We start from the raw sequence: 144,179 nt of genomic DNA on the forward strand, positions 1-144,179 counted from the left end.
CCAGGTTTGCAACAGAAATATATGCCCGTTCCATTATTTCTTGAGGAAAGAGTGAGGCAACAGGCTGTGAGGTATAAAAAATGTCAAAATTCCTTGGACACACACGCGAAATAATGGCAATTTTTTCTTGACCGTTTTCTTAAGAGCTGGATACTAAGCTTTAAAATAAAAAATGGCGCTTTTAGAAATAATGCGTAATTTTTTAATCGGTTGTTTCATTCACACACATGGTTTCATTTCGTTTCATTCACAAGGCGGCGGAAAAATGACGTCACTACAAAAAACAACTTTTTTCTCGCACTCCGTACTGGGTGATCTTTATTCGTTCGTTCATGTAATAATGGCCCGTAGTCATAGTCAAAATAAAGTCGACTTTAAAGTTAGTTGCAGCTTTTTTGACAGATATCCCATTGAAAATTATGTCAAAAAGCTGCAACTAACTTTAAAGTCGACTTTATTTTGACTATGACTACGGGCCAATGTTGCCAAGTTTTGTTCTCTTCAAAGCAATACGGGAAAATGTCAAAAGCCGTACCCGTACCGATACCTCCGTTTCGTCAATTCATTTCAAGTTTTCTTGTCTCTATTTATCTTTTCGTTGCTTCCCATTTAAGAACCAAGGACTTGAATTCAATTAAAGTTGACGCGTGTGGAAGCAAATAGAAAACACAAAAGAGAATGCGGAAAAAATTGTCAAGACTTGACGTGTCTGAAAGCGGACCTAGGAGAGAGAATACGCTATCAATAAAACGATAGTGGCAATAGTACTAAAACTATCGATAGTTATTTCATGTGACCAGACTATCGATAGTATCGTCGATAGTTTGACAGCTCTACCGATCAGCTGCTCGCTTCATGAAGGAAAGACACAAGATCACGTAAGAACAAGAAAGTCAAAAAAGTCGATTTTTTTAGCGGGTTCTACGCCATCTTGTTTCACTGGAAAACGAGCGAAAAGTAAACAAAGCGAAGAAAACAACGAAAACTAAAATTAGCCAAAATTATTGTCAGCCACTTTAAACGCACAATTTAGGTAAAATGATGCAACAAAATGCTTTAAAATGTGTTGTCATGTTGAATTAACTCTTCTTTACTTGAATAAAAGTGTAAACAAACGCTCAACTGACGAACCCGCTTTCGCAAAACTTTTTTCTCAAAACCAGTTACAAATACAACGTCGTGTTCTTACGTGATCTTGTATTTTTGGTTCATGTGCTCGCTTGCTAATTTGCGTCCCCTAAAGCAGTGTTTACATTGTTCAACTTTGCGTTCAACTCAACGCAGGGTAGCACGAAAAAAGTTGAATGGCTAAATGTTGGCTGGCGACCAACTTTGTTGAAAGCGATTAGTTGAAACGCCGTTCAACCAGAAGTTGAATGCAAAGTTGAACAATGCAAACATCTTTTTATGGCGAATATTTTGCTATTTTTTCATATTTTGATATTTTTAGCCATTCAACTTTTTTTTTCGTGCAACCCTGCGCTGAGTTGAACGCAAATGTTGAACGCAAAGTTGAACAATGCAAACACACCATAACTTGTTGTCTCCACAGGCAAAAGTTTTTATCTTGATAATGCTATCAGGCAAAATTTTGCCAATGGAGACCGCATATTGCTCTTGGCAAGCGTGGGGGGCATGTGTCTTGATATCTAACCTACTAGAAAGAGCACAGTTTACACTTTGTAAAAAGTCACACCTGATCCATCGAAACATTCCACATACCCCTGGGGAACCATTGGAAATTGGTCTAAACTTAGTGTTCTGACCCCGGAAATGTAAACTCGATAAACGGTATTTTTGTGCAGAAAACTTTTCTATTGTCAAAGGTATTCAACATTTCTTCTGTATATAACTCCGGATACGCCATCCACAGTATATTTGCATAGAACCAAATAACGTAGATAATAAGGTGGGACAACTCGTTATAATTGTAGCGAAAGTGATTAACAGGGGCGTACCAAAGAACATAGATAACAAGAAGGGACAACTCGTTATAACTGTAGCGAATGTGAGTAACAGGGCGTGTTTCCTCTTTTGCCCTAATACGTTTTTTAATTGGATGAAAAAAGAGAAGGTACGCCCAAAGAACATAGATAACAAGAAGGGACAACTCGTTATAATTGTGGCGAAAGTGCACAACAGGGACGTGCCTTCTCTTTTCATCCAATCAAAAAACGCACTACGACAAAAGAGCAGGCACGCCCCTGTTGTGCACTTTCGCCATAATTATAATTAGTACTATTATCTATGTTCTTTGGTAGAACTCACTCCGAAATTCACAAAAAAGTGCATTCTTCAGACCGAATTTATTAATAAATTAGTGACCTCAAATTATAAAATCAGGTTTTATAATAAAGTGTAAACCCTTGTCTACAAGTGTGTGAACAATTGTTTGGATCGGGTAACCCATTCAGACACAATACCCCGAAATCATTGGACAAATAGCTAAACCGTACCCATTTAAATCGTTATTTGGTTTTCCTCAATCAACAATTGCACCAAGAAGACGTCACGCACACAGCTGATTCTGTCAAGTTCACAGAGAGCGGATTGGAAGTACCGCAATAGGTGCAATCTCTATTTGTCTCAATCGTGGACAGTGTGACAGTTTAGACCCAAGTGGATCAAAAGAGATACATTTTTCGATGAATTTTTGAGGTATACTTTTTTTTTTTAATTTTATACTTTTCGTGTAAAAAACTCCCGTAGAAGTCGAAAAACTGGTCGAGATGTTTACAATTTCTTCGCACATAGTGCTAAAAGGGTGGACGAATTTGCCAAGTTTCAAAATCATAAAACTTACTGTCCCAGTGAAGCGTGTTGCAATTATTTTTCACATCTTGCTTCGATCACTGTGTGAACCAAGCGCCACCTGTTGCTGAAAAAATTGATTCCGCACCAATAAAAATTTATTTTTATAGTTTTGTCAAATATTTTTTTAGGCAGAAATTCCCAAAACAGTTGCTTGCTCTAAATTACTCCATCAAAAAACCTGGTGCAGAAAATCGTGCTCTAAGTTGCTCTAGTTCCACTTAGCGCAGGCTCATAAAACAAAAACTAGAGTGAGTTAGAGCAAGAAAAATCCCATGAAACACAATTTTATGTCATATCTTAACCTGGCGTAACCTAGAGCAGCTCATTAAACACAACATTTATTTCTTTATATTGCTCTCTGTGAGCGTGATTCTTTCAATTTTTACATTCTTCTTTTTCCTGATAATTATCTGCTATAAAAGCAAAGATCGGTCCACATAGAACTTTGGCGTTGGCGTTGCTTAACAGCTGACCATGAATACACACAATTATATGGACATGTCCACATATCAACGGCAACGCCAACGCCAAAGTTAACGCACACAAAAAGATGGCCATCTCTCATCTTTTCGCGCGCCTTGTCAATCAGCTGTTGCAAATAAACAAAATTATGTGAAATATTTTTAATTTTTAATAAAATGTAGGCAAGTAATATCATTTTTCATGCAATTATTGATATGAAATATTAATTTATCTGTCGTTAGTATGTTCATTTAGTGGTCAAAGCATTCGCTGCCGAGCGTTCATTGTAGCAGGCATACTTTTAACGTGCGCTCTGTCAAACCAACGCCAACGCCAAAGCCAACGCGAAAGTTCTATGTGGACCTGCCTTACGGCGCGTTTACACCGGACAATATTGTCAAGGCAATTATGTCAAAACGTGTTTGTTGAAAACACGAGGTATTCATATTACAACAAACACATCATTTTGACATAGTTGTCTTGACAATATTCTGCGGTGTAAACCTTAACTTAAAGAAACAAAGTCCGTCGCCGTACCGACACAAGTCGCTGAGAGCAGGCTTTCGCCAAAGAACGTAAATGTGGTACATACGTCGATTTATGTTCTTTTCCTACGAAGCAAAGAGTGAGCAATACTTTTCCGCAGCGTCTTTCGATTTATTTATGGTTCCGTAAAACCAATTGTTCATCAAATGCGTTTTAGGAATTTCTAACTAGCAATTCTTTCAATATTCTGCAAATATCAACACGTTCGATTTTTCCTTGTTTGAAATGGCAACTCTGCGACCGAACAGATGAATCAAGCAGATACTGACTGAACGAAAGAAAACTCGAGAATGAACCAAATACTTAACGCAATGAACCCGAGCAAACTCAACGAAGTGAACAAATACGCCGCCATTTTCTCTTGTGCATTTCTATGTCAATAGTTTACTAATATCAAAATTTGGTGGGGTTTTGTTGGGGTAAATTGCTCAATTTTCCCATTAAATTAAAAAATTTTTGTTTAAAATAGTGTAAAAAGTATACTGAGATATCAGAAAAATGCTTGTACGCTATTTGAATTATGTAATGACGCATCGAATGGGCCAATAAAGCCATTGAATAAGAGTCGTGTGCGTGAGCGAGCCGAGCTGTGGCCAACGGCAACAGCAGCATCAACATTCGTCCAAATCACAACCTGAAACTGCACCAGCAACATTTGAAGCCGTAAGGAAAATAATCGAATTATTATATTAAACAACTTTATATTGAGGTCCCTACCTCATTGTGCAGCACAAGCTGCCTTATTTATGAGCATTAAAGAGTCCCAGTAAGTCCCCAAGTTAGAACATACCCCGCACTCCGCTTAAAAGAGTTGTTTGTGTTCCTGTGTGTATGTTCAAAGACCGAGGAAGTCTCCTCGAACTTTACTCTTGCGAACTAAGCTCGTTCATACCTGTTCAATGGTAAAATAAGGGTGACGGAGGGGCGCGTATCATACTACTACGAAGACAATAGGAAAATAAACCAACAAAGACAGGAGTTTAAAGTGTGAATCTTTGCGCTGAAACGTGAGTAGATGTGATTTTTGTGTGAAAATTTTAAGGTGGCTGTCCCCAACAGTTCAATAACAAATCTGGTTAATTATTAATGAATTAAAATATGCACAAACATTAAGGATTGGAAATGTGCATTTATAAAAGGCCACGTATCCTTTAATGGCTATTAAATCGCGTACTTATATTACATATTAGAATTGCTATCTTGCATATATGCATAAGCAATGAAAATGCATATCGAATGCAATTAATATAAATACATATATGGAGATAACGAAAAGAAAATCGTTTTTAATCAAAAAGAAACTAATTTGTGTACAAACAGCTATGTATTTTTGTATAGTAATTGTTTATTACTGTGCTTATTTTATTATCATCCATAAAAATGTTGGGGGTGTTTCCTTTAATTATAAAAGCTTCAAAAATTTAATTATTCTTTTGCTGAACTCTAAAATTTTTATGATAAATATTTTCATACTTGAGCCTTCTAACTAAACAATTTAACGGAATGCTCTCAAAGGCATATATAATAATTTGAAAAGTAAAATATATGTAGGTATATTATAATAATACCCTTATACACAAGTAGTTTTGAACATTTGGCTCTAAAATTTAGGGGACATGCCTGCGTTTTCTTTTAAAGACTTGATATTTTTTAATGATTATACATTTTCAGGTAAACTTCTGGAGATTGTGTGTTTTCGGCTTGATTTTAACAAAAAAAAAAATCATTACAACTTCTACATTTGTCACTAGCACTTAAAAAATCGCGATGGCAACCAGTGATGACGAGCCAATGCACCTTTATGAGGTATTCCAGAACTGCTTTAACAAAATCGCCAACAAACAGCCGTCCACTGGTGGCCCCGAACGAAATGGTGGTTATCAATCGCCTTACGGTGGGCTGGGTATGGAAAATGGTATGTACCCCAACGACGACTTCAATCCAATGCACGACACAGCAGGCAGTAGTAATCGATTTAGCGATGGAGGAGCTGTAGTAAATCAGTATTTTGACACTAATCTTGGAAATGGTGGTGGTGTTCCTCCAAGTGGTCCTGCTGGATCCAGCGGTGGTTGGTATTCTTCTCCTGTAGGCGGCTATGGCAATCAAAATTCATATCAAAACAATGGACCACTGGATCCTCATCACTTAGCAGCGCAACAGCATCATAATGCCGATGCACAACACCACGGTATGCCAGGTGGTATGGGTGGGGGACTTCCCATTGATAACGTTGGTATGCACAGTCCAGTGCCTACATCTCTACCGCCAATGAGTTCATTTCGCAGTGGTGCCAATAACTTGCAACAGATAAGTGGGCCAGCGGCCCATTCGCCGGCGACGCTTTACAATTCGCCACAGCACAGCGCTCAACACACATCCCTAGCGACGGCAACAGCTCACGGACATCATCCCCTTTCGCACAATCATCACAATCAGCAACATAGCCCAGCGGTACAGTCCGATGCTTTTAGTGTAGGCGTTGGTGGTCTTGGCGTTCTTGGCCCTAAAGGACCTTCTGCTACGTCTGGAAATACAACTGCCTCCTTGCGACAACACATGTACATGACAGCAGCCGCTGCGGCTGCTGCCGACCAGAGCATTAGCAGTTTTAGTTCAAATCCTTCAACCCCGGTAAACTCCCCACCGCCACTGACACAAAGTGGTTTATCGCAATCCCTAATTGATAAATCAGTTGTTGGTAGTTCTGGAGGTGGAACTCCATGGGGAGCCGTTTTAAATGGTGGTGGTGGTGGTGGTGTGAATTCAGTTAGTGGCGGAGGCATGGGAGTTGGTGTAGGCGGCAGCTACGCCAGTGACGTTGGTCCATCCGGTTTGCACACAATGGCCGCTGTCTTCCAAGGTGCGCGCATGGAAGAACGTCTTGATGACGCGCTTAACGTGTTACGTAATCACTGCGAGCCTGAGCTGCTGGGCGGCGTAGGCGCTGCACTTTCGGCAATGGACCACATGGATGGGCTGTCTAGTTTTGTGCCAACATCTCCGCCATCGCACATGGTCGGCGGTGTGGGCAGCACAAGTGGTGTATCAGCTCTACATTCACCACATGACGTTCTGTCAGGCGCCGGTCCGTCGGTGGATACAGTAGGCGCAGCTAGCGGTAGTGGAATGAATGCCACGCCATCAGCGGTCACACAAATAAAGATGGAACGAACATCTACGGCCACATCCAGCGGCTCTGGAACCACGACGAAGTCATCAAAGAAACGAAAAGAAGCAGCAGCCGCCGCTGCTGCCACAACCGCAATGTCTGCCGCATCGGCTAACTCTGGCGCAGGAGCTTCAACGTCGTCAATGAGTGGTGCTATGGGAGGCGTAGTTGACGGACCTGATACGAAACCAACCAGCTCAATGGAGGCTACTCAACACAACCATCCTGGGGCGTCAGGCAAAGGCTCAAAACGACCGCGTCGATATTGCTCGTCAGCAGACGACGATGACGATGTAGAGCCAGCCGTTAAGGCGATGCGAGAAAAAGAACGACGTCAAGCGAATAATGCGCGGGAACGTATACGCATACGTGACATTAACGAAGCGTTAAAAGAGCTTGGACGGATGTGTATGACACACCTGAAGTCGGATAAACCGCAAACAAAGCTGGGCATCTTAAATATGGCCGTGGAGGTGATAATGACACTGGAACAGCAGGTACGTGAGCGTAATCTAAATCCGAAAGCGGCTTGTCTGAAACGTCGTGAAGAAGAAAAAGCAGAAGATGGGCCAAAACTTGCGGCGCAGCATCATATGTTGCCACAGCCACCAGGCGGTGGTGTTTACGGCCAACCGCCATTGCCACAGGTGTCAATACCACCTGGCGCCGGTCTGCCAGTACCACCGCCACAAGGAAGTGGAGTGCAATTGCCACCACATCTACAACAGCACAATCAGCCGCAACATCCACAACAATAGCAGGCGGCAGCAGCATTAGCAGCGGCTACAGCACTCATGACTGATCCTCCCACTTCCCAACTACCACCCTTCACCACCCAGCAGCAGCAACAGCACCACCAGCAGCAACAGGAGGCCATCAATAACAGCAACACCAATACAACAAACGCCCTCGAATTGGAGCAACAATTATTGAATAACCTTTTCAGGCGAAGACATCCACCGCCACCACACCTACAACACAGCGGAAGCAACACGCATGCGCAATTGCAAATTCAGCATGCACAGCACCAGCTGTAGGTAGACAGGCAGGCGCAACACCGGCAGACAGCAGGCAGGCAGTCGCCTTTTTGCAATTTTCCCGGTGAAGAACAATAGCGAGGGCTGGCTGGCTGTCTTTTGTTGGTAGTTGCTCGCATGAGCGGGCGCACACGCAAACACATAGGTACGCACATGGAAGCGTCACAATTGTATATAATTGATAAATGAGTAAGAAAACTAAGTACATACATACATACATATTATGTATGTACATATACATATGTTTGTCGTACCTTTAATTTTCACTGCGATTATTTGCGTGGCATGCACGGCAATCGCATTTTTTACCGTCTTATACATACTTATTTGTTTTTTATATTAGTGCTCATTTCGTTTATTGCTTTATGATTTATTTAACACACATACATACATATGTACAATGCTATACTGTGTTGAATTGTGTAGGTTTTATCAACAAGCTATTTTTTAACAGTTTTTATTTCATTCTCTACTTGTCGTACAACAACAAATCATGTATATACGACAGCCATATTTTTCTATACCTTTATAAATTAAGTAGCGTAAATGATAAGTAGATTTTGTATCGCTTCGTTTGTCGTTTGTTGACCGTATTTGTGCATATATTTTATCGTAAATCCCATCATTGTCATAATTTCCTTTTTTTTTTTAATATACTTTTAGAATGTTTGTTTTAGATAATAGAAACCAATATTAGATGAGCAAAAAATTATGATGAGACAAAGTTCAATTCCCACAATCCACATCTGCCATTTTATTTTAAAAGCAGTAAAGTTATCAAGAAAACAACAAAAAAATGTTGAAAATCTAATCGCTTGGTGCATATGGTTAACGGGAGGCAATTTTTTATTTTAAAAGAAAACGTTAGTATCAGAAAAATATTTAGATTATGTCACCACCGGCAGGCAAATGCTTACAAAAATGCATTGCATTAATCTCCATTAGGATTTTATGTGAGCTAAGCATTTATATCTGGTAAGCCACTCCAGCAACATTAGCATTTGTTAGTCACCAGAACTCAAGAAGCAGCCAATGATCCAGAGTGAACTCTGCAATGTCGGTATGGTTGGCAACAGCTAACGGATATACGTTTTAAAAATTAGCAAACATGAGTCAAGTTATTAATTGTTGTTTTTGCGCTAATCATAAATAACTAACGGTTGCTCCGGCAACGTAATCTCGAACATCATTAGATCCACTGGCATTACATTTTTTTGTCGAAGTTTTGCAAAGCCTCTTGACGGGAGCCTATGAATTGGCAGTACTACTGCTGCATTCGGTCGACATACCGCACCCTACGATTATCTGCCGATAGAGCTGCCAGTACTGCTGATAACGAAATGACAGAAGTACCATTTTAAAGCTCAGGACACAATCACAAAAGACGCCGATCTTTCTCTAGTTTTTCGTATGTGTTATTATATACATATATATATATACGCATATTCGTTCGGCTTTTGTGAACGTTAAAGACTTCTATATGAGTAGCGGAAATACGGCATAAGCAAACCCAAAGCAATGAAAAATCTGTAAGGATTCGACGAAAAAAGTGGCACCTAGCCGTAAATCTTAAACCTCAAGTGGAGTTTGTCTGTTTGTTGATGAAACCATTTGTGAAACAAATTTCTTATGAAAAGTTGGAATGTTTTAAAATTGAAGAGTTAAAAAATTGAAATTTTTTGGAACTTCTTCTTTGGTGCCAGTCGTTTCTCTTCTGTGCCAACTGACGGCAATTGGAAATGCCAAGTGAAGCCAAGTCCTTCTCCCCTTTCCCTTTCCATCGCAATAGCGGCCTCCCTCTTCCTCTGCTGCCACCAGCGGGTTCCGAGTTAAATACTTTCAGAGTTGCAGCGTCGGTGTTCATTCGAACGACAGGACCAAGCCAGCGGAGCCACTGTATTTTAACTCGCTGCACTATGTCCATATCATTGTAAAGCCTCATACAGCTCATCGTTCTATTGTCTTTTCGGAACGAAACAAATTTAGTTATCTATATAGACATTGTGTTCATCCTTACATGCAGACGAGTGCTCAGTCTTTCATACTATAGAAATGTGGCCTGCCTGTCTGCCTAAGCAGTCACCGAGCGATAAGTTGCGTTAAAAAAAAACAATGTACTAGAACTGTTTTGTAATATAAAAAAAAAAAACGATAATAAAAAATGGCGCGAATGAAGCGAATAAGGCATGGATATGGGCTTAAATAAAAATAAAAACAAATTAAAAAACACACACACAAAATGAAGTAATACATATTTACATAGATTAATAAAACTTAATTATTAGCTGCATATACATATACATACATAGGTACATAAATGCATACATATGTTATAATTACGATAAATAAATATATATAAAATAATACATATATATAAAATGGTTTAAATTTAATGATATAGCCTATAAGCCCGCAAAACAAATGATAACAAAAAAAAAAGTTGAATGTTTAACGAAAAGCGATATATAGAACTGCAAGTGTAACTAAGTATTGTATCGAAAAGAAATTGTTGAAAGTATCAAGTGCAGGATAGTAAGACTATGAAGGATTAAAAGCAAAAAAAAAAAAACTAATAATATTTTAGCAAGCAAGGGGAGTAATATTTGAAATGCCAAAACGTTAAGTGCTCGTCGCGGTGAAGTGTATGTAGCTACTTTGTTCATGTAACGTTGCAGTAGATCGTCACACCAGCGTTGAAAATCTGAGATACTTGCTGTGGCGTTTTTTGCGTTTGCCGATACTCGTAAAACATACTAAAAGGGTAAGGGCTCAATCAATTACATTGCATAAATATGCTTACACGATTGTGTATTTATATGTATGCAATGTTGACAGATTGTTTTTTCGAAAAACTGCAAATTTCCAAAAAAACTGCAAAATTTCCAAAAAACTACCTTTTTTCAACTAAAAACTAGCTACAAAAAAGGGATTTTCGGAAAATTACAGTTTTTAACTGTGTTCTTTTTTTTTTAAATAGAAAACGCTGCCCCTCCATCGTGCTTTTTATATTAAAAATTTACTTTCGAGAAAGAGATATTTTAATTTATTCGTTGAAGTCGGAAATTTTGAAAAAAATGTAATTTGTACTAGACGGAAATTTAAAAAAACTGTAGCCTTGTCTAAAAACCAGTATCTACAGTAAATACTGTCAATGTTGCAACACTGTATGTATGTAACACCTTCTGTTTAAATTTAAACTCACAGGACTGTTGCATACAACTATAACTTCACCGCAATGATACACTTACGCATTCCACTGAATGGCGTTTGAAAATTGTTTAATTGTATTTTTTTTTAAGGCGCTTAGTGTTTGCTCAAATAAAACAAGATTTTTAACAAAAAAATGTTTTATAATGGCAAATAAAGCTAATTAAATGTGATGGTTCAAAAATTTCTCTATTGCATACCACCTTAGACACACACATGTAAGCCACAAGAAAATGCTGTAAAAAATAATTTTCGAACCTCATTCAACTGCAAAATACCTACATAAAAAAATGAAAGTTAAGATTGCAGCTCCAGTAACAAGTTGGCCAAATTTAAAAGTAAAAAAAAACAAACAGAATTTTAAATCGCAAGCAATTGTTAGCGTTCAAACTACTGGCCCTTTATGCTCATTGCCTCTCTTAATTCCGCATAAACCGCAAAAAAATAAGCTGCGCGCAACTGCAAAGCATGCAAAACGCTAGTTTATAGTTTTCTGGTAAATACAAATTATTTTTTTGTTAAATTATTATTTTTAATTCCTTTGTTAAAATTTTTAGTACGCTAATTTTATTGCCAAAATCATTATCCGTTTCTTTGTAAGCGTTTGCCCTCCTGCCTTTATGCGCCAACAGGTGCTATGCCTAGCAAGTGGTGTAGAAAACGAAACACTTATGCCAGTACATCATTCAGTTACAAAAACAAAAATAGTTAAACTCAAAATACATAAGTTTCATTAGTACTAGTTACAATCAATCGCCTTTAAGTTAATATTCTATATAAAACATAGTTAATTTTTGTTATACGTATGTATTTTGATTATGCTTTTTTATATGTATTTTTTTTTTGTATGGTACTTTCTTGTTTAAATAATGGCAAACAAATGTCATGCAAAAGTATTTACTTAATCGATTAAAATAATCTAAGTTTTATAATAAATTTAATTAGTTTCGAAACAGTTTAAAATTTTAGTGTAGCTACATACATACATAAAAATGTAGTATTTTAAACGAGAAGTGCATCCAGCTGTTTACCTACATAATACGCATAATGTTTGTATTTAGTATATATACATATGTAAGTATGTATGCATCTATTATAAATTTTATTTTTTATATACTACATACATTGGTGGTCACGCATAACACCACAATTTTTTTTTTGATGAAGCAGGATTTTGTACATTAATATATATTTTTTTTTTAAATATAATTCACACTGGAATAAAAACTCCAAAAATGAAATTTTCAAACTATGTACAATCTTTTGAAAAAATAATCAAAATGTATAATTTTTTAATCAAATTTTTTTTTGAAAGTTGTATGTCGTATAATAATTTACAAGTTTTAAGTAGCCGTAAATTCCCGTTGATTTAAAAAATTGAGCAGTTTTTTTCCATGCTTTTTATATGAGGGAAAATGCGCAACATCGTACGAGAAAAAAATTTCAAAAAACGACCATATTTTTGAGCTACTTTGAGCTGCACTCTATGATACTAAAATTAATTATGTAAAAAGTTTGAAATTTTTATGTATTTTTTTTTTAAATTTTGGACAAAGTTTGAAACTTTGATTTATATAGGTTTTGTTATATATAGTATGAACTATATTTATAAAAAAAAGTATTTTATATTAGTTTACAAAATTTTACCACATTAAAAAAAAAGATAGTTATGGTAAGTTATGCGTGACCGCCAACGTACATACATACATACATACGTGCGCGTTTACATGTTCATTTATATTTTCGTGGATGTGTTTTTTATTTAAGGGCCACGCGTTAATGCGATATAATAACGCAAGTGAGAGAAATTGTGAAAAAAATATGTTTATGTATAGCAAACGAAATTGGATGATGATCTAAGGAAATTCTATGTATTAATACTATTAAAATGGTAAAATATATCACATGTGTATATTATATGTACTTAATTTTTCAATGTTGTTGTTGGTTTTATTCTTTCTTCTGCTCAAGCAGTTGGTTTTCAACTGCCGAATCTTACGTATTATGCTCTTCCAATCAGCTATTCATTTAATACGCGCTTAACTCTTCACATCTTAGTGCAAGGAAACGCATTTTTTAGTGTTGTAGTAGCAGCAGTCATACTAGGCTCTCAAATCACTCGCCGGCAGCAAAGACAAAGGTACGTTGTTGGCAACATACGAGGCTATTGATCGTCCCCAGCAAGCAGTTCCAGACTGCTATCGTAGTGAGCATCCGAACAGACATTTGCTTGAGGCAGAGCCCGTCCCAGATACGCCAGAAGACGTATCGAATCCACGGCTACAATTTAGATATAACCATTGAACTCGATGATACGACAAGCCCAACAGCAGTCGACCAGCTTTAGATGCCTCGAAAGGCCAGAGTAAATCTGGCTCAATTGAGGCTTGAACACTGCAGTCGACTGAGCTTGTATGTATCCAGACTAAACCCTGACATACCCTACAAACTTGCGGTTTGTGAAGGCTGTCCCACGACACCAACCATCTCTTCAGTTGCCGACTCAAATCCACTCAAGCTAACACCGCCCTCCATTTGGTCCATCACAACCGTTTTATATGTGTCACTGTTCACTCTGACCATCGCGCAGATGTGGAATCGTTACACTTCTTAAGCCAGAAAAATAGGTAAACAAAAGATAATCCTACATGCCCATATCCGTGTTATACCCAATATACCCCAACATCTTACAATAGTAGGAATAGCAGCATGGAAAGCAACACCACAGAAGTCAACGCCATCATCACACATAACTGAGGGTCTGGATCATATTCCACCTTGCGATAGGACGGTTATCGTTGCGCTTGATCTCGAAGGTACTAGATACCGTTAACCATACGACCCCTTGCCAAACCATTCTGTATTCTTCACTTTCATCCCGTACGAAACGGTAGATATCCAGATATCTGTGTGGAGGTAAATCGTTATTTGAATTCAGAAAAGACGAGACTGCTACGTTGAATTAGGGGTGCGCACTAAACCCGACGCTGTGGAAAATACGTAGAATCCATTACCCTTTAAGCCACAGATGGCGAACGCAGGAGAACCGTACAGACAAATTTGCCTTATCTCCCTCTATCTTCTCCCCAGACTGACTTAGCATCCTAAAATAGTCGGAATAGCAGCATGGATAGCAGTGCATGCCATCACTATTCAGATAAGCGAGGGTTTGGACCAACGTTGACCTTATAATAGGACGGATCAAGTAGCGGTTAACCTGTCTAGTCTCTTCAATGTCACATTTTTCACCATATGCACCAAGGAGATTAGGCTAGAACTCGACGTGTAAGTTGAGGCCCAAAAATATCTACTGCGTACCACCTCCCAAGAGCTTGAGAGCACGTTCGATAGCGGTTTGTCCTTCGCTATGGGTTGCAAAAATTATCCCATTCGATACTTTTTTTCCTTCTCAGTTGCAGTCCGCCCCTCAACACGGGAAATGACAGCTGTATGACTGGAGAGCGCACGTAGACTACACGTATGATGATGCACGATACAAAGCGGCGTTCGACAACTTAACTTAGACTCAGCTAACGCCATTTTTACATTCGACTCGATCAAAGCAGCCTAGGAATAAACGCCATTAACGCTCGAATAAAAGACGCTCTCAATCAGAAGCCCATGTGCACGTAAAATCTTCGTAGCACTCGATCTGTCGATGGCCCTCGACACCGATTTCCACGCTACACTGTACACTGATTCACCACTATATATCAAGCGCTTGATGTCAACAGGTAAATTAAGGTTACCTCCAACCCTGTTTAGCATGTACCTCTGCAATCTTCCGCTCCATCATGGCAACTGGCCAGATATCGAAGATTTGTGCAACGGTCTTTTAGTACGCGAAGTCTTCGCGGAGTCCACGGCCACCTTATTCATAACCTTGGTGAAAGACGTCAGGCTGGAGTTGGACCTAGAGACAGATGGCACAAAAATTCTGACCGTAAATCACCCACGAATACGGGTTGTAACGTTTAATAGCCTGCTCTCTTTCTAGGTTCACCCCACGACAATCAGCAGCAAACTCCGAAGCAGCAATTAGGTCCTGCTTGCCACCTACTAGATTATCGGATGATATGTAAACAACGACGACCTGTCGGTGGGCACCAGCAATACACAGTGGACCAGGCTCCAAACCGGGTAGAATACTGCCACTCGCTCCGCTACAGGTTCTCTTTTCGTTTCGGCGGAGCAACATCTACAAGATAAGACCAGAACTAACCGAAACACCTTATAAACAGCACCTAAGTAAACTGGGACACCTAGATTAGCACGCGAGAAACCCTTTGGGCAGAGGAGTCTACATGGAAGAATAGCTTACACCATAAAGCAGTCGCGTTCGCAACTAGGCTGCCCCCATTCACCTACATGTATCCCCTAAGAGAATTTGACGTCCCCGATATACCAGAGTTACACTGAGCCAACTCCGATCCAGTTGGTGTAGCAGACTCAATTCATACAGAGCAAGACTAAATGTGCACATCGAAAGCATCGGTTCGCATTCGGAAACGGATTAAACGGTATAAGTCACCTCTTTGGCACCGTAAATATTTCACACATCTTATCATATACTCAACCAATGAAAACTGCGCGCCGCGGAGATGACTAAACCGCTATTTAGGGTTTAGACTAGCCGAATTGGACAGGCCTTGGTAGTGCCCCCACAGCCATCAAAATCACATATCTTCCAAGAAGTTAAGACTAGGGACCGAGAACGCGCTCCGGTTTATGTTTTAGTTCTGCACGAGAACTGTAACGTAAAGAGCGTTCCCGCAAAAGAGAACAATGGGAACAAAAGCGTTCAGAGCAATATGAACGGGAACTAGAACAAAGTGTTCGGGAATGTTTCCAAAAAGGTCAAAATGCGAACAAAACTCTCGGGAACTTTCTCAAAATAGAGAAAAAACTTCTAAAAACGAAAAGAACAGAATGAGAACGAAACTTTCGGGAACGTTTCCAAAGAGAACGGAAGTATCGAAAAATTTTTCAAGGAGGATCAAATAAGAACAAAATTCTTGGGAAACGTTCTGCTAGAGAATACAAGTTTTGAGATCATAACGTTAAGAATCAGAGGGGCGGCTGCGTGTTGCGATGAAAAATCGTTTCAGTGATTTATCAGTAGGGTGACTGTCAGATAGTTCCTGAGAAATTGCTCTTTTAAACTTTTATTCCCGTTTTTTTCTTTGTAAGAAAGTTCCGGACATTTTTGTTGTTTTTGATGTGTATACATCTTTGGTTTCGGTAGGGGTAAAATTTGCGAAGCTGTAACGCATATCCCAGCACAAAATTTCGAAGGGCTTAACATGTGTATTTCAGCATAAAATTTTTATTTTCATTAGAAGCACCCTGTGTTTGCTTGCCAAATGGTTGCATACATTTAGGCATATGCATAGTAAGAGGAAATGCGCTTCAATTGATTATTACTTCCTATTATTTAAACTCAGCACATGCATACGGTTTTGTACCTATGTATGTACATAAATACGTATGGACTAATTTTTTGCAACTGGGCATGAATCACGTAACTTTGAAACGATAGTCCTTCAAACGATACTGACAAAACGATGTTGCCAAAACACTGATTTATGCATTTGTGTTGCGGTTACGTGTTAATAGCCGTCATCGATTCGCCACTTCGCTGCTTGCTATGTTTGAGTTCCGGTCGCTTAACGAAAAATTTTGCATGTGAAAGCAACAACAAAGTTAGCTAGCACGGATAGACGATAGCGAGTTTGGTTGTACCTCATTGTATTCGTTCGTTTCGCCACTCGCTAACTGTTGGCGAATCGATGACGGCTACAGTTACTGTTACGTGAAGCAAAACTGGAATCGAGTTGACGATATCGCACAAACGATCAAACAATTTTTGATTTTTATGAAGCAAGACAATCTCGACACGATATCGTTCAGACGAATGTCGTCATACGTGATTCATGCCCTGGTTTTGATATTCGTAGATGGTTTTAGGCATAGGTTTAGTAGTCTATTTTAGTAAATTTAGGAATATATACAAATAGAAATGCTCAAACTATAAGCTCAAAAACAATAACTGATGCGGTGTTTCCAAGATATTTTAACGCCCTTGAGTCACAAGTATATACAAGTATATTTTATCAATCATACCGATAATGTCATGTATTAAAAGAATTAAAAATGAAAATGAATAAAAAAATTAAATCAGCAAAATGAATAAAATTAAGTGAAATTAATGTTTAATTTCTAACCTAACCTACATTTGTATGTGTGTAACTGAATCGCCTTTATATATAAAAATATTATCCTAATTTTCGAGCTTGACTCCCTAATCTGTTATTAGAAAAAGAGATTAGCCATGCAAAATTATAATTAAAAATATCTCAGATTAAACCGATAACTTTTTGGTGTCCAACTTAGCTTTATCGATTATACTTGCGAAGAAGAGGAGGAATGTCAAATATTAAAGTAAACAAAAATTGACGCTAGTAAGGAAAATAGGTTTGTAAAGGTATTTTTAATAAAATATTCAGTTATAAATATATTTAAATGGCCTAATATGTGCTGCAAAAAAGGTGACCACGGTGGCACAGAGAAGAAGTTTAACTTTTCCTCGAGTTGTGTGAATAACAAGCACAACCAATTTAACAGCTACCGAGCTTTGATTGAGATTATATTTATATGTAAACGTACTTTTATGCTTTGCCGTTCGCATATGTATACACATCAAATTTCATGAGTACCTAGTACTCACGCCTTTTTTTTGGTTCTTTTAGAAATGTTCCCGAAAATATTGTTCGCAATTTGTTCTCTGTGGGAACGTTCCACAGAGTTTTTTCTTGTATAATTCCCGTTGAGAACTTTCTCGACAGCCTACTCACTTTCGTTTTTGTGAAAACATTCCCGAAGGTTTTTTCTCATTTTGGCTTGGATTTTTAAGCGTTCTTGGGAACAAAACAACGAGAACGACCTTTGGTTTCGATCATATTTCTTGCACTCGGTACCTGGTTAAGACCATTTAGTCTGTGTATGTGTAGGAAACAGAATTCCTCGGCAGCCACTCTCAGCATGTCTTTGCAAAGTACAGATCAATTAAGCGGGAACAAAGTTTAAAATCTCAATCTCTCGCCTGTTAGGATTTTCTTAAATGGAAAAATAGGAATACTCGTATTTTTTGTTAAAAGGAAGAAGATATTTAGAACTGCCTCAAAGCCCATAAAGATTTCCTTGTATTTTATATGGAGAAAAATAATTTTTTTTGTAGAAATTCTTGAAATCAGTATTTTTCGATCGGAAAACTCTGTTTCTCTTTATGGATGCCCCATAACACCCAATTGTTTATTTCATTATTTTTAATATTAACTATTTTTTATAGGCCTTCTACAATCCTAAAAAAACGCAATGAGGGGGGCCAATAAAAAGTCGCTAGTATTAAAATATGGTAAAAGTCTTCTGAAGAGAAACAAGGTTTTTCGATCGAAAAGTATTAATTTTCAATTAACTCTATACCCTTTCTACGAAAAAGTGTTTCCCAATATAAAATACATCAGGGGCGCGACCAGGAATTCATTTAGGGGTTTATACTTCAGAAAATTCGATTCAGATAATATGCTCTTTAAATACATTTATGCAAGTTTTATGTATAGTATATAATAAATAAATAAACTTTAAAGTTTCATAAATTGCACTCTATTTACATAAAATTAACAAAGACCTCAAACATTTTTAGCCGACTTCAAAAAAGGGAAAGGGTTATCAATTCGACGGAATATTTTTTTCTTTTTTATGTATGCTGCCGCATAACTGTGGACCACGTGAACCGATTTCCATAGTTCTTTTTTTATCGGAAATGTGGTACCTCTCAAGGGTCGTCCCGTAATTTGGTTTAGATCCGATCATTGGATCATGAAAAAATTAACGGTATTCCTAAATTTGTATACGAGAATTGAAGTCGGTTATGTTTTTTTGCTAAAAAATGACTTGTTTAATAAGAAGTTCTATATACACAAGATGCGCTCAATTTCAAAAGTAATAAAATTGTTAAAAAAGAGTTTTGTTCATTTCCTCGCTTCGGGTTTTTATATTGGAATTCTGACAATCGCTACGCAAAATTTTCTTCGCCAAAATTCTCTAAATGAAAAGCAATGGGCCTAAAAGTATACTGCATGGAAAATTAATAACCAGGGCCCGGATTTCTATGCATTTAAATTTTTTTTGGTAAGTCATAGGAACTTAAAGATTAGCAAATGTTGCGAATCAAGAGTTTTGTGTTAAGATGACATCGATTTGTTAGTGCATATTCTTACATATTTTGCCATAAATGCACATTTTTATAAAAACCAAAAAAAAAATACTTTAGGTGAAATTTTTTTTATAACATTTCAAACTTTTTAATTTTTTTTTCGTTTTGGGATAACCCTACAATTATTTTTACTTAGTTTTTATTATGAAACTTTTATTAGCTGGAACAGGATAACCGATCTTCTTCAATATTGGCACCTTTTCTGCACTTTGCACTAAAAAATTTAATATAAACAAATAAAAATTCAAATTCGGGATCAACTAGCCTCTTGAAAATTTAATTAGCTTTGATTTAAAATACAAAAAAAAATATCAAATTGGTTGAGAAATGGAGGCTCCAGTGAATTATGAACATTAAATTCCATTTATTGACCACTGTGCGCTGATGGCTGGGCCTTGCAAAGGACGGATCAATGCTTCGAGAAGCAAGCAATTTTACTAAGAAAAAAAGTGGCAACAATTTTATTTTTTTTCCAATTTCAATTTTTTATTCTTTATTTTTTTTTTTNCGACTTCAATTCAAAATCGGTTAACGTGGTCCGAAGTTATGCGGTAACATACATAAAATTTGTGAAGTCGGTTAAAAATTAAACTAATAGAGCACGAATTTCGATGTGAAGCAATACTCTCTGGGAAGACAATAGGGCTATTCGCGATTCGGTGCATAAGAGCTGACAAATTTATGCAATTGCAGAAATATGCCATGGATTGTGAGCAACCTTTATTAAACTGTCATGGTAAAACTTTTTTAATCAGCTGATAGAAATGTCAACCAGATTTGCAATGCATAGCATTTTTATGCTATGGATTTTCGGTATTGCAAATTTGTCAAGCCATGGCAAATGCAAATGCGTGTATTTTGTTTGTGTATTGCAAATAATTTGCAATACAAATTTGCAATGCAATGATGCTAGGCCATTTGCACCGGATCGCGAATAGCCCTAATATGTACTTGCAATAATTGCACCATGGGCGGGAAGTAAATAGTAAAAATATTTTTAACAGGCTAACCTAATATTCACGCACGCCGCCAATTTACTGTCAAAAATTTCTCATGCACATACAACTTGTATGGGACCAACCGAAATTGAACGGCGTGCGAATGAAGCTAACTCAATTTCCAATTTTTGTTCTGCGTGACATTTTGATTTAACGTTTCGCTCAATGAANATTCAAATTCGGGATCAACTAGCCTCTTGAAAATTTAATTAGCTTTGATTTAAAATACAAAAAAAAATATCAAATTGGTTGAGAAATGGAGGCTCCAGTGAATTATGAACATTAAATTCCATTTATTGACCACTGTGCGCTGATGGCTGGGCCTTGCAAAGGACGGATCAATGCTTCGAGAAGCAAGCAATTTTACTAAGAAAAAAAGTGGCAACAATTTTATTTTTTTTCCAATTTCAATTTTTTATTCTTTATTTTTTTTTTTGTATTTCACATGGCATGCTTTGATTTAGAAGAAAAAAATCAACAGTTTTTGACACTTTCGATATCAGAAGCAACAAAAAAATACACGCAAATGTTGTTTTTGCTCTAATGCTACTACCTGTTTGATATGCCTTGGTCACAACTAATTTTTAAGCAAAAAAAAGGCGTGAGTACTAGGTACTCATGAAATTTGATGTGTATACATATGCGAACGGCAAAGCATAAAAGTACGTTTACATATAAATATAATCTCAATCAAAGCTCGGTAGCTGTTAAATTGGTTGTGCTTGTTATTCACACAACTCGAGGAAAAGTTAAACTTCTTCTCTGTGCCACCGTGGTCACCTTTTTTGCAGCACATATTAGGCCATTTAAATATATTTATAACTGAATATTTTATTAAAAATACCTTTACAAACCTATTTTCCTTACTAGCGTCAATTTTTGTTTACTTTAATATTTGACATTCCTCCTCTTCTTCGCAAGTATNATTCGATGTCCGAAATATATTTATTTACCAAAAAAATCGTTAATTAAAGGCAAATATTCTGAAAAATGATATAGATATATATGTATGTATATACCTCTTAGTCTCTTAGAACTTGGATAATTTTTGCAAAGAATTTTTTCTTTTCTGCAAAGTCATTGGTCAAAATCTGCACTACGTCCAAGAGATTATCATTGATTTCCATTTGCTTTTGTACCAGTTGTCTTATCGTTGAATCGGAACGCATTTTCGGTGTTACAGTTCCCACACCCAAACGCCTATAGGACTTTGCCCGATTTTGTTTGCGTACAATGCGCTCTAAATTGTAATGTTTCAACAACATGCACTCATCAATCTTCTGGCGATACTCTTCGTCGTTTGCCTTTTCACCTTCAATATTGTTGTATAAACGATTTAGATCGGCGCGTATGCGTTCGTTTTCGCGAGTAACCTTTACAAGTTGCTGATCGTTAATGATGCTTATCTCATTTTGTATCTTCTTCAAACGATTACGCAAATCGATGACTTTCTGCTCGGATGAAATACCAGTTTTCATGCGTTGTTCTTTCACCTCGGCCAACTTCTTTGCCGAGGCGGCAACATAGATGTGCTCACGATGTGCCACACCATGTTGCAAATCTTGTGCAAGCTTCTCTTGAGCGCGCATCAGCTGTTGAAAACGTATACGCATGCGATGTATCTCCGATTTCATATTACCGATTTCGCTGGTGAGATTCGTTTCATCCTTGCGCCAACGCAGCGTCTCCTCTATGAGCTTATATTTGGTCTCCCACGAGAGTGATTCGCGATGTTTATCCAATACCAAGTCTTTATAATGCTCGATCTCATCCTGCAGCTCATCAATTTCGGCTTCCATATTCAAAACATTCATTTCGTGGTCCTATGTAAATTGAATAGAAATTCGTTTTGTTAGAGGCTGAGAGCATTAAGAAACCTCGTTAATGGCTTACCTTTAATTTGAGTACTAGCTCCGTGTGCTCCAATTGGCATTCATTTTCCTCGGTATCATGCTGCTGGCGCGCCTTACTTATTTTTTTATTCAATATCTCCAATTTCGTTAAGAATATTTCTATGTCACGCTCCAGTTCTTTTGTAGCTTCCTCTTGCTTTTCTAGATCTACATCGATCTTCAGCGACTTTTGCTTTACAATACCGAGCTCTGCAAAGTGCCGGATATTTTCAAAATAAGTAAAAAATAGTAAGAAGCAGATAAAGGGTTGGAAGTATGTCCGCCCCTCATACAATTAAGTCCCCTAAAGCGTGAGAGTTATTACTGGTTTCGATATTCTAAAGTCAGTTCTTTGCTTAGTCAAGTTCTTTGTATACACCTTTAGGCATTTGGATAACGGAGGAGCTGTGTTTTGTGTCACTATTCGCATTAATGCCGAAAGGAATAATTTAAATACATACCTTCAGATTACTTTGAAAACTTGGCATACCACAGCAGACCTATTGGGCTTTAAAGTTAAAAATAAAATGTCCATAAAATAACAGTCCATGCTGGTAAGACCGCGTAACCAAAAGGGGAGGAGGGTTTCATGCCAATGATCTTTACTTGGAAGCAGTTATAACAAATTTTACTGTAACCGTTCAGCGAACGTTCTTATTGCTAAGGTCTAACATCAAAGGGTAGGCTAGGTTAGCCTACTCTGATACAGAATTGTCCATTGTGAGTGTCCTCTTCAAGCGAGTGTCAGGCGGAGACATGTACCCAAAACCGAGAGAGTAGCTAAGTACTTTCAAATCATTCTACTGAACCAATTACTATCCCTAATGAAGCCGGGGAGATCCAACAGTTCCAACTTCGCTATCTCGCTCAGACTGTTGAAGAAGTGTGAACCCAAGTGATTCAGGCGCTTCGACTTTAGACCCGGACGTCGACACAGAAGGTGGTCAATTTGACTCATCCTCATATCAGCAGCTTTTGCGGAGATTACTTGTTGGTATTCGACACTATTTAAGCATTGGTGCTATAGCATAGTGTCCTGTGATGACAAGGATAAGGACTCTTACTGCAGACCTATTGAGCTTCAGTGGGTCCCTCGCCTTTTTCCTATTAAGCCGCGGCTTAATAATCTTGTGGTCTCGCAACGTTCCTGCTTATAAAACAATATATTAGTCATACATTTTCCGTATCTGGCCATCTCAGTAGCCGACTCATTCTCTTCAATATTGCTATGTCCGGGGACCTAGCATAGAGTGACGTTGATATGGCTCAGTTACGTTAGCTTTGTGCGACCGACGATGGAATACCAGATATCACTATTTTAGATCCTACTGTATTCAGTGCTGCTTGACTATCGACAAAGATAGTGGCTCAATCTTCTGGAACCATACTACTACGTAAAAGACTAGCCACCACTTCTATAGCGTAGATCTTTGTTTGAAAGACGCTGCTGTCACTCAGATGATGTCAGGATCGGTTGATCTGCAGTCCTTCCTCTGGTACTGTTATTCCTGCATCCAATTCTTCTTTGGCCGGGAACCTCATAGGAACTCTAGTATTGAATTCCCAAGCAGGCGTAATGTAATCAGTGCTAGCTTCTATGTCAGCTTTAATTGCATTGAGCCGGCCCCCTTTTATTTCATTCAGTATTTCTGCATACTCGAAATTGGTTGTCTTCCATGTATTGGCCCTCACTGAGCCTGAGGGCGCATTTTGTAATGAGCGGCAAAGCGGCTCAAAATTAAAACATATGAAATACTGTTGAAGTGGCCATGCACTGAGCGGCTGAGCGGTGTTTTTGTATGGCGCCGCTCACCGCTTTGCCGCTCATTGCGTGGCCTCGACCTTAGGCATGCGAGTCTTTGCAATTTTCCTATTATTTTCCTGTTATTCCCTTTTTCTAGAGCCTTCCACCATACTAAGGACCAGTGGGTTGGAAATTGGTCTGATGACTGCGGTATACATCCCACAGGCGCCGCAACAATTCCCATTGCTTTCCAAATGTCCTTTTGAACTTGTACTATGCTGCTAGGGATTTCTTAGCCCTTTCCACTAAATTTCTTTTCCTATTCAATTTGGAGTGCAGAAGTGTAGAAAATCTTATTAAACATTCAAAAACTAAATTGAGAATTTTTATTAAAGCACTTTTAGGTCGCTGTAGACTACGAAAGGTCTACTTGACTTATCGACTGTGGCATCAGAAAACGTGTTGGAGTTTCCGAAACAATCCAATCTTAAACGGACGGGACAAGCTTAGCGCTTGCAAATGGGTTACAACTTAGTTGAGGCCTACACAAACGTAGTAGGTGGGACGATATATTTAAGGTCACTTAGTAAAAATGAAGGAATTCCTTCATATACCACATATAAATAATATTCTGCGCGGATAATAGGAATATACATTTTCTTCTTTTGGAAGTTGCTAGGAACGTTAAAAGTCAACAGGTTTTATGCAGAGATGCTCAACAAACTATATGAATCGATTTCGTTTTGTTGATGCGCAAAAATAGCTTGTCAAAATAATTTCGTTTCGTTGCAGAGCTGAATTAACGAAACAAAACTCAATCGCTAACGTCGAAACGAAATAAATCTTCAATCGTTAACAGCGAAACAAAATAAATCAACGAAAAGTTGTTGTTGTATGCCATTGCCAACTCACTATAAACACCTAGCACCATGATCTTATATGTAATACTTCCCCTATAAACATTTTGGCGAACGTTCGAAAATTACCTTCGATATCCAATATAAATATCGAACTGAGAACGAACTCATAACCAACCTTAGTTTTCCAACGTTCATAATGTATTGGAAATACATTCGAGATGTGTTCGAAAAAAATTAAAACCATAGTAACAAGAGAGGAAGTGAAATCCAGCTCATTTTTGAATGGAAATATAATACAAACACTCTCTCTCATTAAAATTTCAATTCGATAATGGGCTGGATTTCGAATTCAGAACGAAGGAAAAATTCATTGGATAACGAAGGCTCCGTTTTGCTGGAGAATGGCCTAGTTCTCAAATCGAATACTAACATATTCCACATTCATTATCGAAGGTGAGACTTGAAAAAAATGTTAGTTTTCCAATCATTTTAGAATTGTTAACCAAGACAAATGTTTATTGGGTCTTTATTGGCAGTAAGCTAACTTCTCAATTGCCGTCGTCGATTCGCCACTTCTCGCTCGCTATGTTTGAGTTCCGGTCGCTTAACGAAAAATTTTGCATGTGAAAGCAACAACAAAGTTAGCTAGCACGGATAGACGATAGCAAGTTTGGTTGTACCTCATTGAGTTCGTTCGTTTCGCCACTTGCTAACTGATGGCGAATCGATGACGGCTAATGTGTAAGCATTCCGAAATCAAAGCGAGACAGTCTAGTACTGTTTTTGTCAATGTATTGTGTACTTGAGTGCCGTTTTTGTATATGTGTTGTGTACACGTTTACATATTTATAAACGCATGTGTTCCTATTCTTTCGTACGTGTTTATTGATATATCTGTACTGTAGTGTTTTCGGACGGTACTAGCTCTTACTGCCAATATAGGAGTATTATATATATGACCATGATACAAAAAAGAAGGTATTTAGTTTCAATAAACAACTTTTGATGGATAATAAAATTTTTTTAAGTTTATAAGTTGTGAGTATTATCAACGGCCTTGCCACTTTGATGATATTAAAACAATAAATCGGAGTATTTTCTTTCCCATATTTATACCAATGTAATGACATTTGAAATTAAAAACCATTAATGGTAATTATCAGTGTTTGGTACTTTTTTTACTTACGTGGTTCGCTCCTTTTTTTTATTAAAAATATTTAAAATGTAAACTGTTAAAGGAGACTTCATCGTAATTGTTCTTTTCATTTTGTAATAAAAACCACGCGCGCATTATTCTGTTATTTTTTTGTTTTCTTATTTTGAATGCAATCTTGCGATTCGAATCTAAAGGATGTTCTTCCCAAATAAATCCTTTTTATATTTCGGTTCAAATTTACTTTTAAATTTCTCATAAGATTTTGCAAAAAATTAGGCTTTGTGATTAGCGCATCATCATTAAATTTCACAAATTCTTAATTTATGCAAAATACCTGAAGTCGGCTTGAAGAGATCGCCCTCCGATAAACAACTAACAGATCCTCGTTTAAAGTACATAAACGTGTATCAACAAAATGCACAACTGCGTATGTGAGGTTACATAAATTGTTTTGTAGAGAATAGAAACACTCATATTTCAAAATGGTTCTCTTTTTTTACAAAGAAATCACATTTCAGGACGAATGGATAAGGCTTGAGCCAAAAGCTTGTGTGAGCAAATCCCATTTTTGGCAAAAAATGTCAGTCACGCGGTTTTGCAGAACGACGATACGCGGTTTGGTACTTTAAGCGACGATATGTAAGCATACACTTTCTTCATGCTTTCTGAAACCTAGTCGTCAACCCCATTTTCGAAATCATGTAGCCGGCATAATTTTCTAGTTCATCATATTCCACATCGTTGAATGTACTGATAAAATCTTCTGGTTAAAAGAAAAAAAAAATATTTCTTCTAGTGATCAGGCAGCATGAATTTGATGAAATGTCATAATTTTATTAAAAGTCAAATGGTTAACAAAAACAAGGAATGCCATTAAATGAAACTACCTTCTTTTTTGTATCATGCCTAGCACCTAAATGCATGCTACAGCTTCAGCATTAACGTTAATAAGCAAAATAGAATTATTTTGATAAATTACCTAAACGATAAAAAAGTGAATCGTTTCAACAGAAACGATTGAATTTTTTTTTGGTAAACGCTGAAATTAACGTTACAATGCATCCTTGGTTTCATGTACTTTCTCAATCAACACTTCCTTACCTCTCCTCAATTATCCCCCTTATTCTAGAACCCGAATTTTCGTAATTCGTAGTTCGTAGCTCAGCTACGAAAAACGAAAAATCCACATGCTGCAACCCTTGCGGAAACATGTGCAGCATTGCCAGCTATCAGTTGTTTTTCGAAGATAGCTGAATGAAGGAAAACAAAGTGGAAAGGAATTAAAAAAACATTCATGAAGTGCTTATTTATAGTAAAATGTTTTGATTTTACATATTTCGAAGGAAACGGTGGATTCTATTGCATTTGCAATTATAGCAGCGGAGTAAGAGCGCGCTATGGGAATGATTTGACAAAGATATGCGGAGCTGTCGGGCATAGTAACCATGGACGCGTCTATGTCAGCTTCCGGTTGAATTGCTGAACCACAAGCCAGAACTACTCCTATGCCTGAAGAACTGGTTCTCAATCCAGTTAATGCAACAACAGCTTCTTCCAAGCCATTGAAAACATGCACTTTATTAGGTCCACCCCCTGTTGCAATTGCTTCTGCCTTCGGCCGCGCTTGGGATTATAACCCTTCCGCATGTCAAAGGTATACAACACTTCTTGTGCACATCACTCCGGCTACGGCATCCACAGTATTTTAGCGCAGAACCCGCGTCGAAATTTGCAAAAAAGTGCATAGTGCAATCCGAATTTATTAATAAGATAGTGCTTGGAAATTTGAAACATTTGTTTTGAATAAAATTTTAATCCTTCGATTACACGTGATGTTAAAGTTTTTGGATTCGGATTATGCGTTTGGACACAACTACCGAAAAGCATTGTAAAAATAACTAAACCGGGCCCAAGTTTCTCGATAAGGGGCAACAAAGATTATTTTTCGCTCGTTTATATAAAGCAGTGGATAAAAATATACGTGTATGCGAAGGACAATTTTATCTGTTTAAATGAACACCACTAATATTTCCTGCAAACACACATTTGATTTACATCTTTTATCTCGCCTCCGACACAGANACGCGTCTATGTCAGCTTCCGGTTGAATTGCTGAACCACAAGCCAGAACTACTCCTATGCCTGAAGAACTGGTTCTCAATCCAGTTAATGCAACAACAGCTTCTTCCAAGCCATTGAAAACATGCACTTTATTAGGTCCACCCCCTGTTGCAATTGCTTCTGCCTTCGGCCGCGCTTGGGATTATAACCCTTCCGCATGTCAAAGGTATACAACACTTCTTGTGCACATCACTCCGGCTACGGCATCCACAGTATTTTAGCGCAGAACCCGCGTCGAAATTTGCAAAAAAGTGCATAGTGCAATCCGAATTTATTAATAAGATAGTGCTTGGAAATTTGAAACATTTGTTTTGAATAAAATTTTAATCCTTCGATTACACGTGATGTTAAAGTTTTTGGATTCGGATTATGCGTTTGGACACAACTACCGAAAAGCATTGTAAAAATAACTAAACCGGGCCCAAGTTTCTCGATAAGGGGCAACAAAGATTATTTTTCGCTCGTTTATATAAAGCAGTGGATAAAAATATACGTGTATGCGAAGGACAATTTTATCTGTTTAAATGAACACCACTAATATTTCCTGCAAACACACATTTGATTTACATCTTTTATCTCGCCTCCGACACAGAATTGTTTTCGTACAAAATNTTCTTTTAATTAAAATATACCGCAATGGATTACGAAACGCCCGAAAAGTGAGTAATTTTATAATAGGAAAATTTATTTCATTTTATTATGAATTCGTGTATTAACAGGCGTGAATAATATAAACGCACCACCCAAGAGCAGATGCAGTTNCCTGTTGCAATTGCTTCTGCCTTCGGCCGCGCTTGGGATTATAACCCTTCCGCATGTCAAAGGTATACAACACTTCTTGTGCACATCACTCCGGCTACGGCATCCACAGTATTTTAGCGCAGAACCCGCGTCGAAATTTGCAAAAAAGTGCATAGTGCAATCCGAATTTATTAATAAGATAGTGCTTGGAAATTTGAAACATTTGTTTTGAATAAAATTTTAATCCTTCGATTACACGTGATGTTAAAGTTTTTGGATTCGGATTATGCGTTTGGACACAACTACCGAAAAGCATTGTAAAAATAACTAAACCGGGCCCAAGTTTCTCGATAAGGGGCAACAAAGATTATTTTTCGCTCGTTTATATAAAGCAGTGGATAAAAATATACGTGTATGCGAAGGACAATTTTATCTGTTTAAATGAACACCACTAATATTTCCTGCAAACACACATTTGATTTACATCTTTTATCTCGCCTCCGACACAGAATTGTTTTCGTACAAAATTACGCAAAAAGGCTTACTCGTTCGTTTTTAGCCATGCCATTGTTACGAATTTCGAAAGTTCGAAAATACGATTCGGATTGCAGCATACTATTTTTACGATTCGTAGCAAAATCCGAATACGAAAGAGTTGCAGAATAGGGGTGTATGTTTTTGCCGTTGCAATGCGTTGACTGACTAGGGATGGGTAAATTCGATATTCGAAGCTTCGATATTCGAATTTTAATCGAATTTTAGCTCCAAAATGGCGAATTTTCGAAATCGAACTTTGTGTTGCTAAAATTCGGATAAAATCGAATTTTTCTAGAAAAAAATCGAATTTCATCATTATTTCCAAAAAAATCAAATCTTCAACTTTATTCTTTCTGACTAAATTTGTCATCACCAGGGAACGGATTTTATGGAAATTGCCTTTTTTTCTGCTAAAGAGATAGAGTATATTCGATTAACAATGTCCACGATTTAGCTTTCCCTGATTCCTTATATACACATTTGATGTTGCCTTATTTTGCCTTTTTTAAGATATTTGCCTTTTTTTTGCCTTTTTTAAGATATTTGCCTTTTTTTGCCTTTTCCACCTTTAAAAAAGTGATTATAGCGTTTACAATTTTTTTTTNCCCTATTCGCGTGTTGTCACAGCCGTCAATTGTCACAGTTCAATTGTCATTATCGTGTCATCAACTGTAGTCACAGGTATGCACATTCAATAATGACAAACGAAAAGCTCGTTTTATTTGCCAATTGTGGCGAAAGTTTCTCTGTAGTGAAACAGCTGTTCTTTGTTTACATTTTAATTGTTCTTTTTGACCGCCACTGCAACAGACTGGATTTCTTTTAATTAAAATACACCGCAATGGATTACGAAACGCCCGAAAAGTGAGTAATTTTATAATAGGAAAATTTATTTCATTTTATTATGAATTCGTGTATTAACAGGCGTGAATAATATAAACGCACCACCCAAGAGCAGATGCAGTTTTGTAACGACCACGCCGAACTGCAAATGGGTAAAAACGGTTGTCCCGGGGTCCCCTCAGAAGTCTTCTTCTCTGAATAATTTATTCTTACTCCATATCCATAGACGCGTGCATAATCATTATTTCCTCCATTATTAATATTCTGCAATGGATCCTATTATGATAAGCAAACGCAAATGGTATCTTTTTAACACATATATTTAAGTAAATAAAATGGTTGCACAGTTTTTATTTAATAAAACTTTGTAACTTTTTTCTGCAAAATTCGTAAAATTTAAAATATTAACATATGTTTTAGCGTTGTCACGTACTCAATAGGTCATCACAAAAATAATAGCAATTGTCACCGTTAGAGCTTTCAAATTGCTCTCTGCATAACTAAACGTGACAATTGATTATAAGCATGACAATAGTTATAGCGGCAAGTTTTGTTATTGCACGCGAATAGGGCTGTAAGGGTAAAAACATAGTGGAGTGGCGAGCAAAGCGAAGAGCTAGCATCGAGCAAAGCTCCAATTACAAACGTGTATGTACGCTTTGCTCTGCACTATGCGTTCTCCCATTGAAACATAAGCGTTTGAAATCGACGCTTTGTTCGATGCTCTTTGCTCGCCGCTCCACTATATTTTGACCCTAAACAACATTTGTGTGCGGTTTCCAGGCGAGATGGATTGCGATGGAATTGTGATTATCTGTACAATCCAAGGTTAAGAATGACTTTACCTCAGGATACTTAGAGTGAAAACTTCCATTTTTTTTTGGGGATAGCCCCGTTAAAATTTTTACTCTACATAGAATACGCATGCTTTCGCCCCTACCTGATGAAATTGGTGCAAGCTCAAGAATTAGATATGTCGAAATCTTAAACGAAGAGCCTTGCGATTGCTTACTATAGGTTATGCAATCAGTGCATACATTTATCTGATTATCCATCGCCTATAGTCACCGTGTTTTCTCTCGAGAAAATTGCATTGTGCTAGCTCGCCAACTTCAATTGGTTGGTTCAAGTTGGCGTGAAGGCGATTATGACTCTCACTGCACAAAGCCGTTTTGTCGCCGCGAATAAAGACATATGTCTCGTTTTATAGAGAATGTGCTCATATAGGAACATCATATAGCAAGGATTCGTCCACTACCCTAGATAAAGTCGCTTGCTGATTCTAGGACCGCTAAAGTTGGGGAGCATTCTAGAGCTGATTAATTTGGACGGCTTCTCTATCGCTTCGCAAGCACTTCCAATTATTTTCTGCGCAAAAGCTTTTTATTTAGGTTGAGTACGGGATATTTTAGTTTATTTATCTCTAACCGTTTTGGAGGAGTTAAAATATATTAAATTACACTAGACTTTGGTCACTGTCGCAAAGTGTGTTTTCAGATTTACCGCTCAGTCCGTGTGTTCTTGACTGTGATACCCTTTTTTAGCTAGCGATTCTATAGAAGATCGTCAACCACTAAGCTCCATAAGAAGGGTGTACACTTTGGTGGTCCCTTACGGCATACATGCATATATACATTAGTACTACATGGGGTATCCTCAGCCAACCCAAATAAGCCTATAATTATAATCGGTATCCTCAGTGAGTCGCATATTACTATGAGGGCAAGCTAAGTTCCATTACTTTGTCAGGAAACCAGTTCGTGCTCATAGGCCCCTTTGGCTTGCCTGACCATTCGCTATTGGGCGTCAAATTAATAGATCTAAAATTTGTTTGTAAACTACTGTGTATCCCGTGGTGGCCCGAGAGAGGCTGAGGAACATATAGGTTCCGTTGGTGCTTAAATTTCCCTAGTGCTACTGCGCGCTTAGAAAAATTATCAATCTTTTTTTTTAAATGTTCTGTCTAGCCTCTTCTGCGGGGCATAAATCCAGTCGAGGCTTGGTCTTTCCCTGTAGAGCAAAAACCGTTATTGGCTCTAACGATTCGACTACGGTGCATTTGACCTTGTCCCATCGCATTCCGACTATCTTTCGAAGTGCTGAAAGTTCAGGTGATTACAAAGAGGTATTGGCTAACTGAGACGAGGAGATTGGGGGAAATCCATTTACAAATAATAACTCTAAATGAGATGTTTACTTACAAACTGTTGGTACAGTCACACATCTTAGAGATAGATTTAAATAGATGCTCTCTTAATAGTAATAATCAGGGATGCAACCCGGTTTTAAACCGAACCATTTCTTGAACCTAAAGCAGTGTTTGCATTATTCAACTTTGCGTTCAAAAATTGCGTTCAACTCAACGCAGGGTTGCACGAAAAAAAAGTTGAATGGCTAAATGTTGGCTGGCGACCAACTTGGTTGAAAGCGATTAGTTGAAAGGCCATTCAACCAAAAGTTGAATGCAAAGTTGAACAATGCAAACACCTTTTTATGGCGAATATTTTGATATTTTTTCATATTTTGATATTTTTAGCCATTCAACTTTTTTTTCGTGCAACCCTGCGCTGAGTTGAACGCAAATGTTGAACGCAAAGTTGAACAATGCAAACACACTTTAACTGTCGCTGTTAACTGGCTTCGAACCGAACCGTTTTTATTTTGAAATGCCAAAACCGAACCGAAAATCACTCCAAAAAATGATTCGATTCGGTTTGAAATGAAAGTCCAGTAAAGCATTTTTCAAGTTTTGTAATACGCAACTTGGCCTAAAAACCCGTATAGTAAAACTGAAAACATTTTTTTTGTTTGATGGCAACTCCGTGAGTTGTAATTTCGTCCTGTAAAGAATGCTTGATACTTTTTTATATAGAAGAAAATGCTTAACGATGCCAGTTAAATACAAAATTTCTAATGGCGATTTCGTTTATACAAAAAATGTTGCCTTCTCATCGCCCCCTTCTTAGTGTTTATGCGTAGAGGACAAAGAAAAGGTTGCATTTTTCGGTACAAACGAAATGGGCATAACTCTCGGATTTTTTTAGTTTGGATTAAAAAGTTTGAATTTTTGATGCAATTTTCTGGAAATTTGTAGACTTTTTCTAATTTTCGTACAAAGTTTGAAATTTGGATTTATATGCTTGTTATTATATAACGAGCTATACTTTTATAAAAAATTAATGAACATTAAACCGAAAAAAGAAAAATAGTAAAATGCAGCACTGATATTATTTTGACCATAGGTATACATCTACATATGAAGTTAAGGCCAGTGTCAGCTCCAGTCTACCGAAAATGAGGTTTTTAACATTAAGCTAAGATTTTGAGGGTCAATTCGAAATTTTGAGTATGCTGTTTTAATATACATACTCGACTAAAGTTTAAAGTTTAAAAAGTTTATTAAAAATTTTCTAATTTCATTTTGATCGCGTTGATTTTAAATAATTTTTTTTGTTTTCTTCCATTGAAAAAAATTGTCCAACATACAGCCAGTCAATAAAGTTTAGGTACGGCGAATTTTTTACAATACGGGCAACTATGTTTTTAAATATTTAATTTTTTGCTAACTTTTTATAAAAATGTGGTTGATTGTACAACAAAAACCCAAAAAATTAGAGTTCCAAACCATATACAAAAGTAAAGAGAATTCTGCAAATTTTCATTAAAATGAATTTGGCCCTTAGATAAAAAAAAATCCTAGGAATTCTTATTAAAAAGTTTGCAATTTAGTTGAAACTATGGAAAATATTCATAATTTTTGCAGAAAGTTTGAAAATTGGTTTTATATAGTTAAAAAAAAAATAAACAATAAATAAGGAAAAGAAAAATAGCCAATACTTGATAAAATGTCGCGTCCCTATTTTTTTCCACCACTATACATGTGGATATTTAAATTTGATTTCAATAACAAAGCCTTTAATTTTAATATTATGGATTTGTCATATTTTCGTAAAATATATAACCTTATTCATAAAAAATAAAGTAGCTTTAAAAGGTTTATAAATTGAAAAATTTTTGAAAACGTCAATTCATAAAACTCTCTAAACCTACTTTATTTTTTATGAATAAGGCCAATATACTTTAGCATAAACAAATTGAACAACTTGAATCGAACCGAACCGCGGTTCAGGGATACTCGAGAACTAGTTCTTGTATCGGTACAAGCTTTTTCTAAGTGGTTCGAACCACTGAACCGAACCGCGCCCTGATAATAATAGATTGGCGCTTACACATATGTTAGTGTTTGGCCGAGCTTCTTCTCCGATTTGTGGCATGCGCCTTGATGTTGTCACATAAAGAAGACGGGCCCAACAGTTTTGCGCCGACTCCGAACGGCGATTGTATTTTTATGAGAAGCTGTTTTTCATGGCAGAAAGAGGTTTGCCATTGCCTGCCGAGGGCGACCGCTGTTAAGAATTTTTTTTTTGCGATGATGCTTTGACCAGGGCTTGAACCCAGGCCCTGCGGAATAGAAGCGGGCGCTGCTTACCACTACATGTTCTCTTAATAAACAAAAAAAAAAAAAAGGAACAGTCCAGCGCCTTCGTCTTGGCCTGCAGGCTGTATCGGAGATACAGCCGCTAAATTTAAACGTAGAATACGTGGTATGGTTAAGAGCATATCCAAGTAAAAAAACAAAAGCACACACTAAGCAAAAAATATCGATAACAAAAGCGATAATAATATCGGTAGCAAAATCGATAAAAACATCGATAAAGAAATCGATGAAAATATTGATATCAAAATCGAAAAAATATCGAAAGCAAAATCGATAGCAAAATCGATAACAATACTGATTACAAAATCGATTACAAAATCTATCAAAATATCGATTACAAAATCGATNATGAAATCTCTCGACACGACCGTACTTTTTATGGAAAAGAAACTTGAACGAAGACGTGGTAAGTTAAGAATGCCTTGGGGACTTTCGAGAGAACTATTTTACATAATATCTAAGAGCCTGTTTGCGTGCGCGACGGTTACCGTGTAAGATAGTATGACGCACTGTAGGTACGGACTTTATAATGACTAGGGCAACCAAAAATTTGCATTTGCAACTATACAGTTTGAAGTGCTTTCAAAAAACTAATAAGATAGCTGTTATTTCTAGAAAATATTCTTAAAAATGAGCTATATTTGTTGGTGCAATTTTTTGTAATTTTTATAATAAATGCAATTTTTTGCACTTTCTTACAATATAGGCAATTTTTTGCAATTTTTACAATAAAAGCAACTTCTTGAAGTTTGCACCACAAATGCAATCAATTTCACCACATGCAGTTTTTTTTTATGGCCACTCTATTTATCACTGCGGAGAAATCAGCTGTTCCTTTGACAAATTCATTTGAAAAACTTAATGATCAAATGTGCGATAAAAATGTGAATCTGGTAAATTTTAATTGAAATCTAACATGCATACATTATAAAAACTAAATAAATTGAATTATTTCATTCCTAGGGCCATGCCAAAAGTTAAAAGTACGAAATCGGCAAGATTGGCGCAATATATTAAACATTATCCCGTCTTTAAAGCGGATGGAAATGTTTTACTTTGCAAAGTTTGCAATAAGGAAGTTAACTCAGATAAAATTTTCTTTTTAAAATCACATGTGGCAGGAATCGGGCACTTCGAGGCAGAAAAGAAAACTTCGACAACTACTCAGCAGTTATTAGGAGAAAATGCAGCATTTTCAAAGCAGACACAATTTGTAAGGGATTTGTGCAAAGCATTCGTTGCCTCAGACATTCCGCTCTACAAACTGAGAAACGAATACTTGAGAAGATTTTTTGAAAAATATATCGAGAACAAAATACCATCCGAAACCTCAGTACGCTCCACCGTTGGAAGCCTCTGCAGGATACCATAGAAGACATAAAAAAAACGATAAGAAGTAAATACTTGTGGATTTCTATCGATGAAACAACCGATAGCACTGGCAGACATATTGCGCTTGTAATATTGGGCATATTAAACAGTGACTACAACTTTGCAAAGAAACGATTTTTATTACATGTTGATTCTTTAGAAAAAGTCAATCATACAACTATAGCACGACTTTTCGACGACGCTGTTAGAATATTGGGTTCAGATCTTGATACGAATTTGATTCTACGGTTTTTGTCTGATGCTGCATCTTACATGATAAAAGCTGGGCATGCTTTGAAGACATTTTATCCAAAGCTATTGCATGTAACCTGTCGTGCACACAGTCTTCATAGAGTCTGCATTCGTGATTGTAATCCAAAAGTTGATGAACTAGTTGCCGCCGTGAAAAAGGTTTTTCTAAAAGCTCCGCCTCGAATTGATATTTTTAAAGAACATGCACCAGAGCTAGCACTACCTCCGGAGCCTATTACTACACGCTAAGCACCTGGCTTGAAGCAGTAAACTATTACGCTAAGAATTTTGAAACAATTAAAAGTGTTTTGAATTTGTTGAACGTAAATGATTTGGAGATATACCGATTGCGAAAACCCTTTTGAATAATGACAGCATCCGCCAAGACTTAATTTTCATTGCCAGTCATTTTGGATTCTTAATAAACCCTATCAAAACTTTAGAGTCAACAGCGATTTATTACATGATAAAATAAATGTGGTTACAGAAGCACAAAAATCAATTGAGAAAGCGAAATGTACAGCAAGAAAAAAATAAAGGCTTTTTGGAATTACAAAACTTTGCTAATCAATTGTCAGCAGCCAAACCAGCTGGATTCAAAACAGAATATAGTGTATCAGAAACTTTGCCATTTAAGTAAATATGCTCCAATAACAAACGTCGATGTTGAAAGAACATTTTCTATGTTCAAAAGCGTATATCGTGACAATCGGCACAGTTTCCTTTTCGAAAATTTAGCTCACGTCTTTATTGTGTACTGCAACAGCAATTTTTAAACATTATCTGGTGGGTTTGAACTGGTGTATTCATATTCATATGTACATATTAATGTATCACTTATTATTTTCGTTCTGCTGGTTTAAATTAACAATAAATTGAATAAAAGAATTCGCAATTTTTTTTTATTAAACTTTTCAGAGCAATTCAATAGTTCAAAATTGTTGGTTTTTGGTGCAAGTTTTTAGCGCCATAAACGTATTTATTGAAGCAAATTTTCGGTTGCCCTAATAATGACCTAGACATAGTCAAACTCGCAAAAAATACATCGATTGTGCTGGATTGGGCATGTGGTTGGATGTTGATGCTGTGGTGCAAGGATTATACCACTCGGCACTTTCAGTGGTCAACGAATGCATAGTCAACCATGGGGACAAAGGGAGGAACAAGTGCACAAAGACCTGTCTACACATGAATTGAGTAACTGACAATTGGTGAAGTTTGTTTGGTCTCGATTAAAACCAACAAACGATTGTAGAGTTAGGTTAGAAAGACAATATGTGTTTGTTGCGGTCGTCTCTTTAAGCTTTCTATACATTTTGTATAGACGCTTGCAGAGTAAAATAATTGTGCCTATCGCCGGTGTTAAATATTTTTGGATATACTACTACTTTACATTTGCATATACTTGCTATATGTATTTTCATCAAGTTAATTTAATAATTTGTCAAAGAACTTTTTTCATGTAATACAATTTTTTCTTCATTCTTGTTACTGAATCTGAACTGAAATAAAGAATTATTTCACTGCTGTTAAATACTATTTGTAAGAGGTTATGGGCCTCCATCGCAGAATTCTTAAACTAAGATTTATTTAATTGCGAAATCTTGTATTAATTGCGAAATGGCTGATTTAAAGCTGGCGATTACTAAATTGAATCGTGACAATTATGAGCTGTGGAAATATAGAATGCAGCTAATTATGAAAAAGGAGAAGGTCTGGGATGTTGTTGAAGGTCCTGTTCCTACATCTCCAGATGCCTCCTGGATGCAGCGAGACACCGATGCTTCAATTCTTATTGGACTGGCGATTGATGACACGGAAATGTTCCGGATAAGCAGCTGTAAGAACGCAAAGGATGCCTGGCGTGTTTTGCGAGAATACCATGAGAAGGCAACATTAAGCAACAAGGTGAAGTTAATGCGTTCAATATGCGGTTTAAAGCTCCAAACTGGTGACGACGTTGAAAAGCACATCACTGAAATGAAGTTACGTTTTCACGTCTCCAATCTCTGGGAGAGACTATTGCGGAATCTTGGATAATTTCAATGCTCTTGAGCAGTTTACCGAGCACATATGACACACTGATCACGGCGCTGGAAGTTCGTGATGAAAAGGATCTAACAATGACTCTTGTTGAGAACAAGTTATTAGAGGAATCTGAAAAGCAAAATCAACGTTTTAAAAATGAAGAATCAATCCTGAAGATTTCTAAACATGCCAAGTCCAGCGGTAATGTAAAATCAACAGTATGCCATTATTGTAAGGGTATTGGGCATATTCGTAAAAATTGCTGGAAACTGAAGAACAGGCAACAAGGAAAGGAGAAGGCACATTTCGTTGATGATAAGTCTGCTGAGGAAAATTTTTGTTTTACCATTGATAGTAAGAATACAGGTTGGGTTGTAGATTCTGGTGCAACTTGTCACATATGCTGTGATAAAACAAATTTTTCAATGTTGAATGAATTTTGTGACGATAAGGTCACAACGGCGAATGGGCATGTGATAAAATCTTCTGGTAAAGGAGTATGCGTACTAAAACTGGAAAATCAAAACAAAAATTTGCTATCTGTGAAGTTGCTTTGTGAAAAAGGATTCAAGGTAACTTTCAATAACAGTATTTGTAGAATTTTTACAAAGGATAATCGTGAAATTGGAATGGCAAGATTAATCAACAATTTGTACCAATTGTGTTTGAAATCCCCTGAACAAACCATGCAAGTATCCTGTACGTCAACAAAATGCCAACATCATTGGCACAAACTTTTTGGGCACAGAGATATAAATTCGGTAAAAGAAATGCAAACTGGAAAGTTGGTAAGCGATTTTCAAATAGTTGATTGTGGCATTCGTCATTACTGTGATATTTGCTCAAAATGCAAATTTACTAAGAAGCCTTTCAATACAAAATCTAATAACAAAACGTCCGCTGTACTTGAACTAGTACACTCTGATATATGTGGTCCTATGCAAACTACATCACCAAGCGGAAATCGTTATTTTCTGACATTTATCGACGATTTTAGTCGTTATACTGTGGTTTATCTTCTAACAAAGAAGTCCGACTTATTTGAAAAGTTAAGAGCGTATGTTGCATTTGTAAAAAATAAATTTGGAAAAGCACCTAAAATTATACGTTCTGATAATGGTTGTGAATACAAATCTCATGATGTTAAAGATTACCTTGAGCGTAATGGTATATGTAATCAATTTACTGTACCCTATTGTCCTCAACAAAATGGTGTAGCAGAAAGGAAAAACCGATCTATAGTTGAGATTGCGCGCTGTTTGCTAGCGGAAGCAGGTTTAACCCACACTTTCTGGGCAGAAGCTGTAAACAGCAAATTTTTTACAAAATCGTTTAGTTTGCTCTGGTATTCCTTGTACCCCTTTTGAAAGATGGGAAGGGCGAAAACCAGATATAAGAAATTTTCATATTTTCGGTTCAAAAGCTTATATTTATATCCCTAAAGAGAAACGTCGCAAGCTTGATGATAAGGCTGAGGTTAAGACGTTTGTGGGTTATGATGAAAAATCAAATGGGTTACGTTTCGTCGATTTGAATACTAACAAAGGTACTATTAGCAGAGATTATAAGTTTGTATATCGCAAGAAGGTTGAAGAAAGGCGGATACATAAAAAACCATCAACTTTTGAAATAGATATGTATCTCAAGCGTACTAAGAACATTTTTGTTCCAGATAGTACTACACATGACGAAGATGAATCGTATAATCGTGATGAAGTAAATTCAAATGTTTCTGAAGGTTCTTTTTGTAGTGTAAATTCTGACAACGTTCCAAGCATCGAGATAGCACAAATAATGAAGCTGAAGATCAACAAATTTCGAATAAACAAATCATGGATGAGGGTATTGCTCCCCGAAGATCAGGCAGAAGTACTAAGGGTGTTCCACCTTTGCGATGTTATGATAATATGAAGCAATATCTTCAGACAATTCTTGTGAATGGATTTTAGCTATGGAGGAGGAGATGAATTCTTTACGGAAAACTCAAACCTCCGTCTAGTTGCACAAGGGCTCAGTCAAAAATACGGATGTGATTACGATGAGATATATGCACCTGTCGTTCGACAATCCACGTTTCGTATATTATTATCGATTGCTGGAGAAAAGAACATGCACGTAGTGCATATGGATGTAAAATGCGCTTTTCTTAATGGTCATATTAGCGAAACTATCTACATGAAACAACCACCGGGTTTTGTAGTCAGTGATAATAACATGGTTTGCAAATTAAAAAGAAGTCTTTATGGGTTAAAGCAAGCAGCAAATGCTTGGAATAAAGAACTTACCTATGCTTTAGAAAAAGAAAACTTTAAGCAAAGCAAAGCTTATTCTTGTTTATTCAGGAAAATCATCAACGGGGAAGGAATTATATATTTATTGGTATACGTTGATGATTTGGTAGTAGCTGCTTCTAAGGAGGAACACTTAAGCTATGTTGAAAAATTTTTAAATTCAAAATTTGAGATAAATAATTTGGGATCCATTAATTATTTTCTTGGAATAGAAGTTTTGAGAGAAGGGAAGCAATTTTTCTTACGTCAAAAGCAATTTATAGAAAAGATAACTGAAAAATTTGGATTAAAAGATTCTAAAATTTCTAAATATCCCCTTGAAATTTCATATGGAAAATCAGAATCGCAACCTTTAGTTAAAAATGAATTTTATAAAAGTTTAATTGGATCTTTGTTATACATATCAGTAAATANAAAGCAATTTTTCTTACCTCAAAAGCAATTTATTGAAAAGATAACTGAAAAATTTGGATTAAAAGATTCTAAAATTTCTAAATATCCCCTTGAAATTTCATATGGAAAATCAGAATCGCAACCTTTAGTTAATAATGAATTTTATCAAAGTTTAATTGGATCTTTGTTATACATATCAGTAAATACCCGGCCAGATATTTCAGCAAGTGTAGCAATTCTAGCAAGAAAAACAAGTATGCCTACAAATGAAGATCTGACGGAACTTAAACGCATTTTAAAATATTTAAAAGGAACACAAAACTTATATTTACAATTGAANTTGCAAATTAGGCAGAATGTCGTATAGATAGAAAATCAAACTGAGGATATTGTTTTAAACTAAATGGAGGTGTAGTAAGTTGGGCATGCAGAAAGCAAACGTGTGTTTCACTTTCAACAACTGAAGCTGAGTTTATTGCTTTATCAGAAGCTGCGAAAGAAGCAATTTGGATTCGGAAGATTTTGGCAGATATGAATTGTTTTCAAAGCTGTCCGACTAAGATATATGAAGACAATCAAAGTTTTTTGAGTCTGATTAAGGAGGAGCGTTTAAGCAACAGATCTAAACATATAGATACACGATTTCATTTTGTTAAGGATTACGCTGACAAACAGCTAATATCTTGTGTATATTGCCCATCAGAAGAAATGTTAGCCGACATGATGACTAAGCCACTATCAGCAAGACAATTGGAATATCTAAGAGATAAAACGGGCCACTATCAGCAAGAAAATTGGAATATCTAAGAGATAAAACGGGCGTCATATGCAAATGAGGAGGAGTGTTAAATATTTTTGGATACACTACTACTTTACATTTGCATATACTTGCTATATGTATTTTCATCAAGTTAATTTAATAATTTGTCAAAGAACTTTTTTCATGTAATACAATTTTTTCTTCATTCTTGTTACTGAATCTGAACTGAAATAAAGAATTATTTCACTGCTTAAATACTTTTTGTAAGAGCTGGTTTATTGACATCATTTAGAAACAGTGCAAAATATTATAGCGTTAGGCTATGTCGGAATCGTCTCTTCTGAAGGACAACTTTCGCGCTAATTTCTTGTTTAACAGTACACATACTTACGTTTTTGGGTAACCTGCATTTCATTTAGCTGATTATTTCGCTTCTCGGACAAATTAACATAGTGATTCTGCATCATCAGCCAAAATTGTTGTAAATCACGTATTTGCTGTTCCATGGATGATATGGCTTTCTCTAGCAATTTAATCTGTAGGCAACAAATCAGTGGTCTTAAGAATATCTCTTTTTTATATGAGCTATCACAGAAATACGAATTGATTGTTCCGCATTTTTCCAACTAGCTTCTCTACATTTACCTTCTTTCGCGTTGCATTTAATCCCTCGTCTTCGCCAATACCAGACAGATAGGCAACACGACTCGACAAACGATCGACCTTCTTTAGTTTCAAATCGATTTGTGTTTCCATGTTACGCGTCTCGGCCGAAATTAGTTCCGCGTTTTGTTCAGCTATATCCAAACGCTTTTGCAGTTCTTCTTGCTCCTGATTCAAACGAATCAATATACCCCGGTAACGTTCTATATCCAGCAGTATTTCCGAGAGTTGGCTTTGCACTATAGCCAAGTTTAATTCGGTGGCTCTGCGTGTTTCCTGTGCTTCGCGAAACAATTTCAAGCTATATTGACTGGCTTTATCCGTAATCAAACCTTCTTGCGCCAGCTTCAGCATATTCTCCTCCAGCTGATACTTTCTGGCATTCATTTTATCACATTTCAATTGTAATCTGCGTAATTCAGTTTCTAAATTAGTGCCTTCGCGATTAGCTTCGGTTAAATCTTTCTCATTTTGCTCCAACCAAAGCGGAAGTTCTTCGAGTTTCGTTTGTAGAGCAAGAAGCGTGTCGGATTGCTTTTGACCTGCAAGTGGTAAGCAATAAAAGGGTAGAGATATCTACTACGGAAGTAATAAAATAGCTCCTACTTACATTCGCGCTTAATATTACCACAATCGGCTAGAAGACGTGATTTAAAAACCTCTAATTTTTCATTTAGTTTTGCTTCCTTTGCTATTTGCTTTTTGATGCCCTCAATGCTTCTGGTGTTAAGTTTCATGGACTCTTGTTCTTTGCTGAAAGTTCAAAAACACATTTTTTGGAACACCAATGCACTCAGAGCTAAGCTTAACAGTACATCACCGCTTCGACGATTTCGTACTCACCCCATTGCTTGTTGCGCTTGATAGAGTATTTTATCGCGATGTTGTATGGCCACAATCACCTCGCTCCACGCCAGAGTCAAGCGTTTGTGCTCGGTTTGTAGCACCTCCAAGTCGGTGTTTGCATCATTAATGCTCATCTTCAGCGCATCGGTTATTTCACGCATATCTTGCACCTCACTGCGCATTATCTCGATCTGATGTTCCTTCTTCTTCACTTCCATATCCAGGTGGTAGAATAGCATGTCAGATTTTTTCTTATCCTCGCTTAGTTGCTTTTGCAGCTGGGTATCACGATTAACGATACGCTTGGCATTCTTCACTTCGTCCTCCAACTCATCGGCCCAATTGCGTATGTGTCCCTCTAAAGTGTTTAAGTTCTCCAATTCGACCATACGTTTATTATACTTCTGCTTTTGATTCTTATTCACTTGAAAACGTTCCTCGAACTCCTCTTTGAGTTTGGCAACGACACCCTCCATTTCAACACGCTTCTCCATATTTGTTTGTATCTCTTGTCCATATTCATCGAGCTGTTCGTTTTGTCGCTTAATGCCTTGCTGCAAGTCGTATAGCTTCGCTCCCTGCTCTTCGCGTGTCGCTTCTTTTAACTTGAGTTGATATTTGATTTCGGCAATCTCACTCTTCAACTGCTCCTTCGTGCGCAAAAGATACTCCTTCAAGTTTGCCTGGAACTTTGCCAAGAGCGGATGGTCCGGTGGCAAAAGCGCCAAGCGTATAGGCTCCGGCTCAGGCGGAGCTGGCGCCTCTGTTATAGCTGCAAATTCGCATTCGGAAAGCCCATCATGGCCGTGTTCTTTTACAGATTCCGACTTGGGTTCGGGAACGAAATCGTCGCCAAATGTCGGTTGCGTTTCCGGTGCGCTCTCATCGGAGGTTTGTTCGTTATTCATAGCGGCGTTGATTCAAAAAACCTCTTCAAAATAAAAATGTGAAATATACCGCTAGCTAAAACCGGTTCGGTTGGAAAGTCAAAAATTGAATAATACTTTTTGGTTTTTGATTTTCGGGGTCGACTGAAATTGAAACGTGTTGCTTTGGATATTTTGAGCTAAGTGTTATTCCCTTGTAAACATTACAGAGTGTGAAATTCTCGTTGCTATGTCAGCTATTGGATTTTTTTCTCAAACAAATTTTGAATGAGTATTATTTGTTGACATGTACATACATACAAACCATGATAAAAACATACAGATGTATGTACGCACATTAGACCGGTTCGGTTTCCATACGAAAAGTTTTTAATGGAAGCTGAAACAAATTTTTACAAGGAGCTGTGATGGTGGTGGTGTAGTTAGACGAAGGAATCATAAAAAAATGCAACATCCAACGCACTCGTTTCCAAAACGGCACAATGTAGAAATTACATGGGCGTTAGACGAAATTTTTAGAAATTGATTGAAGATGTAATAGGACTCATGCATAAAAAGTGAGTTCAAGCTCATACTAAATTTTTTTGCACTGATGGAGTGAGGTCAAGCTCATTTGTACTGAAATTCGAGTCCGAGCTTACACTCAGATGAGTGCTGGAACAATTAGTCCGGCGGCTTCATTCCAGCCGGTTTAAACGTAATCGAGACGACCTACTAATCATAATCGACGTAAAGCAAGACGAAGACAACCGATAGAGTAATAAATTTGAAATCAGAGCCGCCTATCATTCGATATATATAATAAGGCTGTTAAGCTCATTATTTTATGTATGAGGCCCAATGAAGCTTGAAAGTTTACTCTTAGAATAACAGTCCAGTATAATTAGTTAATAATTAGAAGTAGTAGTTAGTAGAAGTATGTAGTAGTTGTGTCAGCGGAAGAGGTGGTAGGCTCCTCCTCCTACTTTCCACGTAGGAACAACTGGTATGACGAAGACACCAGCAGTCGTATTATTAAATTGACAAATATGTACATGAACGATTCCCCTATCAACAACTACACCGTATGGCAATCAACGACTTTTTTCATTTTTTAGCTCTTATGAAGTGTAGGAGTGGTTTTATTCCTCCCATAAGAGAGTTACCCAGAAAGCTCTTTGCGACAGCTACAGAAGAAGTGCTCAAATATTTCTTCTTCTTCCTTACCTGTGCAACTTCTGAAATATTCATGGGAGAATGCTCCTAGTCTCGAAGCGTGGCTACCAAATAGTTAATAACCGATTACATAAGCCATAACCATCAAAATATCCTCTCTTGAATGGCTGAGCAGTTCCTCCGTTTTTTCTTATCAATTTGTTATCAATGTTACCAATCTTACTCCTGTGTTCATGCAGTAGAAGAGGTTAGCTCATCGGCTTGGAAATTTTCATCAATATTTCTATGTCCTGCTGTCCACGTGAAGTTGACCTTGAAGACCGTGCTAATATCATTGATTTGATGGCTGTCCGAGAAGATATTAATCGTAGTCTTCGTTACGGCATGTGTATTAAGGTACACAGCCACCTGTTCTTTTGCTAGATCTGCCTGATAAACCCTGCAGCGCCCCGGGATTCGGTTGAATATTTCCAGTCCTAATTCTACAGAAAAAACTCCGTAGCCAACCCTGTTCTTTAGCTTGGATTCATCCGTGTAAAAACGTGAAACGTGTTGCTTTGGATATTTTGAGCAGAGTGTTTGTAAACATTACATAGTGTGAAAGTTTCGTTTATATGCCGGCTGTTGGTGCACATTAGATCGGCTCGGTTTCCATACGTAAACAGTTTTTAATGGAAATTTTTGTAAAGGGCCTAAGGCTGGTATTGTCTTTTACGAAGTGAACGGTATGGCGACATTTGAGTATACTTAGGCAGTATAATGGTCTCGCGGGCGATAGATGCATTTGATAAGGAACACTTTTTTCTGGAGTTTTAACACTTAATTAATGGAAAATTCAATGCGTGTACAGAGTGCTTTAGTGAGACTTCAGATAGTCAACAAAAAGTTCTTGATTCGCAAGTTCATCTTGTGATTGGGTCTTGAGTTTGAGTCTGGGATCGATGCCGGATGAAGGAAGCATGTTGACGATTGTTTTTCTCGCGATGAGATTTATTCAATAATACAAAAAATACATATATATAAAATTACTCTGCAAAATGTGCTTGCTTTTCGATGTACACAGAAACCGAAACGTGTTACTTTAGAAATACCATGTAGTGTTTTTGTATATGATATAGAGAACAAAGGTGGCATCCGCTCTCAGTGAATGTGACAGAATCGCTGTTTGTATAACGTCATACTTGTGCCACTTGTTTACGTTTTTCTTGCAAAATTTCTTCTTCTGCACCAATGCGACGTCTCAAAAATTCTCTCTGATGGGCGCAATCTTGTATTCTATCATTTTTGTTTTTTATTGTAAAAACAATACACAGTGTGCTTTTCTGGTAGATACGAGAGCTCCGCTAATAAGAACGCATCGGAATTAAATAACATTCCAAACCTAGATTTGCCAGGTTTTGAAACGGAGAAAGGAGTACAATTTTTTTTTTTTAATTTTTTATGCAATTTATTGTTACAAATTACCATTAATTAGGTACAAATAAACAAAGATTTTTTATAAATCTTTTTCAAAGCAACAATAAATGTTAAAAATAAATAACTAAATGAGCTGGCTTTCAAATAAGGGCGGTCGTTAAAGAGATGGTGATCAAAGGGGGAGTGGGCGTGGCACCCAATTGTGATATTTGGCGATTTTTCTAAGGCATCCCTAGGGACCCATAGGGGGCCTATGTGGTCGGGGGTGCCACGCCCACTCCCCCTTCGCTCACCGCCTCTTCCATGACCGCCCTTATATGAAATTTTCCCCAACTAAATTCTACAAAAGAATTCCAAACTCTTTCTTTCTAACTTTGCTTACTAAGTAGTGTTTGCCACAATATGAATGGCAAAGTACAGGGCGTAAGATAATAACTGTCGCACAGATTTTTTGAAAAATAAAAGGGTCCTTTATAGATGTTGCGAAAAAGAGTATTTTTTTGTTAACTTTGTAAATACTTTACATTAATTTTATTAATTAGTTTTAAAATTTTAATCCTTATTTGCATTTGCCAGCTTTGGGAGATAAGTTCATGCGGCACGAACCTTTTTTATAGGAGTACTTTTTCTTAGACTTTGTATAAAAGAAAAGAGAAAAAAAGGGTTGATCGTATGAATGCCCTCCTAGTCACCGGTTCGGAGTCTTTTCGTTTGCTGCGTATGAGGCCTTATGTTGGACAAAAGACGGAGTATAAAGGACCCAAATGGGGGAAATCAGCCTATATTTACAGAAGATATGTAAAAAAGTATTTGACGAACCAATCCAAAAGTGCAAAAACGGTTCGAACCGCTGAACCGAACCGACCAAATTTTTCATCCGGTTCACGTCCCTGGCATAAACTTCAAACTGTAATTTCCTGTGTACTTTGTATGTATTCCATTAGCCAGAAATTAGCAGAACTTTTAAAAACTTAGCGATCTTGTGAGTTTACATTTCGCTTCACATTTTCTTAAGTTACATTTTTATTGCACTGATACAATTAGCTGTGCGAAGTTATGCGAAATATGCATAATTAGACCTTTACTTTTCCAACGTATATTGGAAATACATCCGAGATGGCTTGGAAAAAAAGAGAGAACATGAAATCCAGTTGATCCTTAAAGAGCATTATATGACCATCTCTCTCATTAAAATTTTAATTCGATAATGGGCTGGATTTCGAATTCACAACGAAGGGAAAATGCATTGGATACCGAAGGTTCAGTTTTGCTGGAGAATGGCCTAGCCCAGTTCTCGAATCGAATACTATCCATTTTCCCATTCGTTATCGAGGAAGACTCGAAAAAAAAAATTTGTTTTACAATTATTTTCGAAATGAAAGTTTAAGTTATTAAGGTATTGATTTGGAGTTTAAAATAATTTATTTTATTTTATTTATTTCCCCTTTTTTCACTAAAATCTTCCAAAGTATATACATAAATGCCTTCTTTTATAAAAACTTAAAATATTATTTTAAAACAAGTTTATTAATTTACATAGTTCCTACCTACAGACGACGATTTTATGCTTTAGCACTAAGTATTTGTGTATGCACAGTTATGTATGTCCAAGTGTGTTCTTTAAACATACATCCATACATATCACTCGTACATACATACATTTAGTCAGCTAAGTATTACGAACCATATAACATTAATCCTTATCATCAAAATGTTCTTTCACTGTCAAACGTTCATCCTCGAACACATAATATTTAAAATCATTATCATTTTCGGGATAGAATTCGGATGCCAGCTCTTCAATATCAGATTGACAAACAGCTTCATTGAATGCACCCAATGTCTGCAATATTCTCACCATAGTCGAACGTTTCTCGCGTACTTCCTGCCGCTCTCTTTCGTACTTATGCAGATAGGAGAGTGGCATATCCACAGCTATATGCACACTTGCGATGGCCAATGGATCTGCTGTTTGTAGTTCCACATTCAAGCTGGTATGCTTTGCCAAACCCAAAATCCACGCAACCACATAGAAGCAGGCTGCGTTCGCTGGGAATGCTCTTATTATGGTCGATGTGAATCCGCGGAAAAAGAAGCGTAAACCATCCTTTTGATAATTCTTTACCGCGCAGTTCCAGGCGCCCTTATACACTGGCGCTGAATGCATTCCGTCTGCCTGCAATAAAGTTTTGATCACATCTATGGGGTAGCACACGAGCCAGGAGGCAATTCCGGCCAAGCCGCCGGCAATAAGAGCATGCGCCACGTTTGGCTTTTCTCTCAACGACATTAACCACTCATAGCTGACGAAGTATGCGGAGAAACCTGTGAAGAAATTGTGGTGAAATTGTATTTTTTTATATTTGTGAATAGAAAATTATTACATGTTATTTATGTACATACCTGGTACATCCCTCAGCGCTGTCATACCCAATCCACGAAATGCTCCCTTAAACCCGTCTGTAGCTATTATATGCCTTATACATTTGAATGGACTTTGAAATTGTGGTGCTTTCGGATTCAGATGTTGAAGTTGCATACGCGTCTTAGCTAATTCCATTGGCGAACAGGCGATACTTTGTGCAAAGCCAGATACCGCACCGGCTAGTAAATGTGAATGTAATGTATTATGCTCCGGCATTTGACGTTGTACATTGCCATAAACACCGAAGACAATGGCATTTACAACACTAATGCCCATCAGTGGGCTGGACATGCCTCGATATAAACTACCCACACCATCGGTTCGAATTAAAGTGGATATGCAGTGCAATGTACCCCGGTATACCGGATTTTTAACATCTTGCATTTGTAAGTGAACCTTAACTGTGTCGAATGGATGACCGACTAAAACGCCTGCACATCCTAAAAAAGTTGAGAGAAGAATATTATTTATTAGAGCTTTATTGAAGATAGATGAAGAATATAGATGAAATGAAAGTTAAGTCATTAAGAATCGTCTAGTCCCTAGTGGAGTCCATAGCTCCAAAGTCTTTGGTTGGTCATGCCCAGGACCCAGCTATTGCTGAGAGCATCGTTTCCTTACTTTCCTCTAGCTTGCCGCTACGGCACCGGGGGTTGTACGGCCGCATGTTCGGCAATGGCCAATGCCCGTTATCAGTGTTGCCAGGTCTTCAACATGAGAAAACGTCCCTCTTGGTCTAAAAAATCGTAATTTCCTACCCAAAAACGTCTTTTTCAAATGAATGTACAAAAAAGTGTTCTTATTTAAACTTTTATTGTGTTAATTCCTAGAGCATCTAGATACATTTCTGCATCAAAAAGAAAATTTTGAAAAAAATGTCGCTTACGTTATTTTGGCGGTTAGGGCTCGATATTTACGTAAGGCATATTAAAATATCATTTCGACAGAGCACATTTAAAGCTCATTGTAAACTGTTTTGAGATCGTTAATATAAAAATCATTTTATACATACACTTGTGATCAGCTGATTAAGTCATCAACATTTTGGTCGATTTTGGCTGTTTCTCTTTCGTTTATTTAATGTTTATTGATTTTCCATAAAAGCCAAGGTAATTAACAAACAAAATATAAATCCGCAAAAATTGTGCAAAAATTATAAACAATCTGCAAATTTTCAGCTAGATTTTTAACTTTCTATTCGGGTTTTTTAGCCCATTAAATTTCAGGGCAACAATGTGTAAGTTTAAAGGGGCTAAATAATCGCGTTGTTTTTTACTAATTTTTTTTCTNGTAATTAACAAACAAAATATAAATCCGCAAAAATTGTGCAAAAATTATAAACAATCTGCAAATTTTCAGCTAGATTTTTAACTTTCTATTCGGGTTTTTTAGCCCATTAAATTTCAGGGCAACAATGTGTAAGTTTAAAGGGGCTAAATAATCGCGTTGTTTTTTACTAATTTTTTTTCTTGTAGAAATTTGGGTAGGGGATCGGTTGTCGAAAATGCTAAATTACATTCTGCTAAGAAGGAGCATAGCAATAGGTCCATTCAATATCAAAAAATTCTTACGAATTGTTACTAGTACTTGCAAGTTTTTACTGAAAATGCATTCAATTACCCAAACTATTTGCAAGAGGGAGCGAATTCGAGAGCGTAACAACCCGAGAGAGCTGCAAATTCTTGCAAGTAAAAATTTTACTAGCAGGAATTTGCAGAAGTCCAAAAGTAAGGTTACGTTTCAAACTCAAATGTAAACAAACTGTTTAAGAGGATGATTTGATGAAACATAATTAGTGAAATGAAAATATGGATAAAAAATTTAAAACTATTGTATATATTTTTACTTTTATGACTTATGAACTATTCCCAATTAAAAAGAAAATTGCGCGCCAAAACTTAACCGTCAGAAAGTGTCAAAATGGCTTAAGTTGCAAGTTTTTACTAGTTTTGCGTTCAAAAACTTTTTCTGAAAATTTTCTCTTGCTCTCAATTTTACTGTCTATTTTTCTTTTACGTTCTCGCTGCATGTACTTACTGGAAAAGTTATTGAATGGACCTAATATTTCAATCTTTTTTGCGTTCAGTACATTTTCAATAAAGTCTTAAAAAAGTCGCCTACTTTTTTCTGACGTTTTATGCTGCACAGCTTTTTGATGCTTTTGCGAGCGTGCCTGCTGCAATAGATCGGCTCTACCTGATTTGGCTTTTATGGTGCAATTCCATCATTACAGCAAGCCTCGTAACCTCAAGTGTTTACACAACCAGCATTTAAACAAAGGGTCCTTAGTCCTCGGATCCAAAAAAAAAACTTTGGAGGAAGCAGCTGCAGCAAAACACAAAGATTGTAAAGATTTATTAAGAAAATAATTCAAAATCAGTTCTACTTAAAAGATTTAGTAACAAAGAAAAATTACTGAGAGGTTAAAAAACGTAATTTTTTACACAAAAAACATCCAAACGTCAACAGGGTACGCCCACAGTTTTGTAGGTTTAAGGCGTTGATCCAACGCGTATCAGTCAACGTAAAAATTGCAAGTGCAGTTGCCTTTTGATTAGTTCGACTGGGCAGTTTTTTGTTTCTGCTTCATCAAGAGATGCACCGGCCTTAACCAATTCGTCAGTTCACTCATTTCCGTATGTGTTCCTACGGCCTGGAATCCAGATACAGAAAGATACAGCTCTTGACTCCACCGTCCAGCTTAATGTGCATTTGTGATCTCTGACTATTTTGAACATTGATACCGGTGAGTATAGATTTCAGTGGAATTCTCCTCGATTATCCTGCCTTTACTCCAATCACGTCTAGAAATAAACTTTAGCAGAAAGTTTTTCCTGAAATCCATCTAGGTAGTATAGACATAGTCTGATTGACATTGTATTGTTTTTCTAGTGCTGGTCAACTTCCTAACGCTCCGAACAGTGGGGCAAAAAAGATTGCTGTAGACAAATGAATTTTGAGAGCACAAATATGAACCAATTTCATGTAACTTTTTTTTTTAAATAAGCGATAATTAAATTTATCGTCGATTTATCCGTGGCGATTTTTTTTTAAAAGCTCTAGTTTTTTATTTATTTATGTTGAAAAATGAAAGAAACAAAATTTTTACGTTTGAATGCTTCCACTTTTTTGGAAAATATTTGAAATTACTTTAAAAAAAATATTCATAAATATTTTCCTATAGGATACATTTAATTACAAAATGTATTACTTTTCAAAGCCGTTTCTTTGGTTTTTTTTTCTGTTCGTAAATCTCGAGATCAGCTGTACCGATATCTTTGAAATTTTGGACATCGACTCCGGACTGTCCAAGGATGATAATAGATGAAAAGCAATTTCGATATATCAAGGGGGCGTGGCACCTCCCATACAAACTGAAGTTGTCACACAACATATCTCTTGAAGTATTCATCGTAGAGTGCTGCAACTTAGTACAGAGATATATAATATCTACGCCAAACTCATGGGAAAAAATTGGAGTTATTGAAAAAGGGGACGTGGCTCCTCCCGTACAAACTGAATTTCTCGCATGACATACACATTCCAATGTGAGAATTTTTTTTAAATAATTGCAGGCATTTGAAATTAATTTCAAGTATTTTCCAAAAAAGTGGAAGCATTCAAACGTAAAAATTTTGTTTCTTTCATTTTTCAACATAAATAAATAAAAAATTAGAGCTTTTCTAAAAAAAGCGGCACGGATAGATTGACGCGAAATTTAATTATATCTTATTAAAAAAAAAAAGAAATTTGAAGTCGGTTCATGTTTAAGCTCTCGAAATCCATTTGTTCACAGCAACCTTTTTTGCCCCACTGTGCACCGTAGGAATATCTTTTTGCATGTGTAAAAAGCTGTGTAGTCTATCTCGACGCTTGCCTTCCAGCTCAGTTTGGTATATAAAACGACATCTAAGTATTTCTACTCGGAGGACAATGTTAAAGTCGTTCAAGGAAGAGAAGGAAGCTTGCCGCTACATATGAGTACGCGGGCAAATAATACCGATTAGATAACCATTGAGTAACCTAACGAATAAATAATAAAAGAGCCCTGGTAATTTAAGGTCCCCAATCAACCAGTTCGGAGTTTTCGACATCTTTTTCTAATCATAAAAGCTGAAATAGCGGCAAGCCCCACTGAAAGAAATTATGTATACTCCGCTCGCTTGGTTTCTTCTCGTTCACGGGCTCTGTTGTTGGAACGTTCTAAATACTTCTCTAGCTACAACTCAGGGGTCAATCAGAGCGTAGTGTGCCTTGCATTATGGGTCTATCGTAGTCTCGTTGTGAAGTCTATCTTTTTATTTGCTTTTTCAACTCACCACCAAGACAACCCGCAACAAAATCAAAAGCCATCCTCGCTATCTGTGTTCGGTTTACAGGAACTATATGTTGTACACCCTCGGAAGGAGCCTGAAAAGAAGTAAATGTTGTATAAAGGATATTTTTTTAATACTATCGAAACAAATATGTATGAATATTATGGATGAACATCAGGGCGGGTCATTTCTACCAGAAACCATTTTAAATGTTGCGGCCTCTGGTGGAAGTTTTAAGAAAAATATAAGTGCAGAAATGGATTCCCCATACTACAAAATCGAAAAAATCACCCAAACAAACTGATTGTGTATAATACTTTACTTTTAAAATCTGCACTAGACAAACAAAGTTAGTCTCATTAGAAGAGAGGATAATACCAGTATATGAACAAATACAGGTGAAGAAAGTCTATTAAGAAAACGTGATCAGTATTAACTTCCCTCGCGGCGATCAGAGGCCAACGATATGAACCAAAATGGGCACTCATAGGAGTTGCTGGACTCCATGGTAGATAAAAAAATAAAATTATAAATAATAAATAAATAATTTTTCACCCTATAAATCACTTGGCCCTATAATAAATGTAAAAGGATATTCAGTAGAAATTCGAGACTTAAGTCAAAAGTGGGTATTTGAATTTATACAGCCATTATGAGACCAGCGCTGGACAAGAAATACTACACCAGAAAACTAAACAGCGTTCAGCGAGCAGCTTATACAGGTGCTAAAGGAGCAATTAAGTCACGTCCTACCGATGCGCTTAATGTGAATCTGCATCAACTGCCCTTAGAATTCTGTTGGAGGTCGAGGCAGTATAGGCATAATTATATTCTTGACAATGTCTCTAAATCTTATTGAAATGCTTCATTATTAACATAAGTAGATTGGTCAATAAGTCCAAGTGAATTTAAGAGACCGACGAATCTGAAGTAATAGACATATCGTATCAAGATGGCATAAATTGGCTTCGGGATCATTGCCAAGTATGAGTGAGTTCTTGTACACTAATAGAGAATCGTTGGAAATTGAGGAATTAGACAATCAACAAGCCAGTAGATATGTCTTCGTATTATATTATTGCATTGACCCCTCGGAAACAAAAGTTCGACTGAAACGGATGCAGTATAAGAAGACATTTGGCCAACTTGTTACGTATTTAAAACATACGTACATACATATCGCCGTTTAAAGTACAAAACCGCGTATAAACAAAATGCAAAACCGCGTATGTGAAGTTGCATAGGGGGCAGGGTTGCCACTTTGGTAAATTGTTACCAAAATTGGTAGAAAAAATTTGGGTTGGTAAAAAGGTAAATTTTTTCTCATTTTGGTAGATATTTGTTGAACTTTTCGTTACCGATTTATTTTTCGTAGTTATCTTTATATTATAAATTTCTTTGCATACTTTTTATATACTTACATACGTATAAATGTATATCGATATAAGGCGAACATATCGTGCTCCATTCAAAACTCATTTTACTGGAATCCCGGGGAGCTTTTGATTGCCTAAATATTTTAANAGGGGGTTTCTTTTTTATAAAGCAATCGCATTTCTGGCTAGTATACTTCAAGACGATTGGATAAGGGTTGAGCCAGGACCTTGTGTGAGTTTTGTACTTTAAACGACGATATACATACATATATCTACGTCGCACTATGGGACTACAGCGGCCAAAAGTAGTTAAAACGGATTAGCGAATTCTGAAAAAGTAATTACGCAGATGCATAGCAAAATATCCAGCTAACTCAAACCAAAAATAATTTTTGATAAAAATTTGCAATCATGACACGAGCTTAAAGTAGTAGCAATGCGAAAAAATAAATTTGTAAGAAACAATTTTGATTTTGTCGCAAGTAATTTGAATTACTTTTTCCACTTGTGCAGATATGTATATAAAAACCAATCTGATTAATGAGCAGTTTTTGAATATATCTGGGGTCAAACATTGCTTAACATTTTTATAAATCTTTTGAAATGTATAAAACAGTTTACCTTGAAATTCTACATAATTTTGTGAGTGTAAAATTTTTTGAGTGCTTACTTTAAAAAGGGATATTTAAAAAGGACCTAGGAAGCGAGCTAAATTATGCTTTGGATAAGTAAACATTAAATATGCGTGTCATATCTCATATAGTTCCAGCTGCGAGGAACTGCCAGTTCAACTTCTATTCTTCCTTTTATAGACCCACCTCCTGTAAAATTTATTGAATTTGTATTGTAGAGCTGAAAGGAAAGACTCTGATATGTACATAAAATGAATAATATGCGATATAAAGTGGAAATGAAAGAATGACTCGCCAATCTATTAATCACAAACAACATTCAGCCCCTCTGGACTAGATCCGTTTTCGATGGCAAGAGTCCTGCTTGCCTCAGCTCAGCTTTTTTTGTATAAAATGTAGTTAACATTGAAAGTTTCAGTGTAAATACATATCGTGCACATAATTTAGTATGCAGGTATTGTAATGTTTTCGTTTTGTCATTTTTAAAATGAAGAAATAGGAACTCCTTTAGAAATAAAATAAATGTGCCTGTTCATTTTCTCCAAAATTCATAAAATTTAGTAATTGGAGGCAAAAAGGTTGTGTAGGAGGTGGGCGCCGTAATAAGAAATACTTTATTATCTGCCAAGTTGGAAAATTTTGGCTTAGCCGACCAGGGCAAACCGAATTTCATCAGAAAGATTTTTTTTTTTAATTTGCGCCTGATTTTCTAGAATTACTGGACGATAATGTAAACCGATTTTGACGATCTTTGAGATTCAAGCTTTTCTCGTTAAAACCAGCATATGCCCTGAATTTTATCAAAATCGGATAACATTTACTATTTCCGCCCACAAGAGCTGTGGGCGTGGTAGTGCGTTGAATTTTATTATTTTCCACATTTCTTCATTCCTAAGTGCCGAACAACGCATATACGAAATTTCAGCGAATTTCTAGTACGGTTTCTACTTTCGGCGGCAGCTTATATGGGGACGTCCCACTGTGCGTCGCGGCGTACAACGGAACATGAGCGAAAAAAATTATATTTGTGATGGTTTTACAAGATTTGCAAAACATTCGTATCATTTGATGCGAATGCGAATGTGTAAAATGATGCTAATCATTCCCATAACGAATGCGAAGGCAAATATTCGCAACATCCCTGGTATGTACATATATACGTATATATAAAAAAATTAAAACAAATATGTCTGTATGCATATGTCTGTTTTTTTTTTTTTAATATATACGGGCTATGTAAGTAGACAAATTTTTGCGTAAAATGGTCTTGCTAGGTGGCGCCAAGGTCGAGATATTTTGAAAACCCGTATTTATGGTCCGATTTGTTTCGAATTTGGCGTATGCAGTTGAAACATAATAAATCGTAAATTTCCTAAAAATTTACTCTGAATTGGCGCTGAAGTTATTCGCCCTAAAATGCATGTTTTATTTGCGTTAAAAATTCATTTAAAAGAAATATTAACAAAAATATAACGATGGAAATTTATGTCATGTGACGCCACGTCACGTAACGTTTCACACTTGGGGTTGTAAAAGCAACATGTAAACCAGTTGCATTAATTCAAAAAAACTCTAAAAAAAACTAGAATTACTCCAAACCAGAGATAGGCACGGGCCGAATCAATATTTTACATCAAATTTTATTATTATTATTATATTTTTATAATATATTTTCTGGGAAGTAGAAAAAGTGGAAGGTATTTTATGTACAGATATGTATGTAAACAAAACTACTAAGTATCATATATTTTCTATCGGTTTCCAAATATTTCTTTTTTTGCTTTTCTCTTATCAAAAGATTTTTAAATATGTACTATTATGTTTTGTATAAAAACAAAAGCTCATCTAAATTTTTAGTATTAGCAACGGGCCTTTTCGTGCCTTTTCGTGCTTTTATGAAATTTTACTGAACGCCCAGGACCGCACGAGTTCGTGCTGACAGCAAATATTCCGGCCCGTGCCCATCTCTACTCCAAACCATATTAAAACAAGTTTTATGGAAAGCCCACAATTCACAGAGTTTTGCGATTTTGTAAGAAAAGCAAAAATCAGCTTTTTTGTCTTGTAACGACACTCTCTTTAATTGTTTATATTTAAGGACCATGCGGTTCGATTGTTTACGTTTTTCAGCTAAATATAGAGCTAATTATGCGCTATGAAAGGGTACGTAAAACGTAAAAGAAAACAAATGTGTTTCATTGTTTGTATCTCATTGAAGCGTACGACTGGCAAGTATGAGACGTATGGAAATACCCATATGTCATGTTATTTAATATGCCACTATATTAAACTCAAAAAAAGGTGTCGTCAGGGCGGGCTCCGTGAATTATGGGCGCGGGTATTAAGACCACGATCCAAAAATGAAATTGGGCCGAACGGGCATAATTCATTTTGATTAGGGAAATTACGCCGCGATGAAAAAATGAAACTAGGCCACGGGGGCATAAGCAAAAAAACCCAAAAAAAAAATTTTATAAATAAACTTTTCCAAAAGAAATGCACAATTAATGCTAATGAAATTTATATTATTTAGAAAGTACAAGTTATTACCTTTAATTTGATATACATATAGAGAACACCTTTCTGCGTAGGCGGCCATCGGCCGCGCTCAGTGATTATAACCCTCACTAAGTAGAATTCTCCTTTCTGTGTTGCCGAAGAATAACACCTTTCTTTATTTTGTGGTTTGATTTGTCGACCAAATGGAAAATAAAATTTATTTGTGATTTTATGCGGATAATTCAATTGTGCCAATCAAAAACGATCAAAAAATAAAATTAGGCCGCGCGGGCATAATTCATTTGGCAGGTGACATTAGGCCGCGATGAAAAAAAGAAATTAGGCCGCGCGGAAATAATTCATTTTGGCAAGTGAAGTTAGGCCGCAATCAAAAAATGAAAATAGGCAGCCAAACAAATAAGAAGGCGGCCTTAATTCCCGCGGTCAAAATTCCATCCCCCTTCAGGATGGTGCTATTTAGCCATTAACATGAAACTCTCGAGTATATATTTTTCCTCATTAATCATCTAATCTAAATGATAGATTTCGTTGTTACTTTGAAATATTTTTCGTTGTTGCATTGAAACCAAAAAGAACCAAAAATACTATACAGGTCTCAATTTGATATTATTGAGGGTTAAGGGGTTTTTCAATATACTTTTTTTACTATTTATAATTACATATCGAGGGCTTATATTCAATTATACCCTCTAACTGCACTTTTCACAAAAATGAGATTCTGATATAAAAATCCACCTAAGATTTAAATGTCATCGGTGATATTAATGCTAACCTTGTATAACGCTTGACATATAAATAATTGGTGCTATATCACGACACCAAGATCGTTGACGAAAAAAAAGCCGCAGTCGAATGAATTAAATATTAAACGGTCACAAATGTCAGTTTCTTTAAATTAAATAATTACATATGTGACCTGGTCTACGAAAAGGGAGCTTACGTGCGAAAAAAGTTTTCTGTGAAAAAGCTGTTAAAAGTGAAAATCATCTCATCTTCCATCCGAATCAACCAAAAAGTGAAAATTGATTTTTTGACACCTAAGCTCCCTTTCCGTAGACCAGGTCACATATGTAATTATTTAATTTAAAGAAACTGACATTTTTGACCGTTTAATATTTAATTCATTCGACTGCGGCTTTTTTTTCGTCAACGATCTTGGTGTCGTGATATAGCACCAATTATTTATATGCCCAGGATCTAATCCATTTGAGCTGCAATTACCTGAAAACTTCTTCTATATACTAATAAATATAAATACTAGCGTTTTTAAGGCTTTTTCGAGGTTAGGTTTGCATGGGAGCTATGCGTTAAAATCAACCGATTACGCAAATTTTTCGTATTTTTCTTGATTTATATCTAGAAAGGCTATATATGAACAACTGAAGCCGTATGCCAATTGTGCAATACCATAAACATGCGACTGCATCGTGACTGGCATTGTAAAATGTCTAGTTCACTCACACGTGTCTCTCTGCATATGTAAGCCTATAACTGTAAATAACTTAGTGCTTGATTGACATATGCAGATAATAACGATCTTTGCCCAAAGCAACCTCTGCTAGTACTATTCGGCAGACTAATTTTCTAAAATCTTGTATGTGTAGAGCTTATAGCCATTTTTATGAAAATTTCTTTTGGTAAAACAACAACAATTCATAAAGGTAGAAGTAATTTTTTGTTTGTCATCAGACTTCCTTTGGATGGGCCGCAGTAGACAATTGAAATAAGGCCCGATTAGTGGTAACATACCATAACCATAACCGTATATACATATACGTAACGTAACGTTTTACGTTTGCAAGTTTGCGACCCTCCCAATCCCTTGCCTCACGATCAAATCGTCAGATTATTGAAATCGACACTTCAGCATTTATTTAATTAACCCACCATTCCTTAGGCCCAAGTAGAGATAATTGATTAACTTCTACTATTCATTTTCAGATCATACATTTAATCTGCACTTAAATGGCCAATATTGGCAATTTAAATATGAGATATGCAACCCTGTGTTTGTACCAAACAACCAAGATTGATTGGTAGGTTGTTTAATCAATCCCACCAAAAAACAATCAGCTGTTCAGCACAAAATGTAAACAAACAAGCAAATGCAACAGCAATTTCAAGGAACATGCAGCAGTGCTGCCAATTGTTGGGCATATTTAAACAAAGTTGATCCGAAACCCAACGAAAGTAAAATGGCATTTAAACAACAATCCACAATTAAACTTAAGTGCCATTTAAATATTCATTTGAAATTGGCCCTTAATCTGACGCGCTCTAGTAAATCCGACTAAAATTTTTTTTTTGCTATTCAGAGCAGCTTTCCTATGCGCTCTACACAGATGGGCGTTTTCGAACTGGCTGCCGAGATAGGTCGATCTTCTACTCAGCCATCGATATGTAAAGTGGCGGCTGCTGTGGAGCATTTTTTCTAATAGCGGTTGCCCCTCTGTTGGTAATAGTAAACCTCCGAGTGTATTCTCTGATGGAAACAGCTTCTCATAAAAATACAATTGCCGCTCGGAGTCGGCGTAAAACTGTCCTTTGTCGTGGTTCTGCAAAACCTCGAAACTGAAATTTGTGCCAAAAAAGATATTTTGTCACCGGAAGGAAGCTTCGGGCATCAAGCCCTCAGGCAATTAAGTTTAAGAGAGAGAACCCTTTTTAATTAGGAAAAGTTTTACACTCTCCTATAAAATTTAGGCAAGCTCACTTACGAGGTTTTGCATTTTCTTGATGCGCGGTTTTGTACTTTAAACGACGATATGTAGAAGTATTGCTTACATATTTTGGTGCCTTTTCAAGTAAAAAAATCCATTGAGAAACGGAAGAAAAGGGCATCGCTATGATTTAAACTTATGCCAAACGTTTCGTAAACAAGCAATTCTGAACAAAAAACTGTTTTTCCAGAAAGATGTTTAAATGGAAGCATTACAAATATGGAAAAATAGCAATCCACAAGGCTTTATTGGAAGTAGGTCCCTTTTAAAGCACATTTAACAAAAAAAAAAAAGCTTTTAGTTTCGAAGCAAGCAAAAAATAATTCTATTTTATTTGTTTACATTCAACAAATTTTATTGAGCTTGAGACCGTTTTTTGATGAAAATTATTGTGGAAAAGCAACAATAAATTGAAAAAATGGTAGAAGTGATAGCTATTTCGGAAATCACCACATTTCCTCATCAGACTTCTTTCAGTAGGATTCGAACCGACGATCCCACTGACTCAGCCAGTTGCCTACGCACTNTAAGTTCGCCTTGTTAATTCTTGTTGCTTATTTCCACTATTTCACTTGTTAAGCCAACTAAAATCAAGCGCAGCTCTTCCGCTGCAATTCACTAGATCATGTGGTTGTTGGTTTTGTTGGTTTTTGTTAATATTTCTGTTAAAATTTTCCATAAGGCCTTAAAATAACAAAAAAATTGTGGTTTACAAAAAAATACTTGCCAAATATATAAGTCAAAATTGTTAAACATATATCGCTTTCATTCATTTCTTCATAGAGTTGGTGCTTCTTTTATAGGATAATTCATACGGCTTATGAACAGATTAATACCATGTAAATGCACCATTACAATAACTTTTAAGCGAAAAATGAGAATATTATAAATTTTTTGGAAAAAGGGCGTAGCCAAGCCCACTTACATGTGTATATCTTGAGAACCGCTCCACCAATTTATATCAAACTTGGCACAGTTGGTCCTGACAAAGTATACCAAACGGCTGGAAATTTTATAAATCGGACACTAACCAAACCCACATCCCATATAACGGTAATTTATAGAAATTCGAAAGCTTCGATAAATCAGTAAATACTGAAGCTAATGTATTCAAAGTTGATGTTTGCAATAATTCTTTAGCAAAAATACGCTTATAATAAAATTTTGGAAAATGGGCGGGACCCAGCCCACTTATGACCATATATGAGTATCCGTTCGATCAATTTGTACCAAACTCGGTATGATTATTGTGCTTGCCACATAAAAGCAAAACGTTGAAAATGATTGAAATCTGAAAAAAATTAGCCCACTTTTCTATAACGGTAAATTTCAGAAATGCTTGAAACTTCGATATTTCGAAATTTAAGAACGCTAATTTTACTCAAAATTTATACTAACAACAATCCCTTGAAAAGATATATGTAGATTAAAAAGTTTAAATTTTTGGAGAAAAATGTTTGATTTTTTTAAATTTCATTTAAAGAGTTCTTTTTATAAAATAATAATAATAGATTGGCGCTTACACATTAGTGTGTGGCCGAGCTTCTCCTCCGACTTGTGGCGTGCGTCTTAATGTTGTCACACAAAGCGGAGGGACCTACAATTTTACGCCGACTCCGAACGGCCATTGTATTTTTATGAGAAGCTGTTGTTCATGGCAGAAATGCACTCGGAGGTTTGCTATTGCCTGCCGTGGGACGACCGCTGTTAAGAAAAAAACCTTTTTTCTATATTTTTTTGCGATGTTGCTTTGACCAGGACTTGGACCCAGGCGTTGCGGAGTGGAAGCGCGCACTGCTTACTACTACACCACAGCGGCCAATTTTACATACATATGTATTAGAGGTTTACGCCGACAGGCCTTGCGGCGGCGGCGTGGTCAACTTCAAAAAGAAACGCCGGCGCTACTGCCCATGAGGTAGATTCCAAAGAGCCATGAGGCTACTAATCTTATCATGTCATCTCGTCAGCGTTAGGCATTCACCATGCCAATTCAGATTATAATTCTATTTAATTTATTCATTGAAGTTTAAATTACGATGGACGAACATGTATACATATGCACATGACTCTGTATGTTCCCTACACCCTGCAGGAAATGTATCTAACTATAAGCTAACTTTAAGTTGATTAGGAAGGAGCTAAAATTCACTTATTATCTGTATATTTTCTTTGACGAAAGCTAACTATATTTCCATGGCGATGGCCGCGAAATAGTCAAGGGTAGTTTACATCTGCATTAGATGTAACTAACTTGTAACTAACTACTTTTGGACATAAAATATCAATAGGAAAAACAACAAATTTTTTTTTTATTTTTTATTTTTATTTACTTTATTAAATTTCATATTTGTTTTCATATTCTGCTGTAGGTGGTCCCAAATGAAAATATGAAATTTCGATCTTCCTTTTACTTGTCCTCAACGCGTTTGTCAAAACGCGTTTAAAGAAAACAATATCCTTCATTACTCATGCATTACTTGTCAACTAGTTTCAAGCTAGCTTTTTGTAGTTAACTACAAGTTATATATTTTTATAGAAATCCCGCAAAAAAGCTAACTACAACTGGGTTATTTTTTATCAATTGATATTTTTTTTTCTGCAGGACAGATCCGTATGTACTATTTAAATTTAAAGAAATAAAAAATTTTAAAAGTTAAGTTATTGGCATAATTTATGTCGCTATCAATAAATTTTTGCAATATTCTTATAAACCGTTATGTTAAATTACGGAGTTCTTACGATTTTATGCGGATTACATATTGAAAAAAAGGTTGGTCTACTTTTTTCCAAAAGTTTAACCCATAAACTCGAACCAGAACGGGTCTTTTTGACCCACTGTTTAAAAAAATGGCTTATAGATGGTTAGGGTTGCCAGACGTACTGCTTTTAGGAGTAAACGTACTCCTTTTTATTGCAATGTACTCCCTTATACTCCCAAAAAAAATATCTGGAAATGTACTCCTTTATTAGCTTTGTACTTCTTTTGTACTCCTTTTTCCAGCTATTAATATTTTATCATATACAGGGTGTAAAATAATATCTGTTGCACAGTTTTTTTTGCGAAAAAGTAGTTTATTGTTAATTGTCCACAGAGTTTACTTCAATTTTATTAATTTGTTTTTAAATTTTACCCCTCATTTGGGTTTACCGGCGGTAAACACTTTGGGAGAAAAGCGCAAGTCTTCGTCGGTTACTTTATTACATATCTTCTGTAACCATAGGCTAATTTCCCCCATTTGGGTCCTTTATACCCCGTCTTTTGTCCAACATAAGGCCTCATACTCAGCAATCGAAAAGGCTAGAAACTGGTGACTAGGAGGGCATTCATTCGACCAACCCTATACAGGTTTTTTTTTCTTTTTTTTATACAAAATCTAAGAAAAAATACACCTGAAAAAGAGGTTCGTGCCGCATGTACTTATCTCCCAAAGCTGGCAAATACAAATCAGGATTAAAATTTTAAAACCAAGTAAAAAAACAAATCTATAAAGAACCCTTTTATTTTTCAAAAAACCTGTGCGACAGTTATTATTTTGCGCGCTGTACTTTGCCATTCATATTGTGGCAAACACTACTTAGTAAGCAAAGTTAAGTGTGATAGTGAAAAGGTGTAAGCATAGCCTTAGGGGCAGGACGCTCGGGTATAAAAATCAGAAAAATATTAAATTAATTATAAGGCTTAAATTAAAAAAAATGGTCATACATTCAGGAAGAGGAATTCTTTTGTAGTTTTTAGTTTTTAGTTGGGGAACTTTCCTATAAGGGCGGTCATTGAGAACCGAATTCTACGCAAAAATACTGTGGTCGCAAGTGAAAATTGTGGCTTTTGGCAATTTTTGTAAGGGGTCCCGTAGGGGCCCTAGGTGGTCGGGAGTAACATTTTTGTCAATGGCGGTTCATGCCCTCTCCAAAAAGGTCGGAAAAGGTGCCACGTCCACTCTCCCTTCGATCACCATCTCTTTAACAATCGTCCCTATTAGAAAGTCAAACCATATAGTTGTTTATTTTTCACATATATTGTTGCTTTGAAAAAGATTTCTAAGATATCTTTGTTTGTTTGTACCTAATTAATGGTAATTTGTAACAATAAATTGCACAAAAAATTAAAAAAATTGTACTCTTTTCTATGTCATGTACTGCTTTTTTTCTATCGAAAATATAAATGTACTCCTTTCTCCGTTTCAAAATCTGGCAACCCTATAGATGGTTAAAATGTCCACCAAAATATTAAGTGCCAAATTTTTCTAAGGAAAACCGAATGTAATGAAAAATAATACTAATTTTACCAAAAAGGGGAACTTAAACCCTTTGTAGAAAACGTTGCGATGCGAGGGAGCAAAACCACCTTCCTGGGGTTTGACCAACATTAAGGAATGCTAACGTAATTTTCACACAGCCACCTACTACTTGTATACGTATGTGGGACCCCAGAATAAAATAACTTACGAATGTAAAAATTAGCAAAAAAAAGTGTTTGCTCTTTATTTAAAGTCTGTTTCAAATACACAAAAAAAAAATACTTAGGAAAATCAACTTGTCTTTGTTTTATCTCTAATAATTGAGGAGTTAGATGGAATGAGCTAGATGAACCGAAGCTGCTTCGGTTAAAACTGCTTTATGAGATATTGGCGTTAAAGTTTTTGATGTGTTGTAACTTTATTGTTGTTGTAGTATTGGAAAGAGTTGTCTACTGCAGAAAAAATCGTTAGATTACCAGTATTCGACCCTAATTTAACTGCAATAAACGCTTTCGATCGAAAAATATGTTACTATGTTTTTTCTGAGTTACGCTCTTTGTGGCCCAAATTATGCAAAAAAAAACTCCTTTAAAAAGTAATTTTCATTTCGTAAAATTGTGTTTTTAAACGAGTAGTATTTAGTTCCTTCAAACGATGTATTTCAATGTCATCATGAAAATTTTGTACAAAATTGCTTAGGCGCCGAACGCCGCCGCCGCCGCGCCGATATTTTCGTAACTCGGCGGCGGCGCGTGAGGAATGACAAAAATCGGCGGCGGCGGCGGCGTGGCTCGGCGGCGTATACCTCTAATATATATGTATCTATATATAATTTTTTGGTAAAATTTCCTGAAGATAACTTAAAAATATTGTTTTACCTTTATATCTACACAACGATCTCAGTATTTAGTAAGCAGCTACAAGGATTTTTATTTTTGTTTGTTTTTGTTTTATTAATTTGCAAAAAGAAGTAATAGATTTTTTTTTTAGAAATTTAGAGCTTGTTATTATTTATTTATTTATTTATTAATATTTTTTATTTGCACAATTTCCACTTTATCACAGTAGAAGCAATCTTGACCGTTTCCATGTGCGCACAAACAATTAATTTCATAGTAGGTGAACAAAATTTAAACCTTTCTACGTAAAAGCCGGATTCTGAATAATGTTTACTGACTTTTGAAATCAATGCACAAACTACGCTGTCGAATTATCACTGGATTATATTCCGCATTAAACTGATAACACAAACTTTCTGAACGCTATTTGGTATGAAAATTGTTTTGGAGAAAACTAAGATTAGTTTAATTTTTCTTCAAGATCACAACAACAAAGAGTGAGAACGCTAAACTTTAAATGCGTTTTAAGGCTCCGAGCTCAAACAAAATATTTGCCATCTCACTATTGTGTTTTTTAAACAATTGAGTAAGAAGTAAAAATCAAAAATGTATAGCGCTTGTTAGCAATATTCCAACCCGACTTAAAGTCACTGGCTAATCGCTAGCTCTGCAGAACCACAGACCTAATTGAAGCTGCGCACCCAATTCAATTACATAGATTCAGAAAACTTACTCTCACTTTGACGCTTAACTGATAAGCAGTGAAGAGCACAAATACTCGTGTTGTAAGCAAAAATAAAAATGATAATTAGAAATCAGAAATCACAAGAAATAATCCGCGAAAAATAGAAATTAACGTACAGTTATGATACATATTATATTATAGCAACAATCATAATTTATTTACATGTTTGGTTCGAATTTTGAGGTTATCAGTGGGTAAGAGCATCTAATACATATGTACTCGTATAATACGCCTGCGTGCGTAATCAGAAATTTCTAAAAATGTCTACAACAATTTGGAGTTATGTGTTTTCACTTTCTGTGGTAAGGAATTGATAAGATATTATGTATGAAAAGCATACATCTGAAAGCTCTTTATTTTACTATTTCTTAGTCATATATCATAATTTTTATCTTTTCTTTCGCCTTTTTTTTCTATGCATTTCATGAAACCTCCGAAATGCTCCATAATTTTTTTACAGTGTATTTATTTCCTTATACATACGCACGACCTATGGATGCCTCTCAGCTGTCAGTTAGTATCATCGATCGTTGTTTTTCCAAAAACTGATAGTGGAAAATTACAACGCATGATTGTAGGTGTCAGTGTGAAAGTAAGTGTTTGCTGGTGCGCTTCACGCGCAATTGAAAGCCGTAATGATTTAAAAGCTGGAAGGAAAAACGGTTAACTCAAACTTGCTGCCACAACGTAATGGACCTTGAACGAAAAACTTTAGAAAAAAACTTCTCGGCATACACTGAGGGAAAAAAATTTAAAATCAAATAGAAACGTATTGATCTTACTAAAACGTCAACGAAAGTACTGTATTGGTAAATATTCAATTCAATTACGCGATATATAAAATGACCGCGTTCGTACTGAAAAAGCATCCGTGAAGTGAATAATCAAACAAAAACTAAAAAAAAAATAATGTGCATGTTGCCTGCAGTGGAATTCGAACCCGATCGTCTCCGGACATCAACAACTTGTGGCAAGCATCTTTGCGCACTCAGCTACACCCAGCATATAAATTTTCTTTTAAATGTTGAATATCCATCAACACCACAGCACGGCCCTGTAGGGAAACCCCAACTGGTGAACCAAATTTGTAGTTCCGTACTAGATCTTTATCGACAAAAACGAACCAGTCCGATATAACTAGATCGCCACCAGTTCAAAAGCAGCGATATGTGGTACTTTTAAAAAACAATTTTAGAAATCTATATCAAAATGACGAATTTAGAACTGGTTCAAAACTATAGAAAAAGGGATGCAGAACGAACTAGATCCATCGGGAATTTTGAACTAGTTCGAAATACTGAAAAAGGATGCAGCGGGGGGCTTGTTTACTTTAAATAGATTTTTGCTTGGCGGGTTTTTCGTTCAAATACGTTTTCAGTCTGCACGTCGCAATGCTTTTTCATAGTTTGGTAATACAAAACTAAAATTTGTGTTAACATCTTAACATTTTGGGACCTTCTGGAATATAACCAATAACAGTCAGCACCTCTGCAAATTCATCTACAGCCAAAGGTATGTAAACGTGTTTTCAAATGCACAATTTAATTTACATTCATTCAAACAAGTTTGATTTCAGATTGAAAATACATTTCTCTGCAAATAATTAAAAATTGCTACCATGGTAACCCAAAAAGAAAACATCTTGTTACTTTTTTCGTTTACAACTGGTTCGAAACTATAGAAAATGGGTGCAAAGCGAACTAGATCCCATATGTCGAATTTAGGACTGGTTCTGAACTATAGAAAAGGTAATGCAGCGGGGGACAATTTCCAATTCCTATGACATCGCTGTGTTAAATTCGCCAGTTATTTGCATGCAAAAGAGATTTATCGCGAACTAGTAGTAGTTCTTAATGTACTAGAAGCGCACCAGTTCAAAACTAGAGATTTTCCCCACAGGGGGGATTTGTACGGATAAACATGTATGTACTATGTATGTATGTGTGTGTTGGCACCGCTCGCAGAGGAGCGCGTTAAGACATCCGCCAAAATATTTCGGAAAAATATTAAGATTTAAGTGAGCTGGACCGATTTGAAAATACCTCCAAAAATGGAGTTTTTTATGAATAAAAATAGTTNGACAAAACAGATTAAGCTTAAAAAATCTGCATAAAAATATTTAAAAATCTTTTCAACGGAATCGTAAGAATGAGATTTTTGATGCTGTTTTTTTTTACTTTTTTCAAAGATTGATTTACAAAAAACTTGAATAACTGGGCCAAAACTATTCTTATTTAGACTTATGGGACCTCGATATAAAGGTATTTTCACACTGTTTTTATTTCATTTCAAAGAAAAGTTATTCGTGTCCCATTGTTTTTTTTTCGAATACCAACACATCATAATTCAACTTTGAATGACGTTCGTTCATCCTACCTTTCTCTTTCAGCCTTTGAATGAGCTTATTAGCAAAGATATAAAAGGGGTGAGAAAATACCATTCCAATGATACCTCACAAGTCTAAATCGGAAGAGTTAAGGTTCAGTTATTCAAGTTTATCTTATACCAATCTTTGAAAAAAGTTAAAAAACAGCATCAAAAATCTCATCATTACGATTCCGTTTAAATTTTTTTTTAAATTTTTTAAAAATATTTTCATGCAAATTTTTTAAGCTTAAAGCGTCTTGCCATTTGAGGGGGTTTTTTCAAAAAAAAATCTTTAAGAAACTATTTTTATTCATGAAAAACTCCATTTTTGGAGGTATTTTCAAATCGGTCCAGCTCACTTAAATCTTAATAATTAACAAAGTACCGATTTTTCTTTGTATGGGGAGCGATGCAGTCTAATGTACATTAGACCGTACCACCTCACAAGCAAACAAAAAATAAAAGTTCGCCGTGCACCCCTGAGTCTAAGGTATTTTTTGGTGACACCTATATTCGGCAATAATTTTTTTTTTTGTTCTAAATGGTTCTACTGGGATAATCAAAAAACTTCCTTACCAAAAGTTTTGTGAATTCGGGAGCGCTTTACTGGGAATGTACAAGAGCTTTTAAAATTATTCGAATAATCGAATATTTGAACAATCGATTGGCAATCGTATTTTCGATTTTCAAGCGAATTTTACAGATCGAAAAACGAGAAACCAAATCGATCATGTTGTGATAGACGGAAGGCATGCTTCAAGCGTTTTGGACGTACGTACACTCCGAGGGCCAAGATACGCACCCGCCTCTGTGCAGCAAAAAAAGTGCGCCCAACAATGCAAGGAAAGCTTAACGTCGAAAAGCTGCAATCACAACATACGGCCAATTTATTCGCCACTCGANGGAAAAGTGAGTTAGGTTTGCTGCTTTATTAAGAAAAAATCTCCTTCTAACCAGGTACGTGCTCCATTTTGCTTCCACAACTGCACTACGTCCTTAGCCAAATCAACTGTAGCAAGTGCACAAAAGGACCAGGCAGGTGAAATGTAAGTACAAACTTACGAAAGTATTTGTAATAAATAAAATGAGGAGCGCTGATCTTTTAGAATACTTTAAACGAATGTGGTTCCGTCTATCGACCTAATTATATGAACTACAAATAAATTCATGCAATGAAAATATTCGATTAACAGAAAACGAGCGATTATTCGACGGTAAACGATTATTTGAATGGTTAGTTTAAATATTCGATTAATCGAATATCAAGAGCCCTAGTAAGTACATACGTGGTACTTGAGCTCAATTAGCCTCATCGAGACAAAAACATCAATACATCATACATTAAAATTCGACTGTAAATGCCGAAGATATGACGAAAAACTACAAAAGCCGACCCTTGCGTTCGGAAAAAAATCGAAATTGGGTTTTGGAGAAATTGATTTTTAGAGAGCTTTAATTCGCTGGAATTAGGGTGGTAGGAACTGAGATATTATGGTTGGTTAGTGCATACTAGAAAGTGGTACTTGAGGTAAATGAGCTTTTAGGAGAAAAATTTGTCTGCTCGAGGCAAGAACATCGATGTAAATAGATATCATACTTTAAAATCCGACTGTAAATGCCAAAAATTTGACTCTTAGATAGATATTACGAGGTGTGCAGCATGACCTACTGACCTATTGTGCCGTCTACTCTTCACAATACTTCCTCATCACCTAGATCCCTTAGAAAGTTCAAAAGCTCTTTCGTGGATAGTAAGTGAATGTGCTTAACGTGTGGCCACATTGAGCCTAGACTGCAGACTGCATGCATGACACTCGATGAGAATATGGAGTGGTGTTTCGCTGGTAGAGTTGCAGAACCGGAAAAGGTCATTTGACCTTATATAGATGTCCACTTAGTCCTTTGGGAGGTTAAATATACTTTGGAATGCCCTCTTGTGATACCCTTCTAGAAAACTCTTTGCCTGATGCAATAAATATACTCGGTACCTCGCCATAGGAACAGAGATCTTGGTCCTGGTCTCTCTGGGGTCTTCGAGCCGTCTATGTACCAGTGTAGCGTGCTATCCTGAAGGAGTCTTTCGTAGGCGGAGATGCTCCAGTTTGCTTTACTGCATGCATCTATTTTAAACCTCTTCTTAAGGACTAAGGCTCTACCTACATATGTAATGTCTAGGAAACAGAACTAGCGGAGGCGAGTACCCTAGATTCGCCATATACCCAGACAATATGACCAAACCCCTCTAGCAAAGCTAAGGAGAGTTCTTTTCGCGACCTGCTCGCTGGTTATGGGAAGGAGCTCAAGTTCAAGGACCACTTCCAGTGCGCATCACTTCCGTTATGCATACAAAGGTCACTTGTTGTTGTTGTAACAGCATACAAACTCCCTAAAGAGGTTTTGGGGAGTGTTGCTGGAGTGACAGTCCTTGGCCAGTCGTTGTAGCTTAGTGAGTGATTGTAGTTTTTGAATCTCAAGCCACCGCTTTATAGGTTATTATTGCCTGTACGATCACGATGTATAGCCATCTTAGGATATTGGGGCTACATTCCCAGGACTTTCCTGAGAGACGCATGCACGCCAATAAGGCTTTCGTGGCCTTGGAAGTGGTCGCATCTACATATTTCTTCTATAGACGCTTGGTGTGTAGGATTAATCCTAGATACTTTACTTTGCAGGCCACGTTGACCACGACCCCATCCAAGGTTATGTCCCTCATGCACGGGAAGGCTCTATTCCTATTAAACAGAATGACAGCAGTTTTGGATGGATTAATGCTAAGCAATAACTTGGCACACCATTCCATTGTTAATCGTACGCCTCTTTGAATAACGCCACAGAGGGTGCCCTCAAACTTTCCCCTGGAAATTTCCACTATGTTGCCCGCACAGGCTTGGCAGCGGATACCATTGTCAGAGTGAATCTGAAGGAGTTCATCCACTATTAAGCTCCGCAGAAGGGCATATAGAACCTCTTCCAGAGGGCAGACTTTTTTATTTGTAGTTGCACCACGCTGTCCCCTACATCGTTCCAGCAATTCTAGTTTGCAGAGATGTATCCAGCCTGTTGCAGATCATAGGCTGCGCATTCCGTATCTCCAGAGCCAAGCGCATCCTAGAGTAATTGTCAAATACTCCCTCTACATCGAGGACTGTTTAACCATATTCAAAGGTACTCCGAATTTCGGTTATGAGTTTTTACATGCTGACAAGGGTGTGTGAGCGTTGTCTTTGGACTGCTATATCTAATATCTTGTCCATTCCTTCCAGATACTTATGAGTTTGAACGACTTCGCGGATAAGGGTTACTGGCGCCTTCCGCCACAACTGTGGAATGTAAGCTTCCGCCATGCTGCTTCGCATTATGCCGACTATGTGCGGATTAAATTCCCACAATCCTGCTGCAGCATGACTGGCCGGACGCCATCTACCTCAGGGGTCCTATAGTGCTCAAAACGAGTCCAGCGCCCATCCGACTGAACTCCGGGTAAATATACTTCTTGCTACTTTCCAGTCAGATGATCGCGGCCTAGTCTGCTCAGCATTCCGAGAGCATGACCTTGTTAAATAGTTTGGGCAACTCCCTCTGGAGCGCTAAGAGCTACCGAGACCACCTCGCGGTTTTGACCGTACATTTCGGCTTGGTCTCAAGGCAGCTATAGTTAAAGGTGTCGGTCTGTCCATAACTTTGGCAACAAAAAGTTTTTTCTTCGAAATTACTTTGGACTGAAGGGTGTACGGCGAACTTTTTTTCCAATATGGTTAAATATACATACGTATGTATCAGTCTAACCTTAACACCTGCCACTGCCGATTAGGGGATCCGTATCAACCCCTTCTTTGTAATACTACTTTCTTATTTGGGCAAAGTGTGGCCTGTCTACTCTCACTTCAGTCTTCGAAACCAGATTTCAAGAGGCTTGATGTTAGCTTTCTGAGATTTTTCACTTAAAACTATATTTGGCCAAAAAGATCGGAGTATTATTATAAAAAATTTCCTTGCAATAGTGACTTTCCAGGTGGAATTTCCATACAGCAGTATCGAGTAGGGATGGAAAGTTTTGAAAAATAATCGATTCTCGATTCTCGAATCTTATTTAATCCTTAGGATTCTTGGAATCGGATAATCGACGGCGAGATTCGAATTATTCGATTCTAATCGATTCTTTATTTCAATCTGTCTTTCAGTTGAAAAGTCTATAAAAACGGCTAATAGCTAATAATGATATTAAATATAATGAATCAGTTAATAATATTATAACCAGAGTTTAAATAGTAAATTTATGGAAAAAGTGCTTCATTTGCTATAAAATGTGTGAATGACACATATTCACGATACTGTTTGATATGGAAAGTAAATAAATTTTAATCCCCTCCTTAAAATTGCTTGTTTTCATAAATTCATGTCTACCATTTGCTAATTAGTCTTACTTAACCCTTCTGCAATGTTTGGGTCAAAATGACCCAATTTTCATGAAAAAAATTCTTTAATTACAGAGTTAGGCAATTTTAAATAAGCGGCGGTGTTGTCTATTCGTTAAATGCATAAAAAATAAAGTGTTTTTTTGTTTTATTTTGTTTTCTAGAAGCCAACATAGTTTTTTCATCCACCCAGAGTGTTTCTGGGTCCAAATTATTACTTAGTACTTAAGGGCAACTTTGAGCAGGTAAGAATACAGCACTTGGCCGATAAAGTGTCTGCCTATGATAAATAAAATACTAACTGAATAAAATATTTTATTTCTTAAAATTTAATTATTTCTATTATTGGGTTAAAATGACAAAAAACATTATACGCAGGGGTAAATCCCAAACACTGCAGAAGGATTAACATTTATGGTAGTCATGCCAGAAATTTCACAATTCTAACTGACGCGTATCTAAAGATGTGAGAAAAATAAGAGAATCGAGTTCTCAGAATCGATTCTAGATCGATTCCGAAAATTTAGAATCTCTCTCTAAAATCGATTATTTCGAGAAAATCTTCGATTCTAGAGTGGAATCGGAATCGATTTTTCCATCCCTAGTATCGAGACTAGTCTTTCGAGGAGGCTGAGGAGGTTTTACATCCTAAATAATTAAATAAGCAATAGGACACAGTCATTGCGAAAGTAATACGTAAAATTTACTGGCGCCGAAAATCAACATTAGCAATAAATGAATTTACTAAGTAATACGTAATTTTCTATACAAATTTACTCTCTTTTCACGTACAAAAATATACATAATTTCTTCTAATAGAAAAACTGATAAGCGCATCTTAGCTACTAAATATGAAGATCTTCTGTTATTTGCTATTTGCATTGATAACCTTTAGCGGCTAAAATTTGCAATTTCTGGTGACAAAAAAAAACGCAAAATTAAATTAATATTTATATGCATGTATATATATATATGAATCTAATATACGAGGGGCACTAAGTCCTTAAAATAAACTAATTTTGTCGTTTGAAAATTTTATTTGGTTTTCAAGATATTCTTCAGCATCATTTATAAACTTTTGATTACGCTTGCAACAATTGGTGAAGAATTTTACATTACTAGATTACAGGCAGATGGACAGAAACGCTCCTGCTCTGAAAATATTCAACGCGGGCCGCATTGCTGGTAACAGAGGAAGGGGAAGGCCTCCTCTGCGTTGGAAAGACCAGGTGGAGAAGGACTTGGCTTCACTTGGCATTCACTTGGCGTCAGTTAGCACAGAAGAGAAATTACTGGCGTGCTGTTTTGGACTCGGCCAAAATCGCTTAGGCGGTTACAGCGCCAATAAAGAAGAAGAAGATTACACCCGAACAAGGGTTAAAACGAGCCACACGGGAGAGAAATATTGGGTTAAAATGTTCCACAAAAATATGCGCCATTAAGTTTAAATATAGGCCTTCGGTTCGGTTAATTCTTCTGTTAATTAAGAGAAAAAAGCGGTTTTCCGGTTCAAAACCGGTTCGGCTCAAAACCGGTCCACATCCCTGGTTTTGACCATTTACTTTTTCTTTATTTATTTTTAGTTTATAACACAACGAAACCCATGCAACCCAAAGCAGCAGACTTATAAAAATTCGGCAATTTTCATAAAAATTTCAAAGTTTTTTAATTTTGGAAAAAATGCGGGCTCGCAATTTTACCAGTTTGAAACGGCTAATAATTTTTGTGATCTTTTTCTTGTTCACGCACATTTTTTATATCGGTCAAAATGGTCAAATAAATGGTATAAATGACAAAACTTGCAAAGAAGTAGAGATCCTAATTATGTGGGCACGACTGTATTTATACAAATCCGTATGTATGTACAGACATACATATATAGACAACTCTAGATGAGGTACATATGTATGTGAATTAATTGCGGAGCTGAGAAAAGAACTGTTTTCGCGTTACTTTTGACATTACCTGAATTATGCGCGCCTAAAGTCGTGCTTAATTTTATTATATTTAATCCCACATGCATTTATATATATGCATATGTAACATGTCATATACCCCGTAGGAAAAATTAATGCACATTAAAGAAAGTTACAAATGTGGACCCCAATTTATATATTTTTTTTTTGTAGTGTGTGAGTATTTCACATAATTATAATTTTACCGTATATATAAAGTTAAATAAAAGCTTGTAAAAATAAAAGCCCATATTCAAAAATAGCGTTGCAAAAAATAGTAGGTACTGTGCCCCTCAGTAATCGCGATTGTCGATAAATGCAAACCCTCGATTTTCGCGAACCACAAAATTTAATATTGCAAGTTGCAATTTGCAACCTTTGTAAACGCGACATTAGAAAATGTTTTAACTCAATAACCGCGACACTATGTCACGTTACAACAAAGTAAAGTAACATTTATACATACATTACCTGCAGCAATTCAGACTCACCCTAGGTTAGCCCTCAGATAGTCCCTATTGTTACCAGTACTAGTCCCTCATAATTCCCCTGCCAATGGTTTCAACTGCCATTTTTAGCATTGGCGTATCATTGGAAAAGGACCGGCCCACTCAACAGTGACCGTGAGATAGTCGTAGACTAGTTCAATTTTTTTCGTTGGAACACGATTACGTTCTGCACTTCACAGATGCTTTTTAATATTTCGGAAACACAAAAACAATAATATTTTATCATTTTACAACCATGTTGCTTCTGACGGCATTTGAACCCGGACCCTCCTGAAAGCTAACAAATACTGGCAAGCATATCTGCGCACTGAGCTACACACATGCAAATGTGTGTTCAAATGTTCACTTTGAATCAAGGCCAAACGAAGCGATTGGGGCATTTACAAGGGGTGTTCCTTAAATTTTTTTATTGAATTGATAGACAACACCACCCTGTCACTGCCAAACTGCACTTTTTGTCTATCTCTAGACCGATTCCTTCCGACATTTTCGATGCAAGCAAATGTCCAATTCTGACCAGTCAAATTTGAACCAGTGAAGTACTAGTTCTTTACGGGAAATTGGACGCCTTAGTGCTGCGGGGTAAGTACATACATACATATGTAAATATGTACATATATGAAATAAAATGCGAATTTATAAAATAAATGCATGTGTATGAAATTGAGAATCAATTTTGTTTTCTCTTTAATTTTATAATAAACAATTAAAAAGTGTAAGTTGGGGCTTAGCCGAACATTAACTACCCGAACAAAGTATTTAATATAGTTTTTTTACCTTTCCGAAAACTACCGCTACATGGTAAGCAGGGGTGTTTTACCCCTAAGTATTTTAAACATCTTCGATACAACGTTCAGTTAGACATAATGACTGATAACTAATGTGGGCGGTATCACGCCCATTTGCCAAAAATCCATAATAATGTTACTTCTTTTCAAGGGATTCTTGTTAGTATCAATTTTGAGTAAATTAGCGTCCTTAAATTTCGAATATCGAAGTTTCAAACATTTCTGAATTTTACCGTTATATGAAAATTAGGCGTAATTTTAGTCGGATTTCAATAATTTTCAACGTTAGGCTTTTATGTGGCAAACACAATAATCAAACCGAGTTTGGTACAAATTGATCAACCGGTTACCGAGATACACATATGTGGTGCCTCGCACACTTTCCAAAAGTTTGTCATAAACGTATTTTTTGCTAAAAATTATTGCAACCATCAATTTGGAATAAATTAGCTTCAGTAGTTACTGATTTATCGAAGATTTCGTCCTTTTCTAAATCCCACTTAGTTCTCGCAAGCAGCTCAAAGTTGTGTTTTACTCATTCGGTGCAGGTCTCTGGTGTGGAAGTCATGTGACGAAAATGTTGGGAGTCAGTTGAGATTGCAGCTTTTCGATGTTGAGCTTTAGAAACAATTTTGCAACAAAATGTATTTATCTTTTTTTATTCACTGCCATCATCATGCACATTTGACTGAAGGTTTGTCTTGATGATGAAGCATGGAATGCACCAGGACGTTTACATAATTGAGAATATGTAGCAAGGCGAATTAATATAAGGTAATAGCAGGAGTACAAAAACAAAAATTTACATGTATTTTGTTTTTACTTTGGCGGCATAAACTCTCAAAATCTGTAAGAGTGTGTGTAGAAATTCAAACAAAATTTTTCAATTTGATATCAGAAGCCGTGCGGCGAAACACATACACAAAATCAGCTGAGCTAGTAACACCACCTTATATAAATTCGCCTTGATATGTAGATATTAGTTGTCAACTTGTTGTATAAAGTAGGCGTTCAGACAATTATAAAAACAAGTAATTTTTAAGCAAAAAACAAAACCGCCTTCAATTATCGGATAAAAATTCAAGAGGTGCAGTTATATATATGTGACCTGGTTTACGGAAAGGGGGCTTAGGTGTCAAAAAATCAATTTTCACTTTTTGGTTGATTCGGATGGAAGATGAGATGCTTTTTCACGTGGTGAAAAGCAGAAAATCCTAACTTGCTTAGAAGTGTACTAAAAATGTAGAGAAAGAAGAGTAAAAATACGACAAAATATAATTTATTGGTAATGAACAAAATACATTTAGGGGATTCGCAAGACGTGTTAACCGTCGTAAAATCTTAAGCTTAACACTTGTTTATGTAAAATAGCGGTTAAAATTGTTGGGGGGATGGCTAATTATATATTCTTTATCAGTTTAAAAGAATTTCGGTTTAGTTAGAAATCCCCTAAAACCATTTTAATTAAAAAAGATGTTAACCTTAAGATTTTACGACGGTTAACACGTCTTGTGAATCCCCTAATTGAATTATAAGCTATAAAGACANTTTTGCCTCTTTTTCGAAAATTATCACAAACCACCGCCGAATTGTTCAATTTACTGCCCAATCTACTGTTTTCGAAAAATCAAAGACATTGATGAAGACAATGAAAGAAGTGTGAATGTATTAGTAAGTATGTGTGAATGTATTGCTATTGTCTTCGCAAAATTGTCTTGTGTAAACCCCAAGTTAGGTACAGGAGAAGTCATACGCAGCAAAACCTATCTATTCAAAACCATATTGCACTGCCTCAGTCCCTGAACGTGATGGCTGAGCAGTTTGCCATCCAAGAAGGTGAACGAACTTGCAGAAGAGGGCACATCCGTTCTACTTTCGCAGCCCTGGGAAGGGCTTAGGAACGCCGCTTGCTACCTGCAAGCTAACACTTGCAGTAAGACAAAACTCATGTGGCTAGGATGGAACTAGAAACTATCGAAAAGTCTGCTCATACTGGTTATAAGGGACATATGTAGCTCCAGCACGGGCTACAGTAATGTTCAATTACCAGCGAAAGGCATGTGGAGAGGTTGGGGTTTCCGGATAACGACTTCTGCGGAAGCTAAAGAAATGAAAAAGAGCAGAAACCTTGTGCCACCTATTCTGCTATATCCCACACTCTGCAGAAGAAAGTTTATTGGTTGCGAATTTGTCGACGGCTTATCTGACATATGTATGTAGCTAAAGTTGAAATACAGCAATTTTTAGGTTTCGCAGACTCCAGACGAGGGTTTCAGTAGTAGCGTGTTTACGATTCGCGTGGTATTATAGCTGGCATAAATATATGTAAATAAGGGCCAAGGTGTAATGGTGTGACCATTGGCAACCACTTGAACCTAAGCTTCGCCATATGTGGTGTGCCAACTCCAAATGTATGTACATATGTGTTCATTCATAAGTGATTCGGTTATAATTTGTTGTTGATTTGATATTCAATAATAAACTCCTTGCATGCAATTATTTAAACTCACCTGATTGAGGTTGTAAACTTTCCACAACGATGGATTCGTCCCCATTTTTGTTTAGAAATCCTCTTTTTCACCGTCAGTTGTCCAAAATCAAAATCTTATCACATTTGAAAAATGTTTAACCACACCATCATGATTTAATAATGAATCATGCCACATCATTACAATTCCTTGAACAGATAAAATTTATTCAGTAAAAATAAATAAATAAATATTTCACAAACGTCGTAGGTAAAAAACAGAATCAGTGTTGAAAACTAAACAAATTACTAAGAAACTGGAATTCAAATCACATTCGGAAAGATACTAAGTATTTTTTTACAAATGCTTGCTGTAAATTTTTCTTCTGTTGCGCTGGTTGCTTTAGTTAGGTTAGGTGGTGGTCCGTTAAGGGCTCAATAATACATTTTATATATTATCCATTGTGTTACCATTTAATGGAGTTTCCTGGAAAGTTAACTATTGGTGAAGAATATGAAATTATTAAAAAAAAAGCGCTGAGAGCTCACATAAATATCCGCAAACAGCTAATGTCCACCTTCAGAATTCCCTCCAAGCTTCGATGTACAACATGTCGAAATGTTTAAACCTTATAGCCCAGTTAGGCATACTTAGCGTTGTCACATAAGAATCTGTTAATTGGGCTTTGCGTGTAAGCGGTTACCCAACACATAGCACTTCACATGTGAATTCTGTTGATTTTTACGTAAAAATGGTATAACATTGCAATTATGCATAACTGGGCTATTAGTCTCACCAGACAGAAAATGACAGCTGAGTAGAAAATACTGGGCAACTCTTCCTCGTTATCCTCCAAATAGCAGCCCATTTTAGTGCTTACGGTTGACTACCGGTCAGAAGTACTTTGAAATATTATCCGATATTAATGGAATTCGGGTTTCCCTGCAAAAATCGCAACTACTCCATGCATGCGTGTAAAGAGTATTTCCTAAGGACCAAGGAGTACTCCTAAATTACCCACAATTCATATAAAAAATATGATCCAATTAATATTGCGATGTCCTAGGGCAGGACCATATACTCCATCCCTGCATTACAACAGAGTAGCACAAAACTACTCCAACATATTAACAATGACATTGTTGTTATATTTTTTGTTCTTCACTTCTCAGTTGCTTTTTCGAAATTAATAAAAACCAAAAACAAAAATTAAAAATTACATGTTGCCTCTGACGGCATTCGAACCGGAACATGCTGGGAGCTAACAACTAACAGCGATCATCTCTACACGTTCAGCTACAGCCAGACATGCAAATGTGCTTTCAAATGCTCAACTTCAATCACATTTCATTAAAACACGAGCAGTGATCGGGTAACAAACAATAAACTGGCACAGAGACACGAGTTGGTCCGATAGAGCATGATAGAGGAACGCTTTTGTAAGTACTCCAATATACCACAAATAGACTACATGGTCCAACGATTTTTGCAGGGTTTATCCTAGTTTTTACCAGAAAAACTTAAACCAGTCACAAAAACCAAATTTGAGTTAATTAAAATAAAATCTACCACATTTTAGAGTGGCGGAATATTGCGTTGGTGTAGTGCAATTTACGTAAACCTTCTTGCGTTTCAGCTCGCTTGACATCTTCCTTGGGTAGACAGATGGTACAGGCCCTCTGTACCCTATCCAGTTTGCAGCTACCCAGCAAACGTTTGGAGTCATAACTGAGTATTTAAGGAGCCCCATTTCGAAGCTTTTAAGCTCAAAATGAGTTCATTTTAGAGTTCGAAATAAAGCAGGGGCGAGAACCGGATGAAAAATTTTGTCGGTTCGGTTCAGCGGTTCGAACCTTTTTCTGCACTTTTGGATTGGTTCGTCAAAGCGGTTTTTTGGTCCTTGAACCGGGGTTTTGGTTCGGTTCAACGGTTCGAAAAACAAACAAGTAATAAAGACTAAGTTCGGGCGGAGTCGGACATTAAATACCCGGCGCAAGTATTAAATATATGATTTTCACCTTTCCGAAAGCCACCGCAACATGTCAATTTTGAGTAATTTAGCGTACTTAAATTTCGAAATATTGAAGTTTCAAGCATTTCTGAAATTTACCGTTATATGAAAAGCGGCCTCAATTTTAGTCTGATTTCAATAATTTTCATCGTATTGCTTTTATTTGGCAATCACAATAGCCATACCGAGTTTGGTATAAATTGGTAGACCGGTTACCGAGATACATATATGTGATCACAAGTGGGCGGTGCCACGCCTGTTTTCCAAAATTTTATCATAAACGTATTTCTTGGTAAAGGATTGTCGCATGCATCAATTTTGAATAAATTAACTTTAATATTTACTGATTTATCGAAGATTGCGTATTTCTCCAAATTACCGTTATATGGGAAATAGGCGTTGTTATTGTCCGATTTTGCCCATTTTTAATACCGTCCGTCCTACGCCCGAAAGAGGTGCACGTACAAAGTTTCGTTAAGATATCTCAATTTTTACTCGAGTTATCGTGTGCACAGATGGACCGCCGGACGGACAGACAGTCACAGCTTAATTGATTTCTCTTTTCATTCATTATATCTATCTCGATTCGTTTTACCTGTTACAAACAGCCGTAATGTGCTCAAAGTTATAATACCCTTGTGCACAAGTGCGCTCGGGTATAAAAAATATAGCGCAAGTTTAAGTGTCAAGTGTCTGTCAAATGAGATAGGTTGCCTTTAGATTTGATATTGTCTCATGGTAGGTAATAACATGTTTAACAAAAACAAAAAGTGGGTACATTTATCTATTAAAACTTGGTTGAAACGAACCTTTAAAACTTTATGAAGAGTGGTTCGGTTTTCGGTACGGATCAAACATTTGTGGAAAATTTCGGTTTGGTTAATGGTTCAGTTAATTAATAGAAAAATGCGGTTTTCCGGTTCAAAATCGGTTCGGTTCGAAACCGGTTCCCGTCCCTGAAACAAAGGTATTTCCCTTCCTCTGAAGGTCGACTTATATGAGCTTAAATTCATACACCAAATGAGCCTTAATATGATTCATATGGGACTCTTATTGGCCTCATATAGAGTGATGCCAGACATTTCCTATTAAATTACCCACGAAAATCGTCAAAAATCTCACAATTACCCACATCTTAAAAATGTATCCCACAAAATCAATTTTTGGAAATTGTTCAGGGAAGACGAAAAATCTATGTAGTTTCGTATTACTTGTCATTCTGCATCAAAAACTAAATTTTGAAAAAAAAAAATGGACCTGACACCTTTTCACCTTTAGGTAGCGATATACATATAATATTCTTTCGAAATTCAAAGGTCGGTAGATTACTGACTAAAGGCCTAAAACAATTTAAAAACACCTACTACATTCATAAATTAGCTTCAATGTTTATTAAAGCCCAAAATTTTGAATATTTTTCTCATCATATTCGTCTTGAAGTAAACGTCGCGAGGGACGAAAAAAAAATAAAACTCAAATATAATTATTATGAATAATAATAATATGTAATAGATTGGCGCTTACACATATGCATGTTAGTGTTTGGTCGAGCTTCTCCTCCGATTTGTGGCGTGTAGGGATGGAAAGTTTTGAAAAATAATCGATTCTCGAATCTCGAATCCTAGTTAATCCTTACGATTCTTGTTAGTACAACGAATCAGTTGAAATTATTGTAACAAGAGTTTAATAATAAATTTGTGGAAAAATTGTTCCATTTGCTATAAGATGTGTGATTGACACATATTAATGGTACTGTTTGATATGGAAGGTAATAAAGTTCCATCCTAAATTTGAATACCATCCTTAAAATATTCTTCTTTTCAGAAATTAATTTCTGGCATCACTATAGATATATGCCAATTACTCTTACTTAATATTTCTATTAGTCATGCCAGAAAGTGCAGAGTAATTATTGAATCATGATTGTCCATGGCTCAAATTCGCAGAATGTGGCTGATGAGATTGCACCTCCGACACACAAATCGCTTCGTCGCTCAGACTCGTTTGTGCTAAAGATGTATGCAAAATCAGAATGTCGAGCACTCAGAATCGAGTCTCTATCGATTCCGAAATTTTAGAATCGATTCTCTAAAATCGATTATTTCGAGAAAAGGCGTGCGCCCTGATGTTGTCACACAAAGCGGAGGCACCTACAGTTTTACGCCGACTCCGAATGGCGATTGTATTTTTATGAGAAGCTGTTTTTCATGGCAGAAATACACTCGGAGGTTTGCCATTGCCTGCCGAGGGACGACCGCTGTTAAGAAAAAACCTTTTTTTCTATATTTTTTTGCGATGTCGCTTTGCCCAGGGCTTAAACCCAGGCATTGCGGAGTGGAAGCGCGCACTGTTTACCACTACACCACAGCGGCCGGTAATTATTATGAGAAGACGAAAATAATTTACATCTTAAAATAATCGTCCCGCGAGACGAAAACCACTTTCCTATTGTTCAGTAATAATTATAGAGCAATATCTAATTTTATTTCTTATAATCGTTATGGTCTCTGCTTTAAAGTTAAGTCACTAGACTTTTTTGATTCAAATGCAACCGTTATTTTATATATTTATTTTTTTTTTTTTTTAATTTCAAAATTGTCCAAATAATTTTTACTACTTATACATAATTTCACTCAACATCACATCTTCAGAACGATTCAGAATTACGTAACAGTGTTCGAGACTGAATTTTCCTTTTTTATTTGAAATGTTCCTTTTTCCCTTTTAATAATTTTTGTTGCAAAATATCCCTCAAATAGGGAAATTACCCACAATCTGGCATCACTGCTCATCTGATATATGGCTCATTTTGGGCTCTTTTACGAGAATTTTTGGCATCAGATATGAATCATTTCTGAGTTTCTTTGAGGCTCTTGCGTGACACTTATTGGCCTCGTGAATGGCTCCTTTTCTCACTCTTATTTTAGGTTGTTCGTTGAGCCTTATTGTCCTTATCCTTAGACTCTTTTTGAACCTAAAATACATACATAACTATGTCCATACAACTACATATGTATGTATACATACCTCAGTGCATATGTATAAACATTCCAACATATTTACACAGTTTTATTTTTGAAACTCACACACATTTTTTTTATTTTTGAAACTCATATTTCTGAACGCTCAGAATATGTTTGCGGTGTATATGTGGACTTTTCTAGAGCCAGCTACTATGCGGTGATCCCATAGACGAGATGGGTCGGAGAATCGGCGCGTATATCTAGTGTATTATTTATTGGTGGTCTCAAATCTCAAAGCTGCCATACCGCTGCTTAACAGGCATAGAATGCGGTTATGGCTTTATCGGATCGCTCCGCGAGGTCCCGTTTCAAGTCAAACTCCCTTTCAGGAATTATACCGAAACTTTGTTGGAGAGTGCAATGCTCCATATAATTGAGAAAGGTAAATCGAAAGGGCGGTGTCTTATGTTTCCTTATGAACAATATCATTTCAACCTCGTGCGATAGGTCATAAGCCCACTCTCCCTCTACTGACTATTCAAAGGTCGGGAGCGTTGTGTAGAAGTTCGCTTAGTATTTGGAGATGTTTACCCGCTGCCGTGAGTGCAATGTCGTCAGCACAAGCTATTGTGTATACTTGGTTATGGACACACCCCAAATATCTGAGGTCACAGTTCTCCTCACAATGTGGTGTTTTATAAGTTCCACCAGTACTTAAATGAGTTACCTGACGACGGTATCTGTGAGGATGTTGTTAAATGCGCATTCAACGTTAAAAAGTGCAAGTCCCTTTTCAATTTGGGAAACAATTTCAGGATTTGCCTTTAAAAGAAGCATTTTGACATTCTGATGCGCCTTCCGACAGGAGACGCTGACTTTCTAAAATTAAAATAATTAAGTGCGCTTGGGCCCCACTGCAGAAGTGAAACTTAGTTCGTCTCATAGTCAATATACATACATATGTAAATATGCATTTCAATTGATTTGAAACTGAGTAAACGTCCGGCTAGTTAAAATAATGTTATAAACTTAAGGTTTTATTTTATCTCTTTTCTATTTGTATCCGTATCTCCACCCTCTTCGATATGATTACATTTATTTTAATTTGTTTTTCTTTATCTTTATACTCTTCTTTATGCTGATATTTATTTTTTTATCTTTATTTTATGTTTCATACACAAATTCACCATCCCCTTGATCTTCATTTTTGTTTTTATCTTTCATATTTTTGTTTTTATTTATATATTTGCTTTTATCCTTGTCCTCGTCTACATATTCACCTAGATGATGTGAGATGCGATGGCGTGAAAAGATATTATGCGATGGGATGTCAGGATATGCGATGCGAAGTGATGTGATTTCAAGTGTTGTAATGTAGATAATGTGATGCGATGTGATACGATGTCATATCGTGTGTGTGATCTCAGTCATGTGATTTAATGTCATGTGATGTCTTATAATGTGATGTGATGTCATGTGATGCCAAGTCATTTAATATCATGTCATGTTAAGAAGTGAAATTAGGTGTGCTTAGTTCAGGCGTGTCTACATATAGTATATACATATACTTTTCTTATTAATTACTTTATCTTAGTCTCTCTTCCTTTATATTTACTTTTATCGCTATCCTAATCCTGATATTTTTGCATATACATATTTATCTTTATGTTTACTTTTAAAAGGTCGTTTTTCTCAAATTGTATGATATTTTGAATTATGACGTTCTTCTAGCAAACTAGCGACGTGTGATATTTGAAAGCTTTAGTCGGATCGAAACCCACTCTTTTCATCAAAAGTTTGTACTCTCTATTGTATTATTTGCTGATCTGCGAAATTCTACATGCATATACATACATATGTGTGTATGAGTGAATTTAAGTACATGCATAGATCGCCAAAAAATTTCTCGGAAGAGTCACGCATTCATGGCCAAGGTAAATAATATTTCGCTTATCACTGCCAAGCACTAACTCAATAATAATAAACAAAGATTTGAGCTCATTTACACATAAGAAACTTTTGTTTAAACTATAATTGCACACGTAGTATCCATTACATTATAGTGGAAAAAAAATCAAAATACTTTAATTACATTTATACATTTACTTATATTTACATATTAAGCACTTGAACCATAAACATTTTCTTCATTTATGCTCTCCTATGACAACGATTATTGATAATAACATAGCCAGGGTCACATTTGGGTTCCAAAGTGAAGACACTTTGTACAATGTCGGTAGATGGATCTTCTCTTGTGTAATTTGTTATTTGCGGTGGCTTCATTGTGTTGGCCAAAGTAAAAAGTAGCAAAATCTTTAAACACCAAAATAAAGCGCGCATCTTCGTTCGACTTTAACGAGTTTTCAATTAAGTAAGTATCACCAACGGATTAAGAACAAAGTAAGTGTGTATCTAAGATGTATGAGTATCGCAACTGAATGTTCTTACGCGACTGATTGCTCTGGCCAATGGTCGGCTAAGTAACATAAACAAATGAGTTGTGTTGCCACCTTTCGCTTTTGTTAAACACTTAGATAATTTCAGTAGATTTTAGGCAACAATTTATTAACTCTTAATCAGCCTTAGGTTCAAATGGAATAGGAAAGATTTTAAATCTTCGGCTTAGCGACGCTAAGTTGGTAGTTGTATGTAGTAATTGATTAAATGTTAAAGCCAACAGGAAGCAATGAAACCGAGGTTTCGACTGCACTCTTTTAGAGCAATACCCTTTGTTTTTGGCACCTAATGGCAAACTGATAGCTGGAGTCCCCTTTGCAAGAAAGTACGTCGTTAGATTTCCCACAAGGGAGCAATGGAGAGATCCACACTCTCTCAGGAAGCTCGGTGAAAATTTTTACACCGACGCACACTGGGGTATTTTGTATCAAAACTGTCGATTAATTCCGAGGCCTTTAAATTTAATAAGGAAAAAAACTAATGTTTATTTTCAAAAAAATTGATGAAAGTTTACCGAGTTATACAACTTTTTATAAAAACAAAATTTTTGAAAAATATTATTTCTGACTATACTACTCAAAAATGTTTTCTAGACCGTTTTTTCTTAATTCAGCATCATCAGTTTCTCGTTGTAGTGACGTGTAGTATTCTGAAATCAGTTTTATTTAATTTTTTCCTGCGAAACGTTTTTTAATTGTAGCTATTTCTTGGTGAAAGTGTTCGCCTTGTTCATTACTGAACCGCACAAAATTATGTGGGAAGAAGTCCAAATGCGAATGAAGGAAATGAATTTTTATGGACATGTTACAACCATTCCACCGTAAGCATTCAAAAATTCATTAACTACCGCGACATAGTCGTCGCTTCTGTGGCTTGAAAAGAGATTTTTGCACGTCGCTCACAATTTTACGAATTTGAGGTCATACGATTCATCGGAATCGATTAACGTGGTCCAAAGTTATGCGGTAACATACATTAAAAAAAAATATAAATATTCCGACGAATTGATAGCCTTCTATTTTTTTGGAAGTCGGTTAAAAATTAAAGCATATCGGACCATAAATTAAGGTTAGGTAAGGTTAAAAATGCTGCCTGCAACCAGTAGAGGAGAGAGGCATACTAACGTTGAGTGGCCTTTAGAGCAGGGAAGTGATAGGGGTAGTGTTCCAGGCTTTAAATTTCTTCCTCGCCTCGGCAGCTGCCGGGCATACTTTTCAATGAAGCACTGACCGATTATAAATCCATTAACTTGACTAAGTAGAGGACGTTTAAGGCGAATGAGTGAGTCGGACCTTTTACAGTTGAAGATTGATCCGATTCAACGGGTCGTCCTACATGTGGGATTTTCGGCGATATGACTTTACGAAGCAGTGTGATTTAAGTCATGTTTTGCAGGTAAATAACAGTATTCCCGCACCGAGAGAAGAGTTGACGTCAGACGGTGTGGTGCTCTGCGGCGAAAGCTTGTTTTCAATGAGGTTACAATAGGGCCATTGTTGCTGTGTGGCAGGTTGCACTGTCCTGTTGAAACCCCATATTTCACAAGTTCATGTCATCTAATACAGGCCATACAAAGTTTGCAATGATGTTACGATAACGTCCGTTAACCGTAACAGCATTACCAGCAGCATTTTCGAGAAAGTGTGGTCCGATGACTCAGCCAGCCCAAAAATCACACCAACGTTTTCCAAAGCCCGTTGTACCGATTGTCTGCAAAAAATAGAAAGACCCATTGAAATATGCGAAATAATATTTTTATGAACGAAGCTGTATGTGTATTCCATTCGCGGTGCAGGCTGATTTTTTATAAGAAATTGCTGACTGCTTAAAATTTAACAATACGAATGAATTGTGGATGTTGTGAGTGGGAGAGTCGGCGTTGAAAAGCGCAGACGCAGAACGGAAAATGTGTCCCAAAGTCATGGAAATACGTACATATGGATGACAGCGTTGCCGGCTTATAATTTTCGTTTATAATTTCTATTTCAACAAATTTTGACTAATAAAAAAATACTGATAAAAATAGAATATTTCGCACAAACAACAAAAAATATAATCGATAATCGCATGAGGCTATTGCCGGAAAATTTTGAAAAGCGCTTAGTGGAATTGTCCTACTATGATAGCACGGCCGAGTAATCAAAGTCAATTTATGTACAGTAGTCGAAAAAATTATAGCCGACAAATTCGACAAATTTTCGTTAAAATTTTGAATTTTTTAATAAGATTTTGAATATGCAGTTTTGTAGCCCATTGAATTTTAGTAGAATGAAGTACAAGTTTCAAATGGCTAAAAATTAAGATTGATTTTTTCGAATTTTTAAATAGCTCGAAATTTGAACGAAAGTATGTTGAATTTTTGTTCTAATATTGCACAAATTTGGAAACTTTGGATTTACACTTGTTTTGTTAAAGAATTTATAAAAAATAAAAAAAATTAAATAACAACAAAAATAATACTTTAAAACTTGGCACAAAGTGGTTCGGCTATAATTTTTTGACCACTGTATGTATTTTTTATATCTTTAATTGGACATGAACATTGTACATAAAAGAAGTACATAACAAAATTATACACCTACACTACCACTCCGCAGGGCCTGGGTTCAAGCCCTGGTCAAAGCAATATCGCAAAAAAATAAAGAAAAAAGTTTTTTTCTTTACAGAAGCCGTCCCTCGGCAGGCAATGGCAAACTTCCGGGCGTATTTCTGCTATGAAAAACAACTTCTCATAAAAATACAATCGCCGTTCGGAGTCGACGTAAAACTGTAGGTCCCCCCTTTGTGTGCAATATCAAGGCGCACGCCACAAATCGAAGAAGAAGCTCGGCCTTACACTAACATATGTGTAAGCTCCAATCCATTATTACCATTAATGTGCAAATTTGAAATGGGTACGGATTTGCGTTGATTTTTAATATTTTTTTGCAGATGGTTCTAGCATTTTTCTCCATACAAAGTATGGGCGAAATTTTTTTACATTGGAGTAGGTTTATTTTCTTTTTCCATGATTATTATTGCCTTTTATAATCCGGCACCATTGGCTAAAAATAGTAGTATATGGCAGAGCTGTGTAAGTGTGAAATCATTTTCAATTTTAAATCAACAATTTTTTTCTATCCAGTTTTCATTACTTATTCTTCGCTTAGGATTGAGGTTTAAAATTTTTGAATTTTCCATTCTCTCAAAGCAGTTATGAATTCACACATCAACATATTCATAGCAAGATTGAAAAAACCAATGCCCAATCAAAAAAAGGTTTAACACTGAATGAGTATTGAAAAGGCTGCAATCTTTTATGTGTGTGCATTCTTTAACTCAGTACCAATCATTAGTTCAAAGNTCAATTGATTCAATCATTACACAGCTCTGGTATATGGTTTTCATATTCATTTCATAAATATTTAATTTTGGTAATCTCAAAATCGGAGTGTTTTTGCAAGAGAGGGAGTAACGTAGTGTTCAGTTATCAGGTGCCTGGTTATCAGGTTATCTGATTATGTGGTTATATTTTTATTCCGTTTACAACGCTAAAATACACTACAAAACAATAATTTTTGACCAGATAACCTGATAAGCAGGCAATTGTGAACAACTACAATACCTTAAGTCAAATTATTAAGTTACTCACTTACTGCCAAATCCAGCTTTTCTTTAGTTTCAAGAACGGCTAGGGATGTTTCTGGGATTTTTTTGCGCTGTAAAAGGAACTGATCTTGGAAAAACTCCATTACGTCAGAATTTTTGGCACTTTTAAGCTTGATTACATAAAAATGGCAAGTTTTGAAATTATTATATATTTTTTCGGGGACAGACATTTTTTGGTTATTATCAAACAAAATCATTGCATAATGTGAGGGCAATTTAAAAAGTCCGTGACTTGTTGAATGAAAGATATATTTGTCAACATAGTCTCCTTTTAGCTCGATATAATTCTTCTTATTTGGCACTGCAACCGGTTTACGGAATGGGCCAATACAAAACAACCTCGCCAATTGCCTCCCTATTTCCGAATTTGCGCTAGTTGTTCATCCCAACTGCGGACAAATCTATCTCCACTTGGCACGTCCATTTTGTTCGGTGAGCCCTTGCTCTAGATGCTCACCCACGAGTGCGGAGTTGAAGGATCTTTCCACCCCAGTGTCGTCATCCATGCATACAACATTACCAAGCCAGCGTTATATTTTTATGCTCTTAACTATAGCCATGCCGTTAAAAAGCTCGCACAGTTCGTAATTCCATCTTCTTCGGTAAGCACCCACAGCCTTCTCATCTTTGTTGTTTCTGCGTCATATGAAATATCGGGCATGACTAGAGACTTTTAGAGCGTGATTTTTGTTTTCTATTGTAGAGCTCTGTGTTTCAATTGCCTACCGAGCCCAAAGTAGTACCCTGTTGGCAAGAGCTATTCTTTGCTTAATTTCCAGGCTCACGTTGTTGGTGGTGTTTATGCTGGATCTTAGGCGGACAAAGTCCTTCACTACTTTGCAGTTATGACTGCCAACAGTAACGTGTGTACCAATAGGCGAAGGTCCTTCCTAATTTGGATAGAGCTGAAAGTTGTGCTCAACGTCACTCTACATAGCCGTATTCGTTTTGCGAGGATCCCAAATTTAGACACGGCGTTGTACAAGCAACTTCTCTTCGTGCTATCGAAAAAATCGACAAAAAGATGATGTGTGTCGATTCGCATATCGAGCGTCTTTTCCAGAATTTGAGTGCTGTGAAAATCTGGTCAATGGTGGGTCTGAAACCACATTGATAAGGCCCAATCAGAGAGAACCTTGTATGCAACATGAAGAGGGCTCATTCCGCGATAATTGGAGCAAACGGAGGGATCTCCCTTCTTGTAGATTGGACAAGGTATAATGAGATTCTACTACTTAATAGCTGGTACATGCGCGCGACCAGCTCTTTGCTGGCCTACCATCCGCTCCGGGGTCTTACCATGTAACTTGATGAATGTTCTTATGCTGAGATCTAGCAGAGGCTGAATTTTTCCAGGGTTTTACCAAATCCCATGGGACAAGGTTCGTGAGTGCGCTCCAAGTGCCCATAAAAAGGCCATTGGTTGCCTCGAACTTCTTTTCCGGCGGCGAATTATGACTGAAACTCATTACCCAGTGTGAACGACAAAAGCCGGCGGCACATTCTATCTGCCACCGCAATTATGAAACCGAATTTGCGCCGTAAAAGACGTCACTGGATGATATTTACAATATATACTGGCTATGTAAGCAGAAACATTTTTGCCAAAAATGGTCTGTTAGGTGGCGCCAGGGTCGATATCTTTTAAACCGTATTTATGCTCTGATTTGTTTCACATTTGGCATGTTTAGTTTAAACGTAATAAAACATAAATTTGCCAAAAATTGAGCTGCTGCACTTTGGCGACTTTTGACTTTTTTCGTTGCAAAACTCATAACTTTTGAACTAATGAAGATATTTTAATAACCAGAATTGCCAGATGTGGGGATTTTGCCCCATTTTGGGGATTTATGAAACCATTTGGGGATAGATTTTTTCGTTTGGGGATGTGGGGATTTTATGGGGATTTTTGTTTGGTTTAAAACTTTGATATTGAAATTAAAACATATATTTTTCTGGCTGCCCATAAAAATTACGCGAATAAAGATTTTATTAGTACATACTTTTTGCGCGATATGTTTGTAAGGTTTTCCTAATGCCGTCAAAGCATTATTCGGCGCAGATGTCTGCTTTGATTGGCTGAACAAACAATTTTCGCAACAACCTTCACGAAGGAAATTCTAAAAAATAAATGGTATTCTTTAGCTATTTGAGACTTGTACTTTATTACACTAAAAAAGTTTGATTACTTTTTGATTTTAAACTTTTATTTATGCTGTTTCTGTTGTAGATTGAATTATATTTTAAAAGAAAATAAATAAATAAACATATGTTGTAAAAACATATAACTTTGAATTTTGGTGCTAAATCTCTGACCATAGATGTACGTATAACCAAATGACCTCATGCATATATATATATACGTACATATACATATATAAAATGTGAAAATGTGTAGAGAAAAGTATTCAAAACTGTAATAAAATGAAAACTGTGTTAAAATGAAAACTGTGTTAAAATGAAAACTGTATTAAAATGAACTAACACAAATGTGAATACATGCTTTTTTTATTTCTTACTAAAGGGGATTTAAATGGGGATTTTTTGGGGATAACTGCGGCCCGATATGGGAATGGGGTACAAAAATATTCTGGCAACACTGTTAATAACGAAAGAGGGGAATGAACACGAGAATTCGCAAAGGAAAGATGCAATTGGTTAAGTGTTTTGGTCTTGACCCAAATGGCGACAAATGGTTGAAGTACCAAAATTTTGAAGCAACCTCCAGAATTCAGATGGTAATTTATTTACTTAAAACATGAGGCACTACGCATCTTTCGGCTCCCATTTACAGACAAAAAAACCCTCCATAGATCACAAAAAATCCAAAGTTTTTGTGCGAATGTCAAATGTTATATTTCGATCAAAAATTTCCTAAAGGGCAGTTGCATATTCATGTATGTACATATGTGGCAAAAATATTTGTACATATGTATGTAATTGTCTTTAACTTATGCGGTTGTTGGGTTACGCGGTCTCCACTTTAAACGGCAAAGTATTCATAACAAACATTCGCTTGTAGCATGACAAATCGAATAGAAAAGAGTGTGTCTTCATATTTCATTTAAAATGTAAATATATTTAGGAGGTTATACGTACATACCTACCAACGCGTGCGCTGTATTTATGATCATTCGCGACTGAGTTCTGCCTCTCAGATTGATCAAAAAGTTTACAACAAATTTATTAAGCTTAATTACTGTAGAACAAGTTGGGCATCATTTTGCAACTTTGGATCTTATAAGATATGTATATACAAACATACATACCCTGTAACTCCATATAAAATATTATTTTCAATTCAACTTTTGCGAACAATATGTAGTAATTTTTCTATACAAAAAACTGAAAAAAGATAATGCTGCGCCCTGTAGTGGAACTATCCATCATGCCGGAGGTCGTGTGTTAGCTACATATCGTCGGTAATACTCCAAAACGGTCTCTTATTTGCACCGGAATGCATCTGGAAATCGTTACGCCCTAACAAACGAATCACCGACGATATGTAAGTAGCTTTCTCCCGTAAGCAGCAAACTATGTATAGGATAAAAAATCAAAACCTCCAAAAAGGACTTGAGACCTACTATAGCTTACATAGGAAATTCTCTGTGGGTTTCAGCTATGTATGTATGTAGATTAACCGAATGGAATTCTTGTACATTATATCGGCTGCTGAGTGTAAGATCGACCTATCGAGGCAGCCAGTTCGAAAACGCAATATCTCAAAGAACTTTTCAAGAACACCGTACTTCAGATTTTGATTAAAAACGTCCTATTTCAGTATCTTATTGAAAAACACCCTATCTCGGAATTTGGTTGAAGAACGCCCTATCTCAGAACTCGTTTCAAGGACAAGTGCACAAGTGGTCCGTTTAAACTTTCATATTATCAAGAATAAGGGATTTTTCCCTGCGCTTTACAACTGAAAGTTAGAAAAGGCAACATCAAATGGATTTAGGGAAAGCTAAATCGTGGAAATTCTTAATCGAGTATACTCTATCTCGTGAGCACAAAAAAGTCAATTTCCATAAAATCCGTTCCCTGGTAATTACCATAACCAATTACCATTGCCAGTACCGCTACTGTTGCCATTACCACAACAAATACAATTGCCATTACCTTCAACTTAACCACTGCCATTATCAACACAACTATCATTGTTCCAACAATTCCAACAATTCATTTTCCACTAAAATTACAATCACCATTCATCTCGTATTACCATTGCCATTTCCGCGCAAGTTTTTCATCCCAAGTGCGGACAGGTCTTTCTGCACTTGGTCCTTCCATTGTGTTCGAGGGCACCCTTGCGTTCGTTGTCCACCCATGGGTNATGATATAAATAAACTAAATCACACTTGGTTCATTTGTTCATCCACTTAGGTTCTACACGGCACTATTGTGAGTAGAAAAGAATTCAGTTTGTGACGAGAGATTGCGCCGCGAAGTCATTGTGTCAACAGAATTTTTCGTATTTAACGTAAACTCTTACACCACTACATACATATATACATATATATATATATATATATATATATATATATATATATATATATATATATATATATATATATATATATATATATATATATATATATATATATATATATATATATATATACATATATAAATACACATACATACGTGCAATTTGACATATCGAAGGCAAAATATTTTGTTGTGCCAATTAACAGCAGTTAAGCAATGATTAACATATTTGCGTGAAACGGAAAAAAACATCGTAATTAGCACTTTTTCTTTTTTCAAATTCGTCAAAGAAAAAATCGGTTAAATACTGCTTCACACACACTCGGCCGCATTCACGTAAGCAATGAACACCATGGGTATATCCACCGATCCCACATTGCTCAGCGTGGAAATGCCTACAACGCTTATGGAATCACCTTCAGTGTCGACATTTCTCCCAGAAGAAGAATCTTCCATCTGTCCGCTACTATCCACCACAAATGGCACTTCGACGCCGGTCACTTTCTCACATCCGCTAACACCTTGCATAGACAATGACAGCACAGCCTCGGTCAATTTGTGCAATGACGATGCTGACGCCAAGGTCGAGACAAGTTCATCGGGCAGCAGCTCCGGCATTGGCATGGATGCACCAGATGCGGCGGAGACAACACTTTTTCACAAGTCAAATGCCTATCAACATTTACAAGTCAACAATGGAGGTGCAGGGCAGGTCAGGTCATAAGAATTTAATACAAGTACATATACATATATACATATATATGTATACACTTGCTCTAACAGCGGTACATTTTAGTGACAGTACGCACAGTGTATGAAGTAAAAGGTATGCGAAGAGAAGCACAAACATGTGATTATCTTTGAAGATACATACACTGAGGGGAAAAAATATTAAAATGAAATAGAAACGTAATTGATCTTACTATAAACGTCAACGAAAGTACTGTAAATTGGTAAATATTCAATTCAATTACGCGATTATCAAAATGACTGCGTTCGTTCTGAAAAAAGCATCCGTGAAGTGAATAATCAAGACAAAAACTAAAGAAAAATATTTAATTTGCATGTTGCCTGGAGTGGAATTCGAACCCGACCATCTCCGGATATCAACAACTTGTGGCAAGCATCTTTGCGCACTCAGCTTCACCCAGGCATATAAATTTGCTTTCAAATGTTGAATATCCATCAACACCACAGCACGCTCATTGTACGGATAAACTGTACTATGTATAAATGTGTGTGTTCTCACCGCTCTCAGAGCGGCGCTCTGCATGCTTGGGGTGGGTATGTACACTCATACATACTCAGATGTGAACAGTAAAATACGTGCGTAATAAATTTTGTATGAAAATATTTAGGTGATTCCCTTAAACTCGTTAAGTCTTAAACCGTGTAAAGCTCGTACGTTTACGAGGCTTTTATGGGAACGCCCCCCTTGTGAAAAGGTGTAAATAGATGCGTAAAGTGACTGTTTGACAGATCAACCAGGATTTTGTGAAGCAATTTTTGTATCGTAGTATTTTCCATAACATCCCGCCATCTTGTCTCTATCACTATTAGCTAAAATACAATTAAAAATGCCGAAAACAAGCGGAAAACCTAAGTCAATACTGTTAGTTGATGAAATTCATTCATTTTATTCGCGTATTATTTTTTTTCAGATATTTTTTATTATTTTATCATACACTTTAGTATAAAAATTTCGGCCCCTCGGCAGCACTGAAGTTTACGACGTCATTTGCGCATCAAATTTGTCTCGTAAATTTACGAGGGGCTCGTAAATAGAGCTCCATACAAATTTTGACAGTTCTTTTACGGGGCTCGTAAATTTACGAGCTTTACGAGGTTTACGAGGCTTTTACGAGTTTAAGGGAAGACCCCTATTATTTTTAAATACGAACATTTTTAAATGATAATCAAATATAAAGTATTCATTTTTACTATGCATTATTTCCCTCAGTGTAGATACATACATATCTATGTATGCATGTTTAGATCGAGTGGTATTGTTATGCAAATGCGCTGTGGGTGTAAGAATAAACGCATTACATACGCGACTTAGTTGGTAAAGTAAGTTTTTTTTTTGTAATTGTAATTTATTAGAATTTAAACAGATCAAAAGAAAATGCAGTCATCTAAGGAAGAGCGTTTCTTTTACAAAAGAACTTCTCTTAAAAAAATCAACATCCAATCTAGGGCAGCATAAGGTTGCGGCGGCCTTTTCCAAAATACAGACTTATCTACAACATTACTACATATTTATGTACATTTTGACTCATATAAGTCGTTTAACAATAATACCATCTCGTACCCAATTAAATGTTGGGACACAATCCACATATCGTACCCGTTTTATTCACAATAAAAAGGAAGTGTAGCATAGAGAAGCTCTACAGTTCAGGTGTACCGGCAATAATTTTTCTGAACATGCCATTACAAACAACCAACCGCTTTAGAACTATACGTTTGAGTTCAGTATTTTCTTTGGGATTAAAGGCTGAAATGGGCCATAATAAAAAATCCAAAATGGTTAGAAGCACGCGAAGTCCTGTTTCTCACAAACAAGGATATGCACACAAAATGGATTCAAATCAAACTTTTGAATTCTTAATTGCTCTATTAGTGCTTCTTCTTATTTGGCGCTGTAACCACCTAAGCGATTTTGGCTGAGTTCAACAAAGCACGCCAGTCGTTTCTCTTCTGCGCCAACTGACGCCAATTGGAAATGCCAAGTGTAGCGAAGTCCCTCTCCTCCTGGTCTTTCTATCTCAGTGGGGGCTACTTCTCCGGCGGCGGTACGTAATGAGCGGGAAATGTGGTTTAACTGCTCGCATATACATACAGTGACGAGCAAAACTGTAACATGGTTTAACACTTTTTGTTTCAGCCACCGCTATATTTCCAAGTTCTAACGACCTTCGTCCTTTTGTTGAATATCCTTGTTGGTACATCCCTACTCCCTCTCTCATAATGATTTGAAGTCAATACAACAACAATAAAAAAACCAGCAGACAAAAATGTAAATTAAGGCAGATGTTACAGTTTTGCACTCATATATTTTTATGAGCTTTTTAACAATTTTCACGAAAAAAAAGAACTACTAACACAATGTTCAGTACTCTTTTGCCTGTTTCAGTTCCTGGATGTGNAAAAGGGTTAAACCATGTTACAGTTATGCTCGTCAGTGTATGTACATATCAACATTAAATATTTATTTATTAAAGAGGGCTCTTTGAGAGAAGTTGTCAGAGTCGAGTACCGAATTAACTCGCCGTCTGTTGTAACTGCAGCACCTCGACATTGAGCTTTCCTGCATTGCAGGACGCACATTTTTTGCTGCACAGAGTCGCATGCATTCCGTTTATCACAATATGATCGATTAGATTTTTCGCTTTTCGCTTTGTTATAGGACATTTATAGAACGGCTTCTTCCGCATTAAAATACTTATCTACATATGTACTTAGTTCCGGTTCCAAGAATACAGAAGGTTTTCTAAACTTCCTGCACCGCAAGAGAGAAAAGAGTACAAATACATTTGTATGTACATATAACTATATGTAGATGAAAGACGACTACGGAATTTAGTGAATGCTAAGTATCCTCGTTTAGTTAAGTATAAACATTTTTCGTGCATTTATTTTCCAATTTAAAAAAAATTAAGAAAATGCTGCTCAAAGTCAGGTAACTTAAATGAACGCGTGACTAGGCAATTACAATGGCTAACGCATTTAATATGTAATAATTATATTTGCGCAGATTAAACTAAGAAACGTGTCATTTAAATATGTGATTATATGCACGCATACATACATATGTATATATGTATGAACTTCATACACATATCGCACACCGTCTTCAAAAGAGTCACAACCCAAAATAATACGTTGGTCAGAAAATGCGAACAACTATTTCGTAGCAAATGCTAATCATATGGGCAAGGGCGAATTTACCTTACCTTAGGGTTTTTTTTTAACAAAATTTAACAAAGAATTTGCTCCAGCTTTTACTGAAAGGTAAATAAAAGCTCGTTGTACATTTTTAGCGCATAATTTCAAAAATGCCAAATTTTGAGTTGTGACTATTTTGAAGACGGTGTGCGATATATACATTGGGGAGGTCCAAAAAGAGTAAGAGCGAAATTTTAATGCTACCCCTATTTTTTATTTTGAAATAAAAAAATATTTTGAGGTCGCTCAAAGCGCTCAGAGTTTTCCATGTATTTTATATGGAAGAAAAAAAAAACAACTTTTCGTAGAAAGGGTATAGAATTGTTGAAAATCAATATTCTTCGATAGGGAAACTCTGGTTCTCTTCAGGAGATTTTCAATAATAATACCCAATTGTTTATTTAATAATTTTTTAATACTAACGATTTTTTATTGGTCCCCCATTGCCTTTTGCCGGGGTATTTTGGGGGTTTTTTCCGGACATATAAATATAGTTACTATGAAAAAATGGTTAAATATACGATTGGGTATTATTATTGGTAATCTCCCGCAGAGAAACAGAGTTTTGCGATCGAAAAATATTGATTTTTATGAATTTTATACCATTTTTACGAAAATTGGGTTTTTTTCTATATAAAATAAAAAAAATATACTTCAAGATAAAAAAGGGGTATATTTTTTCGGCATAGAACAATCCAGCAAAAATGAGAGCATAAAAATTCCGACTTTACTTTTTCACATGCATTTTTGGACTACCCTAATGTACATATGGTACACATGTACTTGCATGATAACTACAACGATTATTGAATAGCTAAAAGGGGCCAAACAAAGGTCCAAGTGAAATGTTTGAACTATTAACTGTTGGGTGAAATCAAATTATATATGCCTCAGATGTCTCACAAACAGACAAAAATTACCTATAAGTCAGTGTCAAGTTTAATATGCTTGAATGGCAGTCTATGTGCTTTTGCCTGCTGAATCTAAATATGGGCATACAATTTATTTCAAGAAATTTACTTCCCAAAATTTAGAAAACTATAATTTTAAACCAAGAAACCATTATAACTTCAAAATTTAAGGAGATATGAAAATGTGTTAGAGATTGGGGGGAAAAATTATCTTAAGTTGCATTAAAATAACTAAGCTTTTTTGCTAAGTTATAGGCCATTTTTCCCTTTTATGTAAAATTGTATGAATTCCCGGAATTTTGGGGCCTTAGAGGTACGATGTCGTTTGTTATCCGATTTTGAAAATTTACGCAGAGCACGATTCAATGACCAAACGAATATATTTAAGACCAGTCTTCCTTTGTAACATAAAAAAATTGGCTCTATAGAAATAAGGCGCATACTAATGTACAGACATATGCGTACATATTTTAAAACAATTCAGAAACAAATATTGTAAACAATTGCTTAGAGTATGCGCAGGTATGCTGGGTAATTTCGCACAAATGTTTATTGAAAGTAAAAATATTAGGAGTCCATTAAGCCATAACAGGGGTCGGAAGTTGGTTACGTGTAGTCGCTCACGCAGTGATTTCGCGGCCTAACTACTCAGAGTTTTTGGGGATTTGTTTGGATACAATAAAAAAGCTATCGGTTGATATTCAAATATGGAAATGGCATTTTAGTAGTTGGAGGCATTTCTTAAAAATATGTATGTGCATTAGGTCGTAGCGGAAGAAAAAGTCCGCCGTACTTTCCTGAGTCTAAAGGTAATTTCGAAAAAAAATTATATTTTTATTTTAGCCGAACGTAGATGTCGCTATTTTAAATTTTTTTCATATCTTCCGCATTTGAAGTCGTATCTGAAGGTATGATATATCGATATTCTTGTCTCGAGGTGCTACATTTTTGTTCCAAAGTTCATTAACCCTAAGTACCCGTTCTAGTACTTACACACTTTTGCTTAGGATGTGTTTTGATTGTTCCAGTATAGCTATTTAACAAAATTTGTTTAATACGGCATGTTCATATGTACATACATACATACATAGGTGTCACCGAAAAATGTAAAAATGCGACCCCTAGGCTGGCCAAAAAAAAATCGAAATTGCCTTCAAACGGAAATACTTCCTCAGCAATACCTCGGAATGCTTCGAAATTTCCACGCAAATATACTTTAGACTAAGCGGTACAGCGAGCTTTATTTTCTTTGGTGGTACTGTCTGATGTGCATATGTACGTACACTGAGAGAAATAACGCATAGTAAAAATTAATACCTTTGATTACCGTATAAAAATGTTCGTATTTAAAAATAATAATTTCATACAAAACTCATCTAAATATGAATATGTAAGTGTACATACGCATCCCCAGCATGCTGAGCGGTTACAACCAGGATGTTCAGATTGTTTAAAAAGAATAGAGCAATTTCTGAAAAAAGTCGCAAAAATTCACCAATTTTTTTTTTTATAAAATTCATGAAATTGGCTTAAAAAGCTTCTATTTTAAAACCAAAAACGAATATGATGCCTTCAGGGTAATCATAAATAACACAAATCACTTATACAATAGTGATGTACAAACTTTTTTTTTTTAATATTCAGACGGGACCAAGGTCCGTTCCCGACACTCCCGATAAAACCGCAACTTCCGCAAATTCAGAAATTTTCCTTAAAAGCGATAAATATGTCTGCACTTTTTTATGTTTTATTGAGACAAAAACGAACAGCAAAGCAAAACAAAATAATCGGCAGATGCCAGATCTTTAATTATTATTATTTTATTTTTTTAAATTAATTTAAAACCTTGTGAATTTTTATTAGTTATAGATTTCGGGACCCACGGGACCCGCGGTACAATTCTGAAAAGCATCGGGATGGGCGGGATCGGGATTAAATGTTTATCCGTACAAATCGCGTGTTGTGTTGATGGAAAGTCAACATTTGAAAGCAAATTTATATGTCTGGCTGTAGCTGAGTGTGCAAAGATGCTTGCCACAATTTGTTGATATCCAGAGAGGGTCTGGGTTCGAATTCCACTGCAGGCGACATGCAAATTAAATATTTTTTTATTTTTTGGTTTTTATCTTGATTATTCACTTCACGGATGCTTTTTCAGTACGAACGCGATCCTTTTAATATGAATTGAATATTTACCAATATACAGTACTTTCGTTGAATAACGTTTCTATCCAATTTTAATATTTTTTGCCCTCAGTGTACTAAGCACTTACAAAAAACAATTTCGTAGATTGGTGATTTTTGAGCTGCATTAAGGTTGACCTTAACTCGTCTTGATGGAGTTATCATTTCTATAGTATGGCCTGTGTTCTTCTTCATCAAATGTGTCACGAAAGTGTTCCCGCCATATATTACGCGTATTATGGACGTCCCTTTGCCGATTTTATTCCCAGCCTCTGTAGAAACCAACGCCGATTTTGAAATCATTCGATTGCTGCCTTTATTTGATGATCAAATTTAGGTCTGAAATGAGCTCTTGCCTAAAAGCATTTCAAGCCATTCGCACTTCACTCTGTATCCATGCCATGAATAGCTGCTCACTTTAGCAAGATGGAGAGCCGTCCTTTTCTATTACATGCAACCCACGCTTTTCATTTTATATGTTATAAATTGAATCGATAAATCGGACAACCGTACAAAATTTGCGTTCTGACTATCGGCATACATAGACAAGTTCTAGATCTCGTAGTTTGCAATATATTTTTAATAGTAGTTTTACAGGAAACAAAATAGTCTTCCAATCACAGATGAAAAGGTATTCAGGTATTTGGATATTCACAGGATGTCGTAAATAAATAAATTTTATTCAAAACAGAGGAAAAATTCAACATCAATACTGTCATCTCGCTGTTATCTGTTATCGCTTTCAGTACTTGTGGTTTCCCATGATGTGATATGGTAATAAAATTCCAGTTCTTCGCCTTCAGTATAAGGCAGTATCAAATTTTAAACAAAATGGCTATCTTACTTTAAAATATCAACATTTGGACTTGTACGGTTGTCGAACTCACCGATTAAATTATTTATGTGGCTATTTATATAGGAAATAGAATTTTCTATTCTTTAGTCCATTTATCAAACCGTGGTATATTAAAAAGTTTATTTTATTTGATTTTTTGCTACTTTTAAGGAAGACTGCAGAATTATTACTCTCGTGGCTGCTCTTACTAAAAAAACTGGGTATGACTAGCGTGGACAGGTGCAGGAGCCTTGGAACATCTTCTCTGCCGATGTTCTGCACTGTCAAAAACATGACCAAAATGCTTGGGAGCCTACCAATTCGAGAAGTAAGAAGACTTCTCAAAAGTAGGGCTGAATTTTTTACTAAAATTCGTAAAAAACGTTGATATCCTTTCTGATGTTTACTTTAACGCGTAAAAACGAGCTCCGACTGCCAACGCTAAGGACCTACCGGTCTATGTGCGGCTCAACGCCGACCAGGTTAACCTAACCTAATCTTTCTTATGATCCAATACATACATACATGCGAACATATTTGGGGAGAAATCATCTCCTCACCCCTAATTTAATCTAATCCATCTGGTTGGCGGGACCATGAACGTTTGGGAGATAACTGTTTAAGTCCCAAAACCCAAAATAAAACGCACTTTGTTTTAGTTGGAAAACAATAAGTAAAAAACCAACTTTTATTGTTTGCTTTAATAATCAAAGCTACCTAGCACCACTATTCCTTGCACACCTGCACGCACTATCACGACTAGCTCAGAACACATTCCACAATATAAGGAGCAAAAATATCAGACTAGCACGTATCGACCATTCACCACTGATTGTTACCAGATCAATATTATTCTCATCATATAACTTCGTATGAAGCTTGGTTCATACGGAACAATAACGGACCTAGACATGATTTACTTTTTCAATGCTTTTGTTTTTACCAGGAGGGCCCAAGCCATTTCCATAACCAGTTTTATATTTCTGTTTGCCCTGTATAGGAAATAATAGCTCAGTCTGACTCTTTCCAAGGAAGTAGTTTACATTTTTTATGAAATTTTCAAAACTTTAATATACTTAATTATGGTATCCTATAACATCTTAAACATTAGAAAAGCGGCACGAGCAATTGAACAATATTAAGAATAATTTATTTCCAGTAATTTATGTTTGCAATTTCCGCATAATTTTGATATATTGACTCTAAGAGTTTGAATTAATTTTATGTTTTAACTTCCACAGGACAACAATGGACCGAACGGCACGCTCTCAAAAGATACACCCTCCTTCGTTTCGTGGAACTGGCCGCTCATACGAAAATGCACCTTCTTCGTCTTCATGTCCAGCTTATTGGCTATGTGCGCAGTAGTGGTGGCCATGATTGTTACATTGCCGAAGATTTGCAACCCAAAGTGAGTAAACACATTTGCGTAGATTAGAATAGTTCGCACTGATAACTAAACTTAAGATTTCTTTTCCCACAGAACAGCTTGGTATCGCGGCAGCGTGTTTTACGAGATATTTCCCGCCAGTTTTCAGGACTCCAACAACGATGGCATCGGTGACTTGCATGGCATTTCCCAACGGGCCGACTACTTGGCCTCGCTGGGGGTGGCCGGCGTGCGCTTGAACTCCATCTTTCCCTCAACGAATTACCCGGATGACTTCGAGCACCCAACCTCGGTCTTTGAGGTAGCCAGCGTCTTGGGTGGCGATGCAGAAATTCAACAACTGGCGGCAACATTACACGAACACAATATCTCTTTGCTACTGGATCTACCAATTGGCGCGTTGATTAGCAGGTTGGATGACGCCACGACGACGGCACCCGCTATAGTAACAGTGCTGCCAATGCAATCAAATAATGAATCTGAAAACGCTGATTTTAAAACAACAGCGACCACAAAAACTGCATCGCAAGTTCCCATATCATCTGCTGGCAATGCAATTAGCGCTGCTATACTTAAATGGTTACACCTGGGCGTGGATGGGTTTTATCTCAAAGGTTTGGAGCATTTCGCGCATGACGACCGTTTACTGGCGAATCTGCATGAGTGGAAGCAGCTTGTCGGTCCCAATCGCATATTAATTGCGAATGAAGCGCTAATTGAGGATTTGCATCCGGCATTGCATTCGTTGGTCTTGCAACATCTCGATCTGGTCGATGTACACTTGCATGTGTTGAATGGTACACTGAACTTAGAAAAACATATCAACAAAATTCTGAATGGTCCACTTGCACCCACCGAACAGGGTCCATGGCTACATTGGTCAATTGGCGGTGTTGATCAGCAGCGTTTTACCCGCAATGGCCGAACAAAGAATATCACTTTGGCTGCAACGCTCATGCAGCTCATGCTGCCAGGTACGCCGAATATCTTCTACGGTGATGAAATTGCACTGGAGGCTATCGCCGATCCGCACAGTGAGCACAATGACACCAAGCACTTGCACCATCTATCCACCATGGAGTGGTTAAATACGACAAAACAGTTTACGAATCGTGAAACATTGCCTTGGCTGCCACATACGGCGCGCCACAGCCACGATAACTTCCAAACTGTGGCGGACATGGTTAAGTTACGTGATCGATCGCCTTCGTTGTATAAGAATGCCATCTGTAAGCCGGAAATGCCGCCGCTATCCAACACAGAAATACGTTCCAGCGGCAACGACATCTTGGTAGTTGAACGGGTCTATCCGCGTCGCAACTCATTTGTTTCGGTGTCGAATTTCGGTGAGAAGCGGGTGTCCTTGGATATGACCGCTATGTACTTTAGTGGCGTAAAAATGCTTGACGAGGAACAAGGTCAGAAAGTTTATTTTTCAAACTTCGAGATTGGGCCATCTGAAACAATTGTTGTCAAGCTGGATAAGTAAGCAATAGGGGACGGGCCACCAACTTGGAATTGAAAAACTTGCGTATGCCAAAGAGGAGAGAATTTTAAAACAGTTTTTCAGTTTGCGGTTTATTACTTATTGTAAATAATAATTTAAAGATTTTTTATATGTAGTTGTTTATATTTACTTTTAAATATGTACTTGCTCAAAAAGCGTTGAATAAAGCATTTGCGTTTTAAGGCTCCAACCAATGGTATGTTGCAGACACAACTCAAAATTACGTGTTTGTAAGAAAATGCGAAAAACTATTTCTTAACGCTTGCTAATCATGGGTAACTGACATAACTCCCATGGGCCCGTGGAAGCTATTTCAGACTTTATTTCCACGAATATTAGACATAATTTCCAGAAGATTTTCATGAAAATCTCATTGAAGTTATGTGTGACTTTACTTCCACAATAATTACATCGCCAGAGAGGGGGAGCACCATCCTTAATATACAATTATTATGGAACTTATGTCTGAGATAACTTCCATGAATCATATCTGTGGAACTAATATCAGACTTTACTTCCATGGACTATAATCATCGACCGATGCTAGTAATTTTACGACGTGGAAGTTATGTCGAAACCCCCTATTCATATCGACAAGGAGTCTTTACCTTAGGTTTTTTCAAGAAATTACAACTAAAATTTCCTCCGGCTTTAGCTGAAAGAGAAATAAAATAAAAATAATTAAGTATTTTAACAACTGTATCCTTAAAACGTTTATTTAGGCGAAAAGGTACCGAAATTACTAACTTTTTCATTGTCACTAGAAAAAATCAATTGTTTTTTTTATTACTTTGGGTACTCTTCAAATAGAACGTTCATATTAGAGGCAATGGACGTTGGCATCAAATACAACATGTGAAGTTTCAAGAGTATGAAACAAACCTAAAAAAATGGCACCACGCAGAAATTTTAGATTTTTTAATTTCAATGTTACAGCCAGTTTCATCAAACTATTTAAGTGGAAATTAACTTTAATTTAATTTTTTATTTAAATCTCATTTTAATTATTTTCAGTTTCAATAAACCATTTATTTAAGTGAGTAAAAAGTGGTTGTAAAACGGACTAGGACTAGCTTTCGCTTTCATTTGTACTGAGAGCTTTTGAAAGCTTTGGCACGCTGTGTTGTAAAAGCAGGGCTGGTAGACAAGTAAGCAGCAGATGCACAATGATCAGGTGATTAAACGTGTAACACCTCTGATGTGGTTATTCTGATTTAACTTTTATTTAAGTGCAGAGCATAGGTCACTTAAATCAAAATTAAAATTGATTGGTGAAACCGAAATTAAAGTAATTTTCACTTAAATAATTTGGTGAAACTGGCTGTTAAGTTAAGGCGTGCGAGTCGAACATGTTAGAGTATGTATAGTGTTACGGGGCGTATACGTTACATACGCAACTATGGGCATATGAACACGAGTGGTTCTTTTACTTTTTATACCCAAACACACTTGCACACAAGAATATTAAGGGTATTCAGACTGTACTCGTTAAGGTCTCCACGCGGTCTCGTGAGGTGCCGACCCTGGTGTGCGTGTGGTACCGCCCACTTACACCTATGTACATATCTGAATCTCGCTAACCGGTTTATGAATTTCCACTAAACTCGGTACATTTATCAACCTTTGCGCAAAAAGTAATATGCTGAAAATTTTGCAAATCTGACTAAAATTACGCACAATTAGGGCCGTTTTCTCAAGTAATCCGTAACTTTAAAGCTAACTTTATATTTAAAGATTGCATTAAAATTTATGATTGTGTCCAAAGTAAGGCATTTTATTATCGGGTTTAAATTGGTTTACAACCAAAAACCATACATTGGACAAAACCCGCTAACAGAAATGCTTAAATTTAGACAAAGCTTTCTTTTTAATCCAAGCTTTAAATATGTGAGCTTTAAAGCTAAAGGTTACGTCGGAAAACGACCCTTACCATGTAACGGAAAATTTCGGAAATACGATTACTCCGATATTTCAATAACTTACAACAATCTTTTAATAAGAAAGAAGATTATAGATTTTTGTAAAATGGGCGTGGCACCACCCTACTTTGATTACATAAGTGTATATCGATAGTCGCCTTATCGATTTCCACCAAACTTGGTCCAATTACAGTGGACGCCCAATATAACGAATCTTATGTTATTCACCTTGTTCGTTATATAGAAATAGTTGTTAAATCGAGTGATTTTTTTTTTGTTTTAACTATAACACCGAGAGACATAAACAAAAAAAAATCAAAACACTCGAAAGAATCGATATACAAAATTATTATCAGTGCAATGTAGAATAACAATATGGGTACCAAATGAGAGAGAAAATTCTGTAGAATTTATAAACGATAAATTTTTTGGTTTATAAAAACGAATAGGTATTGAGAATGCGCTCTTAATAAATTTTACCTTTTTAACTTAGTAAAGTTTGCAGGACGAAATTCGACGATGAGGTCGTGTGTCCCCGAACAATTTTTTTTTTTTCAAAAATAAATATTGCAAATTTTCGAGAATATTGAAGGACAATATTTGTAAACGACGTGTGTATATTAGTCCCCGAACAACTTTTTTTTTTCAAAAATAAATATTGTAAATTTTCGAGAATATTGAAGGGCAACATTTGTAAACGACATTTTCCATTTTGCCCTTAAAAAAAAATCCTGACGACAGAGAGAAAAACTGAGTACGCAGTTTTACAATAATTTAAACATAGTTTTGCGAATATATTCAGCATCATTGCGTAAGTCGTAAATTAGGCTAAATTGTACGACTCCACAACGACTAAAATCGTCGAAAACCATACAGTGCTGCCAAGTTTTTCCATTTTAATGCACTAGTCGAGTGGAAATTTTCAATTACGTGAAATTTTCGATACGATTCGACTCTCGTAAAACGACTCGCATTCGACACGATTCTCGCAATGAGGGTGATTAGTTTTTGTGTGTGTAAAATTTACTGTCGTATGGTGCAATACCCCAATCTTTTCAATAAAATAACTGAATGCCTTCAGTTTGAAAAAATATATAAATACTGTCTTTAATTCAAAGACAAAAAACATTCAAACATTTTGTGTATTTATTTCTTACAGACAATTTCCAAGCTTTTCTTCACTGCGATTATTTGTTTGCGAATCCTTTAATACCGATGGTAACTTGATGTTAAAACAAATTTTGATTTTGCAAAGAACACGAAGTTTCAGCAAAAAACATAAACAGCTTTCGTTATATGTATCGAAAAATAAAAATCGTTTGCGTGAGATAATTTTGACGATGCGTTGAACCGAAAATGCGTTATTCCGAAAGTTCGTTCTACTGGACGTGCACTGTATTTCAATATACCATAGCATATTATCGCAACTGTTTGACTTCGGGAAAAATACGCTTGCTTTTCATACAGTTTATGGAAGGGTGAAAAAACGATATTTAATACGTGCGCCGGGTAATCGGTTTTGCCACAACTTATAGTATTTACCTTTGTAAAGAAAGTAACTATTTTGTCAATAATTGTGCACTTGTTTTTTTTTGGAGAATGTTGTTATAACTTATTGTTGTTCTTTACTGTTAATTAACTCCTCCTAATTATACCTTTCGAGTTTAGTAGAAAATATTTATAAGTGCACGAGGGCATTACTCGATTGTTCTCTGTAGGAGACGCGTTTAGAACTGAGTGTTTATAAGAAATAATTGTGAATCCATAAATAAGTAAATAATTTAAAAGAAAACAAATATTTTGTTGAACAGCTTTGGATTTTTAGTTAAATATGCCGCGTAGAACAATTCTTTCAGATTTGAGCAGCGACAAGCACTAGGTTTGCGAGAAAGTGGCATGAAAAAAAAAATTGTAAAAACTAAGCCGTCATAAAAATACTGTAAGAAATTTCCTAAAAAACCCAGCCCTATATGGCACCAATCAACGCAGTGGCTGAAAAACAAAAAGGGACGCTCGATGCAAACGCCAAATTCAACGCCATGCGTTCGTTGATCAAATGAGTTGTGCAAAAATAAAGCGTCATATGGGTCTAAACGCTACAAGAATGAGAATTTGTCAAATAATACATCAAAACCCTAATGTAAAACACCTTTCTATGGTACCACAACCAGACCTTTTGCCTCGGCATATAAGCGCGCGTTCGGCATTTGCCGACAAGTACCAGTTTTAGGATGAGGAGTGGCAAAGCGTGATCTTCAGTGATGAAAAAAAGTTGAATCTCGAGTCTCAATCTGAGTTTTATGTTTCTTATATGATATTCTAGGAAATACATAATTAAAAAAAAAACTTTTATAACTGCTTTTATTTTAATAATTTAATGACTTTGAAGGCGTGCACATACAATTTCGTTACTCAGCTATTTATTTGTTTTAGTATATCTTTTCAAATTTCGATTTAAATAAAATTTCGCGTTGGAATACTGTTCTTTATACAAAACTGAAGATAAGTTTGCCTCCATTTTCGACCAAAAACACGTTTTTGTCGACAAATATAACAACTCGCGAAATTTGCTCATATACATATCGAGCCCTAACCGCCAAAATAACGTAAGCGACATTTTTTTCAATATTTTCTTTTTGATGCAGAAATATTCCTAGAGCATCTAGACGCATTTCTGCATCAAAAATAAAATCTTGAAAATAATGTCGGTTACGTTATTTTGGCGGTTAGGGCTCGATATGTAAATAAATGTTCAAGATCATAGGGCTTTGAAATGTTTTTGCGTTCGAACATTTGCATCGCATTAAAGCTGTAAGTACAAGTGCAATGTCCCGAAGACAGCGCCATGCGCTCACGTAATAACTTTTACTAGATATGATCGGAGCACACTTGGCTGACTTCTTAGATTGATAAGTCGTTTGCTTGATGGGTCGGTTATTGCTACATATCGCCTTTTTTGGTGCCGCTTTTATTTGCAGGGAAATTAATACAATTGGTGGTATGCCCAGCAGTTAGGCAAACCCTCAGCCTAAAGCTTCGTACAATAACCAAAAGAGTTGCACAAGTGGCGATATATTAATATGTACATACATATATACAATGTACATACAAACACATGCATATGCAGAGCTGCAACTGGACGCATTTAGTTACTCTTCTTACTGGCTTATTTGCCTCTTTGAGTACGTAGTATAGCTGAAATACAATGCCGGCGAACGGCGAACTCACCACAGCGAAATTCGCGCTGTCAAAATTAGAACACCCGCAAGCATATGAAATTGAACACAGCCAAAGCGAAATGCGAAGTTCGCTTGGCGGCGTTTCATGGCGATAGATTTATTTCTATCGCCCTGCTGGGCGATGACAGCTGTGCGTGCCAAAGGTGGCCGTATTTGTTTTTTGCTTTCAAAGTTTTAAAAGAAAACAACCTAAACACGTTTTTTTTTTGTTGTTTGAAAAATATAGTTGTGGATTCGTTAAATCTGGCTTGAAACAAATTATTTATAATAATCTTTCTTTGTTTTACATTTATATTTGTTATCATTTCCTCATTTCTAAATATGGTTTAGTTTTTTCTAAATATGGTCACCCAAATTATAAAGGCGACCAAATGGGATCAGCTGTTTTCGCTACCGCTCTAATTCTGTTTAAGTAGGCGAAATAGCTGGGCGAACGGTGAACGACAGCATCGCCCAATTCGGCGAAGTTTGCCGTTCGCCGGTATTGTATTTCAAGCAATATTTGTACAAAGCCAAAGCCTGAGGTAAGAAATAAAGAAAGCAAAAAAAAAATGTGCTCAGCTACGTACATACACATCAACGTAAACATAAGTACGCAGGCGTAAACGATTGGCGTACTAGCGACGTTCGTATGTACATATAACACTGAACATAAATAGTATTCGTCTCTACTACAGATTTTGCAATATTTTGCCCAACTTACCGAAAAAGTGGGTGAAGCGTGCCTTAATCAGCTTTTCTTCACATACATAGATATGTATGTATATGTAGATATCTGTGATCATATGGAATGGTAGTTTAAGTCGGGAATTTGGCGCCAAGTCTTTGAAGAACTCTTGGCAAATAAAAGTAAAAAGAATAGTTCTGACGTTAGCAAATCGATATTCTGTTTAAATGTTAACAAAAAATTTCCTTGTGGTTTAAACAATAAACGGAATGGCGTATTAAAATAAAGCCAGCCTCCCGCCTTAAGCTATTATTCGATATGACCACAGAATAGGGATGTTTCGATTTTTTATATATTTTTCACACTCGCGAATCTTAAAATAACATTAAAAAAATGCTATAATCAACATAAGTCATCGATTTTATTATTCAAAAATTTTTTTAAATTATTACAGTATTGAACGAGTGCTTAACCTATATAGTGTTTTATTATAGTAGTCAAAGTTCAAAAGGGTCATATTATATTAAAAAAAAATATTAATTTTGCTGCCTTTTATCCCATGAGGCGATTTCTTAGAGGCTCGTATATAAGGCCGGCTGCACTGAACAATTGCTCACTTGGAACGCTGGGAGGTGGAGCGTTCAAATATTTGCGGGCCAGATCTGTCAATTTGTCGTATTTTAGTTTAGTTTTCCACCAATCGAGGGGATTGTCATCGATATGAGCTCGTTTTCCTTTAAGATAGGCCTTCAATTGAGCTTTAATTTAACATTTTTAATTTTTGTTTAATTTTAATTCAACATTCGTGCTTTCGCTGGAGGAATATAAAATTATTTCTAAGTCTTATAAGCCAGACTTTTAGCAGTACTTGTTGAAGGCCCATCAATGTTGCTTGATATATTACTTAAACGTTTAGCGTCTGAAGCTAAAAGCCGGTTATTGTGCACACCCTGGTTAGACAGACTAAGAGTAATTTCAAAAATATTAGAGTGGACTCTCTGCCCATGTAAACATTCGCATTCGCAAAACATTCGTATCATTTCATGCGAATGGGAATGTGTAAAATGATGCGAATCATTTGCATAACGAATGCGAATGCAAATATTCGCAACATCCCTGCTACAGATATGTATATTACACCGTATCAACAGATGTTCGTCATACACCTCTGGGTCTAGACAAGGCAATTTCGAAATAAAGTAATATAAGAAAATTTTAAAACAAACTTTTATTTAGATGAGGGGTCTTTTCTGACATATTAAATCCTCTTCTTCTTATTTGACGTTGTAACCGCCAAAGCGATTTTGGCTGAGTTCAACAGAGCACGCCAGTCGTTTCTCTTTTGCGCCAACTGACGCCAATTAGAAATGCCAAGAGAAGCCAAGTCTTTCTCGACTTGGTCTTTCCATCGCAGTGGGGGTCTCCTGATCGCAGCGTGACCCTGTAGGTGGCATTATTTTTCTCTGAAGCTTCTTGACACTCCTTATCCTATCAGTTTTGCTTTCGGACTCGCTGAATTCCATTTACTGCTTCTGCGGCGGTATTTAATGAACGCCGTCGGTTTGTTGAAGAGTGCCCTATGAGAGCAGGCGTGAGAAACTAGTAGCGAATGAGTTGGCCGTCTGTTGTGGCTGCTTTTCGACATTAAGATTTCCTTGTATTTTTTGGGCGCACATTCTTGGCTGTAACAAGATAGTGAGCCGAGTTTCTCCATCTTGAGACATCCAAATAGTTTTATGGATCTTTTTATGCTAATATACGCTCCAAGCGCTTATAAAAGAGATCCTTGATCTTCTCGTCCTTCTCTTCCGTCGCGGTATAAGCACAGATGAGCGATTGTGCTAGACGTTCGTCCACCGGGGTGAACGTCAGTACTCACAGACGGAGTCTCTCGTCCACTACAAATCCAGCACCGAATTTGCGCTCCTTTACATGGTAGCTGCCTGGCCCCGTCTAACGCATTTCTTGGATGGCGGTGATATCAGCTTTTGTCCTTACGAGGACATCAACCATCCGGGCAGAGGCAACTTCCCCAATAAGGGTCCGGACATTCCAGGTGCATGCCCTTAATTCGTAGTCCTTTGAACGTTTGCCGTGATTGTCATCAAAGTGGCAGTCTCTATTGCTGGAACGGGGGTGGTTTAGCAACCCGCTTGCTCCAAGACAGCCGCCCGCTTGCATCCCTAGTTACTGATGAATAGGCGCTGCACACCGCAGTGAGCAAGAGTCGTGACTGAGTGTAGCGAATTTACCACATTGCGCAAAAACTCCAAACTTCGACAGACCATATCTCGGAAGAACAGAAAGATAAAAAGTATTTCTCGAATACGTGTTAGCTTATTTCATGCATAGGACCAACAAAAAATGTTAAGCTTATCTAACTAAAAATAATGCCTAATATAAAAGCAAATAAGGGAGCGGTGCTTGTACCCTGGTCTGAGTATTTGACGAATAAAATTTTAGCTCACTGTATGTAAAATTGCCAGCCGATGCTTGGATTTGGAGAAAGAAGAAATGCTAAAGTGTAAATGGAAGTATGGAGAAATTTAATGCAGCGAGACAGCGACAGTAGCAGAAAAAGGTCCAACGACAGCACAGCTATTGAGGTGCAAAAAATGGTTAGTTTGTTTTGCTATATCCAACCACACAGACGCGACGCTCGTTCGCTTGAATAATTTACATACGTAACAAATTATTTGTGGCGTACTTTATTGAATTCGTTACGTTGTTGTTCATTAGATTCTAACTACTGGTGTACTTTGTTGCAGTAACTACACATACGAAGATTGGTTGCGTACACTGAAGAGCCGATACTTCCATCACACAACGGCAACAAATAATTAATCAGTCCCGGTTCTTTCATTTCGACGCACTTGCAATGGCTACTTTGTTGCATCACTTTGTTGTGATTTTGTTCATTTTGTATGCTGCGTGTATGGCCTGGGGTCGCGCGGCTAATTCAAAAACGGTGCCTACGTCGTTGGTAGACAGCGGCAAACAGCTATTCGTCTTTGGCAGCGGCAAAGAGACGAGTCCGCCAGACTTTGTGCGCTTGGTTGTGATGCGGCTCATTTATGGATTGGCCTCGACAATGGGACTAGAAGAGCGGCTAGAGGATGCTTTCAATGGCGCCTTTGTGCCACCGAATGCAGACGACGGGTTCTTCAGTTTCGGCGGTTCCGATTATGATGGGGGCGATGATGGTGGGCTGGGTGCACTCTTCGATGATTTCTAGAAAGTAGTGAAGAGCATAATCTGTTTGTGTTTTTAATAAGTAAAATTTAAGTTTTTAAGCAATTGACGATGGGCCAAAGTGAAGATAAGAACTTAATATAGTGACCAAAAAATTAATATAGGTGCGTTTAATTGTAGTAATTAATTTTAATTTTGTAATACTTTCTAAGTAAATGTGCAGAAAAAAGCAGAAAGTGGTACTGCTTTTTTGTAACCGCACAAAGAGTGTTTGCTTTTAGTTATGTAATAAATAGAAAACGTATTGAAATCTGTTACACATGTGTTAAAAATAAAAAAATTAAAAATTAGTTATGAAACCAAAAGTGGTAGTCATTCTACAGTCTGAACTTTCTTTTCTGCATACTCGTAAATGTGTGCGTCGGTATGTTAATTTTGTGAATACATTTTGGTTTAAAACGAAATCGAAAATTAAATATTAATAATCAATTGGCGACACGCTTGCACCCACAAATCAATGTACATATGTATGTATGTGTGTATGTACATTAGTATGCGCCTTATTTGTATGGAGAAAATTTTTTTGTAAGTTATAAAGCAAAACTCCCCCTAGATGAGTTCGTTTGGTAATAAAAACGTGGTCTGGGAAAAATTTTCAAAATCGGGTAATGGGAAGACGTGCATCAAGAGCTCTTAAGTTACATACGCTTAATCATTAAAATGTAGATACAATGTGGCTACGTAATTTTCATATATCGTAAGGTATGGAGGTTATAGAGCATTTTTGCATAACTTTAGAGTCTTTCCATTATCACATTTTTTTTTATTTTTTTCACAGAGCACATTTTTATGACCAAATGAGCCCATCGAAGGAGAGTCTTGCTATGTGAGTAATATGTATGTATGAACGCCAAATCAACGCACATAGAAATGCGTATGAATGCAAACCGAATGGGAGAGGAAATCCAAAACTATCTTCTAAATTGTTGCGTTAATTCGGATAAATCTGATAATGATTTGGGCTCTGAAGATGTTTTGTCAAATTTAGATACTCTATCAACTTTTGGGAAATTAGGTTTGGCAGACATATGTAACGGCAAGATGAATTAATAGGCCCGTCAGAATGGGTACTTGTACGCCAATAACGGAAAAGTATGCGAAAGAATTGACGTACGTGCCGTAGAGATACGCCACAATGAAAGTGTTGCGTCTGCAAACAAAAATCAGCTGTTCCTTATGACCGCATACTTGGGGTTTACACAAGTCAAATTTTCAGATACAATAGCAAAACATTCAACTTTGTATACTAATATATTCACAATTCTCTTGATGTCTTCGTCACTTTCCCTGGCTTTTGGAAGACAGTTTATTATCTGGATGGCTACTTTACTCAAACAATGTGACAATTAATGCTTATTCTCATTTGTCTTGACTTGTGTAAACGTGAGGTTATACAACTGTCAGCAGTGACGGACTTACGTGCGTCAAAAGTTGAGTATTGGCTAACGTTCGTTGGGTCCTTCGACGCAAGAGTTGCCAATCTGGCGAACTCTATGCAAACACACACAGTCTACTCAACTGTCAGTTTCAGCCTTGAGCGTCACGTACGCAAAGTACTCATTCTGACGGGGCTATAAGATTTTCGCTGCGGTTGTACTGATTATCAAAATGATGTGTTTGTTGTAAATAAGTTATGTTCTTATTGCCACTGTGTGTGTAATTTGTTAGTGTAATTTTTGTTTTCTGGGTTACCGCTACCACCTTATATGAATTCGCCTTAGTTAATGGCATTTAATCACCTTAGGGTCATTTACTCAAAGCCTGGTTGATACTAATCTCCGGTTAAACATCGTTATCCACGTTATCCACGTTATCGACACTCTGTTATACGCATGGAGTCGAAGACGTCGGTAACGATATTTAACCGGAGATTAGTGGCAACCAGGCTTTGAGTAAATGGTCCTTAAACTATCAACTAACACTGATATAGATGGCCTATCGGTTATTTTATTTAAAGTTTGTCCTGCACTAAACGTACCTTTGAGTTACATTTTTAACCTGTCACCATCTGCGGGAGTTTTCCTTTATGACTGGAAATTGAAGCTAGAGCGATTTCCAAGCTTACCACGATATCAAAACTGTTTGAGTGCATAGTTAAAAACAAGATATGTTTGGCTGTAAAACATTTGTTGCTTTTGCAGCGGACTCTTTGGAAACCTTTCAAAATTGATTCCAATATGATGCAATACACACCGAGTTTTCTAAGGCTTTTGACAGGGTGTTTCATCGTATATTGTTAGCTGAATTTGTAGGTCTAGCCTTTCATTCTAAGTTTCTGAAGTGGATTTTATCGTATCTGGATAATTGACGCTGTGCCGTTTGTTTTGTATCATTTTATTCTTTTGTTGCCTTCTCTGATGTTCCCCAGGGTAGTGCCTTAGGCCCGTTAATATTCGTCTCCTTTACTGATGATATTTCTTACTGTATTTTTAAAGTAATTTCCATCTATATGCAAATGACCTGAAGATATATTATGAAACGAAATATCTAGAGGAACCATTCAATCTCCAGGGTGAGCTTGATAACTGGTTTGGTTTGTGCGTAATCGTTTGTTCCTGAACATCGGTAAATGGCCGTATGCAAAACTGGTTAGTTTTGTTGCCTACGTCTTACTGTTTTTCAAATGTGCCGCTAAAAACAATTGTTCTTCATTTTCCGATCTGTATACTCGCAAACTGTTGTACTCGTCTTTAGTTCGGTTGAGGTTGGAGTACGTGGTGTTTGTTTGGAGACCTTTTTATAAAGTTTATGTGAATATATTAGGGTATGTTAAGAGGGCTTTTATATGCTTTGCTTTGCGCTTGATGGAATTTGTAGACTCTATCCCTTCTTATCGTTCTTGTTGTTTATTGATAAATCTCATGTATGTACTTAGATTATAGGCGTACTCTGTTGTCGATGTGCTCTTTCTTTGATATAATTGCAGGCTCCTCATGAAAATTTCTTTTTAATGTTTCCTCACGCATTCTTCGTTGTTATGAATTGGTTTTGTGGTTATTGCTATACTGCTTATATGATGAATGTATATATTTTTCATATATATTTTTTTGTTGATAAAATAAACAAATAACTAAATAAACATTTTTCCTTTTGAAAAATTCGTATTATTTCCCTCTTCCTTTTCCGGATTTACTTGTTCCTTTTTAAGCGGGATTGAGTATGGGTTGTGAAAATTTTCCGGCTGTTCATTACACCGTGCGATGAAAGCAAAACAAAAAAAATCAAAACACACGAAAGAATCGATATCTGTGGCCAAATATATTAAAACTGCGTTTTTAGCTTTTCACTCTGACGCCAAGATTTTCTTCTAAAAGACTTCGAAATTTTAAAGATGTCATTAATTCAAAAAGTTATTATCAGTGCAACGTAGAATAATAATATGGGTACTAAATGAAAGAAAAAGTTCTGTTGAATTTAAAAACAATCAAGTTTTTCGGTTTACAAGGATTATTGAATATGCGCTTATAATAAACTTTATCTGTTTAAAGTTAATAAAGTTTGCAGGGCGAAATTCGGTGATGTAGTCGTATATATATTAGTCCTCAAACAATAATTTTTTCAAAACTAAATATTGTCAATTCTCAAGGAATTTTAAGAACAAAATTTGTAAAGCACATCTTCTATACCCATTCGTCCTTATGAAAAATTTATTCTGCTTTTATTCTACAGAATGGTTTCTCATATTTGATACCCTCATTTTACTACATTACACAGAATGTTTAAAATAACTTTTTGAAATAATCCTATTTTTTAAATACCAAAGTTCTTTAAAAAAATCCTGACGTCAGAGAGGACTATATTCATAGTTTCACGACTATATTCATTTTCTGTGTGTAAAATTTACTCTGGCACGGTGTTATCACTGCGTTGAAATTTCGTCGCGCTGCCTGACGATCGTTCTTCTTCGCACAGCGGCAGTTGCGGATTTTAACTGTAGAGGGTAGTGGAACGGATTTGATGTTGACTCCTCGGATAGAGTTCAAGTCAAGAACGCCAAAGCGCCTCAAATCACGTAATCAATTTCGCTATCGGTTCTCTGATCAGGGAACACAAAAGTGGCTTTGGCAGCTAGAGGGTTGAAATGTTCCATAAAATGGTTTTACTAAGGCTGACCATGGGCGAAAACGTCATACAAAGGAACGTGACAGCAATATAGCGCTTTATCGAATTGGGTTGGTGCCAGTATGGATGCAGATGAGCGTAAATTAAGAATTAAGTTGGTCAAAAAAGGCAGCTAGAGGGTTAAAATGTTAATCGTGTAGTTACATGTTGTTTGAACAGGAGGGTTGCCAAGTGCTTAAAGAGTTACATTCAAATTATTTAATAAGTTCGATGAATTATTAAGAGATATGTATCAATGGGGTTGAAAAGCATATATTACTAAAAGACATGTAAGAGGGTTGCCACCTGTTTAAAAAGACATATTCAAATTGAATTTAGAAAATTAGGTAATTCAAGTATGTATCAAAATATGGGTGTCAGGCAAATGAGATTTAAATAGGTTTTAATTTAGAGTGTTGCAATCTGTTTGAAAAGCCGAATTTAACTACACCATTTGGTTAAATTCGGCTTTTCAAACAGATTGCAACACTCTTCAAATATTTTCAAATTAAAAACTACGAAATATTAAAATATGGCTGTCAAACGGAAGTGTTAAAAATCTTTAGTTTCTGTGTGTCTGAAGAGGGTTGCCACTTGTTCAAAAATTTGAAATCAGATTCAAAGTATTAAATAACTTAACCAATCGAAATTGGTTTGAAAAGGCTTTATTACCGAACTATAGTTAGGAGTGTTGCCGCATGTTTAAAAAACTAAATTCAACTTCATTCATCATTTAATTGAAATTTGTCAGACGAAAGAGACTTAATAAGATCAAATTTTAAAAATACTTTTTAAATGGGTTGCCACCTATTTGGAAAGTCGAATTAAGTTAAATTGTGCACAATATATGTATGATATATATACGTATGAGTGTCCAACGAAGGAGTTTTATGAAAGCTTTAGCTGCCACCTATTCGAAAAGTCATATCTATCTAGCTACATATTTATATACAAATATACATATACATACATATGTATAATTCGCAAAGGCAGTTTTTGCGAAGGTCATCAGGTCTGCACCGTTCCATCGAATTTCAAACACGAGATATCAAATTAAAGAGCTTGGCATGTAAATGTGAAATAATGTTTTATTTTTTGAAACTAGAACTTTTTTTATTGGTAGAGGGCGATTTAAAATTAGAGAAACCCAATCATTACTCAGAAACGGCTGGATTTAGATGGGATTTGGCACATGGATCGCTTACAACTCTGACCAACATATGGAATATTTTTTTGGTTGTTGAAAAGGGTTGCCACCTATTTAAAATGTTAAATTCAATTTTGGCGTTTTAACACCATGCAGATTCACTATTACTATAGTAAAACCGGTAATAGAGAAAGAAAAAGTTTCTCTTCAGTCGCGCGTGGGATCCACAAACATTTTTTTTTTCTAATTTTATTTTGTTTGTTTTAACTGATTAAAACAGATAAATAATTAAAGATTTTAGTCATTTCTCGAAATTTTCATTTAATATAGAAATAAAATAATTTATGGTAAACATCGAACAGTAAGTACTGACCTCTCTACCAAGGCTTTGTAAATTCACTTAAATTCAACTCGAATACTCAACATGCGCATGCGCAAAACTGATAACCGATTTCGCGCTTATACGCTGTATTGTGAAGTACTGAGTTTTGTTTGAACTTGTAGGTGGTATTGTCATTGCTGTTACTTTGGCTTTTAGTCTTCGATTTGTTGTATATCTACCTTTACGCATTTCTTTCTTTTAAAAGTGTGCCACACGTTCACTTAAATTACTGCAGAAAGAAAGTAAAATTCGTTCCCTGCGTTACATATAGAAATCGAATTCACTGTATACAAGCAACTGTATATATGTACATAAATGTATATGTAGATATGTGTGTGCCTACGCGTACATATGCATTAGAATAGGTCGCAAAAAAAGCTGGTAATTACCCCACTTAAAGCGCAAACAGTCAGCGACGTAGCGTAGACGTAGGTTGACGCAGACACGATCTACCTTATGGGATTCGCGTAATAACAAAAACTCCCCACCGCATGCTGTTGACGTTGCTGTTGCTTCTCTCTCTCTATCAACAGTAATGCCTGGGTTATAATGAAAGTAACGGAACGGAGGGAACTGTCACTTAATTATCTATTGTATGTGAAATGAATGCAAATGGTTATAATTCACGTAACGTAACGTAAAACGGAACAATCTAAAATCAATAGATCCTTATCCGTCCATTATAACCAAGGCATAAATTTAGTATGCTGTTGCGTACGTTTACGCTACGTCGTTGACTGTTTGCGCTTTTAGTTTGAATGTATATTTGGCGTGGATTTTGGCGTCATAAAAATTTTCGGTGAAAATACCTCCTAAAATCAGCCAAAGTCGCGCGAGAATCGACCTGGTCTAATGTACTTAAACATACACAAACTTGAATAAAAATAACTACATACATACTTATGTACATATTTGACACAGGTACTTTGACCTTAATAAATTCTGAATGTTAGCATGCACTTCTGCACACTTGGCTGCGATGGATGCAGAGTACTTGGAGAAACATACGTACGTATTTGCGGCGGAAGAATTGTAACATTGATCAATCGAGCACGTGCATTTGATTTAAATGAAAGAATAGGTTTTCCCAAACTGATAAGATTAAAGGCAGCGTGCACTATAATTTTCAATAAATACATAATATAATATTTGTGTATGTAAAACATTATCGATACAGGAAAATATTTAGTAATTTTACAATGATTTGCAGGCATATTTAAATAAATATACGTTATAAACCAAAAGCCCTTAAATCAAAATTTCGTAATTGTGCCAAAGAAGTTCTAAATACAATTAACATATGATTTTAAGAATGTTCTAAGGCATTTTTAAATCTACATCGCTTTTAATTTTGGTATTTTTCACTACTGAAACATTAAAAATCTGAACAGAAAAAAAATTTGTTCCCCTGAGCTGCGCTATGCATGTGGAACATCTTTTGAGATGAGGTGAGTTGAAATGAGGAGGGACAATGTAAAATGGGGTGAGATGAGATGAGGTGGAATAATGTAAAGTGAGGTGAGTTGAGATGAGGTGGGTTACTGTTAAATAAGGTGAGTTTAGATGAGGTGTGTTGAGTTGAGTTAAAGTGGACTTTTATCTTTATCTTCTTTTTTATAAATATCTCTCTTTCTCTCCATCTCTATATTTGTCTCTATGTCTATCCTTTTCTTTAGCGTTATTTCTTTGCATTTTCCTTTGTACATACATATTTATCCTTCTTTCTTAATTTATCTTAGTATTTATTTTTACCTTTCCTTTACCCTTATCTTCATTTACATATTCTCTATTACTTCCATCGTTATATTAATCTTAATATAAATGTTATTCCCAAACGTCAGCTTAGCAAGTTTCATTAACTGAAAGTCAATATTAAAGCATGGCAATTGGAAGGCATTACCGTCCCCATCATTTCCGCTGCATACGACATGCTGATTTTTCAATTCAAATGATAAGAAATGGAAAACCTTCGTACATTAATACTTCTGCCATGATATAAAACTGTGGTAGCTCCCTCTATTTGTGAGGCAGCATCAAGGCGCAAAAGAATCTCGCCCACTAACCCCTTTAGCAAAAAATGTGGCCATCAAGTATTTCTGTGCCCTGTAGCGAGCAGAAAATAGACATTGCTAAATAGACGTCATTTTTGAAATCTCTTCATTTGAACCGGTGACGGAAACTACTTTTATCCGGATGCGGCATTGCAATCTTCTAAATGATATGTTCTATAAATTCTTATTAAATACAGTTTTCTAATTAATTTTTAGCATGAACAGTGGCTATCAGCGGCAAAGGCATTTCATATAAATGTAGGTACATATTTACATATGTACCTTCATTGATGTTCATAGGTATGAACACAAAAATTAAGCTTCGTCCTCTCAGTTTAGTTTAAAACGTCGCGGTGTTCTCAGGTCTGATCTACATATATAAATCAAAACAGTTCTAAATCGTTGTTGACACTTACGAGGGTAATCACGCATATAAGTGAGTTAAACAGATTGTTATAAATATATATATATATATATACATGTACATATGTGTTTGTAAACCATAAATATCTGTGAACTTCTAACCTAGATTACTTAAATCAGAAGACTTATTTATATGTATCTACTAATTTATATTTGTTAATTAAAACATTATTGAAGTGATGTTAATTCGAAAATGATAAACGGACAAGCCTCCTTTGTAACGAGCTTATGGACAGTCCGTACTGGAAAACTTTTTTTATAACTCTAAAATCTTTATGGCAGAGGAGCCGAAGAGTTGATTTAGGAATTTGCTTAAGCGCTGTAGATTTTTTAATTTCAATTAAAAATCACTACAAAAACAAACAAAAAGGGTACGCCTGAGCCGCGCTACGGAAGTCAAACTTCCCTTGCTTTTTTTGCTTATCGTTCCATAATCCTTCTAGTTGTATGTTTTGATCTACTAAACATAACATTCGATAACATCACATAACCCTGGACTGAGTGATTTTAAATTGATCAAATCAAAAATCAAAAAATAAATTTTATTTGTGATTTGATGCAGCATTACCGCTTTGGTATTTACTTTTCAGTTTGGTAACTTTTTCGATTCTTGTGAAGCAGAGTAGATTCGCCCCTCACACGATGAGCGTTTCCTGTTATACAAAGGACAGGTAATCCTGGAAGTTTCAAAAGTTCTCGCTCATTGGCCTCTAAAATGTACTATGGGTAATTTGATCAAATATTTGGAAAATTGGCGTGGAAATGCACACTTAGGACCACATAGGTGTATCTCGGTAAGCGTTTGACCAACTTGTACCAAACTTAGTAAGATTATTGTGCTTGACACATAAAAGCAAAACGTTGAACATTTTTTAAATCGTACTAAAATTACGCTCACTTTTCATATAACGGTAAATTTCAGAAATGCTGAAATTCGATATTTCGAAATTTAAGGACGGTAGTTTATTCAAAATTTATACTCACAACAATCCCCTTGAAAATAAGTAACATTACTAGAAGTTTACCTTATTAAATATAATTGAACATACTATCGCAGAAATTTGAAATACGGGTAAAACCACCCCTGCTTAACATGTAACGGTAGTTTTCGTAAAGGTGAAAAAACTAAGTAATTTGATTTTATTGAATCTTTTTTTTTCAAAAACCTTTCGTTTGGAGTCCATCCCGTAGTATTTCATTTAGCTTAAAAATTTTAGCCTTAATTTTTGAGATTGGTGATAACGCTAATGAATAATGTTTCTAAAGCAGGGATCAAACAAATTGGTAAATTTGTACGATTGTATATTTTGGCAGTCACAGTGTGATGTTGTTTAGAAACTTTTATCAAATAAGATAAAGGAGATAAAGTTGTGTCAAAATATGTCGGAAAATTTTGGCGTCAAAATATGACTACGGGCTTGTTCGAGGCACGTAATAAAAGCGGCAATACTGCCGCTCTGATTGTCGTTTGCAACCCTGGTGCAACTGCTCAGCTGATACTTTTCTGATGTTCAGCGCTTGTTTTGCATAGATTGACAAAAATTAATACGCAAATTAAAAATAATGGAGTTTTCTATAAATATTTTGCTGGATAATTTCGAAACGGACGGTAATTTTCTTATGATAATGGCAAAAAAAAGAATGAAGCGCATAAAGAAAAGAAATTGGATGAGACAGGAATTGTGTCGGAGGAGAAATGTGACGAAAACGGTTCACTTTTTTAAAACGATTAAATTGTATCCAAATGACATTTATTTTACACATTTTCGGATGTCCCGTGAAACATTTAGTGTAAGTTGTGTGACTTTGATTTTGAAATAAAAAATTGTAATAGGTATATTTATAGAAATTGAAGACTGAACTCGAACCATTTTTTTCAAATGCTCCCGGTGAGTACTCATTGGAGCAAAGCTTGCACATAACATTATGGAAACTGGGCAATAGTAGGGTCACCTATCGTGAACTTTCTGACAGATTTGGTATTGGAAAAGGAACAGCCCACAAAGTCTTTTTTAAAACCGTTGAAGCTATATGTAAGCTTAAAAACGAGATTTCTTGGCCATCTGCTTCTCAGCAGACCAAGATCATCGAAGATTTCCAAGAAAGCCGGGTGAACTCCTTTCCATTTGTAGTAGGGTGCCTGGATGGAACCCATTTCCACATAAACACCCCGAGGACAGATGCCATAAGCTATTATGATCGAAAAGGAAGCTATTCAATAATTATGCAGGTATGCGTTTCCAAAATATTTCTTTAAAAAAAAATTATATAAGTTGGTATCATATTTCTAGGCCATATGCCACAGCGCCTTTCGTTTTTTGGATGTTTTTATCGGCTTTCCGGGCAGCTGCCACGACGCTAACGTGTGGAAAAATAGCCCACTTTACAAAGGAATAGCTTCTGGACAGATTCATCTAGCTAAAGATGCTGTAATTTTAGCAGACTCAGCATATCCTCTTTCCAAATACATAATGGTTCCATACAGAGATAATGGACATTTGTCAAGAGAAGAGAAGCAGTTTAATTACTATTTAAGTTCTACTCGCGTTTTTATTGAGCAAGCCTTTGGAATTTTAAGGCAGAAGTTTAAGATTTTAAATCACATAGATGTGAAATCTCAAAAAGATATTTCAAAAGTCGTGTTAGCTTGTTCAATTTTACATAATTTCATAATACGAAATAGTACAACAAATTTCGAAGTTGAGAATACGTTTGTAAATTTAGAAGATGGAAATAATCCAGAAATCGAATTACCGGAAAACATCAATGACACTAATGAAGGCGTTGAAAAAAGAAATAATTTAAAGATGTTATTTGTTTCATAATGGTTTTTATTTACATATGTACATGCACACATTTTCCTTTTGTTACATTGAACTCATTTTTATTTTTAATGTCTACATTTGTATGCATATACATATTTGCACTACATAAATTATTAAATAAAATCATATTCATTTCAGATAAACTTTTTTTAAACAAAATTAATTTCTCCGTTTATGTTATTAAATAAAGTCACATTCAATTCAGATAAATTAAAAAAAAATAAAGTTTTGTTATATGACTCAGTTCCGCGTCCTCATCTCTAACACTTTTCTCAACTCCTCCATGGCTTTAATTTTCTCCTTTTCAATTTCCAATTTTTCTTTTTCCAACTTCAATACTTCCTCATGGCGCTTTTGTTCATTGGCAGCTTCTTCCTTGAAGAATACAAGTGTTTCATTTGCTGAAGGCTTACTGCGTTTTCTTGGCGTGCTTGCAACACTCGTTTCAAAGTCTCTTCCATCCGAATCACTCTCATTTTCATTAACATTTATTTCACTCAATCCTGGAAGAGAGGACTGCAGATTTTGCTCTGGAGGTTGAATGGAGTGTCGCCTGCCATACACATTATCGAAGTCATCATAAAAATCCCATGTTGTGGCATCCCTCCCAGTTGAGTTGTTCCGCTTTTTGATCCTTTTATATGACGCCAGCAAGTTCAAAAACTTTCTTTGGATCACTTCTTTCGACTGCGTGATTTCAGGGTTCACCTCTTTCATTTTCACCAGGACTTTGCCCCAGAGGACCGATTTTTTCTTTTTTCCTGCAACGAATTCCGGCTCCATATCTAGCCGACACCGTATTAGCAATTTATTTAAAGTGCTGCTCAGGTTTTCACTGAAATATACAATAAACACAAATATTGTTAGATAATGTATATGTATATGATAAATTAAAAATAATACATTTTAATATAAACTATTTTGCTCACCTTTCGTCTTCCATAGCAATCGTGCAAACAAAAAATTTGTGATGCCGATTTACTTGACTTTGCGCGCAACAATTTCCGAATTTTTTACAGTTAGAACGCGATGCTTTTGCCAATGTTGCCACAATTTCACATCGAACGTGATACTTTAAGAAATCGTGCAACACAGCTGTTGTGATTGCAACTCGAACAAGCCCTACTTAACCTGGCATCTGACAGGTGGGGTGTACTAAACCCCAGCATCGTAATTTTATTAGTGCCTGTTCAATGGGGTTTGTGACACCTAACCTGTCGAAACTTGTTACGAAAATTCACCTATCCGATGACGGTTTAAGTCAAAGATTTCGTTATCTTACCAATTTAATTGTATACACTTTTAAATTTTTTTTTTTGACGGCCGCTGTGGTGTAGTGGTTAGCAGTGCGCGCTACTACTCCGTAGTGCCTGGGTTCAAGCCCTGGTCAGAGCAAAAAATTATAGAAAATAAAATAATGTAAAAAATATATTTTTAAAAACAAGCTTTTATTTAACCTGTACAATCAAAGGAATAACATGAAGTAGTGTAACAAAAGATTTTTTAGCAAGAAAGTTTTGTCAAAACTGCACTAAAATGAATAAAATAAAATAAGTTAAGGTCTCGTTAAAGTTACTAAAAGCCATTTAGTGAAAGGAGTTATTCAAACTCTAATGAAAATTACTAACAATTTGTACTAATTTACTTCGTTTTTAAAAAAGCTTGTCGCGCGAATAGCAAACCGGCATTTAAATATCTGCATACATACATATACATACATACATACCTAACCAATTATGCATGTACGCTGAATTCGCCGACAAGCTTTTTTAAAAACGAAGTAAATTAGTACAAATTGTTAGTAATTTTCATTAGAGTTTGAATAACTCCTTTCACTAAATGGCTTTTAGTAACTTTAACGAGACCTTAACTTATTTTATTTTATTCATTTTAGTGCAGTTTTGACAAAATTTTCTTGCTAAAAAATCTTTTGTTACACTACTTCATTTTATTCCTTTGATTGTACAGGTTAAATAAAAGCTTGTTTTTAAAAAATATATTTTTTACATTATTTTATTTTATAATTTTTAGTCCATTTATAAAAGCGTTGTATATTAAAAAGTGTTATTTTATTTTATTTAAAAAATTTTGCGATTGATATTAAAGTAATTCAACTTGCAATGAAAGAGAACAGAAGACTTGGCAAGCAAAATGTTGTTTGCTTACGTTTTGTATAAACATACATATGTACATATAACAGCAGTTAATTTTATTTAAAGAAATGGCGTGTCGTCCATTTCCGCTGTAGCATGGCATATATTTAGGCGCAATATTTAACTGCTTCTGGCGGGGCGACATCTGGAGTCTTCTAATTCCTAGAACGAGGTTCATATCAAGACTAGGGTGATATTTAGGATTTGCCACAAATAGCTTTGCTACACTATCGCCGGCAGGTTTAACCATTTTATAGTGGTTTTACGTTCTTTGGCAAATTACGCTCTGTTAGCCATAAATCTTACTATTTTTTGACCGCCTTTGAATCAAGACCCCTGGACCACATGGGGAATTCATTTATACATTAAATGGCATTGTCATCGTGATTGGAACTATGCTGAAAATTTCAAGTCTCTAACTTGTCGGGAAGTCAGTTTAAAATCGATTGGAAATTTCCGCGATTTGCGCGGGATGACCAAGTTAAATAAAAGCTTATAAAAAGGTTTTTTCTTAACAGTTGTCGCCGGTAGGCAATGGCAAACCTCCGAGTGTATTTCTGCCATGAAAACAGCTTCTCATAAAAACACAATCGCCGTTCGGAGTCGGCGTAAAACTGTAGGTCCCTCACCTTTGTGTGGCAACATCAACTTTGTATGAAATTCGACAAAATGTGATCGAAATTTCTACTAAATTAACGACACTCAATATCGCGGCAACTAAAGGAGATATCCAAAAATGAGGAACGTCATTTTTAAGATACTGGTTAGTTTAACCTCTTCGAAGAAATTTTCCGTTAAGCTACATATTTTTTTTATTAATAGAGTTAATCGAAATTTTTTAAACAATCGGAAACTCTATTTTATACATATGTATTAAGCGATAGCGAAAAAAATTAGAAAACGAATTATTCTATTGTTGTTGTTTTTTCTTAAATATTGAACTATTATTATTATTGTGTTTTTTCTTTTACATATATGGAACTTCTTGTTTTTTCGTACATGGGTATTATGTATTTTGACGATAACTAACTATGGACCTATTTATCGGATAGCAAACAAACATGATGAACCACAAATAATTTAACAAATTTTGACAATTCAGCGACCGAAACTAACAGTTATTTTTTTTAAGTCACCTTGGCCAAATATTTATATAAAGGTCATTTCCTGATAATAAACAAACCGCTTATACAAATTAAACAAGCTTGGTATCAAATAAAAGAGAACTGCAATACTCTAAACGAGGAAAGCCACCTACTGGAAAATATTCCAATAAAAAATGTTATTTAATTACCATAGAACAAAGCTGGGGCCAGGTATATGAATTTCTTTTGTATTGAATTATAAAAAAAAAAATATAAATAGAGGTGGTTATTTCAAGCTATTTCCGTCCTCTTTTATTTGATACAAAAATTTGTTTAATTTGGATAATGGCTTTTATATAAATATTTGGCCAAGGTGACTTAAACAAAAAAATAACTGTCCCTGTTCGGTCCCTGTGTAAATTTAATCAAAATCGGTGAAGTAGTTTCGACCCTATTAAGCTGGCATTTCAGGGTACTATTTTATATATATATAAGGAAAATTTGAAAGTTAGGGGGGTCGGGGGGCTCGAGCACCCCCCCGCCCCTACCTGGCTACGCCCATGAGTACATCAATGAGCTTCCTCTTTAGGCGCTGCAATTAGGTTAGTTTCAGTAGCAATCGGGCAAAACCCAAAATCTAGCTTTACACACACAGATTTCACGGACTCATTAAAGAAAAATTTCACGCAATTTTTTTACATACATGTACAGCTTGAAAATCTACGATCTAAGTAATTATATATATCTATAACCTTATTTTACAGGTACAATGACATCTCAACTGAAAATTATCGCCATATGCTTAGTGTTTTTTTGGATAAACACAACTCAATCTAAGACGGGAATAGATGTCGAAGTATTATTAGATAAAATTTTTAATTCTACCATCAAAAATCCGGTAGTGGATGAATATCCAGAACCAATTGGAAAGATTTGTGGACTCGGTAAAGAATGTGTTCAGCGCACGCTTTGCAAGGCCGATGGTACCGTTAAAATATTTGGCGAAGATATGCTCAACATTCGTATCGACCATGAAAATCCCTGTAGTTATTTGGAAACTTGCTGCAACGTACTCGGAAAGGTAGGTCTTTATATAGTTGTCACAATGTTCTCTTCTCTTCCCAATTTATTAATCTCCATTTCCGTTTTGTCGCAGTTGACGCAACCACCGCCAGATATAGTGCCAGACGTACAAGAAAATGGTTGTGGCACACGCAACTCGAATGGTGTATTTTTCAAAATATCTGGCGCTCAAGATGGTGAAGCCGAATTTGCTGAATTTCCCTGGATGGTCGCTATTTACACACTCGAGAACACTTTTAAGATTTACAAATGCGGGGGTGCAGTAATCGCACCAAATGTTGTGCTAACTGCTGCGCATTGTGTCTGGAATCAAGAAGCGACTACATTGATAGCACGCGCCGGTGAATGGGATACGCAGACCAATCAAGAGCCGCAGCTACATCAAGATGTCCATGTGAAAGAAATCATCAGTCATGAGGGCTTCAATCCCAGCACAATCGCCAATGATATCGCACTCTTAATACTGGAGATACCCTATATCTGGGCGCCGAACGTGCAACCCATTTGCTTACCTACGGCTGAAAAAACGTTTGATCACTCACGTTGCATTGCCGCCGGCTGGGGTAAAGACAAATTCGGTAAAGGTGGACTTTTTCAGGTAATTTTGAAAAAAATAGAATTGCCCATCGTACCGCACGACACCTGTCAAGCCAATCTACGCCGCACTCGCCTGAGTCGCTTCTTTCAATTGGACAAGAGTTTTATTTGCGCCGGCGGCGAAAAGGGCAAGGACACTTGCAAAGGCGACGGTGGCTCACCGCTGGTATGCCCGGATCCACAGCAACCCGATCGTTACTATCAAGCTGGTATTGTATCGTGGGGTGTGGGCTGTGGCGAAGAAAATATTCCAGGCGTCTACGCGAACGTGCCATACCTACGCGGTTGGATCAATGAGAAGCTGAGGGCGAGAGGAGTTGATTTTAAGCATTTTACTGCATGACATATTTTTTCGGAGGCCTTGCTGCTTGTTTTATTAGCGTGAGCTTTTATTTATTCTTAGATGTGCTTTTATTTCAATAAATACAAACATATCTTCATTTAAAGGCTTTTTCAAGTACTTATGAGCCATTAATAACGGTGTTGGGCATGAAACTGAACTTATTAGTGGCAAAAGAAAACCTCATAGTTCACTTTTGAGGAACGTATTGCGCCGCTTAAACTGTATAGTCACCAATAAAAGCTCTCTTATATAACGGCGACCTCCATATACCTAGCACCCATGGTTGCCACTCGCCAACATTTTTTTCTACCAAAATCTCTTAAGAAAAGTTACCAAAAGTTACCAAATCTTCACTACCAAAATCTTCACTTCTTCAGTGAGAAAAAAATATACTGAATAACACTGCTATATTTCATTATACTTACAGCCCGGCTCTGTGCACTTAATAAATTCAATGTTTTTATAATTTGTAAATTTTTGATAATTTATCAAGAACTCCTAGTTCTAGCACAAAAGTTTAGATCTATTTTCTTGATAAATTATCAAGATTGAAAATGCTATTGACAATTACAATAATTTTTTTTTTGTTAGAAAATATTTTTCTATCAATTAATTACTGCCTGTGCCGTTATTCTCATTTTCGTTGTTGGTGTTTCCGACAGGGTAGGAGTATGATGTAATGTGGAACGATTTTCCATCGTCCCTTGTCAAATTTTGTTTGGAGACAAATCGGTTTCGGCGTTGTGCCATTTTCAGTGTAATTATACCTTTCATGAGCATGAAATGGTATTATAACTTTGGTCCGATGTTTGTAAGTACCAGAACAAAAAGAGATAGACCCATTAAAATGTATACTTATATGATCAGAACGTCGAGCTGAGTTGATTTATCCATGTCCGTCTGTCCGTCTGTTTTAATCGAAGTAATTTTGTAGAAGTGTCAGTAGTGCTGCCACTGAAACTCGAAGGGTTTTTATAATTACGCACATTCATAACATAATTCATTTCTTTCTAGTAATGCAGATAGATGTTTAGTTGCAAAAGTTACCAAAATGAAATAAAAGTTACCAAGTTACCAAACCGTTTAAAAGTTACCAATTTTGGTAGAAAGTTACCAATTGTGGCAACCATGCTAGCACCCTCTGGTTGTAAGGAGTCCGGCTTAGGATAAAGGGAGCTAAGTATGTACAGGCTGACCTACTTTCCCTCATACCAAAACCAGCCCAACCTTGTCCTTCCTAGCGTGTAACTGTGGCACGGTGCCATTGAGGTTAATAATAATAATGGTTTGGCGCTTACACAATATGTTAGTATTAGGCCAAGCTTCTCCTTCGATTTGTGCCGCAATGGGAAGAGACCTACAGTTTTACACCGACTACGACCGGCGATTGTATTTTTATGAGAATCTGTTTTTCATGACAGTAATACACTCGGGGGTTTGCCGTTGCGTGCCAAAGGGCGACGGCTATTAGAAAAAACATTTTTGTTTTTTATTTTTTGATATTGGTCGGAAACTGCGCTCAAACCTAGGCCTGCGTAATGGTAGCGCGCACTGATAACGTGGATTAAAAAAGGTGACTCCAACACGCCTATTTTGCATTGGTAATACATATTGTGTTACCGGTAAATAAAGTTCCTGTAAATTTTTAAACCTCTTTCACATTCTGCGTACTCGTAACCGGTAAATTGTTTTACCATCCCATAAGCCGGTAACCAAATATTGCCCCGTGATGTATGCAACATCAGAATTTCTATAAAAATTCATATCTGAATTGCCGAATACATTAAAATGTTACCAAGGTACCTAGAATTGTGGTTGCAAGAAAAAGTGTCAATGTTTGGTAAAAAATTTGCTGGTTACAAAATGATCGGTAACAAGCAGAATAGGCTTGTAAGAATCTGGAATTGGCAAAATCAGAAAACTCAATAATTAAATAAAAAAGATAAAAACAAATTTTCATTCAAGTAACCTCGAATGACGAATAAATTTTAATACATCATAAAAAAACTTCAAAATAAATTTTTATTTAACATTCAAATAACCTCGAATGAAGAATAAATTTTCATTCTTTATCATGAAATTTCAAATGAGGAAAACGTTTTTATTCTCCATTCAAGTAATTTCGAATGAAGAATAAGTTTGTATTCTTCATGCATAAATAAATGCAATGATTTATTGCAAAAATCACAAAAAAAAATATTTTTCTATAAAAACTGTGTGCTTCTTTTACATGCATCATTGGAAACACTATACAAATATTTCGATGAGAGAAACTGGATTTCATTTCGTTCCGCCCCTCTCACGTTTGAGAAAAAGTTGAGAATTATATATTTCTCCGTTTGAAAAAAAAATTGCCTTTTAGTTTGAGAACGCTATCAATGGTTATTTGAGATGCATTTGACAAGAAACGCTTGGGTTTTGAGAAAAAGACCGATTCTCAAATGCATCTCAAATTGAGATTTAACAATAATGTTTATTTAGTTACGTACTTACGTGCAATGCATCTCAGATAAATACTTAAATGTGTGTTCATTGAAAATATGCGTAGACAATAAAACTAGTTTTATTGCAGGGAAAATGGTTTACAACCATTTAATTCACACATTAATTACACTACACGATAAAAAAAAACACCAAGAATGAAATAAAACTCTTCTAACGTGGAATTTTATCCTGATCCCGAATATCATAATGGGTTTTCTGTGTCAGACCTAGTTTCTCAGATATCGGTGCAAATTTGAAAAACCCTATAGTTGCGACACATTATATGGCATATGTATGTATGTGCATCGAAAAGTGATATTTGTCATCCTTTCGGTTTTATATCTGAGACGGGTTTATTAAGGCGCCTCCAAAAAAGGTTGTTTGCCTTCATAGTCATAAATCACACAAGTGGTTTGGCATGCAGAAAATTTTAGAAAAAATTTGTTATTTTTTTACAAAGTTTCAGAACAAAAGAAAGTTAGCCACCCTATGCTAAACAGAATTTGTAAGCCTACTAACGCAGCTATTGGATGTATTTTCGATTTTATACTTTTAATTTTCTACATTGAGGTAAATTCAAAAATCAAATACAACCATGATTTTTAAGAATTAACTTAAAGGGCTGAGTTTAGTACTGAATGGTAATTCGGTATTTTCATTGAACTTGACCGTGTTGAAAGTATATCTAAAAACAATTTTTTATTTTTTTACAGAAGAAAATTTACATCGCAAATTCTTTCAAGAGGGCATTTGCTTCGCCTAATAGAAAAAAGGAATAGTCCCGCACCTTCGTCTTGGTCTGCAGGCTGTATCGGAGATACACCCGCTAAATTTAAACGTATAATACGTGGTATGGTTAAGAGCATATCCAAGTCAGAAACGAAAGCATAAACTAAGAAAAAACTATCGATAACAAATGCGATAATAATATCGATAGCAAAATCGATTACAAAATCCATAACTAAATCGATTACAAAATCTATCAAAAAATCGATAACAAAGTCGATAATAAAATCGATTCCAAAGTCGATAACAAAATCTATTACAAAATCGATAATTAAGTCGATAACATAATCGATAAAAATATCGATAACAAAAGCGATGGCAATATCGATAGCAAAATCGATAAAAGTATCGATAAAAAAACCGATAAAAATACCGATAACAAAAGCGATAACAATATCGATGGCTCAAACGATAGTATCGATAGCGAAACCGATAACAAAATCGATACAACCTATAAAAAAATCGATAAGAAATATCGATAACAAAATCGATAAAAATATCGATCATTATATCGATAAGTTCCGAAAATATCGATAGCAAAATCAGTAACAATATCGATAAAAAATCGATAACAAAGTGATAACAAAATCGGTAAAAATATCGATCATTATATCGATAAGTTCCGAAAATATCGAAAGCAAAATCAATAATAATATCGATCCAAAATTCGATAACAAAATCGATAAAAATATCGATAACAAAACCGATAAAAATATCGATGACAAAATCGATTAAAATATCGACAAAAAAATCCATAAAAATATCGATAACAAAATCGATAGCAAAATCGATAAAAATATCGATAACAAAACCGATAAAAATATCGATGACAAAATCGATTAAAATATCGACAAAAAAATCCATAAAAATATCGATAACAAAATCGATAGCAAAATCGATCAAAATATCGATAACAAATTTAAACAGATCCACATTAACTGTAATCAACTTATGTACGTATATATTTTTTTACATATGTACATACGCTGCCATTAGGCATGATGCAATAATACAAGGTGTTATCAGTTGGCAACTTCTCGCTCTAATTCCGCCATATTGACTGCCTTAGCTGAAACAGTGTTACTTCTTTAACAATTTCTTGCTTAATAATATAGTTGAATTTTTTTTATTTTTTCTCAGTATACACATTTTGTTTTCTCAAAAAGGTATTATATCCTATTTTATTTCATTTAATTGCGAATATACTATAAAAAAGCAAATTTTGTTTAGAAGAAAATATGAAATTTTATATTTTTCCCCCAAATGGGTGATTCATTTCTTCCCGTTTTTTCTTCTTATTCTACTGAGCTAAGGCAGTGTCAAATTGAGCTGTCACAACTGATACCACCTTGTATTATTGCATCATGGCCATTAGGTTATAAATTACATACGCATACATACTTTTTGTCTCCTCTCACTTCCAATGCATGCACGTATTTGCAAATGATGTCGAAGTGATTTTGTATGGAAAATCATTTATGCCCATATATTTGAATAAAATAAACATATATAGAAGATATCAACCAGTACTTCCCATATACCACCGAAAGGAAAACTCTTGAATTTTTGATTAAAGAAAACAAAAATCAAATCATTTGAGCGGTTTTCGATCATTTTGGTTATGGCCCTAGAATGCTCAATCTTTATTGAATTTATATAAAATTTGTTCACGATAATATTTCTACTACTCCAAAGAACCTATATCCCGAAAATGAAACTTATATCTGCCAACCATAAGTTGCTAGAGCACTTTAAATGCTCAAAATTGACCCCAAAATAAGCCAATGTTAACCGTTGTTTTTACGACAGAAACCGTATTGGTTACTCACAAAAATGAATCTGTCGATAGCTTTGGAATTTTATCATTGAAACGCCATACTTTTCCTTTGAAATCGCTTCATTAGTTCTCGTGCAATAAGCGTTTTCGCGAAGCTCTAAAAATTACAACTACAACTTTTCAGCATAGCCTCCATATCGTAAGGTAAGACGTATTCTACGTCAAAAGTTTAAATCTAAGAGCTAATTATAATGCAACTTTACGAAAATTTCGTAATACAGTTGCCATGAAATTATTATATTAAATTAACCCATTCCCATGCCATAAGTTGGAATCATATATAACAAAACCGAAAATATGATATGAAATAACTGCATTCTAATTTAAGGCCTGTATGCAGCTCTCAAGAAAAGCAAAAACTCCATATAAAATGACGTACAAGAAATGGCTAAGAAATTTTCTTGAGTCAAATTTCTAAGGCGGTTCGCAGTTCTTAAGAAATTTCCTACGCTTTCTACTGCGGTAATCTAAAGTTTTTTGTGAAAAAAGAGCACACGGCAACCCAGGTTTGCAACAGAAATATATGTATGCCCGTTCCATTATTTCTTGAGGAAAGAGTGAGGCAACAGGCTGTGAGGTATCAAAAATGTCAAAATTCCTTGGACACACACGCGAAATAATGGCAATTTTTTCTTGACCGTTTTCTTGAGAGCTGCATACAGGGCTTTAGTAGGCAAAACTTGACGAACACATTTCAGAGATTTTAGAACGAGGATATGATGGGAGACCCAGCGAAATACAAAAAAGCAGTTTAAGCTAACAACTTTTATAAAATTTTACTCAAAAGTCTTTTGTGTAAGAAATTTTTAATTTATGAACTTTTTATAAAACTAGGTCTATAAAATCGAAAATACTGCGTTAGTGGGCTTAAAATTTTTGCAATACAATTTTCTTCGGAAATGGGGCTCTAACTTTTTTCCGTCCGAAAACTTTTTCTGATTTCAAGGCGGTCGAATCTGAATAATGGTTCTTTTCTTTAATTTTCTGCATGTTTTTCTATAGTGACCGAAATACTTATGTGATTTATGACTATGAAAGCAAAAAACTTTTGTTGGAATCTCATTTACAAATCTCTCTCAGATATAAAACCGATAGGATGACAAATACAACTTTTCGATGCACATGTGTCGCGCAGAAAAACCATTATAACATTCGGAATCAGGATAAAATTCTACGTTAGAAAAGTTGTATGTCATTCTTGGTTGTTAAAGTTGATCAAAAATTGTTGAGTAGCGTTTTTAATTTTTTACTATCAAAGTGTTTCCAACATTTTATGATGTTTTCTTTTCTACCGAAAAATTTTACTTTCTCTTTGCCATCTAACTACAAATACTAAGAAGAAAGCCTCGAAAAGGCAACATTTTTTATAGAAAAGAAAACGGCATTAGTTATGTTTGGTGTGTTTAATGAATATTTACTTGAACTGCTGATGATATGTACTACATATCGTCGATGTTTTTACAAAACCGCCCATCGACCAATTGCAAAACCGCCTATCTTACGGCACTCAAGTTTTACAGCAGAGCGAAAAAACGGATTTTCTTTGAAGGCATTGATATTCGGTATATTCTCTAGCTATTATTTTGTTAATCTGTTGGTTTAATAACGTTTTTACGATTCTTATGCACAAATCTCGATGCCTGCAGTTCAAGGATACCAAGCCTAATTTTGGTCACAATGGCGATTTAGGCGGTTTTGCAAAAACATCGACAATATGTATTTGTATTGTATTTGTATTTTGTATGTGGATCTTGGTAAGCTTATGCTTTAAATTTTGAAAAAATCAACAAAATCTCTTACTCATAAGCAAAGTAAACAATGTTTGGTGCAAAACAGGAAAATAACCCAAAGATTCATAAATTCCGCGGTTTTAAAACAAAATAACTCTAACTGTGCACATTTTATGAGTAGTTTTATTTACTCATCATTTAAGACAATTTTCATAATTATATTTGCACATACATACATACAAACATATCTTATTACTTTAAACGAGCCTCTCTTCTTTGTAAATATACGTAGATGTATATCTCTAGCAGCCGGTTTCACCAGCATTTTAAATGGAAAATGACTTTTTACTGTCAATTTCCATATAAAATTCCAAAAATTAAAATCATTTTTCATTTCACTTCATTTATTTATCATTTACTTAATGCATACTCAGTATACTAAATTCATGTTGCGTTGAATATGTACATCAATGCTGCATTAGAAAAGTATATGACATTATTTATATTACAAAGTAAAATAGTTTTAAATGCCAATTTCAATGAATAAAAGCATACATTTTGTGGGGTGAACATTGAAAAATAAAAATATTGTAATAAACTTATGTAGATAGAGTCAATATTAAGAGTCAATACAAATCCAAGAGACTCCAAAGAAAAAAACTATATTTACATTTACAAACATTATAATAATGTAAAAAACGAGTTTATTCATTGCATCGATAATTACTTAAAGGGAAACAAAAAAACGTAAACTTTATTACATTACACTTACTTTTAAGCGTTAAAAATGTAGGAACTTATTATAACAGTGTTTTACACTTAAAAAATTTGTCCAAATATAAATATCGTAATATCGAAAAAAATATCGTCGATGTCGATATATCAGTTTTCAAAAGACCGCGATAAAAATATCAATATTGACCAAAAATCATCGATATAGCTAATATCGATACATTGTTTGCATCCCTATATGTAGGTATTGGGCCGCATGAATAACAGGTAACCAATTTCCTTTATCTTAAAATTTCAGACCTTTTACTCGATTTATTCAGCCAAAAAATATTAAAATTGCCTTAGCATGGAAATACTTAGCTAAAGTTTAATAATTTTTGACGAGCATTAATTTACTGACATTAGTGTATTACGTTGGGTTGATAACAACTGAGATCTAGTGGAACAAAAATATATCTCCTCGAGATACCCGTATTCGAAGCAATAAACACAATAAAGAGTAAAAACAAATATTTCGCAATATGCTCTGATTGCCTTTCGGCTATCAACTCTATAGCAAACATAAACAACGACGGCTCTTACTCAACCACCATTAGAAAAATTATAATATCAAAATTAGGGCTGTGCGATTAATTGATTACTCAAAATTTTAATTAATCGTAAAGTAAATAACTCAATTATTCGACTAATTGGAAATTATGATTACTCAAAAGTTCTGTCACTCGAGTAAGCAAGATTTTTGATTAACCAAAAAAAATATATTTGAGTAAGTTACTTTATGATTAATCAACATTTCGAGTAGAATGAGTAATCAACATTTCAACTCCTTACATATGTATAAAGTAGTTAAAGTTCCTTGATACTTTGAAAACACAGTTTCTGTTTTCAAAAATTTAAACGAAACATTTTTTTCATATACAGAATGTAAAAAAGAAAATAACCATTTTCCAAAGCAAACTCTTTTAACGAGCAAAATTATTATTTTTTGAGTAATCATATTTCAAGTAACTCGATTAGCCATCGTTTTGAGTAATCAATCGATTAATTGATTAACCGAATAATTGATTAACCAACTTGCTCGATAATCGAATAATCGCACAGCCCTAATCAAAATACTTCAAATACTACTTGGGTGCCGGCACACGCCAACATAACCGGAAATGAATTCGCCGACTATACCACTAAACAAGCACATCAAGCACCAGCACTAGCGACAGTAAACTGCAAAATATTAAAGACCATTTCTATACCAGTGTTTGGTCATGAATGGAGCTCAGCTAATACCTGGTATAAACAAGTAAACCATACCAAATCCCATATAACAGACTTTATAACAAAAATACAAATAAAGTGGCTCGACTGGACGTTATAAACAGTGTTGCCAGAACTTTTTGGGCGAACCGGCTAAATTGGCTAATAAAACCGGCTAAAAACGGCTAAAATGTTTCAACTAAATTTCACATGTTTCATTTAAATAAATCACGAGTAAAAAGACTATTTCTTGGAGAGAAGTTAAAAATTCGAGCCGGAAAAAATTTTGCCAGCAAGAATTTGCAATTAGGAAAAACATATGATTGTGGCACATGGTTGGATTTTTTGTCGACGATAATTTGAATAAACCAGTTCGTTAAATTTAAAAATTTACAAACTGGAGCGATTTTAAAATGAAAAATGTAAGTTAATACTTGTTTACTTAATGAATTTAGTTAATTCCAATGATTTGAAAGGTACTCGGCAAAAAAAACTATCTATTACTATTACTATCTGATATTTTGAGTGACAATTGTCTTCCCTACAAGGCCTTTTCAGACTGGCCGATTCTCAATACACTCAAATAGAAACCAATACACATAAAAACGCTGTAAAAATTTCCCTTCAGTTTTAAGGCAGTAAAACAACGAGCAAAAAGTTTGTTTAGAATAATACATATGTGTACATAGTGCTTGAAAATATCAATTTTTCCCTTACCTTAAACCTTTGGGAGTGGGCAAAAATGATGTTTTGTAATTTAGACAGAATTGAATATGCGCTATCTGGGAAGACAATATCTACATATAATATTTATTCTGTTTGTTGGCACTATATCCAAACACAAACGAATCTTAAGTCTCTTAACAGTGAAACAATTTCTTATTTTCCAAGTTTGCGAATAAAACTTCACACTTAAAATTAAGACATTTATAACAAACATTTTATGAAGAAAATGCCTTCTTCGTTTAAAATAAAAATAAGCCAAATCGGCCCAATTTCATACAACCCTGCCTGACATGAAAATTTTCTCCACGATAAGGCTAGTAGCCATTTCTAACAGATTTTGGGTCGCTTAGTCAAAAATGGAAACATATATACATATTTGAAATTTAAGAAAACAAGACAAATAGCAAAATCGGCTAAAAACGGCTAATTTTTTTCTGCAAAACGGCTAACAAATCGGCTGCTGGCTAAATCGAAATTTCTCCGGCTGTTTGCTATCGCAACCGGCTAAATCTAGCCGGAAAACGGCTAAAATGGCAACACTGGTTATAAAATTCGGACTACCTCGTCTTGGACATCTCATGACCAACACTAACCCAACTAGTTCATGGAACTCGGACATAAAAATTACCATAGCCCATATACTCCGCCCGTAGAAGACAAGTCTTTAGTATAGGGATGAAACGATACCATTCAGGTATCGATACCTTTACTTGGAACTAGAATCGTAAGAAAGTATCGATACCTGAAAAATATCGGATCTAAAGTATGGCTATGAAAGTATTCCGTATGAAATGGATTAAATTAAATCTTTGGCATATGAAGTGGATAAAATTAAATCTTACGTTTCGGTATGGATGCCATGCTCAAATGATGTATTATTGCACGAGAAATGAAATGAAAATGAGTTGTTAAATTAAAGGGATTGGCCTCTAGATGTGCAATAATGTATTATTTTATTTTTTAAAGAGTGGCTACCGGCCAAAAATCTTAGTTATAAGTTAAATCAATTATTACAATATGGGTATCGATGTATTTCTTAGTTATATGTAGGAGGGTTACACTTCTCCTCCGTCTCGCCGAAAGAGAAGAGGAGATCGCGCTCATCCACGAACCTTGGGTCATAAAAGATCAGGTTTGTGGACTGAATATAAAACTGGTGTATGTCACGGACAAAGGTAAATCCATGACATTTTTAAAAATGTGTATTAATGCATTCCTCTTAATACAATTTAGCGATGCGAACAACGTTCTCATGGCGCTAGAATCCGGTGGAAGATCGATTTAGTTGGCTTCGAAATATATGGCGCACGACGCAGATGCACCCCCTCCACCCCAATCCCTGAGGAACGCGGTAATGGAGGCCTCAAGACGCGCACTCCAATAATCTTAGGAGTAGACGCGAATGCCCATCATCACATAAGGGGAAGCTCAGACACGAATGAACGCAGTGAGTCGATATTTGAATTGATCATGTGCAATAACTTACAGGTTAGTAATATGTATAGGTGATGCGCCTACCTCCGTCACATCTGTTAGAAGGGAAGTCCTTTACGTAGCATATGTCTATAGACAGGGGGCAGAACCCCTAAACCTCCATGGTGGTCGACTGAAATCGCAATCCTCATAAGCTAACGGAGCTAAGAGATTCAACTCTTTGAGGGAATTTAAGGACTGTCAATGCTGATTTAAGTATGCAGTCAGAGATGCTAACCACTTCTCATGGAGAAACTTCTGTCAAGAGATAGAAAGCTCTTCCGAGGCCAGCAGACCACGTAAAATACTATCAACATTAGAGCTTCTAATACAAACGCACTTTCCGGGTTGCCTCCGCAGAAAAGTTACCAACATTCAACTCGTAGGCAACAACGATGACCTCCCAGCGAACCTTATTACCGAGGAGGACATAAACCGGGCTATTAACACCTTCCAACCGTATAAGTCTCGGGGACGAGACGGAATTATTCACGCCAACCTACAGCATACAGCTGAAATGATTGCACTCATACTCGTAACCGTCTTTGAGGCAGCGTTATGACTTAATTATATACCCCACAAATCGGTGGAGGTAAGAGTAGTTTTCATTCCTAAAGCAAGAAAAACAACACACACGAGAAAAAAAGACTTTAGGCCGATTAGACTGTCATATGAGATGGACATATTAGAGACAAGGGGGGCAGCAACTTTCGGCAGCCCAGCATACCTACAATAAAGGAAGATCAGTTGAAACAGCACTGCACTCCCTACACTGAAAATAAAATTTCATAAAAATGAAACTTTCGTTCATTATACGAACACATATTACACAACGAAACAAGATTTTACGAACCATTCGTAAGTATAACGAAAGGAGTTTCGTAAGGCATTTTTTTAGTTTATTTATGAAAACTTTCGTTTATTTTACAAACAACGAAAAAATCTCTGTACCAATAATTTTGTACATTGTACGAAGGCATTCGTAATATTTACGTTTGGTTTTAAAATATACGAAATCTACATTTCTGTATTCGTTTTATTTATTAAATACTTTCGCACAAAGTACTAATGCAGAAAGATATTTTTTAAATTCGTACAATATACGAATAGTTTCGTACAATATACTAAATTGCCGTCAGTTTAATAATTCATCATACGCGTGTCATTTCGAAATTACCTGTTTGCTGCTGTGAGACGTATAATTTAAACTAGAGTGCCAGCTACTGTCGAAATTTGACCGTTCTTCTAGTTGTTTAAGACCCTTGGAGAGTTTTCTAACTTAGCACGTCATTTAACCTATAATGTACAATGTGTATAATGTTACTTGCCGGAAAATCTCTTTGGCAGGACTTGGAATATAACCGATACATTCCAGCCGATAAATTTCGATAATTAGAAACTTTGATGATTCGACAAAATTTCGCTAACTAATTTTAGTTAACGGAATTTATTTCAATAAATCTAAGCGATTTCTCAGTCCTTTAATAGCTCTGCTGAGAAAGGGCTCAATAAAACATAAGTGAGTATAACGACAGACTAATTATTATAACGTTATAAGCTTAAGGTGAATTGTATCTTGTTTCTACCTTTATCCCTACCTACCTACATATACCCTTTTCGTCATAATTACAATTATCTTAATCAGTCTTCGTTTATCTTAATTTTTATACTTTCCTTTATCCTGACATTTATCTTGTTAATCTTTCATATACATGCATACATAGTCCTTTTCTTTATCTATTCACGTAGATGAGGTGAGGTGCGATGACGTGATAAGATGTGACGTGATTTTATGTGTTGGGATAGGATGTGATGTGATAGGATGTCAGGTCAGTCATTCGATGTCATACCATGTGATGTCATATCATGTAATGCCACGTCATGCCATACGATCTGTGATGTCAAGTCATGCGATTTCATATCATTTGATGTCATGCCATATAATATGATGTGACATAGGATGTCAGGCCCCGTGATATCGTGTGATGTGATATCATATTATATGCTGTAATATCATGTGATGTCACATCATATCATGTGATCTAATGTGATGTGATGTCATGTAATCTGATCACATTCCATGTTCCGATTATTATATCGATAACCCTGTCGATAACTGTGTAGATAAAAATACCGATACAATATCCATTAACATATAGAAAAATATATCGATTGCAAAATCGATTAATTTATCGATAAATATCACAATCATCAGTATCGATTATTTTACATATCGATAACAATATCAATTACTAAATCCATAA

At 36.0% G+C, this 144,179-nt stretch overlaps 6 protein-coding genes across 15 annotated transcripts; 4 read left to right on the forward strand and 2 right to left on the reverse strand.

Moving 5' to 3' along the window:
- The first annotated feature begins 4,120 nt into the window (after window positions 1–4,120).
- Window positions 4,121–7,772, forward strand: da (transcription factor daughterless). The gene is made up of 2 exons (XM_017629812.1): window positions 4,121–4,829; window positions 5,494–7,772. Exon 2 carries the CDS (start codon window positions 5,590–5,592, stop codon window positions 7,750–7,752), a length of 2,163 nt encoding a protein of 720 aa, XP_017485301.1. The 5' UTR covers window positions 4,121–4,829; window positions 5,494–5,589; the 3' UTR covers window positions 7,753–7,772.
- Window positions 7,773–21,520: 13,748 nt separating this feature from the next.
- On the reverse strand, window positions 21,521–46,582 carry l(2)41Ab (lethal (2) 41Ab). 2 transcript variants are annotated; one of them, XM_017629820.1, is made up of 7 exons: window positions 45,601–46,582; window positions 43,505–44,438; window positions 43,272–43,414; window positions 42,644–43,203; window positions 42,390–42,534; window positions 22,405–22,613; window positions 21,534–22,334 (listed from the first exon to the last, which is right to left on the reverse strand). In XM_017629820.1, exons 2-7 carry the CDS (start codon window positions 44,413–44,415, stop codon window positions 21,534–21,536), a joined length of 2,769 nt encoding a protein of 922 aa, XP_017485309.1. In that variant the 5' UTR covers window positions 44,416–44,438; window positions 45,601–46,582. The 2 variants fall into 2 exon arrangements, with proteins under 2 accessions (XP_017485312.1, XP_017485309.1); XM_017629823.1 differs by having other exon boundaries at window positions 21,521–22,334; window positions 43,505–46,582.
- A 1,883-nt stretch (window positions 46,583–48,465) lies between these two features.
- Window positions 48,466–66,692, reverse strand: LOC108373893 (mitochondrial basic amino acids transporter). 5 transcript variants are annotated; one of them, XM_017629852.1, is made up of 5 exons: window positions 66,676–66,692; window positions 66,074–66,457; window positions 53,710–53,800; window positions 49,369–49,830; window positions 48,466–49,290 (listed from the first exon to the last, which is right to left on the reverse strand). In XM_017629852.1, the coding sequence occupies exons 3-5, from the start codon at window positions 53,741–53,743 to the stop codon at window positions 48,659–48,661; spliced, it is 1,128 nt and encodes a 375-aa protein (XP_017485341.1). In that variant the 5' UTR covers window positions 53,744–53,800; window positions 66,074–66,457; window positions 66,676–66,692; the 3' UTR covers window positions 48,466–48,658. The 5 variants fall into 5 exon arrangements, with proteins under 5 accessions (XP_017485341.1, XP_017485328.1, XP_017485335.1 ...); XM_017629839.1 differs by having other exon boundaries at window positions 66,671–66,687; XM_017629846.1 differs by lacking the exon at window positions 66,676–66,692 and adding an exon at window positions 66,598–66,615.
- A 617-nt stretch (window positions 66,693–67,309) lies between these two features.
- On the forward strand, window positions 67,310–105,823 carry LOC108373927 (neutral and basic amino acid transport protein rBAT-like). 5 transcript variants are annotated; one of them, XM_017629870.1, is made up of 4 exons: window positions 94,795–94,846; window positions 95,032–95,566; window positions 103,974–104,143; window positions 104,216–105,823. In XM_017629870.1, the coding sequence occupies exons 2-4, from the start codon at window positions 95,198–95,200 to the stop codon at window positions 105,609–105,611; spliced, it is 1,935 nt and encodes a 644-aa protein (XP_017485359.1). In that variant the 5' UTR covers window positions 94,795–94,846; window positions 95,032–95,197; the 3' UTR covers window positions 105,612–105,823. The 5 variants fall into 5 exon arrangements, with proteins under 5 accessions (XP_017485382.1, XP_017485390.1, XP_017485359.1 ...); XM_017629878.1 differs by having other exon boundaries at window positions 94,806–94,846; window positions 95,061–95,566; XM_017629885.1 differs by having other exon boundaries at window positions 94,820–94,846; window positions 95,064–95,566.
- An 8,175-nt stretch (window positions 105,824–113,998) lies between these two features.
- Window positions 113,999–115,011, forward strand: LOC108373961 (uncharacterized). Its single transcript, XM_017629910.1, has 2 exons — window positions 113,999–114,072; window positions 114,223–115,011. The coding sequence occupies exon 2, from the start codon at window positions 114,333–114,335 to the stop codon at window positions 114,687–114,689; it is 357 nt and encodes a 118-aa protein (XP_017485399.1). The 5' UTR covers window positions 113,999–114,072; window positions 114,223–114,332; the 3' UTR covers window positions 114,690–115,011.
- Window positions 115,012–122,629: 7,618 nt separating this feature from the next.
- Window positions 122,630–131,010, forward strand: LOC108373971 (tryptase-like). Its single transcript, XM_017629920.1, has 3 exons — window positions 122,630–122,823; window positions 129,638–129,954; window positions 130,030–131,010. Exons 2-3 carry the CDS (start codon window positions 129,643–129,645, stop codon window positions 130,894–130,896), a joined length of 1,179 nt encoding a protein of 392 aa, XP_017485409.1. The 5' UTR covers window positions 122,630–122,823; window positions 129,638–129,642; the 3' UTR covers window positions 130,897–131,010.
- The last annotated feature ends 13,169 nt before the right edge of the window (window positions 131,011–144,179 follow it).

This window comes from Rhagoletis zephyria, unplaced genomic scaffold, assembly GCF_001687245.7.
Source record: "Rhagoletis zephyria isolate East Lansing unplaced genomic scaffold, Rhagoletis_zephyria_1.1 Rzeph_scaffold_00085, whole genome shotgun sequence".
Classification (NCBI taxonomy): Eukaryota; Metazoa; Arthropoda; class Insecta; order Diptera; family Tephritidae; genus Rhagoletis; species Rhagoletis zephyria.

Coding starts and splice junctions, on each gene's coding strand:
- da (XM_017629812.1), top strand. CDS start 5,590: ATGGCAACCAGTGATGACGAGCCAATGCACCTTTATGAGGTATTCCAG.
- LOC108373893 (XM_017629852.1), bottom strand. CDS start 53,743: ATGGCTTTTGATTTTGTTGCGGGTTGTCTTGGTG. Junction 49,831..53,709: donor TGTTGCGGGTTGTCTTGGTG/GTGAGTTGAAAA, acceptor CAACTTTTTTAG/GATGTGCAGGCGTTTTAGTC. Junction 49,291..49,368: donor AGCGCTGAGGGATGTACCAG/GTATGTACATAA, acceptor ATTTCTTCACAG/GTTTCTCCGCATACTTCGTC.
- LOC108373927 (XM_017629870.1), top strand. CDS start 95,198: ATGAACACCATGGGTATATCCACCGATCCCACATTGCTCAGCGTGGAA. Junction 95,567..103,973: donor ACAATGGAGGTGCAGGGCAG/GTCAGGTCATAA, acceptor TAACTTCCACAG/GACAACAATGGACCGAACGG. Junction 104,144..104,215: donor CCGAAGATTTGCAACCCAAA/GTGAGTAAACAC, acceptor CTTTTCCCACAG/AACAGCTTGGTATCGCGGCA.
- LOC108373961 (XM_017629910.1), top strand. CDS start 114,333: ATGGCTACTTTGTTGCATCACTTTGTTGTGATTTTGTTCATTTTGTAT.
- LOC108373971 (XM_017629920.1), top strand. CDS start 129,643: ATGACATCTCAACTGAAAATTATCGCCATATGCTTAGTGTTTTTTTGG. Junction 129,955..130,029: donor GCTGCAACGTACTCGGAAAG/GTAGGTCTTTAT, acceptor GTTTTGTCGCAG/TTGACGCAACCACCGCCAGA.